The 143,808-nt window shown below is 47.0% G+C and overlaps 3 protein-coding genes and 1 pseudogene across 9 annotated transcripts; 2 read left to right on the top strand and 2 right to left on the bottom strand.

Moving 5' to 3' along the window:
* Nucleotides 1-33,932: 33,932 nt before the first annotated feature.
* On the bottom strand, nucleotides 33,933-95,069 carry Lnx2 (ligand of numb-protein X 2). 4 transcript variants are annotated; one of them, XM_029477262.2, is made up of 11 exons: nucleotides 94,767-94,911; nucleotides 67,194-67,290; nucleotides 60,030-60,497; nucleotides 51,207-51,448; nucleotides 50,806-51,005; nucleotides 46,201-46,569; nucleotides 45,098-45,235; nucleotides 44,252-44,429; nucleotides 41,357-41,588; nucleotides 37,240-37,398; nucleotides 33,933-36,314 (listed from the first exon to the last, which is right to left on the bottom strand). In XM_029477262.2, the coding sequence occupies exons 3-11, from the start codon at nucleotides 60,437-60,439 to the stop codon at nucleotides 36,179-36,181; spliced, it is 2,064 nt and encodes a 687-aa protein (XP_029333122.1). In that variant the 5' UTR covers nucleotides 60,440-60,497; nucleotides 67,194-67,290; nucleotides 94,767-94,911; the 3' UTR covers nucleotides 33,933-36,178. The 4 variants fall into 4 exon arrangements, with proteins under 4 accessions (XP_029333122.1, XP_085693570.1, XP_021017498.1 ...); XM_085837444.1 differs by lacking the exons at nucleotides 67,194-67,290; nucleotides 94,767-94,911 and adding an exon at nucleotides 94,950-95,069; XM_021161839.3 differs by lacking the exon at nucleotides 67,194-67,290.
* On the top strand, nucleotides 95,049-97,428 carry LOC110293940 (RNA polymerase I and III subunit D). 3 transcript variants are annotated; one of them, XM_085837445.1, is made up of 3 exons: nucleotides 95,049-95,250; nucleotides 95,677-96,034; nucleotides 96,881-97,428. In XM_085837445.1, the coding sequence occupies exons 2-3, from the start codon at nucleotides 96,009-96,011 to the stop codon at nucleotides 97,254-97,256; spliced, it is 402 nt and encodes a 133-aa protein (XP_085693571.1). In that variant the 5' UTR covers nucleotides 95,049-95,250; nucleotides 95,677-96,008; the 3' UTR covers nucleotides 97,257-97,428. The 3 variants fall into 3 exon arrangements, with proteins under 3 accessions (XP_085693571.1, XP_021017499.1, XP_085693572.1); XM_021161840.2 differs by having other exon boundaries at nucleotides 95,680-96,034; XM_085837446.1 differs by having other exon boundaries at nucleotides 95,049-95,246.
* A 21,643-nt stretch (nucleotides 97,429-119,071) lies between these two features.
* LOC147005410 (small ribosomal subunit protein eS10-like) lies at nucleotides 119,072-127,845 on the bottom strand (annotated as a pseudogene). The gene is made up of 2 exons (XR_015047026.1): nucleotides 127,421-127,845; nucleotides 119,072-119,611 (listed from the first exon to the last, which is right to left on the bottom strand). The product of XR_015047026.1 is annotated as a small ribosomal subunit protein eS10-like (transcript).
* On the top strand, nucleotides 119,760-129,594 carry LOC110293941 (protein POLR1D-like). Its single transcript, XM_021161841.2, has 2 exons — nucleotides 119,760-119,833; nucleotides 128,886-129,594. Exons 1-2 carry the CDS (start codon nucleotides 119,817-119,819, stop codon nucleotides 129,163-129,165), a joined length of 297 nt encoding a protein of 98 aa, XP_021017500.2. The 5' UTR covers nucleotides 119,760-119,816; the 3' UTR covers nucleotides 129,166-129,594.
* The last annotated feature ends 14,214 nt before the right edge of the window (nucleotides 129,595-143,808 follow it).

Below are 143,808 nucleotides of genomic sequence, written 5' to 3' on the forward strand. Positions count from 1 at the left end.
GGAGCTGGGCCCCCAAGGCTGACAAGGGAAGGTCTGTTATGTGGGATGTCTCCCTGGGGACTTCCTCTCTGGCTGTCGGTAGAGCTGGCTCCATCTATGCATTTAACCACCCCCCCTTTTCATTCATAAGGACATCCTGGACCACTATCCTTCCACAGAGCAGAACTCCCGGCAAACAGGGAGAAAATGTCTCCTTTTTGCTGAGATGGACTCTATCTACATCTCCTCTGCATGCAACATCTGCAGCAAAAGCACTCTACGTTTTTAATAGAGAAACTGGCATGGGGTCTCATATCTCTAATCCCCTAGCCCTTGGCAGGCTGAGGCTGGGGCATCATGAGTTTGAGGCCAGTCTGGGCTTACATAATATGGCCATGTTTCAAAAAAGAGAGACAAAATTAAAAACAACAACAACAAACAAACAAACTTAACTGGGCTCACAAGCCCCAGAGTCCCGAGGGCACCCTGGGCCCTGTGTGTGTGCACCTACCCAACAGCGTAGGGTACCTGTGAAGGGGCACAGCTGGCCACACACCGGCACAGGCCTCTTCAGAATGGGGATCACTAGAGGAAGTTGAAAAGAAGCCAGGGGTATCTTGTAAGCCACCCTCACCCATTCCCAGTAGCAGGTCTTACCTAGCCTCTCTGATTCCTTGTATGGGCCTCTTTTTGATTGATTGATTGATTGCTGTTTGTTTGTTTCAAGACAGGGTTTCTCTGTGTATCCCTGGCTGTTTAGGAACTCACTCTGTAGACCAGGCTAGGCTTGAACTCACAGAGATCCGCCTGCCTCTGCTTCCAGAGTGCTGGGATTAAAAGCGGGCACCACTACTGGCAGGCAATGGTCTTCTTTTTGATAAATAGAACAAAATGGGTCATATATATATATATATATATATATATATATATACACACACACTCTTATATTCTTCTTTAAAAATTGACGTTGCCTTTTGACCTGTTTACGTCTCTGTAATGTTAATAGGTTTTTAACAAGCCACATGATTTTGTTGTCCACTGTAGGCTTGTCTTAAAGTTCAGTGTAACACAATGACCACGTCTCTTTTGTCATATTCTTTCTTCACATGAATCGATAGAGGGTTCAGAACTGTGAGTCCAATATACCCCTCACAAAGTTCCCTTCTAACACGTCTGCCAGCTGAGCTGCTTAGGAACTCTTGATTCCCCATGGACCCTACCTGCCGAAGTCTCCAGGTGCCAGGCCTGCAGTTTCACATGGCGGCCACTGGGTGTCACTGTTGAAAAGTCGTCCTGAAACCTGCCTTGACCGCTCATCGACTCCCTTGTCTTTAATGTTAGCCTTCTCAGGCATCCATGCAGCTGCAGACACTGGGCAGGACTCGAATCTTGAGGGTCTTCAAAGATGAACTGTACATGGTTTGAAGGCCATTCCTCCACAAGAAGTCTTACTTCTCTGGATTTGAGCAATGTTTTGTGCCTGTTAAGATGTTTCTGCTTTCAAAGGAAACAGTGTTGATTCATCAGCACACCCTGGGCTTCCTAGGCAGAGACCATCACCTCTATCCCAGCTGGCAGCTGGCTGCTCTACAAAGTGGGGGCTGTGGCCGACTTAGCTAAACTCACCAGAAAAACAATCTCGGGTGCCACCCCTTCTTTGAGAAAAAGGGTCCCTTCCCGCCATGTGCTGGAAGATCTTTTTACACCCGTCTGAAAGTTCTTGAAATAAAAATTTCACCCTTCTACCGCTCATGACAGAATTATTGTCCCAGACTAGATGGATTTTTTTTTTCTTTTCTAAAGACTTATCCATTTATTATATGTAAGTACACTGTAGCTGTCTTCAGACACTCCAGAAGAGGGCACCAGATCTCATCACGGATGGTTGTGAGCCACCATGTGGTTGCTGGGATTTGAACTCTGGACCTTCGGAAGAGCAGTCGGGTGCTCTTACCCACTGAGCCATCTCTCCAGCCCCTAGATGGATTTTATTTGTTTGCTTATTTGAGACCATGTAGCCTTGGCTGTCCTGAACTCACAGATTCACCTGCTTCTGCCTCCTTGGTGCTGGGATTAAAGGTCACCACACCCAGCCACTGTTATCTTTTGGAAACTATAATTATGATGCTGACCTTTGGCTTCAGGCTGGCAAATTGTCATACATTTATGTATTGGAAGAACAGAACACACACACACACACACACACACACACACACACACTGGGGGGTGGAGAAGGGCCTTTGAATGCCATGAAAATATATATATATTTGTCTTGTTTCTGGTTTTCCAGACAGTGTCTTTCTATGTATCCCTGTCTGTCCTGAAACTCATTCTGTAGACGAGTGTAGACCAGGCTGAACTTGAACTCAGAGATCGGCCTGCCTTTGCCTCCCAAGTAAAGGTGTGTGCCACCATGCCTGCCATGCAGGGATTTTGAGTTTGTTTGTTTGTTTGTTTTAATTGTAGCAGTCATGCCAGAAGATCCCTTCATAGATGTTTGTGAGCCACCATGTAGTTGCTGGGAGTTGAACTCAGGACCTCCAGAAGAGCAGTCAGTGCTCTTAAACTGCTGAGCCATCTCTCCAGCCCCCCACTTTTTAAGCAGCAAGAGGTATTGAGCATGCAGGAGGGTGACAGAGTTGCAGTCCCTAAAACATTTAAAGATGATGATAAAAAAAAACCTCAAATCTGTGATTGCAGGCCCTTACAGAGCAAAGGGGGTTTTAGTGGTATAATTAGGTTAGGAACCTTAAAGGGATGGTCAGCCAGGAGTATTTATATAATTTACAATGAGCCTGAAGAGCGTGTGTGTGGTGTTTGTGTGTGTGTGTCTGTGTGTCTGTATGTGTGTGGTGTGTGTGGTGTGTGGTGTGTGTGTGTGTGTGAGTGTGCACATGTGTGTGAGTGTGCACGTGTGAGTTTCTATTGCAGTGAAATTCCCCTTTGTCTGAGTTGTTTGGTATTTGCTTCAGGGAAAGGAGGCAGCACACTCAAAATTCGCGCATACACACACACTAATAATATTGTGTGAAATTACCTTGGGTCATAAATTAATTTCATGCGTAGACCCGGGTTTGATGCTTTGATCTATTGTCTTTCATTATCTTAGGCTGGGCAGACTCAGGCGGGGACAGTGGGTGCCACTCCTACAGTGGAAAGCTGTCCAGGAGGTGACAATGAGACTGTCACGTGCATAGCATTTGCTGTGTGCAGCATGTACGATACCTGAGATTTCATCTCACCCTTGCAAGTTACCCAATAGGAATCAGGCATTTGTACCACTTTAAAGGCAGGGAAGTGAGGCAAGCTCTAACTCCCAAAGGTCAGATTGTCAGCGTCACCCTGGAGGGTGGAAGCCATCCTGTTACCCGGCTCCTGCTGTTCAAATGGTAAATGTTTGCATCTTATAGCCTGGCCCGTCTGTAAGGCAAGAAAGTCCAGCAGCTCTGGCGCTGTTTTGGTGTCTCCTGGGTCTGGCACGTGTGCTAACAGGCAACACCAAGCTTCCATTCTACCCGATCCAGGCAACCTGCTGGCTTCCTTGTGTCTTTCCCACAGCAAGAGAACACAACTGAACAGCTGTGAACCTTACACCCTGCTTTTCCTACAATTCTGGCAGCCAGAGGTTCAAAACCTTTCTCTTGGAGAGCCTAGGGGCTCTGTTTCTGTTTTCTGTTTCCTGCAGAGGACTTAAATGGGCTCCAGAGTTTCTGTACCTGCTTTTGGCCTACTCATGTTCTGTCTTGCTTTCCTGTGGATGCGAGTGGCTGTCAAGGCCTCTTGGATCATTTGGATCCCATTCCAGTTTCCAATCCTTACCTTGTCACATCTGCAAAGTCCTCCCTCGTTGCTATGTGAGGCAACCTTTGAAGCTCCAGGGATCGGAACCTAGATGATAGGTGGGGAATTTCATTATTTATCTCACTACCCCAACATCCCAGGGATCCACTGTGGAGTGCCACAGGGCAACATGCTAAGTGAGCTTGGAAATATGAACCTCAAACACCATTTGTGGAGTGTAAGAGATTAAGCTTGCCCCGTTCCTGCCTAATCAACCAGCAGGATATTGTTGATGTTGGGTATTGCTGGTGCTGGGGCTCGAACTCAGGGCCTCTGGCCTGCTAGAGTGAATAAAGATCTTTGAAACACTGAGGACTGGGGCTAACAGGGAGGCACGGGGCGGGTCTGTACCACAGTTCGAAGGCCCTGTCTCTAGAGTGCACCGGTGTGCCGGATGCCTTCCTCCCACCGATAGAAACACACCTAAGCCCCTTTGATCTGTTTGAGCCCTCTTTGTTATCTGCTTATTGGAAAGGATATGAGAGCCACAGGATGCTGGGGAAGAGAAGAGATACAGTGTACGGCAGAACACTCTAAACGGGCCTTGGGATCCCTTCCAAAATCGGTCTCATAACCATCCAAGCCCAACATCCGGGACACTGGCACTGCGCTGGCTATGCGCTGGGGCCAATCTCATGCTTGAAGGGTCCCTTGTTGCGGTACCCAGCTGTCTGTACCTCACACAGAAGGAAAAGGACCCTGCAAGTTGACTTAGTTCCTGCTGCCAAAGCTTATTCTCATACCGTCATATCTTTTTGCAAATCACACAAAGGGTAAAGCTGGAGCGAATTTTACTGCAATAGGAGAGAAAAAAAAAAGCACACACACAAAAAATCCCCGCCACCAACCCTTGGGCCTGCGGTTTCAGCAATTAGCTCAATGTGCTAATGAGAGTCTTCAGGGGGAACGGCATTAATTAATGGGTGAATTTCACTTTAATAAATGTATAGGCAATTTTCTAAATGCAGATGGCAGAGTCCGCCCTGATGGCTGTACCTAGAGCCACTCAATATGGTAAGTGTTGGAGGAAAGTGGTTAATTTGTAAAACGTCTCATGATCCTGATTAGAAAGCGAGTTAGCAAAGCCTGTTTTCCCTTGCGGTACAGCTGAGTTGTTGAGTCGTTGTTCGTCTCCACAGCCCGAAAGCGCTATCCTCCTCCACTTCCCCAGCAGCCTGGGGCTTTCTGTCCTTCCCCGTGTCCTGAAACGAGAGGACCCCTTCCCCACGACTGGGGACACCTATCTTTTTGTTGGCTTCCTCTCCCAGTTTCTCATCCCAGGTTAGACTGCGATGGTCATCCCTGAATAAGCAGATACGGCTGCCACACGGGTCCCCCAAGCTCAAGGGTGCCATCTGAAAGAAAACACTTCCAGAAAGTGGAACACCCCAAAGTCATTGTTCACTTGGGGTAGACTTAGCTGAACCTTGGCGACAGATATTTGACACGCTGGTGATGACCAGGAGCTAAGGGACAAAGGGAACCTTTCCTCGGTCAGGCTTCCATTCCCAGTCCACAGGCAAGCAAGTAGGGAGCTAAGTGAATTGTGTCAGCTCCCAGGCTTTCCCCACATCCTCCCTTGAGATGAGATGCATGACGTGATGTGTCTGAGCAGACTCCCACTGCAAGTTGTAATTGTGACAGAATCCAACTGCTCTGGGCTGTAGCCTCTAAAAATTAGAGCAAGTCAGAATTTATTGCAACTATTAGCTTGAGAATTAAAAAAAAAATCCTGATTAATCAAATAAGCTGGACCCAAAACAATTGGAACATCCGAGTGAATAGAAGTGGCCTACTGACTTGATGTTGTTCTATGAGTCACCATGGGGTTGTCTCTGTGAAAGTGAGGTCCCATCTTCACCAACTCCTGCTTCCCTGTGTATCTGCTACATTGTAAATTAGTGTTGCTATTCCGAGGAATTGAGTGATTACAAACAGACCCACCCTCCTCTTGGCATCTCTGGAGGAGGGGGGGGAACCCCTCCCCGCATCATTCTCTAATGAATAGAATCAAAGTGAATCAGACTTTGTGTATGACGAATACTTTTGTGACCCAACACACAAAAAAATCTAGTATGGCCATTTTAAGCCTTAGAATGGAATGTTGAAATATTAGATGCCTTAGTTCCAGTGAGAAAAGCCAGGCCTAGAGGGATTCGGGGGCTTGTTCAAAGTCAGGTGGGTGCCTGCAGAATACAGCCCAGACCCAGCTGCACGGGGAAGCACCAGCTTTGGTGTCCCCATGCTTGTGTGCCTGCTTCTGGCCTTGCTATCCCCTGATGTGCTTACTTGTGAGTTCTGGGCTTTGATTCCCTGGAGTCAGGCCTGGGAGAGATTCTGCTGACGTGGCCTGTTTTCTGTTGCTATGGCAAAACGCCATTGCTTGACTCCTATAGGAAAAGGAGCATGATTTACTCAGGAATGGGGTTTGCTTACAGTGCTGGAGACCCGGAAGTCTAACAGCTGGAGACCCGGAAGTCCAACAGCTGGAGACCCGGAAGTCCAACAGCTGGAGACCCGGAAGTCCAACAGCTGGAGACCCGGAAGTCCAACAGCTGGAGACCCGGAAGTCCTGGGGTTTGGGGATTGCGTGCTCCCCCCATCTCTGTAAAGCAGAAGGGCCTAGGCATGTCCACAGAAGACAAAGAACACAAGGTCCAGCTTCTATCTGAAAGAGTGTAGAGGTAGTTAAGCCAAGCCTCAAAGAGCAAGAACCGCTCCCGTGATCCACACCTCCCACATTGCACGAGGTTTGACGAGCACAAGCCACGGTGAGACCACTGGTCTTTGGAGTGTCTAGTTGGCTAAATTTAGATAATGGGCCAGCCATCGATCACCATGTCAAGACTTGGACAGATTTCCCAGGCTACTGACATGTCTGCCAGAGATGCGCTTCCAACTCGTGGCTCTGAGCAAGGCAGGAAAATGTCAAAGTACACATTCTTTGACTTTTTAGATTTGTTCCTTTTTATTTTATGTGTATGTTCTTCCCTGTCTGATTGTAGGTGTAGCACGCATGTGCAGTGCCTGCTGAGGGTGGACTAGGACATCAGCTCCCCTGAAACTGGAGTTATAGGTGGTTATGAGCTGCCACGTGGGTGATGATGGTATTGAACACAACTACCTCTGCCAGGACAGCCGATGCTCTTAACCTTGGAGCCAGCCTTTCCATACCCAAACCGTACACAATTTAATAAGCGAGATAAGGGAGAAATGTGTGCTTTATCTCATTCCAGGAAGTTGCTTGTGTGTAACCATGGTTGAGAAAGGCTCCCTCAAAGCCTCCCGGGCTGAAGGTTAAGGCCCAACCCGTGGTGACTTGGGGCTGGGGGCGGAACCTCTAAGAGTAGATCGTGCTCTGGAAAAGTTATGCCCATGAAGGGCACATCTGGATATAACCATGCCTGTGTGCAGTGCCCCCAGAAATCAGAAGAGGCATTGGATCCCCTGGAACTGAAATTACTAGTGAGCTACCATGGAGGTGCTGGGAACCAAACCTGCATCCTCTGCAAGAGCAGTCAGTGCTCTGAACCACTGAGCCATCTCTCCAGCCCTTCCTTCTCCCTCTCTTTCCCACTTCCTGGCTATTATATGAATATTATTTCTTCCCCAGGCTCTCTACCACAATGTGCCTCTTTCCACAGGCCCCAAATAAAGGGACCTACCAACCATGAATGGGGAACCTTTGAGACTGTGAGCCAGAATACAAATTCCCTCCTTATAATTCTCGAATCTTTGTTACAGTAACAGAAACCCCACTAATACAGGAATTGGACAATCTCAGAAGTATATATTTAGAAGCTTCTGGCTAAGATTTAGAGGAGGCCTTTGAAAGGTCAGGGCCATAGCCATTCACCCTGGCTCCATCTGGAATCTGTCCAGAGGCGCTCACGGGAACCAACTGTGCCCCTTTCCACGCTGATAGGAGACAGTAAACCCCGCAGACAGCTGGTCTTATGTGCAGCAAGGCCTATTCTGGAAAGTTCTGCTGGCCACAGGAGAACTGGGAGGTCATTTGTGGACCCATCGTCAAGATAACACTCAAAAAAATACCAGGGGAGGGGCTGGGGAGATGGCTCTGGGAAAGTAGTGGTTCTCAGCCCTCCTAATGCTGTGACCCTTTAACACAGCTCCTCATGTTGTGGGGACCCCAACATAAAATTATTTTCATTGCTATCTCATAACTTTAATTTTGCTAATGTTGTCATACTGTAAATATAATGTAATCATATATGTAAATAATCATAATGTAAATATCTGTGTTTTCTGGTGGTCTTAGGAAACCCCTGTGGAAGGGTCAGCAGTAAGCCCTAAGGGGGTTGTGACAGATAGGCGCACTGGGTTAAGGGAACTTGCTGTTCTTTCAGAGAACCCGGGTTCAATTCCTAGAGCCTGCATAGCAACTTGAAACCATCTGGAACTCCAGTTCCAGGGGAACTGATGCCTTCTTCTGACTATGCCCACACACGTGTGTATATGCAGACAAAACATTTATACATATAAAATAAATATTTTTTAAAATACCACCTTTACTCCCAGCACTTGGGAGGCAGAGGCAGGTGGATTTCTGAGTTCGAGGCCAGCCTGGTCTACAAAGTGAGTTCCAGGACAGCCAGGGCTACACAGAGAAACCCTGTCTCGAAAAACGAAAAAACAAAAACAAAAACAAAAACAAAAACAAAAACAAAAACAAAAAAAACAGAGAAGAGCCGGGCAGTGGTGATATGCCTTTAATCCCAGCACTCAGGACTCAGAGACAGGCATGATCTCTGAGTTTGAGGCCAGCCTGGTCTACAGAGTGAGTTCCAGGACAGACACAGAGACACTCTGCCTAAAAAACTAAACAAACAAATAAGCAAACAAACAAACAAAAATTAAGAGAAGTGTCCCTATCCTTGGCTCTAGGTGGGGTCTATCATGGATTAAAAAAAAAAAGATTAATTTATTTATTTTATTTATGTGAGTACACTGTAGCTGTCTTCAGACACACCAGAAGAGGGCATCAGATCACATTACAGATGGTTGTGAGCCACCATGTGGTTGCTGGGACTTGAACCCAGGACCTCTGGAAGAATAGTCAGTGTTCTTAACCACTGAGCCATCTCTCCAGCCCCTACCAGGGATTTTTACCTCTTCAGTAATTCATTTATTTATGCCGTAGACTTTTAACTGATGAGTGTTTTGTACCAGGAACTCATGTCATGGAGAAGATAATAAGTAAAGTTGATGTTTTCCTGTCCCCTTGCAGCAGACTACAATCCGGTGTCGGAGGCCATCTTCCCATTACTGTAGCAAAACACTGCAGCAATCAACTTACAAAGAAGAGAGTTTAGGGACTGGAGATATGGCTCAGCAATTAAGAGAGCTTGCTGCCCAGTCATAAGGACTAGAGTTCGGATCCCAGCACCCACATTGGGTGACTCACACCAGCATAACTCTGAACCCAAGGGATCCAAAGCCTTCTTCTGGTCTCTGTACACAGGCATCTGTACACAGAGGTGAACGTGCATTCCCACAGACCTCTCTATAGGACGACGCACACATAAACAGGAAAATAATCATTTTTAAGAACAAAGTCTTATCTTAGCATGGCAAGGACCATTATCTCCATGGTGAATGTCTTACTTAGTCACAGTATCGCTCTCGCCTTGTCTACCAGCATAATAGTGATCTGTCATGACAGGTCCTGGGCGCTCACGGACAGGGCAGTCTAGCTAAAGGAAGGAGCAGAAGTGATCTAGCTATTGTCTTGTCCTGTCAGCCAAGTATGCGGGTGTGGCAGGTAGGTGACTAAACCCAAGTCTAGTCCCTCAGGTCCAGTATGAAACCATGTCTATCTTACAGGACTCTACATGTCTCCAGGGAATAGATGCCCACAGGCAGTGCTGCTGCATGCAAGGTGTTAATTGCTGGCTTGCCAGTTCTGGGCTAGAAAGTATTTATTAAAGGCAACACTGATTCATAAGAATCTAAGCCACAAAGGGCCTGGGTGGAAATAGGGTAGCAGTACTCAGAAGGCGAGGTCAGCCTCGGGATGAAAGTGATGCAGGTGAGTGGCTTGTGGCCACCAGAGTTGTGGTTCTTGAGCCGTGGCCCCTGACTCTAAGGCCTGGTCTTGCCTTTCTCAGGGCAGGGAGATTAGAGGGGAACAGCATCATGAGGAGATCAACTCATGCTTGAAGCTATGACCCATTCTGAAATCAGAAGGGGGTCCTAAAATCTCCCCATCGCTCATCTTTAGGAGGAGTTTGGTGGAGGTCACCATCAACCTGACATCCCCTCTTTAAAGCCTGCTATTCGGAGGCAGGAGAAGGCCGGGTTTTTGTTCTTCACTCTCTCAGCTTTCATTTTCTCTGGAAACATAAGGAGTGAGAGAGGACATCGCTCCTGCGCATGTCTGTGGGAGGGTTTAAGTTCACGGTTTAGATTTTAAAATTGCAATTTGAGCCCATTAGAGAAAGATTGGGCGCCCGGCACACTCGGGGAAACAGTGCATTAGCCTATTTCCTTCCCGTAAAGATCTGTAAAAGCTCGTGTGATTTTTGCAGAATGAGGTTGTCACAGTCAGTAATCGGCTAGCGAGGCACTAGAAGCTACTGAAATCATCAAGAGAGGGTCAGAGAGGCTCTGCGAGTGGAAATATGTTGTCCTGACGGTCTTAATGATCAGATGGAGAAAATGCTCAACCCCATTTCATGGATGGGAAAACTGAGGCTTGAGATTTGAAAAAAAAACTGGGCCGAGGTGAGGGGCAGGGGGTGACAGGGGTCAGGATGCTGCCATCTTCAACTTGCTGGTGGAAGAGCGTCAGTGGGGAAATATCCCCTGGGCAGCACAGCAATGAGTCTCTCAGGCAGGCACCCTGAATTCTAACACATCTCTGTATCTATTAGCAGTAGCACCCATGGGCGTGGCTATGAACTTAAGCTTCAGCGCCTGCTGTCCTAACTAAAGCCAGCAAAGTCTCAGCATAGCACAAGGCTGAGCAACCGTAAGGCTTGCAGGACAGCCAGGAGGGAAGGCCCAGGCAGGCCTCAGACTCTGCAGGATGCAATGACAGCCGAGTCACTGCCTCGTGTTCCTACACAGTGTGGTGAACTGAATCTTCCAGACTGTTCCCTGGACTGTCTACTTTTGGGTCACTTGGCTTCCTCGTGGGGAAACTGATACAATAAACCGAGGCCACTTCTTGGGGGAGCTGAAACAATCCATGTCATCATTTGAAGAGCTTTGAACATTGAGACTAATGATGATTGTGAATGCCATCCTTCAGGTGGTGCATATAATCACTGTCCTGTCTAGTTGGCTCAGAAACCACTAGCAATATGTAAATTTACTAACTGGATGACCCCTGTCAAATAGACACATGGCCAGGAAACTTAGAAACAGGAGGGAACCTGGGTTTCAAGTCCCCATGTCCCCAAGCCTCCTACTATATAAAGAAAAAGCATTATGTCTTCTGTGGGGACTTCAGCTCTAAGCAGGAAGGCCTGCACATGCACACACAACCCCCCCCCCACGCACCCCCTCACACCCACACCCAGACACCCCTTTACCTCTGAGGAGCAGTCAGGTAAAGGGAGTCTAGCCCCTCATTATCTGGTCCTTGGATCTTGTTTTCTCAGTGATCTGCAGATGTGACCTTAGAGCTCATCTCTAAGGTCCCCTCTGCTGATGGATTTTTAAGCCCTGGGAGATGGCGTGATACAGTGGCTGCCACTCCAAGGTCTCACCTGACATGGCGTTCAGGAGTCTCTTACGTACGCTGTGCCCAGTTTCACTTGTTCGGTTGGTTTTCCTCTTATTGGTAGCTCTGTCATGCTAACTCCTAGCTACTCTGAGATCTTTGGGGTTCTTGTTTGTATGCTTTCTATCTCCTGAGAGTCACAGACTGAGAGCAAAGGTAGGTGAGGTGGGCCATTGCTCACATACTCCAGCCTGGAAGGCAGTGTGGTCCTGGCAGCTGCACACCACTGGAAAGGCCTACTGAGTCCCATCCCTTAGATCACAACGGCAGCCGCAGCTCCAGGGTGGAGTGTGGCGTGACACACATCGGCCACTTGTGCCTCAGTACTGTGATTCTGTGACCATCTTTGCTCAACCAACCTCTCACTGGCTAGCCAGAGACAAGTCTTTCCCACTGATCTCTGATTTAGGGAAAGACGATCTGTGCTGTTGACAGTCCCTGAATAACCTCACAACAATTCAGCCCCAAGGTAATGACTAGAGACCACAGACACAGACAAAACCCTGCTGCAGACCTGGGCTCTTCCCTAGCCAAACCCTAAGTGACTCAGCGTTGTCCCAACTGGTAGGTCTGCCAGGTCCCAGGAATTCTTGGCACCTCTGGATGGCCCGTTCCAGCCCACGCTGCTGGTTCTGGGTCATCCTGATGTGACAGCTCCCTGGACGGAGGGGAGAGAGCAGGAGAGCTCACTGCAGAGTTTGTGAGCATCCCAGATTCGGGGGAATTCTGTGCAGGGCCCTTCACCTGTCTGGCTGATTACCCTGTTTGTATCTTCCTAAATGAAGACGATCCCCACCATTGTGCCTGGGCTCTGTTTACTCCCAGCCCCCTTTAGGAAGAAGAAAGGCTAGAAACTACATCCTAATGGCCCAATTAGTCCTAATGCTGCCTGGTGTTGACTGTTTAGTTACCGACATATTGTGTACAGAACTAATTGTGGGGAAAGCAAATGAATGGCCAGGAAACAAACAGACTACTAGAATATAATTACGTGGAGTGTCTGTCTTTAGTACCTGTGCGGTGGGTTTCATTATCGTCAACAGTCCCTAAGTTGCTCCAGAGAGTGGCATTTGTCATTTTCATAGAAACTTGATAATGACATTAATTTATCTTAATGGCCTGTTCTATTGTTATAAATAGTAAAATTAGCTTAAATTGTCTTGCTTTTGCTGGTTTTGGATGGCTGTAGAGGGCCCCGCAGCAGCCGATGAGTAGATAATTTGGTGTGCTTGACAGATTTCCAATAATCCGCTATGTGGGAACACAAGCAATGCCAGCGCCATTAATGTTCATTTTCCTCTAAATTCATTACTGCCCTTTTCGCTTTTATCTTTTTTAATGTCCGGGCCATTTTTCTATATTTCAAGTGCCACAGAGCTATTCATGCTCAGCCGGCTATTAACATTCTGCACATAGCGAGCGTCCTGGAGAAAAACAAGTCTTTATGGGGCGAGGAGCCTGCCTCTTCCATCCGCTGGAAAAGCAGGCAAAAATGGGGGCCTCACAGGATCGGGGGCCCGGGCGTAATTAAGTCAAATGTAATTTTAAAGAAATTTAAATGTTTTCATTTGCGGCCAAGGTAAAACACTCATGGGAGAGCCCAAGACAGTGCAGGCGTGTTGCTGACAGTCGCTTCTTCCCTCAGAGTGGACGCTTGTCTCCACGTCCACGGAGTTTGGTCGGGTTGTTTAATGTTTTCTACAAACCCAGGTCTAATTCATCTCTAAAGGTATTATGTTTAATTTTATTTCTGTAAGTGAACATAGCTTCTCCAGCCAGCAGGCTTATTTCTCATATAAAACAACAAGAACAACAACAACCCTTAGAGTTTAGTATTTTTGCTTTTGGTTCCAAATCTTTACTTTGCCACAGGTCCTGTTAATCCACAAAACCGGTGGCTTCAGCCTCCCAACATTGTTTAAGTACATCTGTCCCAGATAATAAAGCTACCAAATAATAACAGGGGTGACAAGAGATTTGTGTTTGAATAATGTACATCCTTTGGCTTACAGCCAGGAAAAAGCACAGGATGTGTCATGTGTGGACAGGGCCATTGCAACACAAAGCAAGTTTCTCTTGGCAGTTAGAGCAGAGTACTATTGGAAGTGCAGGGCTCAAACATGCTGAATATTCCCATCTATCCCACGCCCATCCCTCCCACTCCCTCTCTCCCAACACCCCCCCCCCCACACACACACACACTCCCACCCTCTACTACCGAGTTAAAATGCCCACAGGACGAAGGGGGATTGAGAGACAGCATATTTGGCTTTTAAGAAATAAGGCTTGCATAGTACAAGCTAAAATCCTTTTTTAAAAAAATGAACTCAGAAAGATAGAGCTAGGAGGTCTGGTACATGCTTAGAATCTCAGCACTGGAGAGGCTGAGGCAGGAGGATTATAAACTCAAGGCCACCCTTGGCTACATAGAGAGACCCTGTCAGGAGAGATAGAGAATCTTTTAGAAAAATAATGCTGGTTTCTGACAGTGAGAAAGAGTCTCCCCTGGTTTGCAAGCCTTTCCTGTGTGCCTTGCTGGGTGGCCCTGCGTGCCTGGAAGAAACATTTAGTAAGCCGATGTCTTTTTTAAAAAGTAGACCATAAACCAGACCCAAAAAGTCTCTGAAGACAGCTTTCACAGTGAAATAGCCAAACAACATTTAAAGAACTTTTCCTTTTGATGAGATGAAATTATTTTTTCCCCCAACAGATACAAACAGATTTTAAAAGCAGCGTATTCAATAATATCACCCAAATGTACTCCTGAGTGGCCATGTTGCTCTCCTCGGCTCAGGAGGAATGAAGGATAATGTACTGATAATGTAATGTATCGGAGGGGCAATTCATAAAATATTTATCTCAAAGCAGAAAATGTGTCTGCCTTGTTCATTTATAAAATTATGGTTGAGGAGAATTAGGTGCCAGCCAAGTCCCTCCGTCTACACGGCTGTCGTCACCCAGAGTGCATTAGTGTAGGCTGTGTACCTGCCGAGGAAGACACAGCCTGCTGGGGGCACATAATGGACCGCAAAAGATAAATGGAATTAGGCCATGGAATAATTAGAGTGGTGCCCACCGGAGAGGCTCTAAGTAAAAGGCTCAGGGTTTCCATTAGAAACCTCCACTTCCGGGGCTGGGGCTGGAAAGTTAGTGCCAACTGGGGAGCGAAGGCGGAGTGGGGGGATCGCAAGGAGGATCTTTGGGAAGCAAGGTGCCTTATGGGTGGTGAAACGGAGACTTGAGCCCACCCGAGTCTTCACCAATCAGGACAGAACCTGAGCACTTCCGGGTAGGAGGAATAACTTCTGCCTGGGCTTCGGTCTTCAGGTTTGGGGTTCTTGGAGATGTCTTGGAAGAGGCTGTGCTATGATTGGTGAGCTCCGGAGGCCCACAGCGCCATTTATGAAACCAGGCTCAGCCACCGTTCGAGTGTCACACCCTCAATACTCAGATGCCAGTCTTTCGCAGACTCTCCCACAATGAATGCTTTATGAGTTCTGTAGCATCCCTTAGTGCAGTCAATCTGGCTAAAAACAAACAAACAAACAAATCGGCCTTGCCACGTGTCTGGTAAGTGGTTCCACAGCTCCTATGACCAGACCTTGTCCTCTTTTTTCCCCATGGATGACGGTTCTTACTATCTTCAGTATTGTACCAAATTTACTTCTGACTAGTCTGCCACAGATTTTTCTTATGTCTTTCTGTTAACTTCGGGATACACTTAGTTGGGGGCTGGGGGAGGGGGAAGACTGGAGAGATGGCTCAGCTGTTAAGAGCACCCCTTGTTCCTGCAGGGAACCCAGGTCAGTTCCCAGGACCCACATAAAACTGCACAACCGCCTGTAACTCCAGTGTCAGAGGTTCTGACGCCCTCTTCTGGTCTCTGTGGGTACCACATGCATGTGCTGCACATACATACATGCCAGCAAAATACTCATACACATAAAAAATAAAAATAAAATTAAAATTAGTAAAAAGATATGCCTAGTTGGACTGTGTGATGATTCGGCATATAAAGACACTTGCCACCGAGCCTAACAAGGTCAATCCCCAGCCCATGTGGGTGGAAGGAGAAAACCGATTCTCACAATTTGTCTGGTAGCAACATTCCCAAATTAAATAAATGTAAAACAATATTGTAACGATAATACTCAGTCCTGACGGCTTAAAAATGATCTTTCAACCATTCTATTGGCTTGGTAATTTCCAAAGATAACTGGTTTATTTTTGTTTTTTGTTTTTTTGGGTGGCCAGACTTTCTGTCCACATTCCCTATGGTAGGGATGCACGTTGGCTGAATTATCTTGGCCTCCTACCCTGTCCCCAGCCTGTCTCCAGGGCCCCCATTAAATTCTGAGCTGTTCTTCCTCCTTGTCCCCCAGTGTTCCCACAGAAACTCTGTCCACCTCACTTTTACCCTTCTCTCCTTCCTCCCCAGCCCTTAGAACACATCCCATCCCAGACACCCTCTGCGGCTTCACGCACAGCTTCGCCCCAGCAAGCGTAGCCTATGTACTGTCTCTGAAGCTGACAGTGTTGGGCACGCAGCCATACCCTCACGGAGACAGGCTATCCCAGCAAGTCTCCAAGACCCTTCGTGTCTCTCATCAGGCACAGCCCTCGTCCCACGGACACCAAGGTTTTTGCCAGTTTTTATTGTTGTTGTTTGGCTGGTGTGAATAAAGATGACACAAATACCTCTTTCTGTGCTGTTGGGGCTCGCCTTTTATTTTTAAAATAATATTTTAAATTTATACTTTGATAAGTTCACATACGTGTACAATGAGCCTTGGTCATACCCACCGTCAAATCTCCCTGCCACTTCCCTCCCGCCCCAGAGCCTCAAACACCCCCTCTTGCTTTCTTTTTAAATAACCCAGAGTTAGCTGCCGAGTGCGCATGCGCATGGGGATCCACTCTCCAGACTCCAAGAAGTCTACCTTCAGCCACGCTCTTGTGCAGAAAACTAACTCCCCTGCCCCAGTAGCCATCAGTTGCCAATGGCTCCTCAGCTTTGAAGCTCCTCCTCCATCCATGCTACAGCGTTGGCTGGCTTGATCCTGTGAGGGTCTTGTGCATTGCAGGCGCATGAGCCCACTGGGTGCCACTGCCACGTCATGTCCCGGAGACTTCATTCTCTCCAGTCTTCAAGCTCTTATACTCTTTCGGCCTCGGGCTCCTCAGTGTTCCTGGGGCTTTGAAGGGGGTTGAAATACGTGTACCATCCATGGCTCAATGCAAAACGTTCAACACTTTGAGCACTTATAAGTCTCTGCATTAATTACTTCTCTGACCAAGGCCGAGAGTGGCACCAATCTGCAAATATTTATTTAGAAGGAGTTTGACAACAAGTCCATTTAGCAAAACAACAGTGGTAAGTTTTTCCTCTAGGACCTGTGGCCTCTCAAGGCTATGGGCTTTTGATCACCTTTCCAGTACCTGGCGGGAATTCCTTCCCATGGAGCAGGCCTCAAATCCAAACAGAGAGTGGTTGGTCAGTCCACCGTCAATCATCTTACTATTGCCCCCAGGAAGTAGGCAGATTTTGCCTGGTAAGTGGGTACTGTGGCACGCAAGGCTCACCACTGGGTAAACCCACGCGTGTCTCTTCGCAGTCTGCACAGCCCCTTCCAGTACCATGGAAACTAGCCAGAAGGGAGGAACATTTTAGGTCACTTCCATCTTGATTTCCTAAAGTGTTTCCGGCCATCCACTGACAGAGGCAGCCAAGGAGTCCGGTGCTTTTATTATCTCCTACTTGTTCTCAAATTATTATTTCTAAGCAAAATTTAAAAAAATTTTAACAGTATTTCAAATATCACTATATATGCACCGTACGCATGCAGTGCCTATAGAGATCAGTAGAGGGCGCTGGATTCCCCCGGAACTGAAGTTACAGCAGGTTGGGAGTTGCCATGCGGATGCTAGGAATGGAACCCAGGTCCTTGCCATGAGCAACATGTGTCCTTAACCACTGAGCCATCACCCTAGCCCACAAATTCTCTTCTTATAGGATCTATAGCATGAAGGGGAGGTATGGCATGGGGATGGTTACCGTGCCGGTGTGACTTCTGGCAGGTTTGAGCAGGCTTCAGGTGCCTCCTTTTTCGTATATAAAATTGGGATGACAATAGAACAGGCCTCACCGAGTTGTTTTTAGGGTGAGGTCATTGCTCATGAATCACTCTGTACAGAGTCAATGCTCACTAAACACCAGCACCACAGCCATCCGGGCTCCTCAGAGATAACTCACAGGAAGTCATTCTTTGCGTGTTCTTATGTTACTCTTATTAGCAGCGCTCATACAATTTAGGCATACATTAGGAATCTATGCCTTTATCCCATTGGTTTTGTTGTTGTTGTTGTTGTTGTTTTTAAGCTATTAGCATACAAAAGTTTTCCTTAGTGCTTGTATGGGTGTTTTGCCTGCATATGCCTGTGTGCACCGTGAGTGTATGGTGCTCACAGAGGCCATAATAGATCCCCTGGAGATGGAGTTACAGATGGTTGTGAGCTGGCACATGGGTGCTGGGAGTCGAACCCAGGTCCTCGGCAAGAGCAACCGATGCTCTTGCTCCTGAGCCATCTCTCCAGTCCATCATTCTGTAATTGACTGGGAAGTTGAATTCTTTGATTCTGTTTTTCCTTTTCTTATCATAATGTCCTCATACCCTTCGTTGTTGCCGTTTTTAGATAGATTTTTAAATATACATGGAGACCTCGTGTCTCGATGTCTATGTATAATGATCTTTACCATTTCAAATCATCCTACTCCCCAAAAGAGAACCCCAAGATCAGCTTTGAAATAACTCATTTCTCTCATTCTTGGTGGTGGCGGCACACGCCTTTAATCCCAGCACTTGGAAGGCAGAAGCAGGCGGATTTCTGAGTTCAAGGCCAGCCTGGTCTACAGAGTGAGTTCCAGGACAGCCAGGGCTACACAGACAAACCCTGTCTAGGAAAACTAAAAATTATAAATAAAAACAAAAAAATGAAGAGATAACTCATTTCTCTTATTAAAACTTTATCATTTTCTGTCAGCAGATCTCGAAGTTGATAAACCATATTCATTTCTAAATGCCTTCCTTCGTGTCCTTGTGAACAGAATCCCTTGGATCTTAGAAAGTGATAGCATTCTGGTGTGTATGTTACAGCATGGAACGTGCGAACCCACAGATTGTCTCCAGTGACTTGCTGTTTGTGGCCTGGTGAGATGGCTCAGCGGGTAAAGTCAGATACGCCCCAAGCCCCACTGGCCTGTGTGTGATCTCCAGGTTTCACATGACAGATGAGAAGGCAGAACTGATTCCTGTATATTGTGCTCTGACTTCACATGTGCTGAGCCCTGCATGGTGGCTCACATACACATACCTCAAAATAAAATCTTAAAGAGGTGAGGGGGGGAGGGGGAGGGGGAGGGGGAGGGGGAGGGGGAGGGGGAGGGGGAGGGGGAGGGAGAGGAGGTTTATTCTGATTCACAGTTGTGAAATCATTTCTGGTACTTACAGGAAAGGCATTTATCGTGTGCCAGAAAGGGAAGACAAGACCAGGGTCTCACACCCTCTTTGAAGATACAACCACAATGGCCTGAAGACTCCCTACTAAACATCCCCAAAGGTCCTACTGCCTCCCAAGAGCACCACATTGGGAATCAAGCTGCAGGCCATCTGTGGGACATGCAGAGCCAGACTGGAGCAATGAGACACATGGGCTCCCCCAGCTCAGAGAGAGAAAGGAAGCAGTGTGGTGGTCACAGGAAGAAGGGGAATCAAGGCTCGTCCTTCGTAAGTATAGAGTGTCTTTTAGGAGAAATACGGTAACAATGATTGCACAGCTTGTGATTGTGGTCTGTACCTTCTAAATGGTCAAGAAGGTAATTTAATGTTATATATATTTTTATCAGATTTAAACAGAACTGCAATAAAAGAAAGACATATAAACTAGAGTTGGTATTCTGGAAACAGGTCCTTAGCTGGCAGACATTATTAGCACAATATACAGAAGCTGTATAACAGAGATTGTCATGCTCTGCTCAAGGCTAGACAAGTGGTTCAGGGGTTAAGAGCACTGGCTGCTTTTGCAGAGGACCCAGGTTTGAGTCCCAGCACCCACAGCACGGCTTACAGGCTTACAATCACCTGCAACTGCATTTCCAGGGGAATCCGACTCCCCTTCTGGACTCTTTGTGTATTGCACACATGTTGCGTTTATATGTTTGTATGTTTGCTGGCAAACACTGATACACACAAAGGGTTAGGGGGAGTGTGTTTCATTTACACTTCCTACAAGAGGGAGCCCAGTCCAATCAGTGGTCAAGAGCCAATTTACCAGCTGTATTCAGTTGCAAAATATCAGCAATTTGAATGGGCTACTGGACGTGTGTATGCCAGGGGAAGCAGCAGATACCACCCATGAGGTCTTCTCTCCCCAATGTCTTCATCAGAGGCAGTTCACCACACGCCACTGGCAAGCAGGTTCAAAACAGACAGGGAGAATGACGTGGTGGTGATCATCCGCTGCAGCCGTGAGGCCACACCTGGGTTTATTGTTTAACAGGGTGTAACCACATCCCATTCCCCGGGATGTGTCTGCTTCTGTGGGAAGACAGGAGGCACAGGGTCACAGGAACTGTTTGGCCAGTGGAGTCTGCACAGACTGCTCACCCAGAGCCCAAGGCTAAGGAGGAAGGCAACAGTTTTAGAGAGACAGCCAGGGTAGGCACAGCCAGCTCCCCGGGGTGACCTGGCCACCCTGGTATGCCTGGAGGTGTCTATAGCTAAATAGCTGACCCCACCCACCTACTCACAGGGACTCTTGTACACCTTGTAGTGGCTTTGGTGTCTGTTCCTTACAGAATCCATATGGCATTAATTACCATTGTAACAATTTACAAGGTGGAATGTTTAGCCATGAGATTTCTACCCACCTGGATGGGATGGATGGACAGATGGATGCCATTCCTGAAAGTTTGACTGCTTTTGTTCTTAGGCCATTCTACCTCCTTCGGGAAGGGGACTGAGTGTCCCTGAGCCTGGGCTGGCATTTGTGTTCTCTTAGGGTCTGTATGAGATCTGCCCCGGATCTTCTAGGTGTCATAGTCTCTTTTGAGAAGTTTAGTGTAATTCTGATAGGTCTGTCTTTATACTTTTGGGAGACACACCATTCAGTGAGCCACTTTGAATGGAGAGTGCCTGGCCTGCTGGGTCCTTAGTTTCAGACTCTCCAGCTTGCAGAACTGTTAGCTGAGGCTTCAGTCTATATTATAGCTTGTGGCACTTTATCACAGGACAACAGAGCAAACCGATATACCTTTTTCCTCTCCAGTCCTCGACTCTCAAAGACTTGTCAAAAAGATCTCATTTGTGGCCAGGGAAACTGAGGCCCACAGCGCAGGGCTGGGTCTGGCCCCAACTATGTTTTTTCTTAGCTCTGTCTGGTTCCTCTGGACATCCTCCTCCTGCCTCCCCTCTGAGCAGCACAGATGTTCACGGTATGACTACTTCTAGGATAAAACAGAGGGCAGAGACAAGGAGTCTGGGAAAGGGGTAAAAAGAGCAATGGTGGCCACCCTCAGTGAGCTCACAACAGTGTGGTATGGACACACACACACACTGCCAAACCTCATAAACTATGTTATCTGGTCTTTCAGTGTTTCCACCCAGCTTTGAGTCGGTTGGAAATCAAAATTCACTCAGGATAACCCAAGAACACAGCTCCACCCAGGCCATCACATCCTCTCAGCTCAGCCCGGCTGACTGTTGGTTCTTAACCACGTTTTGACATCTGTGAATGTCATAATTCCATTCCATACTCTACAAATTAATTTTTTGAGACAGGTTTTCACTCTGTAGCCCTGGCTGCCCCCAAAAAACCTGCTATGTAGACCAGGCTGGTCTTGAACTCACAGGGATCTGCCTGCTTCTGCCTCCTGAGTGCTGGGATCAAAGGTCTGTGCCACCACCACCATCTTTTTTCTCTTTTTGTACCATTTTATTTTATGGGCTTGTATAGAAGCAAACCGCATGCGTGCTGTGCGCACAGAGGCCAGAAGAAGGCATCAGACTCCCTGGAACTGGAGTTGTGAGCCACCATGTGGGTACTGAGAACAGAACCCAGGCCCCCTGCGAAAGCAGCTTGTGCTCTTAACCCCTGGGCCATCTCTCTATCCCCAAATTTATCTTTTATAACCCCCAAAGGATGGGCTTTCAGGTAATTTCATGTCCAGCTCTGACAAGCCAAGGTGTCATCTGTGCTGACAAGTCTGCATTGTATCAAATGCCGCCCGCCCTACGTTCATCACCACCTGTCACAAGTTCCTTCTATCTTTACTATTGTCTGTGGGATTACCCCTCCCCACTCCTGCTCTCAGCTCTTCTCCTTCCTTTTATTTTCTTCTTCCTCTTTCTCTCTTTGAGATAGGGTCTTAGTTTGGGTTTCCATTGCTGTGAAGAGACACCATGACCAAGGCAACTCTTATAAAGGACAGCATTTGATTGGGGCTGGTTTACAGCTTCTGAGGTTCAGTGCATGATCATCCTGTCAGGAAGGATGGCAGCAACCAAGCAGACGTGGGGCTGGAGAAGCCTAAAGTTCTACATCTTGACCTAAAGGCAGCCAAGAGAAGACTGTCTTTGAGGAGGCTAGAAGGAGGGTCTCTTCCACAATAGGCAGAGCCTGAGCATAGGAGGAGACCTCTCAAGCCCGCCCCCACAGTGACACACTTCCTCCACAAAGGCCACATCTCCTAATAGCATCACTTCCTGTGGGCCAAGCACATTCAAACCACTGCAGACAGTATCTATCTCACTTTGTAGCTCAGGATGGCAGTACCCACAGAAGCCAGACTAGTGTCAGACCCCCTGGGGACTGGAGCTGCAGAGGTTGTCGTGTGGATGATAGGAAGCCAATGTGAGTCTTTGGAAGAGCAGCAAGTCCCCTTAACCTGTAAGCCATTTCTCTAGATACCCTTGCAAGAAAAAGAACTTGGGGGTTTTGATGTGGAACACATTGTCACTATGCTATATATCATGTTTGGCGGCACTAGCCTTGTGGTAGAAGTTTCCAGTCTATGGGCAGGGCTCTCTTCCTTGATGTCTTTTCCTTGGCCTCTGGTGCTCTTTGTAGCTTTCTGCAATGCATCTCTTGCCTCCTTGGCCTCTTTAGTATTAACCAGCTGTGCTGCTCATCATGACTAGTACGTGCTGACTGGGGTGTGGTTAGTGCTTTGTTAACTAGTTCCATGTCTGCAGTGGAGGAACACACAGTCCACATGGAAACGTGGTTCGGGTTTGCATGAATTATTTTCCCATCTGAAAGCCAGACTTTCACTCAGGTGGCTTTGCAACCCATATTGTGCTGAAGTATCCTATTTGTTCCATTAACTATCCACAGAGTCAACCGGGGAGACATTGTTATTAATTTCAACGGAGGGCTAAAATGCAATTCTTTCTCAGTAATTGCAGGCCCGTGGTCTAAAGAGCCCGTGAAAGCTTTTAATCTGGGGCTGTTTTAGAGGAGAATGATCAGAATTACATTGGGCATCTTTTGAAGGTGCATAATTATCAGAGCCTCAATGACAAAGGCATTCAGACAGCCCTGTACCATGGATGCTAAACTCCCATACAAGCATCAGGCAAAATGCAGCCGTAGCTACTCAGAGATGAAGACCTGGCCAACAGTGTCTTGATTTTCTGTTTGATTACAGATCTGAGGCTCCTTGTACCACACAGGACACAGTCCGTGTCTTGGGGTTTGTTATCACGGTGCTAAAGTCGCAACCAAAAGCAACTTGTTGAGGAAATAGTTTACTTGGCTTACTTCTCTCAGACAGGGTCATTGCTGGGGGATGTCAGGGCAGGAACCTGGAGGCAGGAACTGATGCAGAGGCCATGGAGGAACCTCGCTTACTGATTTGCTCCTCATGACTTGCTCAGCCTGCTTTTGTGGGGTTTTTTTGTTTGTTTGTTTTGTTTTGTTTTGTTTTTCCGAGACAGGGTTTCTCTGTATAGCCCTGGCTGTCCTGGAACTCATTTTGTAGACCAGGCTGACCTCGAACTCAGAAATCCACATGCCTCTGCCTCCCAGGTGCTGGGATTAAAGGCGTGTGCCATCATGCTCGGCTTAGCCTGCTTTCTTATACGTCTTATACACCTGCCTAGGGGTGGTGCCACCCACAGTGGGGTGGCCCACCCCATATCAGTCAAGAATCAAGAAAATGTCCTATAATCTTACCTACAGGTCAATCTGATGGAGTTATTTTCTCAGCTGAGATTCCCTCTTTGCAGATGACTCAAGCTGTGTCAAGCTGACAAAAGAAATCACAACCCGGACAGCCCTCCCCCCTCTATGCGAGGCCTTTGTGGCCCCCGGAGGTCTCAGCCCTGACTCTTCACCCAGATCCTAGGGCTACAGATTAGAGGTAGAGTTAGAGGTGGTATTTGCCACTTCCCCCCAGAGGATGCTTGAATGTGTTGGCAGTTAATGAAGATGTCCCCAGGTTAGATCTTGGCCACTGGCGTTCCCCAGAGAACTCCTGGCTTCTGATCTCAGGGGAGAGATGCAGGAAGTGAGAAACCCATCAGCTGCCCTTCTTGCTGTCTGCACGCAGGCATGAAGCACATGGCCAGGGCTGCTCCCTTATGGTCAGATTCCACGAAAGTCCTATCTCCCTCCTCCAGAGGAGGAAGGGCAGTGGCAGAAGAGGCCTAGGGAATGACACAGGACATTGACAGCCAGGACACCTCATGCCAGGAACGCAATCATGGTGACCATCACCATGACTGACAGGAAGCTTGGGAAACTGCATGAAGCCCTGCACAGAAGAGAGCCCTGTCCACTTCCATTCCAAGCTGAAGGGAGAGACTTCTCTGAGGCACTGGAAATCCAGGCTGAAGCAACATGAAATCCTCACCAATTCTAGAGAAGCCATGGCAACGAGACAGTTCTGGAAGGTGGGGTGAAAAACAGTGTGTTTTCTGGTCTGAGAGTGAAAGACAGACAGAGCAGAAGGAAAGGGCCAAGTGACAGGGACAAGGAGGGGCAGAAGGAAGATGGAGCCACAAAGGAACCTGTGCTGGAGAGCAGGCCAGTGAGGCAGCCTGGAAGAGCCCTTCTGTCGCCTAGTCATCCCTTGCTTCTTGCAGACGCTGAGGTGAAATGTGCGTGTGCACCCTGCAGAGAATGAAGCCTCCATAGACAGCCAGCATTCGTGTGCATCATGTGCGTGTATCTGTAATCGGATGGCTCTGCAGTTAAGAGCACTGGCTGCTCTTCCAGAGGACCCAGGTTCAATTCCCAGCACCTATATGACCACTCATAACCGCCTGGAGCTCTAATTCGAGGGGATCTGGTACCTTCACACATACATTCAGGCAACACACTAATGCAAACTAAAAAAATACATCTTTAAAAAAAATAGGAACTCCATCTATAGGTCAGGTGGAGAGAAAGGCGCACTTGAGCCCGTTAGCGAGAAGCCGATTACAGCCTGGCACACCGGAGATTCTTTCCAGGGAGGGGCTGCTTCAGCTGCAGAGCCCTCTCTCCAGGGTACCAGCTCAATCCCCCCTCAGCTGCCTAGGCAAGTCTAATGGTGGCAAGATCTTGAAAGATGTGGAGGCTGCATGGCAACAGGAAGGCTGGGGAGGTGGCAGACTGTGACTGTACTGGCTGGTTTTGTGTGTCAACTTGACACAAGCTGGAGGGAGCTTCAGGTGAGGAAATGCCTCCATGAGATCCAGCTGTTAGGCATTTTCCCAATTAGTGATCAATATGGGAGGTCCCATTGTGGGTGGTTCCATCCCTGGGCTGGTGGTCCTAGGTTCTATAAGAAAGCAAGCTGAGTAAGCCAGTGAGTAACATCCCTCCATGGCCTCTGCACCAGCTCCTGCTTCCTGACCTGCTTGAGTTTCAGTCCTGACTTCCTTTGGTGATGAACAGCAATGTGGAAAGTGTAAGCTGAATAAACCTTTTCCTCCCCAACTTGCTTCTTGGTCATGATGTTTTGTGCAGGAATGGAAACCCTGACTAAGACAGTGACCAACAAGTTGACAGCAGACTCTCTGGCTAGTCTCATACAAAGTCAATTAAACACAGGATGCCCTGGAGTGGGCGCTTCAGTAAAGCCTTGGACTGAATGTAGCAAAGGGCACAGGGTTTCAGAGTCCTGGACGTCGATGGAACCCAAGCTCTGTATCACTGGGCTAACTGCACACTCATGCTTTGGGAGATTGCAGGGAGGGGCACCAGCACGCCTGCACGGGAACAGCGCTCAGCACATACTCAGCTCTCTGCTGGACCACTGAAGCCAAAGGACCCTTGTCCACACTGAACAACTTAACCACTTGAAGCATGCTGCTGTATGCTCGGGGATTACCACCAAGGGATCTGACTTCAGAGCTAAGAGGAGGAAGCCAGAGGACAGCTCCAAGGAGGTGAGTACACTGTAGCTGTCTTCAGACACACCAGAAGAGGATATCAGATCCCATTACAGATGGTTGTGAGCCACCATGTGGTTGCTGGGAATTGAACTCAGGAAGTCTAGAAGAGGAGTCAGTGCTCTTAACCACTGAGCCATCTCTCCAGCCCCACCATTTCGATTTTAAAATGGGGGCTGGAGAGATGGCTCAGGGGTTAAGCTCATTGGCTGCTCTTGAAGAGGACCACAGTTCAGTTTCCCAGCACACACATGGGAGCTTACAGCTATATGTAATCCAGTTCGGACGGACTCTGACACACTTCTTCAGACCTCCTCAGGCACCACGCATACATGCTGGTAAAACACACACACACACACACACACACACACACACACACACACACACATATAAAATCTTTTAAAATTAGATAATAAAATGAAAAAATTGAAAGTAAATAGCCTGGGTAAAACGAAGGGGTGAGGGTGGAGAGTGGTGACCACATCTTTAATCTCGGTGCTTGAGAGACAGGTGAATCTCTGTGAGTTCAAGGGTAACCTGGTCTACATAAGTGAATCGCAGGCCCAGGATTGGCAGGGCCCAGTGAAACACTGAAGAAAAGGAGAAAAAGAAAAAAACTGCAAAAGAGGCTGGTTTGACACTATGAATCAAGAATGCTAAATTTGTTCAAAGATCAAGAATGCTAAATGTAAGATAAAGATCAAAGATAAAGATGGAATAAATCAGGAGCCATGCATCGAGACTTTATGTTCTACTCAAGACACTCAAGATTGATGTAGGAAAACTAAGTAGCTGGAGGCCAGCCTAGGCTACACATGTGATACAATCTAAAAAAAAAAAAAAAAACAAAATAAAACAAACAAAAAACCCCAATAACAAAACCCCACCTCCCACCCCAAACCCACAAATCAGAACACAGATTAGATTCAGGGCAGCTTACAAACTAGGGAAGTTTATCTAAAGTTATGTACTCGGCATAATTCCCACAGAGATTAATAATACGATTTCTTGTGTCTATGAGTGCCATACCCCAGGATTCAACCAACCACAGACAGACACTAGTACAAAGGAAGGATCTGTTTGGAACACATACAGACTCATTTTTGGCCATGATCTCCTAAACCATCCAGCATAGTGACTGTCCCCTCAGTATCTGTGTCATGTTAGGTGGCTGTAAGCAGTCTGTAGGGATCCCGAGTCTTGTGAAAATGTTCTGTTGCCTCCCATAAGGGATCTATGCACACATGGGTTTCTGTATCCAGCAAAGGAGTATTGGAGACAGCCCCCTGACAACGATATGCACTTCGCTCTCACTTCCCTTAGGGTAGTGTGTTCTCCTCTTGGAGAAGGGTATGTGTAAGAGATGGGGTAATGACTGCCGCCCCTATTTAGGCGTGCGGTGTGGTCAGCATGTGGATGAAGGGCAGAGTGGGGGTTCTCCTTGTCAAGTCTTTTGTGGGCTGGTTTTGTGCAAGTGAGTCACATGACCAAATCCCCACGCTCCTTATGGATCAGATGAAAACAGTATACCTTTGCCAGGCTGCCCTGAGATCAGGTGAGGCACCCGTGGAGAATGCCATACTCGTGGGCATGGAGTCTTCACAGTAGTGCATATCACCAGCCAAAATCATGGCATCTCGGGGTTAGTCGCCAGCCAATTGCACATATTTATTTTGAGGCAGGGTCCAGGCATGTAACTCGCTATCTAGACCAGGTGGGTCTTGAATTCAGAGATCTGCCTCTGCCTGCCTCTGCCTGGCTCCCAAGGGCTGAAAATAAAGTCACTCACCAGGGCACCAGCTGTATTTCTAGAATTCAGTAGAAACTACATATTTGCCTGGAGGTGATGTGGGGAAATCAGAACTAAGAGCAATCTTGTATCTCCCGGGGAAGACTCAATGCTGCCAATCTCCGACTCCAGGGCTTTGTACATGCGACACCACCCTCTTTTCCCCCTCACCCCCAAACACTTCTGTTACCATGCTGCCACTGTAGCTTGTCACAGGAAAACTGCCCTGCCCTGTTCCTTTCCTCTCATCTTTCATTCTTTGAGTTTGAAGGCGGTTCCATCCATCACAAGGCTCCTCCCACTAAGGACTACCCCAGCTCCGAAAGAGTGCCCTAAACATCCCCTTTTCAATACTTTGTCTTCTCAAGTGGCCCTGCTGTGCGTGGAAACCAGAATCATGCTCCTCAAGTCTCACCCCAACTTCCCAGTTCCTGGCACTGTTAAAGTGGGCATCAGGAGACACTCCGTGTGTGTGTGTGTGTGTGTGTGTGTGTGTGTGTGTGTGTGTATTCCAACTCCCAGACCCTGGACAGCTCTTGGTAGTGGTGCAGACTCTACAGGGACAGTCGAGGACAGGGTGTACTTCTGGTGTCCCAGCTACTTGGGAGGCTGAGGCAGGAGAGCTTCAAGTTTGAGGTCTGCCTTGGTGTAGCCAGCACTTGACTGCATTGAGGCTCAACAGGATTGGACAGGCTGGAGTCAGGACAAGGTGCCCCTGGAAGCCCGAGACAGTGTACGAAGGAGCCTGGTCACGGGAAAGTCCAGGGTGGGGTCTGGGGAATGTGAATCATTTGCGTGATTAATGCTCTTGGGAATTCTGACGATCAGAGTCCTGTTTAGAAACACAGACTCGCACTGCTGAGCGAGAACAAAACATCATGGCCAGGGCAATCCCGAGTGGTTTTCAGATGGGTGTGGTGGCTCAGACCTACAATCCCAGTGTGGGGGCGCTAAAGTTGGAGGATTATTTTGAGTTTGAGGTCAGCATGGGTTACAGTGGAGATATATGCCTGCTGTATACACACATACACACACCAGACTGGGTATGGTAGTATGCACCTTTAATCCCAGCATTCTAGAGGCAGAAGCAGGCAGAGCTCTGAATTCAAGACCAGTATGTTCTGGGTTAGCCAAAACCAACATTATTTCTTTTCTTTTTTTCCTTCCTTCCTTCCTTCCTTCCTTCCTTCCTTCCTTCCTTCCTTCCTTCCTTCCTCCCCCATCAGATAGTAGAACAACTTTCCCTGGAAACGGATGGATTTAAAGGTCCTAGGACAGCGCCTGGTATAGAGTAGATGGTAGGAAGTTACTGAGGGGCTGGAGAGATGGTTCACATAACTCTTCTTACAGAGGATCCAGGTTCAGTTCTCAGTACCCACATCAGGCAATTCACAATTTGTAGCTCCAGACCCAGGAGGTCTTACACTTCTGGTCTCTGTGGGCACTTGTATTCATATGCACAGATATTATATATACATTTAAATAATGAATTTTAAACAAAATACTGAGTTAAAAAAAAAAAGATGTTTTGTGTCTTGTCTTTGCCTAAATGAGATAGTGGTCTCCCTACAATTTTACCCTCTAGCCAGAAAGAGGGGGTGGGGCAGATTATTAATACAAAGCAATTACTTACAATTAGCTATGCCCACCAGTGGGAAAGCCTGGAAAAAAGGAGTCAGATCACAGCCACGAAACACATCCACTTGGAAGTTCCCGAGATTCATAAAGCTCGGTGAGCTGAGATCTTAAGGACAGAGAGGACTGGATGCCACATCCTTCAGTCTGACTTACCCAGTTTTCCTTAAGTGTATGCTAATTGCCTACAGGGTCAGTATGGCTGCAGGGAGCAAGTCCACCTGCCATGGATGCCTACTTACCTCAATATGGACGCAGTATAGCTCACAGCCACCACAAATAGTGAGCGTTTCTATTCCTGCACAAACATCATGCCTAAGAAGCAAGTTGGGAGGAAAGGGTTTATTTAACTTACACTTCTATACTGCTGTTCATCAGCAAAGGAAGTCAGGACTGGAACTCAAGCAGGTCAGGAAGCAGGAGCTGATGCAAAGACCATTCAGGGATGTTACTTACTGGCTTGCTTCCCCTGGCTGCTCAGCCTGCTTTCTTATAGAACCTAGGACCACTAGCCCAGGGATGGCCCCACCCACAATGGGCCCGCCTCCCTTGATCATTAATTGAGAAAATGCCTTACAGCTGGATCTCATGGAGGCACTTCCCCAACTGAAGCTCCTTTCTCTGTGATAACTCTAGGTTGTGTCAAAACCAGCCGGTACACAGGGGCACAAGCCTACTCTGGTGTCATTTCCCTAGGGCATTAGCTCACAGCAAACATACATTTTCATGGCCTTAGAACACAATAAAAACTTGATAAGATGAAAACTTTTTTTTTTTTTTTTTTTTGCCAGACATGGAGGCTTGAGCTTGTAAGCTCAGGTAGTCAGGAGTCTGAGGCAGGAGGATGACAAGTTTAAAGCCTGCCTGGACTACGAAAGTTCAAGACCAGCTTGGGCGATTTCTCGAGACCCTGTCTGGAAAGGAAGAGTTAAGCTCCTCCAAGGCTCAGGGATCAGGACACAGGAGTGCTGAGTGAACACGCAGGGAGGCGCTGGTGGCTGCCGTGGACCACGGTGAGATGCGTCCTCCAAAGATGATGGGCTGGTTGTAGCCATGAAGTCAGTGTTAGGGGCTATCTGCACGAGATGGCGCCCACTAATGTCCCATCACAAACAGGGGAAGTGGAAGCCCCCTCACCTCCCTGAGAAGTGACACTTTGGTGGCTGGGGTGGGAGTGGGGAAGTCATACTGCTCAGTGTGTGGCCACAGGTAAGGTGAGCCCTGCTCATGTAAATGGTTCCCATGCCATCAACCCTAATTAATGCAATAGGGAATATTCACCCCTAAAAAACATGAGAGAGGGGGAATTCAGTGGGAAGTTCAGTGGGAGGTGGAAGAGAGATAAGAGATAAGAAACAATAATGCAAAAAAAGAAAGAAAGAAACAATAATGTGGGTGGGCAATATAATCAGAGCACACACACACATAACACAATTGTTAAAGTAATTTTAAAAGTCTACTATACAACAAAGACTAAGAATGGAGTTGGCAGTGTAGTTCAGTGGTAGGGCACTTGCCTAACATGTGGGTCCCAGTTTAATATCTACAGTAATGCAAAAAACAAAACAGAACAAAATTAATAGCCGCAACCATTCTTCCAATCTTGCCATTGGAAATTTGTCACTTCTGGTGACCAGAGCTGAAGCCATCAGTGCTTCTAACTTAAGCACTCTTGGTCAGTCTCTGAGTGGCACAAAGGAAATGGGTTGTGGTTTGATTTGCTGAGTTAAGTGTGAATGACTTGACTCAAGTCTGCAAAAACAGCCTGTGGGACACCCTGAGGAGCTTGCCACAGCTTCAGGCATGAGGGAGCCCAAATCTGTCTCCCAGCACACATCACATCGTTCTTCTACGTGATTGACAGTTTCGCTTCTCTTTCTCAGGCACTTTGTAGCTATTAGGCATTGCACATAGAGGTACAACTTTACTTCTAAAGAGCTTCTCTGTTGCCATAGAAATTAATTGGTGGTGTAGTTAAATGGAACAGATTTACGCTACAAAGTGACAGAAGAGCTTTTAGATAAGAACTCCCAAGGGCTGAAACCTTTCCTGCAGTCGGGTGGAAAAAGACTCAAGAGACAAATTCAGTCATTGAATCCCCAAATCCCCTGTGCTGCTGTGGTCTGTATGGCCTGATCAACAAATTTGACCAAATGGGGGGAAAAGCTGAATTATAAAAATCACTCCCTGTGAAGGCCATACAGAGCAGGCCAATCTCTACAGCATGCACAGTAGGTGCGAAATACATTCTTTAATGACATAAGGCATTGACTGTAGGGAAGGGTATCACATACCTTAAATACTCTACCTTTCGTATTTTATGCTTATTATTTGAATCAGGGTTTCTCTGTGTAGCCCAGGCTGTCCTGGAACTTGCCATGTAGACCAGGCTGGCATCAAACTCAGAGATCCTCCTGCATCTGTCTCCTGAGTGCTGGGATTAAAAATGTGTGCCACCACATCTGGCCACCTGTAATTTTAAATTATGTATATTGTGGGCTGGAGAGGTGGCTCTGTGGCTAAGGGCATTTGTTGCTCTTGCAGAGGAATGAGTTCAATTCCCAGCACCCACACCGGGCAGTTCCTAGATGCCTGGAACTCCAACAAGGAGTGGGTTTGGGGCAGGGGCCAGACACCCTCTTCTGGCCTCTCTGGGCACCAGCACACATGTGCATATACACATACAGACACAAAAATACACACACACACAATCTTAAAAACAAAAATATCCGTATTGCTTCAACTCTGAGCTTTTCAAACCACAACCCAGCTAAATCTAAATGGGGCATTACTGACTGTCACGTGGGCCCATTGCTCCTGGAAAGGGGAGAGACGCCCTTGGAGGCGAGATCCAGGTGTGTGAACTTTCAAGTTTAACCCTCCGTTTATCTGACTACAGCTTCAGCCATCCGAGGGATCGTTCTGCAGCCTGCTGTAAACTAGACACCAAGTTCTGAAGTTCCAGAGTTAGAAAGTAAAGAGCTGGGCTGGAGAGCTGGCTTAGCGGGTAAGAGCACTGACTGCTCTTCCAGAGGTCCCGAGTTCAATTCCCAGCAACCACATGGTGGCTCACAACCATCTGTAATGGGATCTGATGTCCTCTTCTGGTGCGGCTGAAGACAGCTACAGTGTATTCATATACATAAAATAAATAAATCTTAAAAAAGAAAGAAAGAAAAAAAAGAAACTAAAGAGTTGGCAGCTGGAGCAGAGGGAGGATTTGGCCATTCAAAAACCAAGTCACACTGCACAGTACTTTAAGAAACCCTCTAAATCAATTGCTGTAGCTTGGGCAAGCGTCCTCAGAGGGTCACGTGCCCTTAGCCGCTTGGCGCCTGGCTTCTCCTGCTACTGTGAGGTAGCACATTAAGGAGTGGGGCATTGGTGGGACCTGGATGCTGGGACTTTGGTCCTGTCCCTTTCCTGCTACCATCCTGAGTGAAGCAAGCAGCATTATGCCACCATAATAACGATATGCCTGCTTTAGATGCCACCTTAACACAGGCATCAGAGCAACAGCCTAACTTACCACGGCTTGAAATCTGGGACTATGGGCCCAAATCAACCATTCCTCTTTTAAGGTGGGCGTGACTTGGGTATCTTTTTTTTTTTAAGATTTATTTATTTTATGTATGTGAGTACACTGTAGCTATACAGATGACTGTGAGCCTTCGTGTGGTTGTTGGGAATTGAATTTTTAAAAAAAAATTTTTTTTATTTAGGACCTCTGCTCGCTCCAGTCAACTCCATCCCTGCTTGCTCCAGCCCAAAGATTTATTTATTATTATACATAAGTACCCTGTAGCTGACTTCAGACACACCATGTGGTTGCTAGAATTTCAACTCAGGACCTTCAGAAGAGCAGTCAGTGCTCCTACCCACTGAGCCATCTCCCCAGCCCGCGTATCTTGTTTTATGAAAACACAAGAAGGCTGACGACACCTGCTAATTCCTCCATCCAGTTCTCTGCGTGGCTAATGAAATCAAAAAGCTGGTGAGCACAGCCTGCCCAACTACTTGTTCCCCTGCTAGAAGGAAAACTTATGCTAGTGACTCTCTGCTCTTAGAACCTGGGCAACGTGAGGCTGTGGTTGTATCCTGGGCTTTTATGAAACTGCTCCTTCAGGCTGGAACACCGTCAACTCCTCGACTGTCACCGGTCACTCTTTGCAAGGAGAGCACTGGTCTGCGTTCCAGCCGGGTCACACTGTGGATTCGCCACAGTAGGAGCTCTAAGAGTCCAATAGGCTGTCCCCCAGAGACTTCCAGCACGGCTTCACCAGAAACGGGGCAAGTCTAGAATGAAGGCACAGCAAGGTGCAGCGTCACCGTTCAGTGTGACAGACCTGATCATCAGACAGCACACGTCCTCAGTGTGAGGATATCTGGCAGAGTCACCCTCCCCAGAGCAAGTGGGCTAACTAGTAGAGGAAACAGAAGCCACCACGGGTCAGGACTGACTGACGCGGCGGATGCTGTGCCGAGGAAACATGAGGCGGGCTCCTGATGTCATTACAATTCAATTATTGAAAGCGGTTCTAGTAAGTAACACGAGAAAAAGTAAGAGAGAAACCGGTAATAACGTATTCTATGTAACCCAATACAACCCAGTGCATCCAAGACTCTGTCAGCTCAGCACACCGTGTGGGCCAAGCTTCAGGGACAGCCAAGGGCTGGAGGTATCGTGGATGAGGAAGACATAAGACAGCATAGGCTCTACGGTGTGTTCTGTCTGCAGGAGCAGGGGCAACGCGGGTGAGTGTGGGTGGGGCTCAGGCACAGCAGGCAGTGATGGCAGTGGCTCTGTGAATAGGGACACAGCTCTCAGATGAATGCCTGCGCTGCTCCAAAGCGGATGGCATTTACCTCCACCCAGAATGGCCGTTGCACCGCTACGTAAACATATCTGAGAAATTCTGGAAGAATGTAAGCTGAAGGCACAGAACAAATCAAAATATTCAGTTGTAAGTGCTTAGCTGACAAAGTACAAATATATCAACACTAACAGATCAGGGAGAAATTCCATTACAGAGACCCCGGAACAGTCAGTGTCCTCTGAGATTTTCATAAGAAAAATAATATTGAAAGACCCCCCCCCCAAATATTCACCAGACCACCAGGTTGGACATATTTTTATGTATAACAAAGTGGCAGTTATGATATCTGTTGGATGGCCACTTCCCAGAGAAATGACAGGTTTTATAAAGTCTTTAAAAAGTAGCAAGGCCGGTTACAAAATTGTACCTGGGGAGCAGGACGCACTGTTTCACGTCAATTGCACTTCAGGATCAAATTGCTTCATAGGTGATTGGGGGTGGGGCTCGGGCCGCATCCCTCCCTGGGGGTCTGTGTGTGTGCTGGCTGCGTGGTGACTGGGGAGCTCGGGGCTGAACAAGCCAGTAGCAACCACCATTGCAACCCTTATCTACCACAGAGAGACCTGTTTGGCTTCCTTCTTACTATGAATTTAGCTCGGAAGAACCAGCGACAGGGATACAAAGCCCAGCAATACCGGCTGAGGAGGTGGCTCGCCCGGTGGCTCGCCCAGCAGCTCGCCCAGCGGCACGCAGCCCGTACGATTATCACTGCCATCTGTCTCTGAGCTCACGTGTAAGTTAGCTCTGACTTTGAACGAGGTTTCTAAGTGGAACTTTTCAAGTATAAATATTAACCAGGCAAAGGTTGTCTCCTCTTATTTACTTTCTCATTATGCCGTCTAAGGGTCATCTGTGTTGAATAAAGGACAAACATAGCTTTCTAAACATTAAAAAAAAAAAGATAAAGAAAGTTAAGTGACCAACAGCGGAAGACACTAACATCTAAAATCTACTATTTCAGATTAAAAAAACAAAAACAAAAACAGAGCTTTTTGGTCTCTTGGGGGAAACTAAGGATTTCTAAAATACACAGGAACAAAAATCAAAGGCTCCCTTTCAACTTAGCTGTGGTGTGTGTGTGTGTGTGTGTGTATGCGCGCTTATGTTCACGAAGTCATGTTTTTTAATCACCTAGTTCAATTGCATAAATCACAAAAACTTCTCCAGACAAGATTGCCGCTGATAAATATAAACTCTAGAAATGACTTTTAGAAAAACGTCTCCAAACTCTTCCTACGCAACAAAGCTTTCCTTTTGAACAGAGTCTTCGTGCTCCTGGGCTGTTCCAGGCAACACAGCTTTGCCAGTTCCAGAAGTTGCCTCCCAGGTTGCTCTGTCCCTTCAATAGCATTATTCTTGACTCTCTACTATTTTAACCACAGTACATTATTTAAAAAGAAGTCTCATCAGTGGTGTCCGATTTATGTCTTCAGCTGAGGACTGAAGATCAATCGCAGTAGAAACAAACCCAAAAGTCACTTTATAAACTGTATAAAAATCTTGAAATGTTGGCACCAATGGAAAATGAGGAAAAACCTAAGATGCGCCCCTCCGCAGCTCTGTCTCCGGGGCAGGGGGTGCTGCGGATGCTGCAGCAGCGAGTTGCTGCGGATGGAGGAGTTGTGGGTGTAACTCGTTTCATGACTGAGCTGCTGCAGGCACAGAAGCCACTTTGGTCCAGCCAGGGACGGTCTTGGCAGCCACCAAGAGCATCTGAAATGAGCCCCTGGGGCTGGCGGAAGCCGATTCCGAGCCAAGGGGAAACACAGGGTGATGTCAGTGCTGTGGTCCTGTGTCACTGCCCAGCAGACATGCCACACTGGAGGGGCTTCCTTCACGGACCTGCACGAAGAATTGAGACTGGAGTCCAATGTCTCTATACGAGGCTGCCCGGCCAGCAGATGACCGTCAGAGTGACCTTGTTCCTCTGTTCTTTCAACATGGGCACCAGAGCAGAGTGACTCATGCCCACAGTCGACAGGCCATTTACTGCTACGATCATGTCTCCACACCTGAACAAAATACAAACAGGGGCAGAATTAGTGCCATTATCTCAATAGCACCACAAACACAGTCCTGGTGGTCCAGCATCGAGATCAGTTTGCTCTGGCTAACTGTCACAGGGCAGGGGTATTACCAACTGAGAAATGTCTCAAGTCTCTCCCTTAGCAATCAAAAGCAGCCGAGTCAACCTTCCCACAACTGGTGGGGACTTAAGGGTATGAAGAATAACGTCATTTGTGAGTCCATCTCTCTGAACAGTACCAAGTTAAGGCTGAGGAGACGGCTCATGGTATGGGCGCTCGCTCTTTCAAGGGACCTCGGGCTTGGTTCCCAGCAGTTCACAACTGTCTATAATTCCCGTTCCAGGGGATCTGACGCCTCCATGGGCACCTGCACTCCTGTGCACACACCACACAGACCCCAGTGTTGTGCCTGCCAGCACATTCACCCATTTGTTGAAACCTCACTACACATGGGGCCCACAATGGGGCTCTGGTTGCCATTCATGGATCTCACAAAGTCAGGCAGACATCGAGCCTCGGGAAATATTAACTGGCAGGATCAGACCTGCACGAGCTGCATGGGAAAGGCTCAGAGGCCACTGCCATTCCGAGGCACACTCAGACGGCTCGGGTTCAGATCTGGTCTAGACAAAGGCAGTACAGCTCCAAGGGGCAGGGATGGTATAAGACATGGCTTCAGACTCGCTCGGGGAGTAGCAGACTTTTCCTGTGATGAGGCCCCGTGGCCCATCCATAGTCTCCAGTACAGAAGAACTTAGCTTTGCCATGTTAAGTAGGCACATACAGCAAGTGAGCATGGCTGTGTAGAAATAACACTACACAGAGAGCAGGTGCGAGAGCCAAAACCCTCAGTTAGGTCAGGTCAGGTGCGACCCATGTGGTCTGCATCATTAATGAGAATGAGACTTACTTTAATCTCCCATCGTAGTAAGCAGGGGTTCCTAAGACGATGGTCTTAATGAAGAACGGCTGATTGGTGTGGTTCTCTTCATAGCCACCCACGATGCTGAAGCCCCAGCTTCCCAAGTAGCTTCTTCGTAAGACTATGTCGTGACAGCTGTGAAGGGCACTGCAAAGCAGCAGAGAGTACTGGTTAGCTCACATTGTTGTTAGAGCTCGAGTCTCTAGCCACATATGTAGCAGAAGATGGCCTAGGAGGCCATCATTGGGAAGAGAGACCCCTTGGTCTTGCAAACTTTATATGCCCCAGTACAGGAGAACGCCAGGGCCGAGAAGTGGGAGTGGGCGGGTAGGGGAGCAGGACAGGGGGAGGGTAAAGGGGACTTTCGGGATAGCATTTGAAATGTAAATGAAGAAAATATCTAATAAAAAATTGAAAAAAAGGGGCTGGGCGTGGTGGCGCACGCCTTTAATCCCAGCACTTGGGAGGCAGAGGCAGGCGGATTTCTGAGTTCGAGGCCAGCCTGGTCTACAAAGTGAGTTCCAGGACAGCCAGGGCTACAGAGAAACCCTGTCTCGAAAAACCAAAAAAAAAAAAAAAAAAAAAAAAAAATTGAAAAAAAGAAGACAATGATACAGACAGGAAAAAACAAACAAATAGCAGAAAGACCGCTCACACGTGTAAAAAACAGGCTAGTGTAACCCCTCTGACTACATGATTAGTGTGTGCGTGCGTGTGTGTGTGTGTGTGTACATGGGCACTAGGGTCAGACCCAGGGTCCCACATGTGCTAGGCGAGATGTACTGGCCCTGTCTGTACTACTGTCTGACAACCCATTCCCCAGCACGGATGTATCCCGAGGCAGGCTTGCTTCCTCCAGCTTTCCTTAGGTTCTCTTGCCAAGGGAAGACATGATCACATGGAGGGAGATGAAGTCAGGTATCATGCTACAACCACGAGACCCTAGGTGATCCCCAGTGCCCCAAAAGTAAGAAAAGGAGGAGGAAGAGGAAGAGCGGAGGGGACAGAAAGACATTTGGAAGGTGGCCCTTTCTGGAAGCATGCTACAGGGCGGTGCTTTAATTTAGAGGAAGGGCTGATATTGTCCCTTCCCCTGGACTCACAAGGACTCACACCTTTCCCGGAGACTCTAATGGAAGCTCGGCCTGGAGAACACCAACAAACACATTGTTCTCCATGAGCACAGAGATGCTACAGGCAAAGTGCTGTCTACTCATGGCTTGGAGGATGCTAGCCAGGGAGGGTGGGAGCACGCTACACTTATATGTCCAGAGGTCTATGAACCTGGGAATAAGCAGCAAGTAAGAGCTTAAAAACAAACAAAGTGAGATCCTTTTAACAAAAGTCCTCACTGGGAAGTGAAATCGGGTGTGCAGTGATCTTCATCATCAACCTGACTGGGCTGGGAATTACCTGGGAGACACACCTTTGGGAAGATGCACCCTGAGTGTGGATACCACCACCCCAGGGTCCCACACTGAATAAAAAGGGACAAAGAGGAGGTGCGCTGAGCACCAGCTGTCATCTCTGCTGCCTCAGGATGTCATGTGACCATCTGCCTCAGGATGCCCGTGACTAGCAAGTTGCCTCAGGCTCCATCCTCAGAGCCCAGCCCTACCCTCTCTGCCTTGATGGCCGCAGCCTCAGCATGTGAAAGAAACCTTCCTCCTCCTCCTCATGTTGCTTGTCAGATGTTTGTCCCCACCGGGACTAATACAAATATCAGAGACAAGGCTTTCTGGTTTCTAATCTGCTACAAATGACAAATGACCTCCAGCATGCTGCCACAACTCTTAGCTCATGGGTAGGGACTTCTAAAGAGGCTTCTGGCAAGCCCGAAGTCTCACCACTGGCCTAGATTCTCAGAAACAGTACAGTCACCGTCATAGCTCTGCATCCTTTACATTAAGCAGGCCAGCATCTGGTGTAGCAGGGCAGTGCAGGGGGAACTCACAGCCCACACACTAGCCTAGATTTATAGGCATCCATTCAGGCAAGCTCAAAAATGTATCTCACTATACTGTCAACTTGTGACAACTTGTCTAAAACCCTTTCTGAGCTGAGGGAGGGGCTGGCTCAGTTGTTAAAGTTCTTGCCTGGTAAGCTACAGGACCCACATAAAAAAAGCCGGACATGGGGCAACTTACATCTGTAACCACAGTGCTGGGCACGGGGCAGGGGCAGCAGCGCTAGGCAGACCCCAAAAGCTCACCAGCTACCAGCCTAGCCAAACGGTTCAGTGAGAGATGCTGCCTCAACAAGCAAAGGTGGAGAGCCATCAAGGAAGACAGTGGATGTTGATCTTCAGCCTACACACACACACACACACACACACACACACACACCCTCACACCACACACACTGATGCAAACAGATACAAGCACACAGATACACACACACACACAAACACACACACTCGTGGACACACACACACCCTCATACCACACACACTGATGCAAACAGATACAAACACACAGATACACACACACACACACACACACACACATGCACATACAGATGACACACATCCTTTCTTGCTATGCCTGGCATGCCATAGAATGCAATGCACAAGAGTGAGAACATGCAGCCCCCAAACCAGGCTGGCACAGAGACAGCTAAAGGCAGCAGCAGGGTCCCGGGATTTCCTAGGAGGTCGCTATTCTGACTGATCCCCCGTAGTCCGGGCAAACAGCTTCTAACCTCTTTTTTGTTGTTTTGTTTTGTTTTTGAGACAGCCCTGGCCATCCTGTAACTCACTATGTGGACCAGGCTGGCCTGCCTCTGCCTTCGGGTTCCATCCTTGTCTCCCAGCCACTCTGGAATGAGTCTGACTACCCAGGTATCAGCTGAACAAGACTCCTGAGTTCCCTGGTTTAGACAGTAGCTCTTGCAGCAGTGGGACAGTAATCATTTACGCCTGATTTTCAAAAAGGATCCATTCTATGTGAATGCCTGTTTCTTACATGTATGAATATGTGCACCCTGTATGTGCAGTGCCAGCGGGGACAGAAGAGGGTGTGCAGACAGTTGGGAGCCGTCACGGGGGTGCTAGGAACCAGACCAGGGGCCCTTGCAAGAACACCAAGTGCTCAGATCCACAGAGCCACCTCTGCAGCCTCTGAATTCCAGGGCTGATGCACTGATAAACATGTATGACACAGTCAGGTCACTTCTCCGATCATCAATCCCACTCCACAAGGTCATGCCATGTCTGTGAGACATCACTTCTAGGCCTTGGGATTGAAAACCAAGAAACAAAACCACCAAAAGCTCCCGGGAGCAAGCCAGAGAGCTGGGGCAGGAGCAAATAAACGCACCCCTCTGAGGTTTCTGCTGCTCTTCATGAGACAGCTCTTCACGGAGCGCACAGTGTGCGTGGACGCTCCTGGCTGCACGCTACCTTACCCCACATGAGGCAGGTGACTCAGAAACTGGTGCATCTTCCTGGTTTATTTTTATTTAGGAACCAGCAGCTTCATACTTGGCTAATAGTCAAACATGCTTCACCATGCTTTTTATAGATAATGAGAATCTAAATTACTTTAGACACAAATAAGCACGGTAACACACACTCTTCCTCTCAGCACCAGCGGCAACCATCGGGAGAAAGGCAAGCACCCCAGGGTGCCAAGGGAGGTTCCAATGTTTCCCTGGTCCCTACCAGCCAGCCAGAGAGCAGCTTGCTGGTCCCGTCTCCTTTGTTCGGTACAGACTCCGTTCTAACTACCTTTTTACAAAATGATTCTAAGCTCTTGGCTAGCCTAGGCTACAGAGTGAGACCCTGAGTCTGGACCCCAGAGCCCCAACAGAAAAGCCAGGTGTGGTGGTGTGTGCCTGTACTCTCAGCCCGTGTACAAGGGGGAGACACAGTGCTGCCCACCTCAAAAACACTAAACAAAACAAAAACCCCAAAACAACAACAAACAAAAATCCCTCCTTAAAGGGAATTGTCTTCGTTTTTACAAGAAGATACGCTTCTTTTGCTTTTATAATTTGTTGCACTTTACCTAACGCCCTCTCTACATACTGGGTGAGTTAACTGTGTAACTGATAAAGGTTAAAACACACTCACTCTGAGACATCAGACCGAGAGAGCTCTTGGTACCTTGGCAGCCCGAGCCACATGACCCAGGACGGTGACCAGCTGGCATCGTACTCGTTCTCACTGAAGGCGCTCGGCTGCTCCTCGGAGGCCTGAGCTGCTTCCTCGGCAATCTGCACTTCCAGGGCCTTGAGGATGACGGCCGGAGACGCAGCGCTGGCTTTCAGCATGGCCACAGCCTCGCTGTGACTTAGGTTGGTCAGGTCAATGCCGTTGATGTTCAGCAACACGTCACCTGTGCCGTTGGGAAGGCCAGGAGAGTGAGTGACCCTAGTACCACGTGACTCCCCGAAGCTCCTGCTTGCCAACTAATTGACGGGGTGGTTTTAAGAGCTTGGATGGGTGGAAGTGGGGTTTTACAAAAGCATTTGTATTTTCTGTGCTACCAAGGACAACTCATAGGAAACATTTTAAAACAGCTTGGAACTCAAACAAGGTCAGACTCCAGAGGAACACACTGTGGCTTGAAGCACCTTGTGAGGCCCCCGAGTCTGAGTCACCATCTGGGTAGCTGTGTACAAGATGAGGGTGACAACTTCTCTCTTGAGCTTCTGAGAGCTCTACAGTTCTTTCTGAACACCAAACCATCTGATCCTTTGCTCTTAGAAATAACTTTTTTTAAAAAACAGATTCTATTTAATATTGCACAATTTTATACATACAGGGCACACATCCCAGAACATGAGAGCAGCCACTCTCGGGACACTTGGTGATATGAAACATCGTCCCTTGCTTGAAGGGGAACAGCATGTTTGTTAGTCTCCCAAGTTAGATGAAATAAAATAAGATAAAACAATAAAAAGGAGACATGGGGATTATTAAAGGATACAAGTGTAGTGGGTTGGTCTGACGCTGCTATATATTCAAACGTTAAGTACTGCTCCCCAAGACGTGGCTGCCTCCATGAGCAGATCCTCCCATATACCAAGTGATGCTACGTGAACCTTGCTCCCCAGTTGGTCAATAAAAGGCTAGAGCCTGTGACTGGGCAGTGGAGGGAGAAAGGTAGAACTTGAGGACGGAGTGAGGAGTCTCAGGTGAGGCCAAAGGGAGGAGAAAAAAAGAACACGGAGGTGGTGGCTGCTGCCATGAGAGGAGACGGACCATGAACATGTGGCCAGGAGAAACAGCAAGTAATGAGGGACATAACGGCTGGGATGTAAGTTAGAATCGCGTCAAACCTGCCCTTCTAGGCTTCTGGCTTATAACAACCAGACTGTGTCTTTTGTGTAGGCTAACTACAGTGTTTTACTCCTCTTATGTAAAGGGGCTGAGAAAGGTTAGAGTTGTTCAGATGGTAGTGGTAGCACATGTGTTGCATCCGGTACAGAGAGAACATAAAACGGGGAGCTTGTTAAGCTGGGAATCTGCAGGATTTTTTTCTCTTCATTGCACTTCCTGTGTGAATCAGGTATTTGGCTTATTTTTTGCTGTTGTGTAGAACAACATTTTGCTCTGTGAACCTGCGCTCGGGGCCCACTGCAGGTTAGGGGACGGGCGCCCCTGTCGGGCTTCATTGTTTGCTGCAGCATGGAGTGGTGGCAGGGCTCCTGCAGGAAAAGCGCACATTGTGACCGTGTTAGCTTGACTCGGGAGCCACTATTTATGGAGGAGTGGCTGTCACAAAAACAATCCTTTTGTATAGTTCTCGAGGAGAGGCGGGGTTTGGAGTGTTATTTTGTGTAACTCAACTTCTGAGAGCACTACAAAAATAAACAAATAGCTGTGGAGTCAAAAAAAAAAAATCTTGGGAAGCACTTGCTCCCATGTGTGCTCAACAACAAAACCAAAACAAACCAAAACCCAAGAAGGAACTGAACTGTCACCAAATTCTATAATTGGCCAAGTAACTTAAGAAAAAATAGTAGCCTTGTTGAAATACACGCCCAGCAACGTGGGCTTTGGTCTGCCCGCCGCAGAGCACCACCACCGTGCCAGAGAACATTTTAGAGCAGTCTGAGGGCATCTGAACCCTGTCTCTGGCAAGCAGTCGGGTGAGCTGTTTTCCATGCAATTGCCGCCTTAGGAGAAATGTCTATTTCTGTCCCTAAATTAGGTAATTTATGGTTTTAACGGATTTGGAAAAGTTCTGTACGATTCCTTGCCATGGCAAGTACACATACATAAATGTATGATTTGTAACTGTTCATCCCACTCTGCAGGTTACCTAAGACATCGCTGCCTAAGTACAGGTCATAAGACTTGGTCTGTGGGCTCCTCACAAGGAAGGGCCTTAGTTTTTACACTGGGTCTTAAATTCATTGTGAGTTTGCTTGTGTGAGGTTGGGGAGGGAGCCCACCGTCATTCCTGGGAAAATAACTTTTCAGCTTTCATTTTCTTCCCATGTGAACCTCACCATAGAGACTGCTGTTCTGGCATGGCAACCGTGCTCAATTACATGGTTTCCCTTGTGCACATTAACAGACTTGAGAGGGGCCGTGAGTGTGAAGGAGTCAAATCTCTGAAACTAGCTTTGTCCGCCACACACTCGCTGGGATGTCGGAACCCCTGTCTTCTTCGCTGAGTTCTGGGCTTGGATGGCAGGCGCTTTTCCCTGCTCGGCCATCACACAGGCCCTGGGTGCTTTACTGTACCCAGCACTGTATTTCAGGGACATGGTCTTCAGCACTACCTGCCAGGGCTGGGGGCGCAAGAATCTCAGAGGCTCTTTTCCAAGATAAAAATCAGCCGACGGTCCGAGTAACTGCAGAGTCTTGAACCACGGTCAGGGTTAATTCCTAACCTTACAGAAGAACATGATGTTTTCTATACAAGGACACTTTTAAAAGAGTTTTAAAAGTCAGGTTTAACATGAAACACAGTAATTACTCCTTAAAAATGTGACTGTACTTCTAAGATTGGACCTTTCAGAGCTTCCAGGACCCTGCCTGCCTTACCTCTCTTGATCCTGCCGTCTCGAGCGAGGCAGCCGTGGGGTGGCACGCTGGTCACAAAGATGGGCAGCTCACCACTCTTGCTCCCTCTGCCCCCAGCAACCGTCATCCCGAGGGACTCATGCGGCTCCTTCTTTACGGTGATGTGCTTCTCCTGGCACGTGACGCACCGGGTGAGGTCCTACGGTGCAAGGGAAGGCCTTGGATTTACCTGAAACTCACTCTGGCTGGCCTTGAACTCACAGATATCTGCCTGCCTCTGTCTCCTGAGTGCTGGCACTGCAGACTGTGCCACCACTGCCCAGCCAATAGATGGGGATTTTAATACCATGAAACCACACACTATCCATGTGTCTGTCAAAGCTTGCGATTCCCAGTCTCAGTGTTCACACAGCTAATTCTCTTACTGTAGGCAACGTGCCTAGCTACTAACCACAGACTTTATCATGTTCTCACGATGCATTTTTAGTGGTATAACTGATGATCACATCTAAGCAGGCAAGCCGAGAAGAACCTGCTTCCAGGTAGCACTAAGCACATGGACTTTCCCGGAGGGTCACTTCTTGTCACTCACCACACAGATGAGAAACTACAGTGGCTGACGTGGGAGGAGACTCTCAGACTGTGAACCCCAAACACCTAGGCTCAGATCCCCAACAAAATGACAGTCTGCATTTCAGGCTTAAAACAAAAAACAGACAAAACCCAACCAACCAAACAAAACCAAAAAAACCCGACTTTACGTTGTGTTGTGACTGGTAGGCATACACAGGCCTACGCTTACACCTTTTTGGGGTAATGGTGATCCTTAGAGGGCCACAGGGGTTGAAGGAGAGACCCGCCCCTCACCTTGTGTGAGCCTGGTCGGCTGTGCGAGGGTGGTTGAACGTGGTTGCTGCTGCTGTGTGCTCCGGCCTCACGGCTGCCATTGCTGAGCTGAGGCTTCCCTGGTCTGGCAATTGTTAAGTTCACCCTCTCTCCACTGGCCTGGGGAAGACAGTTCATCACTACCCATTACGGATGATTGCTTAAAGATCGCCAGTGGAACCCATTCTCTTCTCTCTCATCAAGGCAAGTTCTCACTGAGTAGCTCAAGGCTGGGGGCTCCAGCCTCAGGCCAGTGAATGCTACCACCGCGCAGTGCTTGGGATACTGTGATTTTCTGTGTACCAGTTAGTCCCTAAGCAAAGCCTCATGGGCAGTCACTACCTGGTTGCAGGAGGGTCACAGGCTAATATTTTCAAACCTTTTACATGGAAACATACACTCTCTCTCCCTCTCTCTCTCTCTCACACACACACACACACACACACACACACACAGAGTCATACAAATATACACAGAGAGAGAGACACACACATGCATACATGCAAAATTAAATTTAATATAAAAATTGCTGTGTTTTCTGCTCTTCAGTTGGAAAATAAGTGACAAACAGCTTTGATACTGCACTAAGCCATTCACCCCACCAGCAGCAGCTCCAGGCTCTGAGAGGCAGATGATTGCTACGTTGCACTGTGGGGAGTGTCAGGTGGCTACTGGGCTTTCTTATAATACACGCTCATTGTCATTACTGTTCATACCCAGAGCTCCAAACGAGCATTTCAGCCGTCCTTGGAAACTGCTTTGACAAGTTTACTGGTTGACGTGAACCCTTGTTTCTCTTGAAATGACATAAAACTGAGGTGTTTACACTGTACAAACAGGCGCTCCAAAGTCCATGGGACCACAGGCTCTAGGAAAACAGTCCACAATACCCTAAGCAAGCGGCACGCACACACACACACACACACAGCTCTGTTTAGGGAATTATATATAACAGCGTAGATTCTGAAGGCTGCTTTTTAGATAACCATGTCTGATTTTCCAGAGAAACATCGCTGGTCCTGGTTATGCGCCAGTGAAAACAGACACGGCCGTGTGAGGAACCAGGCTCAGGACTGGGCATTTACCTGAATAATCTGGGCAGCGAGCTCTGGGGTCCCATGCTTCAGGTCATGCCCGTTGATGGCCAGCACCCGGTCATTGCTGTTGAGCCTGCCGTCCTGCGCTGCCAGCCCCCCTTCCAGGAGGTCAAGAATGAAAACGCCCGGCTCATCTGTCCTTCGGACTAGTTTAATGCCGAGCTGCTCTGCCGAGTCTCGCTTGTGGAGCAGCACTTGGAAGACCTCGTCCCGCGGCGCGCCGCCGTCAGTGTGGCTGTTGGCACGGCTGCCGAAGCGCCTCTCCCGCAGCACTGTCAGCTGCAGTGTGCTGCAGGGCTGGGAAAGCACAGCCCGGGCGTGGTTGTGGGACACGTTGCTGATGTCGTAGTTGTTAACCTACGACAAACAGACAAACAGAACTCCTATGACCAGTGCATTACAGTATTCTATATTCCTAACTTGAGGAAATGTCCAGATGACATCTCCAAAGGAAACCAATATGGAGAAAACACTACAGGATCCCTTATCTACAAGGAAAAGGCCTCTAAAGACTTACAGCAGAGAATTTAAAATGCACTACAGCACAGTGTTGTACTTAGGACACAGAAGTCGTTGACAGTCTGGGATTACAGTCCTTGGGTCTGTTAGTTATTTGTTGGTAACCTGGGGGAATATGGAATTTGGCTCCTCAGGGTCCACTCTACTTCTCAGAACCAGTGTGAGAGAGAGCAGGCTAGCTACATCCCGGCAGGGCAAGCCACATCAGACAGCTCTAGTGCTCCTAGGCTCGCAGGCTCAGGTTCCTGGACTTCAAAGCTGCTTTACCTAATGAAACACACTTACTTTAGACAAAATAAATCATTTTACTTCTTAAAAAGTTGCACATTCTGAGTGACTTTTAAAGTATGTAATTACAATTCCACTCTAATTATCAGCATACCCATATAATGCATATTTAATATGCCGAGTGTAATTCAATATTCATGTACTCATTAGAATGTACAGCCTTGATACAATTACAGCGACTGATCTTTGAACATGTAACATATCACTTAGGAAAATAGTCCAGCTTCAATTACCCATCTAGGAGGTGAGTATAATTTTCGTATTTATCACAATTAGAGTTCTCTGAATCCATCAGAGATAAAAACCAATGTTGTCTAAGCACCTCTAATGGGAGAGCTCTGGGTTAGTACTGTGACATCAGGAGCCCGGGCACGTGTGCGCGCCGCTACACAAAAGGCCTTCCTTCTCTTGGCTACCTCGGATGGGCAGTTAGAGCTCTTTGAATTGGGCTGTTTGCTTTATTCTGAGTTTGACAGTTTTGAACACTATTGCCTTGTTAATTCTTGTCTACAGATGGATACCTTTTAAAATCCAGTCATCAAATCTTCAGGCACCGTACACGAGCTTACTGTTCTCGCATGTTTATAGCATTTGTGCAGGCAGCAGCAATTCCAAGACATTGACAGAATCGATAACACTGGATGGAGGTGGTCCAGGCCGCCGACAGGACCCGTGGGCCTGTCATCATTTTAGTGGCTCTGCTGCTAGCTGATACCTTTGTGTTCACACTTTCCATCTTCAGACGGTCACACGGGATAAAAATGCTGGGCCGAAAACCCGGTCTGTTCTGCAGTCAGAAGCATGCAGCCTGCTTTCTCTGCAGAGCAGGCTGGGGGGACCCAACTATGAAAAGACTCCTTCTCTAAGAATGCATGCATGGCTGTCAGTGAGACTGAGAGAAGACAGACTGTAACAGACTGTTTCTTGATTTTGTACAAAGAGCAAAAACAGCAAATGCTGTCGTGCATTTTGACTAAATATGGTCTTTGTTAACCAACAGGACGTCAGTCACTGATGTTCCCCATCAAACCAAAAATATTTACTTTTAATGTTCTAGAAGTTGTATCTCTGTTAATAATATTGACATACTTTATAAAGAGCAGCATTTTTCCTCTAAAATTACTCAAAGGCTGCATATGAATCTCTGGAGAGGTGTATGAAGCTGTGAGAGCAAGGCTCCCCTTGGAAAGATGCCACTGCATTGAGTGTGTGCATGTGTGCACGCACACACACACACACACACACACATGGTTTAATATGGAAAACTCGAGATACTCCATTAACTGCATGTTTACTGAGATAAAACTACAGTGTAGCTGCCACTAGTCTGTAAATGGACCACTTCATTGCACGGGGATTTTCAGATTGGCACACTTCCGTTTAAAAAAAAAAAAAAAGACAAAAGCATCCACTTAAAAGTATTGTTAGGCTGGGCGTGGTGGCGCACGCCTTTAATCCCAGCACTCGGCAGGCAGAGGCAGGCGGATTTCTGAGTTCAAGGCCAACCTGGTCTACAAAATGAGTTCCAGGACAGCCAGGGCTATACAGAGAAACCCTGCCTCGAAAAACCAAAAACACAAAAAAACAAACAAACAAAAAGTATTGTTAGAAAGGCCGGATGAGGGGTGGCAGGGCTGCAGTAAAGGCCAAGGCGTCAGGCTGTGCAGGAGGAGTGTACCTGGGAAACAGCTTTCAGAAGGCCTGTAAATGTAGAACAGGAGGTAGGAACCAGGAATACAGGCCAAGTGTCCTCAAAGTGGTGGCAGCCTTGTGCAGCCAGAGGACACACACAGATGACAGAAAAGATACAGTACATGCAAACGGTAGACCAAAAGCAATTTGAAGTTCAGTCTGTGCCAGCCACACCAGTGGCCTGGAAAGGCGTGGGGCCTGAGGACTAAAGAGAAAACACGTGGTCGAGTGGACAGACACACTAATGCTGTGGATCCCCAGTGAAAACCCCTTCCCTGCCTGCTGCCCGAAGCCTGGTCCCTTCTCTTCCTGGTCTACAGATTCCTCCCGGGACAGCTAAGTTCCTAGACAATGCAGATTTCTTTTGCTACAGGGGACGACTATTCTCAACAGGATGTCACAGCCAAGTTTACTCTTCTGTCGCCCTTTGGACCAACTGAGTGTCTTCCCTGTCATACCTGACAAGTCTGAACCACAAACCAGACCACTGGGCACTGTGGCAGACACCGGAGAAAGACTGTGCACACCGTTAAACTTCAGGGACACCTTAGTGTGGTGGATCATGCGCAGAAGTGTGATCAGAAACCAAGGGCACGGGGTCAGTGTGGGAAGAACGGCTGGACAGTGTGCAGAGGCAAGCGCACAGACCGGAGCACGGCCTGAGAGCAGGCTCAGGAGAGAGAGCTGGTTTCCCAGTGGAAAGGCAGGAAGGCTGGCATGCTCGACCTTCCAATGGGAAGAGATGCTCTTGTGAGGGCAGGGCAGACTTTTACTTTTAAAATGTATCCCTGGAGCACTGTAGGGAAGAACTCTGATTAGAAAGTGAGGCTACAGCCAAGTGGTGGCGCACACCTTTAATCCCAGCACTAGGAAGGCAGAAGCAGGCGGATCTCTGAGTTTGAGGCCAGCCTGGTCTACTGAGCGAGTTCCAGGAGAGCCAGGGCTACACAGAGAAACCCTGTTATAAAAAACCAAGACGAGGCTGCCTGAGGTCCTTGGACCGTGACTGCCGTTGGCAATGAGGGCTGCAGGGGCATCACCCTGTAAGTGAACAACCTGGAGTCAGGGAGGAGAGCGGGAGTCAGGATACTGGAAGGAGTGTGGGAGGCCTGGACTGGAGAGGTAGCAGGGAAAGAGGGAGGCCTTGGAGGAGGGAGGCGGGCCTTGAGCTGGAGCTCTGAGAAGGCAGTCTTCCTCTTGTGCGTGAATATTTTTCTGTTAGAAACTATTCTTTTTCCCCCCTTTTTAAAATCACAGGGACTCGAGTGGCCAGGGCGGTTTTCCTATGAAACAGGACACTCATTGTCCCTGTCCTTTCAGTAATGTCTTCTAACAACAGAAAAATATCTGGTCCTATGCTAGTGCTTTGGGGTGGTGGCGGGGGAGAGATAGCTGTGTCTTCCTAAAGGCAGTACTCTAGGGGACAACAGAGCAGCGACGGAACACCCAGAGCTGGATGCAGGGAACGACTGTTCTGACTTTACCCAGCATTCTGCGGTACAAGCTGGTTTAACGCAGGCTGAGTGTACAGACCTGGGTTGAATTCCCAGGATGGTGCAAAAACTTATTGTCAGCAGCCAGTGCTGGGCAGGTCTGTCTGTCACATTCCAGCCACCAGGGAATGGATGGATCAGTCAGACCTGCAGGGACGAAATGGACAAAAACCTGGGTATAAAATAAAAGCCATGAGAAAGAAAGGTCTGTCCTGGTCGGTTGTGGCCCTAGAATAGCCAGAAGTGTCCAAGCCAGAAGTGTCCAGTGTCCTACACGCCAGGGAGCCCCCACACCAAGTGCCCAGTCACACATAAAACTGGAATTAAAGCGAGAGAGGAAAATAGCTGGGTATGGTGGCGCAGACCGGTAGCCCCAGCCACAGGAGGCAGAGGCTGGTAAACTGAGTTTGAGGCCAGCTTGATCTACATTATCACGATCTAGGCCAGTCAGCGCTTCATCAGTCAGAGCTTCATAGTAAGACCTGCCTCAGAATAAACACACACACACACACACACACACACTTAAAACCAGCAAAACCAACTTTCCTATAATTCAGTTTCGACAACATCACAGTTGTCTAAGTCGTGGTGGAGCTGATACCTGGAGAATCTGGTCTCCGGCAAGGAGCCTTCCATCTCTGGCGATGACCCCGTCCCGGTAGACTTCCTGAATGACGATGTTGATCAGTGGTGTCTCGTTGCCGCCCACGATGCTGATCCCTAACTGGATGTACGGGTTGGAGCGGTGGATCTCAATGGTGGTGATCTCTCCTTCTGGTAAACTCAGCGGCTGCTGTACAGCTGCCAAGTCAAAGAGAGAGCAGTGCTGACGTGCAGGTATTCCCCAGCTCAACACAGGGGCTTGTGGATGAACAGAGACTATGCCAATAAAACCACTCTCCAGGGCAACTGTCTGGACAGGACACAAGCGCGTGCTGGAAGGAAGGGCAGGGGAGGAAAGGCAAGGGAGGCCAGATACACCAGGGAGAGGTGTGCACCTACAGTCAGCTGCCGCGCTCTCCTCGAAGGCGGGGTTGTCCAGGCCAGGCTCCTCGGTCCACACAGGAAGAGGCGCCGGTGTCAAGTTCCTCTCGCCAGGCACGGTGCCCGAGCAGTCCGTTTCTGGGGGTGAGGTGCCTGGAGGATCTATGACAGTAGATCCGGTTTCACCCTCAATCTGTGTCTGAGTTTGACTCGTTTTCCTTCTCTCTAAATCGACTCTCCGGTGAGAGGCTCCAGGACACCTAGAAAGAGCAGCAGGTGCTTTTCAGATGAGAAGAAGTTGGGTATGGAGAAGGGGTGGACGGGGTTGACCAACAGCGCACACCTGAACAAATACACAGCCACTGCTTATGCACAAGGGAGCCTGGAGTACCCACAATTCAGCACACGGTTCTGATCCTAATCCCTGTCCAAACCAAGTTCTCGCTACTCTACCTGGCGGGCAAATTCAGGAAAGACATGAAGACAACAACAGCCAAAAGCCAATACTCAGGTAGACACTGGTTGCCTGGAAGTATCCCAAGAGTCCCGTCTGTCTGCACTGAGAGAATGGGTGCGAAACCTGGACCAAACAGCGCTTTTCCCAGGCCAGGGTTCTCAGCCAGGGGTGGCAATCTGCAGGCTTCTTCACGTGACTGTGCCACACTTGCGAGCACGCACACACTGGAAGCTTTACAACATGTGAAGGGCTCTGCTAAACACACGAGACAAAATGTATCTCCTTAGTTTGTTAAGTCTGAATCTCAAGATAGGCAATGTGAGCTGAATAAGAACTGCTACCATGTTTTTATCTAAGCACATGACAGGTAGAGAGGCTCATTTATACTCAGAAGCAATGACACGTTTAGACAGAAGCCCCTCTTGCTGGTCTTGCTGGCCAGAGTATACTGACACCCCTTTTACCTACACACCAGCTGGCTATGGCCATCAGTCACATGCAGAATGAAGGGCGGGAGACACGGACAGAGTCAGTGAAGATCCAGAGCCACAGCAGAGCACACGCTGAGGGTCACAGACTTGCTTTCAATGACAGTATTTAAAAATTCCGAAATTTTCACTGTCACAAAGCACAGGACAGATTCAGTTAAGACTGAAAGCTAGCCTAGGCCATAAATCAACACATTTCCCCCCAGAAGCCAAGCATGGATATATAGATAGATAGAAAACCGCTTTCGAGTACTGTGAAGGGTGAACAGGGAAGTGCCTCCCCCTCCTCCTCCCCTATACCCTGCCGTGGAGGGACTCAGCTGAGTCTCCATCTTGGGCTGCTGAGCAACACTCCAGGAACTGTTCTCGAGAATGCCTGGCAAATCATTTTGAAAAAGAGATCAAGGAACACAGGAGCGTAGGTGGATTAACCAGAGCCACGTTTGAAAGCTACCTCGCAATGAGGGAAAGAAGCAGAGGCAATGGGGTGGTGGGACTGCAGATGGGATCAGAGCTGAGTTCCATGAGACTGACGAAGGGGATTACACGGAAGTAACCCCCTCCCCAGGAGACGGAAAGAGGAGTCTACGGAACAGGGAAAAACTGTCACCAGGAACACATCAGCCAGGTGGTTCATTAGCAAGCTCTCAAATCATTGATGAATGAATACTTGCACTGATGAAAACAACAGACAATTCATGCAGAATGAACATGGGTGGCCATTATCACTCAAGTGCTGAGTGTCCTTAGCCATCGAGGCATCTTCTCACCCCATCGGGAATGGCCTCCCCCCAAGAAAACACACCAGAGGCAACGAGTGAGCTCAGAAAGGGTGTGCAGGCAGAGGGGCCTCAGATTGCTGCTTCCGAGAAGGTCAATGTGCAGCCTCAGTGGGGTCAGTGTTGAGGCTCCTCAAAAATCCAAAACAAGACCACAGAAACAGCAAGTGGAATTCAGAAGCCGGCAATACCACTCTTGGTACACCCCTGGCGTACATGACACCAACACACCAGAGACACTTGCACGTTTGTTGCTGTGTTATTCACGGTAGCTCTTGAAATAGAACCAGCCCCGACATCCATCAATGACGGATAAAGAAGACGACATGTACACGTAATGACATTTTCTTCAACCATGAAAACTGAAAACCATGACACCCACCGGAGGATGGATCACACTGTACAGTAAGTCAGCTGTGGAAAGACGACTACTGCACGCTCTCTCACATACACTCTCATGTGTGGATAAGGTCAGGAGAGTAGACAGAGGGTATGAGAGGGTAGCCATCTTATGGGAGGGGAGGGAGGAAGGACACGTGATGGAATACGTGTGATATGAAAGTACGATTATTTGGCAGGAAGCCAGGGATGGGCAGTCCCGGAGGAACAGAAATAAGAACAAGATATAATAACACATGTCAGTATACTTTGTTCTGTTTATGTGCACACACGTATGAAAATGCCATGACAAACCTCTCGCTCTCTATGCTCACTTGAAAATACTTTTCTAAAAGCCAGGTATGGTGGTCCACACCTTTAATCCCAGCATACAAGAGGCAGAGGCAGGGAGAACTCTGTCAATTCAAGGTCAGCTCGGTCTACAGAATGAGACCCTAATCTCAAAGAAAAAAAAATTTTTTTTAAAAAATTTAATTTCCAGAACACATTATTACACGTAAGTATCCATGTTAAATGGGTAACAGCTAATTTCAGTGGCAGTACATGCCTTTTACCCCAATACTCAGGGGGCAGAGGCCAGCCTGATCTACATGAACAGAGTTAGCTGAACTAACAGCCCTATAAGGTATACAACGCCTATCCTAGTGCTATTGAATACATTAAAAAAAAAAAAAGAATTTAAAATTGGAAAAATCTAAGCTTGCTACAAAGGAAGAAGCAATCATGCTAACATTCCCGATGGGACAGGCAGATCCTTAACAACAGGAAACCACCCATAGGACAGGAAAAGACTAAAATGGCATCACAGGAAAACATTGGGATAAGGGCTTCGGGGGAGGAAGTCTATAGATAGAACCTTCGGGAACACCCGCACTTCAACAGGACGGCAGGGCCATCGTGAGCGGAAGACAGCAAACTATTCAAGGCAGAGCAGAGGGCCCACCCAGAGCAACAGCCAAGAAAGCCAACTGCTACAAGGGACAAACAGTGAGACCCAGGGCTGCAGGTGTGGCCTGAGGCAGGGCTTCCCTAGCAGGGCTGAGGTCCTAGTTTCAATCCCAGGGACACAATCGTGCAAGACACAAGGACCAAAAAGTGTCAGTCTGAGGTGAGTGAAAGCTGGTGTGCACACCTATGCTCCGAGCACTCAGAGGACAGGGTTAAGGCAGGGGGATTCCACAGAGGGATGGCCAGAGCACTAGCATTTCTGTCAACACTTCTGTCCTAGTTGGCTCTCTCCTGCTGTGATAAAATACTACAGCCAAAAGCTGCCTGGGGAGGAGGGGTCTTATCCCACTTTACAGTTTACAGTCCACTATAGTCAGGACAAGTGCCTGAGGCAGGAAACTCGACACAGGAAGTGAAGCAGAGGCCGCGGAAGACTTCCCCTCCATGGCTTGCTCAGCCTGCCTTTTATACAGTCCAGGACCCACCCAGGGGTGCCAATGCCCACATCAATCGCTGCCCCTCCAGGGCCACCTGATGGAGGTGGCTCCTCAGTTGAGGTTCCCTCTTGCCATAGAACCTTAGCTTGTGTCAAGCTGGTAGAAAGTCCACCAGCATAACAGCAAGCATCCTACAAAAGACCAAATACTGGAAATGACAGAGTCTAAGTGGAAGACTAAGTCAGGGCAGCTTGACCCAAGCCTGGGCGTGTGAGAGCAGGGGGAGGCTGCTAAAGGGTTTCAGGCTCCTTTCCAGTTGTTGGAATGTTCTAGAATCTAGATGATACCCAGCACTGGGAACACATAGAGAAGAGGCACAGACACATACACTTTAAAGAGGTGAATTTCATGCGTGAAATGCAAAGCAAAGCTGTTAAAAGGCCAAGGATGGAGTAGTTCTCGGTGGGCTTGAACAGAGGAAAACCCAGGACCACAGCCTACTCAGAGCTATGTCCCTTGCTTGGTACACACAGAACTGAAGCCCCAGGAGGCTGCGTTCTGCTAGTCCCCGTGTGACAACCACAATGTGCACAAAGCTCCTGCATCCTCAGAGCTGTTCTATTAATACACATGGGACACCTGAAACCGAGCTAAGCCAACATCACAAAGCAATTGAATTGCAAGGGTACAGCCCAAACACACTCTGATCAAATTTCAAAGGCTTTTAGCATTTTCCTCAACAGCAATACTAAGTTTATTTGTGTGGAATTCTTTTTAAGTCCTAAAAAACCAAATTGGATTTGTTCTACCAACAAGTACTTCAAAACACCACTATGGGATATCAGGGGTAACCAGACCTAATCGACCAAAAGGCTGAGGTGGGTGTGGTGGCATGTGCCCACAATCCCAGCATTTAAGAGCTACAGACCGGAGGATCAGTTCAAAGCTAACCTAAGCTGTACAGAGCTCAAGGCCAGCATGGTTATGGGAGACCTTCTTAACACCCCCCCCCACACACACACACACACAAACACATACACACAATCATGCAACAACAAAACCAAGGGGGTGGGGGGCGTGGTGACACCTTTAAGAAGAAGCAAGTGAATCGCTGAGTCTGGGAGCAGCCTGGCCCACAAAGGGAATTCCAGGCCAGTCAGGGCCATCCATGCTCTTTGGAGAGCCTGTCTCTAAACAAACAAGCCAAGCCAACGCTGAGAGGAGATAGCGTCACCAAATGCTTGCTTGCCTTACAAGCCGGAAGATCTGAGTTAAATCCCAGAACTCATATTAAAACAAAGCAGGTGTGGTGGCACATGTTTCTAACCCCAGAGCTGGGGTTACTGAGCCGGGCAGCAAGGCAGCCTCACCCCCCCCCCCCCCAGCCTGCTGACCAGTGAGAACCCCTGCCTCAGAGACAAGCAAAAGGAAATAAGGAACAGGCAGACAGTGTCTCAGCAACACCACACCACACCAGGCTGTCCTTGGGCTTGACATGCACGTGTGCACACAGACCAAAACAAAAGGACCCCAAACCTCCAAGAACAAGGTGTGGGACAGGGTCATCCCAAGAGAACCACGTACAGCCCAGCTCTTCAGAAGCTGAGGCAAGAGCATCATTTGACTTCGGGAGCCTGAATCTGGCTTAGGTAACACACGCATCAAAGCCCCTATGTGTCTATGTGTCTTTGGAAATGGAGCACTCAACAGTAACACAGACTCCTTCCTGCTTGCACTGCAGGGGCATCCTGGTACATATGGGAAGCTAGCACAGAGGACTGAAAGCAGTAAGCAAAGTCAACAGACTATAGATGTGCACGCACAGCTGAGACCACACTGGTCCAAAGCAGCAGTGGTCGGGACAATGCAGCCAGCCACAGGCTGGGAGCTGCACGGGGCCACACCAACCCCTGATTAAAAAGAAACCAAAGGGCTCAGGTGACAGCAAAAGAGCCCCAAAACAAGTTTTCCTTTCCTGTTGGCTATGTACCTGCTCCATGAAGGAAATCCTGCTCTCTAAAGGAAATCACATACAGAGTAACTAGTTTTATAGGCTACGGGGGCATCTTTCCCAGCTACTCGGTGCACAGGAGCGTCAGGAGACATGGTGCAGCAGAAGGCGCTGTGCATTATTGTGTATGAGTCGTGGTAGGGAGATGGCAAAGGGATGCTGGCTAAGCCCCGTGCTGGAGACTGAAGCAGTGAGTGTCGCAGGGTCAAGGAAGATGATAAAGACATACAACACAAACAAAAAATTTGACAGAGAGCCAAAGGACCCAGCAAGGCTACCAGAAGTCTCCCCTCCATAAAAGCAATGAGAAGCCTGGAGAAAACATCAGAACCAACCACTTGTGAATTCTGGAAACCAGCAAAAGTGCACAGCGGTCTAGAAATACTTGATTTAAGAAAGGTGGCAGGTGGGCGGGGGAGCTGGCTTAAGTCCTGCAAACCTGAGCTTGGACCCCAGAACCTGGGTAAAAACCTAGCGCTGATGGAGTGAGGACCTGAGACCCTAGGGATGAGGGGCAGAAGTGTATAAGGGCAGCTAGTCTGGCCCTCACGGCAGCGAACAAGGAGACAGACGTGGGCAAATCATTACTCTTGTTCTCAACATTAAAACCAGAGCAAGCCAGACTGCTGGCAGAGTGCTTGCGTAGCAGATTGGGCCCTGGGTTTAATTCACAGTACTTATAAACAGCTAGGCACAGTGGCCCATGCCTGTAATTCCAGCATTTGGAACTGAGTTGAGGCAGGACTGGGGGTTCTACGCCAGCCTGGGGCATACAACAGGAAGACTGACGCGCAATGAGCTGACACACTGCAGTGCTCAGTGAAACAGCCCAGCACTGGGCATGGAATAAAGAGGAAGTGAGGTCCAGGCACAGGGCAAGCAGCAGCAGCAGCAGAAACTGACCGAAGGATGCCCGATACTCCACACTCAGACAATGGCAAATTTGTAAAACCTCAAGAACTACGGAGAACCACTTCTGCGCGACTGAAGGCCAACAGGAAGAGTCCAGCTCACTGGAGACAATGAAGAAGCGCACAGTCACGGGGAAGCCCAGCGCCGAGGAGCATGGTGAATGAGATGGGAAATGCACTGAGCTCCACGGCACAGAGAGGCGTTGGCAGACTCGAAGCTGCTTGAGATGACCTAGGCTGAGAACCTCTTAGCTTATCGTGTGCATTATCGCTTGCTCCTTTTGAATGTTAGGTGTTCAGACGGGCTGGAGGGACTGGAAAGGAGAAGTGCTGTATACAGAAGGCTGTTTGGCAAGTACCCAGCACAACAGTTTGGTCACAAATGTTTGGTGTGACACAAAAGAACCCTACCCTAATAATCATTTTGAGACACATAAAAGCCTGGTATGAAGATGTCATGAAAGTGCTTTGTGTGCTAATTTAAAAAGAAAATAAAAAGACAGGAAGGAAGCAAGGAAGGAAGGAAGGAAGGTAGGAAGGAAGGACAGGTGGAAGGAAGGGGCAGGTCTGAAGTATTATTCACACACAATTAGGCCTGACTAAGATTAGCACACTTGCGCCTCTGGTGGGTCCTTGGACTCTGCCTGCTGGTGACGGAGACACAGAATGCAAAGCCACGATCCCTGCTTTTCCAGAGGCACACACCCTACTATCTCCTAACCTCTGTTTTAGGCAACATACCTTGGGGTCAAGCAGTTTCTCTGTAAATCTCCACATTTCTCACATTTTAAGACGTTTGTTCCCTCCAGTGCAGGGAACCAAACCCACGACCTTGTACATGCTGAGCAAGGGCCTCACTCACCCCCAGCTCTGTGTCAACACAGTATGAGGTTCTCATCCCCAGCCGAGAGACTCAAGTTTCTCACTTCTCAATCATTTCTAATGAATAAAGTGAGATCCCTTTATAACGCTGTGATCTCGGGGCTGAATACCCACATGCAGCCACTTGCACATGAGAGGCTGACCGCTCCCTCCAGCAGAGCAGTGCACAGACTCCATGGCAGAGTAGCCTGGTACACACAGCAAACTTTAAACACTTATGTTAACTAGCTCTAAATCTCCATGCGCTGAGGTGACAGGATTGGATCAGTCTGGTTAGCTCTAGGACTTTATGTGCTATTCCGCATTAGACCTACGCTGTATCTGAACCCAGTGTGATGTGCGATGTGCTGTTGGCCAGAGTCAACACGACCACACAAGTTCTTTCAACAGACGCTTAGAAACAAATACATGCGCTTCTGTCACTTGAGTGTAAAGACGTGGTGGTTGCTATTTACGTATTCATGTGTGTGAGCGAGTGTCTCTGTGTGGGCGCATGCACCAGCAGGCACCCCGGTGCCCATGAGGAGGTCGGAAGACAAGCTGCGGGAGCCCCTTCTCTCCTTCAACCCTGTGGGTTCGAGGGATCTAACTCAGGCTGACTCAGGGTCTTTACTCAATGAGCCCTGGGGCCAGCTCAGGTTTATACAATTTATATCAAAGGCCAAGTCTTACTAAAATCATATTGTGAGACTCAGAAGCTGGCACAAATAAATGACTTAACATTTGAAACAAATGTTTATTAGAACAAAAATCACCCCTAAACATTTCTGTCTCTAATTCCTAGTTCTTACTCAGTCAAGGCTCTCAACACAAAATCTTCAAGCGCTCAGCAACTTAAATCAGCCGACTCATTTCTGCCCTTCCCCGCTAGCGGAACTGCTGTTTTCATTGACTGTGGGTTACAGTTCTGGGGTATATTAACCCTTCATCTCTCTTTTGGTTGTTTGTTTTGTTTGAAACAGGGTTTCACTCTGAAGACCAGGGTGGTCTAGAACTCACAGAGGTCTGCCTGCCAAAGGCCAGTGCAGTGTCTTCCCCCACCCTTAGGCAATTGGACTGACTCCAGCGTCCCAACCATGCCTAAGGCTGCGTAAGAATCTTCATTCGAGGCTCTTCCTTATGGAAACAAACTAGACAAAAGAATTTATTTGCATTCAGTTCCTTTCTTGCTTCTTTCCTTTGATGCCAACCCGGCTTGCAAAAGGACTCTAATGTTTTACCTGTTGTCCATTTGAGTTTAAATTGCATGGTATGGTGAAGGAAATTTTACTAAGTGCTACTTGCGTATTGTGGCTTTTATATCCATGCCTTTGAGGTATATTATTAAATATGAACCAATGCAACTTATTTATCGCACCTCCTATTTGACTGGTTCATGTATTTACGGGTGCTCATCCCCCTGCCTCAGCATATCTGTGCGGGCAGTTTAGGCATAGGTATCATTCCCGGCCCGGAGTGGCGTGTATGGATACTGGTTGTAGCGGCTCTCTGACCCACTTCCTTGGTGCCTCTGAGGCCTTCCCGCTCACCTGTTTTTAAGATGTGCCTCTAGGTCACATCGCTGCATCACATCTTGGCACACGGGAGAGAACGGACACAGGACCAGCAGTTTGTCCAGCAGCTTGTGGACCAGGATGCTAGACTTCTTACACAGCTTGAAATGAAGCCGCTTGCGGTCCAGCGGGCAGAAATCCTTCTCCTGCAGGAAGTTTCTGAGGCACTTGTGGCAGAACGTGTGTCCGCAGGGCGTGTCGAGCGGCTGGAGCAGCGGCTGGAGGCAAATGTGGCACACGAGGTCGTCGTCCACCTCCCCCTGGTAGTTGTACAGGTGGTTTTCTCTCGCCCAGTGCTGCTGGCCGCACTCGAAGCACAGGGGATCTAGGGAGGAGGCCGAGGAGGCCTGCTCCACGGGCACCATCTCGTCACTGGTTGTTCCCATTGTGAATCGGCAGTTCCCGGAGGCTCATGGGTCTAACGCTTCTGGGGTGTGTGTCTGCCTAAAGCCAAGTGCCAACAAAAGTGTATTAGAAACAAAGTAGTAATAAAAATAATAAAGGAAATTAATTTCCCCGGTGAGTGAGAAAGGTTCTCTCTGCCAAGCTCGGCACAAAGAACTTGCAGCAAAGGCCCACGTGTCACCCAGAGGAACATCGGCACCAGGGAGAGCAACCGGCCGGCTGCTCTCCTGACTGGTGCACGCTAGTACCTCACTGTCCCCTGGGACTCTCAAGGCTAATTAATCAATTATGTTGCCTTGTTCCACTGACTGGTGTTCCCCCGCACATCGATGTCCCCCGGGACTCTCAGGGCTAATCAATCCCCAAGGCACCAACAGTGTGGCATTCACTATCGGCTCACTTACAGCTCCTCACGCTGCTGGAGCTGAGCCCTCAGTAAAGGCAGCGCCTCTTAAATGCAGTCAAGGATAATTCTGCTTGCCAATGAAAAGAAGAAGACTTTGCTCCGCACGATGGGGAAAATACATTTCAAAACATGTATGATTTGAATACTCTCCCTGTACAAAATACGGGGAAAGACGCATTCGACTGTACATCAAAATAACATCTCTGCCAACGCTGGAAACACTTCTTATGCCACAGGGGAAAAATGCTACAGTTCAATTAAACACATGAAAGAGGTTATAAATTAGTTCTGCCCGTTAGCTCCACTGCCACTTGGTCTTATTACTTAGAGCAGCTAGCTGTGCATGCATGCCTTCACTAACGTGACTCAACATCCCCCACCTGCAGGTGAGGCCCAGAGGATCTCACCTTCTGAAGGCCTTTTGTCCTCACTGCTAAGGCACTAAGGGTTAAGAACTCAACTCCAAAGCAACCGCTCCCTGCCTCCCTTCTGCAGTCACTGGCAGAGCCTCCAGTGTTTGCTGAAGAGTGAACGTGGGCAGGAGAGGCAGAGCGGATCATAAAACTGCACGGGGTGAGCGCTCTAAGGCGTAAAGTCAAAGGCAGGATAGGATAACAAAGCAGGAGAGAGTGAGAAACTGCCATTTGATTGTGTTTGTGGTTGGGGATATTTTTAAAAGGAGAAAAAAAAAAAAGAGCAACCAAAACCCCAAAACCATAAAAACTGTACTGCTGAGTCGTGACTGGAAGCTTCAGGCAGAGCAGGGATGTGGCTGTGGGATAAGCGCATCTCAGGAGAGAAGCACACCACAGTCACACAGGCAGAGTGGCCACGGGGCACAGCGCACAGCGCACAGCCAGGAGACGGCAAACAGGCAAAGCATCTCAGGTACGAAATGCACTTGGGAAATCCAAAACTGAGAGCCCCTTCCCGAGAACAGAAAGGGCAGTGCCACGTGGATTCCCTGTGCTCCAACAGGAGTGGTTTCTCCAAACCACCTGCCAGCACTTGCTATTTATTTATTTAGTGTGTGCATAAGTGTGTGTCTGTGTGTCCAGCACATGTAGAGATCAGAGAACTGTGGGAGTCAGTTTTCTCTCAGCATGTGGAATCTGGGGACTGACTTCAGGTTTCCAAGCTTGGAGGCAGACTCCTTCGCCTGCTCAACCATCTCCCTTGCCCAGTGACTGATATTTTACATAGCGTAGTCATTTTAAAAACCACATAAAAATTGGGCCGAGTGGTGCACACTCATAATCCCACCACTTGGGAGACTGTGGCAAGTTCAAGGCCAGCCTGGACTACAGAGGAAAACCACATCTCAAATATACCTACCTCCGCAAATAAAAACAAATGTCAACTAATTCTAAGGGATTTAACAAGAATGGCCATGATTGGGAGCAGGATTTAGGCAGGACAGCTTGACCCAACCACAGATAAACTGACAACCGTGCCTCCCCTTAGTACTGACAGCAAGTCCTTCCTGTGGTGGCTCATGGGTCCTGGTCTCCATCCTTTGAACACGGCAGTTGTTCTGCCAGTGAAGGATGCAGGAGGTGACGGAAAGCAACAGCGCTAACCCAGAATTCCTTCCTGCAGCCTCTTGTTTCCCACCTCATTTGCAAGAACACTCTCATATCCTCTGTTCTCTGATGTGACAGCGTTTATTCTAAGTTTTCTTTTCCACAAGAAAATATATGGTACTGCTAACCTCCCACATAATGACTAGGACAACACGTATCTTAAGACTATTATGTTTTAGCTGTTCCCTAAGTCTCTAACTATTTTTAGTTCTTTATTTTCGTTTTATCACAAAATCTTTTCATAAGGAAAATTAACATAATAACAACTACATTATCTCCGCCCACAAAACATGCCTTTGCTGCCACGAAATAAACGCTCATTTGAACTTGCAGCACTAATTAGGAACACAGACCCGGAGCGGGCCTGGGGGGGGGTGTCAAGTCCTTGCTGGTCACTGAGCAGACTTGAGACCTTCTGTGTCTGTCAGCTGGTGACAGTGGCCTATAGAAAGAACATCACACGTGTTCTAAAGCATTAGCTATTAATACGACAAAACTGCAGAAGAACCAGCCTGCCCTTTGCTCAATGCTAACAACTTACAATTAGTAAGAGAGGAAAATCTGAGGTCTTCCCCGCTTCCAAACGGTGAATGGTGAACTAAGTGATTTCAGCAGGAGAAGGATTTCCTGAGGTGAGTTCTGTGCAGGGTGAGGCAGGCCTGGCCCCACTTTCCAATCCCCATTGCTCCCCCATCGGCAGCCTAACAGGGTCTTTCCCTCCTCTTTCTGTCAGAGTCCACTATGAGCTTTACACACATCTCAGGGATCTTGGTCCCAGCATGATGGTGCTGGGAAGGTGCCGAACAGAAGTGTTCAAGTCACTGAAGATATACGCTGGCAAGAACTGAACGCAGCCTCAGAAGACCCTGGTTGGTTCCCACAAAAGTGAGTAGGTCCAACAACAAGCTCGGGCTGGTGAGATGGAACGGTGGTTAAGAGCCTTTCTGCTCTTGCCAAGGACCCGGATTCTGTTCCCACCACTCACATGCTGACTCCCAAGGCCTCAGGCCTCTGCAAGCACACACGGTACACGTACACAAGTGCCGGCAACATCTGTGGTCCCTCTGACTCACCAAGGCCGGCATCTGAGCATACCCTCTCTCTTGTCCTCTGTGAAGTCCCCTCTCTGGAACCCTGCCAGCTCTCCAGTGACTCCTTCCCCATCAGCTCTTACAACCTCTTCACACACCCTCATTTATAACTCTTTTTATAAGGTGTGTTTGCTTATGTATATTATTTGTCTCTTTAAAATTTCTTCATAGTTGGTAATTTTTAAGTCTGTTGAGAATCTCAGGCGTCCTGGCTGCCCTCTCCCACCCTTTTATCCCCCTCTCACCTCTTGTCCCCATACCTCTCTGCTAGTCCCTTTCCCACATTCGTGTCTTTTTGCTTCATTTTTCCATCCACTGATCCGGGGTCACCTGTGTTTGGATCTATCCACTGGAGGCAGGGTGGTTCATCAGTGAGCACACAAAGACACCAGCTGTGGCTCCCCCAGAATCGCTCAGGAGCCAACAGGCAGTATGGCCTACTGCTGACAGGCCTATTGAAGGAAGTCACGGCGCCGGGGGAAATCACTGCAGCCCTGGCTGTGTCCTGAGGAAGATAGCGTTTCCCAGCCCTCCTTCTTGCTCTTCTGTGATGTCCCTTTAAGTGTGGGTGGTATAACTGCCATTTGGGACTGCCACTCAGCCGTCACTAACTCTCAGCATCTTGAGCAGCCATGTTCTTCTGCATTCACTGGCTCTCGTCGTCAAGGGAAGCTCCTCCGACTAAGGGTAGGAGCAGCAGTTGCCTATGGCTGTAAACATAACCATCTAGGAGCCTGGCGCCTATCAGTTCTGCTAAACAGCAGTGAGCTCTCCCATTTCCGCTTCTTGGCGCATACTATACACTAATAGAAATCTCACAGGAGTTTGAAATATGTGACTATGTGTCACATGAGGAAACTCTATGCTTGTGCCTCCACAGAGCAATGGAGCTGACCCAGCAACTAACTTACAAAGAACAAACACTGCTCCTTTAGCTCCACGGCTAAGAAAAAGGCTCTCCATGATGTCAGCACCAATCTCTCCTTATGGTTCCCATGGCCGTCACCTCTGACAGCTGCCTCTCAGGAAGCACTGGTTGTGAAACTGACCTTAAAATCCCTTCACCCACTCTGGAAGTTCAGCTGAATACAAAAAACAAACAAAAACCAAGACAGAAACTTCCCAGCTCCCATAGGCCACAGCACCTACTGCCCTGTGCATCATCTCAGAGAAGCCAAAAAATCTCGCTTCCCACAAAAGTCTGCCCAAGAATGCTGAAATGGCTCCACTCAGAAGGGGAGCAGCTGAAGGGACGGACCCACAGACCCTGTACAGCTAACCAGCCACCAAACAGTGACACAGCTGTACCACAGGATACCACTTGGTGATAAAAAGGAATAGACACAGCCTATGGATTTTCAGAAGCATCTTTTGAAAAGAATAAAAACTGAACAGAGTAAAATATCGGGATGAGCCCTGCCTGCTACAGGTCGGATCTTAGGTGTCCCCAACAGGCCCATGAGGCAAAGCTCTGGTTTTCAGCATGGTGATAGTGGAAGATGGCGGGCAGGTCCTTTACAGGTAGCATGTCACATGGGAGCTTCCCATAAGTTCTACTCTTCATCAACCTTTCTTTCCTAACACACAACACCAAGAGTAAGTTTCAACAGTTCCACATTCACGGATCCCTTGCCTCTGTAACTACGTCAGTGCGTCCAGCTAGCTCCTCATCTCCTGCCCCTCTCAGCAAAGCAGGGAATCATTTCAAGTGTCTGGAAAATCACTTTTGACTGATTTTTAAGTTGCTACTTGTCATTAGATGTACCCCTATTTTAAAAATCTACAAAATTAGTAAGCCGAACAAACAAAATGCTAGACACTGTGAAATTAAAGCCCAGAACTCTATGCCAACCTGGCCACCAGGTCACTCCACAGTGCGCTCCTTCATCGCCACACTCATCCAACATCCACTGGGGGATACTCTAGGTCATGTTCCCTGGTGCCCTGGCTTCCTGTCTTTAACCAGTAGCTGTGCCTAACTAGTTATTGGTCATACACACACGCATACCCGCGGCGAGTTAAACAACTTTAATTTTATGTATCACCACCATTACTGCGTGCGTACAGGAGCATGTGTGGAAGCACACTCACGCACTGTTCCACAACACATGTGTGGGGGTCAGGAGCGTTCCAGGATCGGTCTTTCCTTCCAGCTTTGGGTAGGAACTGAACTCAAGTCAATGGCTGGCTGTCATCTGAGAGCCCCTGAGCCATCTTACCGGCCCACTCCACAGCAATTTAACTCCACAAGTGCTTAGCATCTTCTTTCTTTCTTTTTTTTTTTTTTTAAAGATTGCATTTATTATTTTATGTATCTGAGATTTTTGCCTGCATGTACACATGTACAGCGCACATATGCCTGCTGCGAGGAGGCTTTGGATCCCCCTTGAGCTGGAGTTACGGATGGCTGTTAGCCATCACGTGTGTGCTGGGAACTCATCTGTGTCCTCCGCAGAAGCAGCAGCAAGTGCTCTTAGTTCTGGGACTGTCTTTCCAGCCTCGATTGGGTTATTAAAGCTCAACCTCAGCTATATATCAAGCTTGACTCCAGTCTTCTATATACTAGATCCCGTCTTTAAAATGCAAAAACAAACTGCAAACATATACAAAAAGTCTCTGTGGGAAGAATGCAATTGCAGAGAAGCCCACAGCACATGGCTCCTTCCCAGGGCATGCCTTGCCAGCCTGCTGAATAGTGGCATTCCTCACATCTCAGACAATGCCACAGCCTCATTAGCATCCCATAATATACAGTGGGGCGGGGGAAGGGAACTGTGGTATCCCCTGCCTTGGTTTTATTGCCGTTATCTGCTGAGGAAATAGACAGGTATTGAACGCTGCTTTATAAGACACTCAAAGGTGAGGGTTCAATTTTTAATCAAATAATCGCCTACTTTCTTTTAGCAGATGAATGCTCTCAAATGCTTAACTCCTAGAAGAAATCCTTTAAAAATTATCTTCAGATAGCTGACAAATTATTTAAGGCCTGTCTCAATGTCTACTTCCTATAATTTTGACTCAAAATTGCATAAGGCAGGAAAGGTCATCAAAAAAGTAATGATTTGAGTTAGGGCCCTAGGTTCAAAAACTCAGCTCTGCCACTCAAATGCCTGCAAAGCTCGGCCCGGCCCTGTGAGGCAGAGATGGTGTCATGGTGTCGTGACATGAGATCACTGTGGAGTACTGTCTCACTGGCGTAGGTAGCACTGATGGGAGAGGGTGACAGAGAGCTGGGCAGTTGTGCTGTCCCACCAGATGGGTGACCAGGAGGTTCACACAGGACTCCTAGCTTTACGCCATGAGGCCTGGCCAGCCCCATCACACGACAATCTAGGTGGAAGTAACCTGTCAGGATGGGCCCGGGGGGGGGGGGGCAGTCTCAGTTTAATCCGTTAGGTTAAGACTTCATTACCCTCACTACAGACAAGATGCCTGCTTAAACACGGCAGCTCTCAGAGTGACTCAGTGACACTAGCAATTGAAACAACAGACGTAGGCTGCTCAGTTTGCTCCCATTATAGCTTACTGGAGATGAGAGTCATCTGATCAAACGGCTTTGGGCCAGACTTTAAAGGCATCGCCTCGATTCCCCACCCCAGCCAAGGGGCCCGGGTCAGGGACCCCGCAGGCCTAGTGCTTCCTCTGAATGACCTACCTGTGTTTGGGCCTTCGGACGAGTAAAGGGAGCAGCCGGCGTCTACAGTGTTGTCACAGTTCAGCATCCATGCAGACACGCCACAGACACAACGTCCCTTTAAAATACACATGACTAATGCTCCATGATTGGAAATAGAACGTTTGCTGTCAGACCAGAAACACAAAGAGGCTGGATGCACCCAATTACATTAATTTCCCAATTTTCAGAACCCGTTCAAGCCTCCAGGTTTTTATGTTGTTAGTCCACAAATGACTATACCAATTTACTGTTTTTGACAGCTCTGCTAGGTAACTTTCACAAACAAAATATATTCAAAGCAAAATATTTGTCTCGACTCCAGTCTCTTTCGTCCCCCTCTCTTCCTCCCACTCATTCAGGATTTATGAAGTCTGTCCTGGTGGTGTGCACCACCAGTGCCGGCACTGGATGGCTCAGGGGAAGGATTGTAAGTTCAAGGCCAATTTGAGCCCGGAAAAGTAAGACCTGCTCAAACCACCCCTCTCGTGGGGCTTCTGGCTTACTAGTGATAAAGGTTTAAAAAACCAAAAAGCTCTTTCAGGCTGTGTCTGTGTTGTTTACATCAGGGTGGAGTATTGGTGCCGATAAATAACACGTGTATTTTCTCAGTGCTGGTGTACGCTCAGTGCCTCATGATGCAATACACATATGTTCTAACCACGGAACTGAATCTCAGCTTTGTATTTTAAATGCTGTAAACTCAAGCCATACAGATCACACAAAAGCAAGGGGAACAGAAGCCCAAAGGGCAGCTAGCTTTGAATAGGGTAGTCAGGAAGGCACTGGGTTAACATTTTTTTGACTTGAAACAAACAAACAAACAAAAGACCAAGCACCTAGGCATCGGCCTGGGATTACTTTATGTGTGGGGGTGTTTCCCCACACAAGTGTCTGTGCACTGCATGTAATTGCTGTGTTGGCTCAGGCCAGAAGACGGTATTGGATTCCCTGGAACTGGAGTTACAAATGGCAAAGAGCTGCCCTGGGAGTGCGGGAACGAACACGGACGGGTCCTCTGCAAAGGCAGCCGGTGCTTTGACCCGTCTTTCTAGCCCCCAGAAAAATACTTTTCAAAGGTAAAATTTACAGATATCAACACAAAGGTAACAGGGATTGAAACATTTCGGAACAAACAAACAAAGCATACATTGCTCACAGGAATCAAAATTGTGCTTACTCTCTAGAACAGTGGCTCTCAGCTTTCTCGATGCTAGGACCCTTTAATGTAGTTCTCATGTGGTGGTGGCCCTCAGCCATAAATTTTCATTGCTGCTTCTTAACTGTAATTTTGCTACTGCTATGAACAGTAATGCAAATATCCCAAAGGAGTTGCAAGACAAGGGTTGGGAACCACTTATCAAGAGGGTAGTTTGTATAATATAAATTCTTTTTACTCTGGCCTGGTTATTTTAGGTGGGTTTTTTTTTTTTTTTTGTATGTTTGTTTGATTTTAGTTTTGCCTGTTTTGTTTTTAGTTTGTTCACAGGAAGTAACTGGACAGCGCTCACAAAAGAGTAGTAGGTAACTCAAGAAACAAAACATTATGGTCTAAGAATGTCAGCAGAACTGAGGAGAAAACACAGGGGATGGGGGTGGGGATGGGGGGCGGATGTAGCTGTTTAGCTTCTGTCCACATTATGACAATCACTACCCCCAAGCTAACCACTGTAATAGCTGGTGGGGACCCCCTTGGGTAGAATGGGGACTCTTACAGGCAGGGGAGGGTAACCCTTAAGGAAGAATACTTTCATTTTCAAAGTTACTGAGACATGAACTTTCTTCATGTGAAGAAGCTGAAGAAAGTTAGCCAGGGGGATGGGATATTAAACACAGGCCCCTAAGAATATCCAGAGATATATGTAATAAAGCTTTATATGAGGGGGAAGACCGGTTTGGTGCTGTGGTGAGGATGAGGATGTCAAAGGGGTTAGAGGTCGGCACCTCTCATACTCTCATTTCCTCCCACAGTGCGTGATTTCTGCCTACCCCAAATGGTGCAATTTCTCACAGAACTGCCTCTGCCCTGGCTGCTCTCCTGCGTCCCTCTTGAACTTTATACTTCAGGAGCTGTCGCTTTCCCCATCGAAACTCTGTGTCAAGGTCACCAGTGAATTCCACGTTGCTAAATCCACTGCTTAATTCCCAGTCCTAATCTTATTTGACTGGCCTTGTCTGCAAGATTCGACACAACTCATTATGTCCTCCTGCATGAAACCCTTGCGCCTGGTCTCTCCGAGTCACATGCTCCCCATTTCTCTCTCGTCGCTCTTCTTGGCTTTCTCTTCACCTCTAAGGACTTCTCACTGGGAAGCATCCCAACGGGGGACAAAGCTTACTTATCTACTCTCCTGCCGGGGACTTTTCCAGCCTAATGCTCATTCACGCAGTTTGTACACCGGCCCCTGAATTCCGGTCAGATCCACTCGTTGATGAGCTGTCTAGCCAGCGAGCGTCAGCGTCACAGGTCTAAACCTGAGCACCACCCTTAAACCTGCTCTGTCAAGCTTCTCTTTCAAGTCTCTGTCACTCAATGTCTACCTTTCCAGTTGCGTAGGGCAAGAATCCTGGAGTCACCTCGACTTGTCTGCCGTCGGCAAATCCCATCCTCCTCAGCAGCAAACGGTGCTGAAATTGCCTTACGTGTATTCGAAATTGAGTCACTTCTCGTCATTGCAGCTCTGCTCAGCGCGGCTCCCTAGCCTCATCGCTGCTTGGATGGCTGCTTCAAGAGGCCTCTCTCGGTTTCTACCTTTACCCTTCACTTTGTTTTTGACACAGACTGATCTGTTAGAAGTAAAAGCCGACAGTGTGTCGATCCCTTCAAGGTCGTGTGGAGGACTTTCTGCTTCCTGTTTTTATTGCATATGGGAAAGATCTGTTTTTCCAACAAAGAGGGCAGGGGAGGCAAGCAGCATAAAGACCCTGAGTGCCTGCCCACAGAGGAAAAGAAACAAAGGAAAATGAGGACACCAGTCGTGAAAACTACTCCTCTGACGACAGGCATTAAAATTCCTTAGCCTCCCTGTGACACAGCAGACACTCACTAGCTTAGCTTACTGTGCAGGAATCTGGGGCGTCCCCTTGAGTGCCGTGTGTGGATGCATGCTGGCTGGTATAAGTCTCCTGGGGTGCACTGCACTCTGCATTATGCAATAGTGAAGATCATATTTCATGCAGAGGCATGGTGGGAAATGTGATACATGAAGAAGCTTGACCAGGGAGAACACAGCTCCACCTCTACCTGTGCGACCACCAGGGGACCAGGTCCCTACCCTCCTGGGGAAGCTCTCAGAGGAGTGGATTCCGGGAGGTAACAGTTACTGACTGTTCACTGTGTGATAGGCCTGATGAGGTGAGATGGGGTTACAGGTTTAACCCACATGGTGACACCAAGTTGGGATCACTGTCACCTTCTTCCTTACTGATCAGATGAAGAAACTGTAAGAAACAGTAGGCAGTTTGCAAAGACCCCAAAGCTGTAGCTGATGAAAATGGGACTCAAATCAGGGAGTCTGATTTCAGTGATTGCGAGAGACACACACACACACACACACACACACACACACACAGATGCTAATCAAACAGTACTCAGAGATTGCACATGGTATGCTTTATACACACATATGTACTACTTGCATATACATATATAAGTATATATTTTGCATAACTAACTGGATGGCAGACCCACAGGCAAATTATTCCTTTTATACTGTTAGCACCTTGGTGACAGGCTTTCAGAAGAAACCACATACTCCTATTTGTACAAAGGCCACAATGCTGGAAGGACATTGACATTATTTATTTAAATAACATGTGTGTGCATGCTTTGCCTGCGTGTTGTCTCTGTGTCCCATGAGTAGGCCAGAAAAGAGCATTGTACACTGAAGTTACAAATGGCTTCCTGACACCGTGTGGGTGCTGGGAATTAAATCTGGGTCCTCTGCCAAGAGGAGACAGTGCTCTTAAACCGTTGAGCTATCTCTGGCCCCTTTGATAACCACAAAATTCAACATCGGTTTCTGCATTCAGACAGCAAAACCAATCTGAATGAGCATAAAGCTGGGTAGCAGCTCAAATCGGATTGGTTTCTCCAAAATCTTCTTAAAAACATTCCCCTGTACTTGCCTGGAGTCACAAGGTTTTTGAGATACAATAGGGACTGAAAAGAAAGGTTTTAACCGGGCTTAGGGCTTTCTCCCTAGGCTTTGCCCATAGAGACCTAAAGCAAGACTGTTTCCTCATTTAAAACAAACCCATCATCTACAGCCACTCAGCATCTAGATTCTCGCCTGGTCTTTTCAGGTTAGTAGCCCCAGGTTATACACATAAATGGTTACAAACCGCGACCTTGATCTCTCCTAGCACTCTCAAAGCAATCTGAATTTGTGTTTCTAACAAACATTCAATTATATAACGGTCAACTGGCAATGTGTATTTACAAACAGTGATAAAAGAAAAACTAGAAGCCATAAAGTCATCAAATAGAAGTAGGCAGTCCTTGTTTTGGGTGTTCTCTGCTTCCTGGTTGGTTGTGACACGAATAGTCTCAGCCACACTCTGGGCCTGCCATAATCTAAACTGCTCTGTCCCCTGACCGTGAAAAATGAAAGGTCACCTATCATAAGCCAACATGGTTCCTGTCGTAAGCTGTTTCTGTCTGAAGCCTCAGAACTAGGTGGCAGCGGGTCTGGGAGAGCACCCACCTGCCATAAGGGCCCGAAAGATGAGACGCTGCAGAGCCAAGAATCAATCTGACCAGTGGTACTTGTGGTCTGGGTCAGAGAAGCTACAATGGGTGGCTGCGACTGCAGAGCCGGCTAACTGATCAGAATGAACCCACGGACTGGACAGAGCATGGTTCTAAACAGGACTTCCACCCAAACCTCCATGCCTCAGGGACACGGCAGGAAGCAGGAAGAGCTGAGGAAGGGCTGAGTGGTGTTGAACACTGTATCCGGGCATGCTAGGAGTGCTGTCCTCTTGAACCCACAGCAGTGTGATGATCATCTGACAAGCCCTACACACTTGGGTCCCTCGATATTCTAGGATGGAGGGAAAGGGGGCTCACAGGTTCCTACCCTCCTCTTTGAGGACATATGGGCAGTCAGTGGTTGACGGGAGCCAGTCAGACATTTTCAGGACCTCAGATATCAGTGTGGGCTCAAGCCCCTGTAAGTATCCCGACGTGGGCTTAGGGACGCAGCCTGCAGGAGCCCATTGGTCACGAACAAGCAGAAGACAAGCAAGTAGGAGGAAAACTGACAGGGAAGGGGACCAATCGGTGTGGGTGGGGGAGGGACAAGCTAAGGGGCTCGAAGAGCATCAAAATATGTTAAATATACACATAAAACATCATAACAAAACCAATTATTATATAATTAACATAAGCCAATAAAACAATGAAAATTATTTTAATAGAAAATTTTCCATAAAGATAGGGAGAATGTGAGCGTTTATCACCTTTTTTTTTTTTTTCAAAGTAGAGTGCTATAATTTGGACTTCAAACCCAAGAAACACCTCCTATCCAAACATTTAAGCTTTCATGCATTTGGTTAAGTGGAGAAAATACCATCTGAAGACTACTACGGAAACCCTGGCCATCTTTTGGGTACTGTTTCCATGGAAACATCAGGAAGAAGAACACATAGCATGGAATAGGTTCTTAAAACCATTTTATCTTGTTTCTTCCTATCAGTTAACTAGCACGGTACATGGCAGGTACAGAGATGAAGCCACCAGAACATTCACAGCTCATTCAACAAATATTTGTTTGATTATATGCTGCAGGCTGGGCAGCAAGCTTAAGAGATAGGGTTACTTTGGCTAAACAAATAGTCCCTGCCCTCACAGAGACTAGTCTGGTACAGAGACTTTAATTAGTCAGTGACACAACAGAAAGATACTGTGAGGCACATAGCAACTTAAATTTTTCAGTAGCCACATTAAGGAGAAACAGATGGTATCCACTACAATATGTAACGATACTTTAATCTAATAAATCTGAAAGTATCAGTTACCAGGTAAGCACCATGTAAAACGAATACTCAACTGTCATAACACTTTCTTCATGCTTGGACCCTGAAATCCAATATTTATTTAATTTTTTTATAGATTTGTTTGTTTGTTTAAGACAGGGTTTCACTGTGTAGCCCTGGCTGTTCTGGGACTCACTCTGTAGACCAGGCTGGCCTCAAACTCACAGAGATTCACCTGCCTGTGCCTCCCAAGTGCTGGGATTAAAGGTGTACGCTACCACTACCTAGCTAGATTTACTAATTTTTAAATCTTATGTATATTACTGTATTGCCTGCATGTATGTATGCGCATCATGTGAGTACCTGTTAGGTCCCTGAAACCAGGGTTATGGATGGCAATGAACCACTGTATGTAAGCCTGGATGAACCCAGGTCCTCTGTAAAAGCAATGCATGCTCTTACCTGCTCAGCCATCTCCCCAGCACCACACTATTCTGTTTATGTCACAGTCCAGTTGGTACTAGCTATAGTTCAAACACTGGATAATGTTCTATGGCTCTGCTACTGTCCTGGACAGAACACACCCAGAGAGAAGCTATGCATAGTAGGGAAAAGCTCTTTCAATAAACTCAAAACTGGCCACCAGACTAACCACTTAGAGGAGCAGAGCATCTGGACAGAGAAACAGAGGCATACAGTAGAGTCAGTGCGTGAGGGAGCCTTGAGCAATGCATCAGACGACAGACAGACTGCCTGGTGATTAAGTGGGTGTAGGATTCTCACTCCGCCTCATATGCCAGAAAACTGAGTAAAGGTGGCCAATGGGACAGGTGTGGCTGACTCAGACAGCCCTGCCTCCTCTGAGTTGGGTACATGTGTGGTCAAACTGTGGGTGGCAGCTGCCGCAGTAGTTTTGGGAGAGTGCAGAGCCCCTTGCTCAGCCTCCACAATATGCAAATACCCAGAATCATGGCTTCCTGACTCTGTAGTTTGGCTTGGGACATGTCTTAAGTTTAAGACAACTTGAACTAATCTCAGTAGCAAGGAGCACGTGAAACTTTAGTGGGTTAAACCTTGGTTACTTCCAAAACAGGGCCCAATGTTAACTTTCCCAGAAGCACAGAAGAGAGAAGGCTGTAAAAATGAAACTGAGGACTGTGGCTGGAGGCAAGGTCTTAAACAGTGGACACCGAGCCAGGCTTCACCATACCGGACCGTTTCTGTGGTAGCCTACTGGTCAAAATCCTCAGAGAAGAATACAGACTTCCCAGGTGCTGTTCCAGGAGCACAGTCTCACACACACACACACACCACACACACTTTCATTTAAAAACATTCCATCTTTCTACCTTCTCCAGCAACTCAGAACCCACTTCCAGTGACGTCAGGAATCCCTCACTATTACCAACTACTCCACAAGCACCGCTTCATGTTATCATTGCCATGAACAAGCCCTCTGGAGAAGCACCATCATTTTACAGAGGAAGAGAGGGCTGAGAGGTTAAAGGTCAGGCTGAAAGTGACTCAAACCCTGGCCAATCTGATCCCTGAGTCCATGTCCGGGGGACCTGAAGTTGGGAAACTTCCCAGAGTTCTCTTCCTTCTCCCTGTCAGTAAAGAAAGCCACGCCACAGGAGGAGGTGATACAGAGGAGGAGAAGCCACGTGGTGTAGGCTATGGCTGAAGGCCTCATGATGGAAACTATGATCGGCCCAAGGAAAGGCGACACTGCTCTGTAATGCACCTTCTCAGGTAGCTTATAATTTTATATAATTAACAGGAGAGATAGATTCTCAACAGTTCTCAGACAGGCACAAGTTCACATGCTGAGGATAAAGATCAGCAAGGCAAAGAGACAAAGCATAGAAAATAACAAACCCTTCATGAGCAAATGGGCCCAGTAATATTCCCAAACAGCTTATCGTGAGGAATTTCAACACACAACAAGCTACCTTGATCTGAACCTTCAGAGAGGGTGGCACAGGTTACTGAGGTGCCAGCTAGGGAGTCAGTGTCTGGTGTCTTGACTGGAGCTCTGAGACAGGCTACCCCAGGTTTCCCATGTGTCCACTGGGGGAGTCACCCACAACCACGCTTTACTGTCATTTAAGTTCCCTGTCAAATCACAGCTTCCAAACCTTCTCCAGCAACCTGGAAGTCTCTGGTGTCTCTTTATAGGTGAGTGTGGCCATTCTAAGGTAATCATGAACACTGAATATTCATTCTTTTCAGTCGTTCTTTTATTCAGCAAAGATTTTTGTTCATGTGTTTTTTGAGTTATTTTTCTTTCAGTCAGGGTCACACTTAGTAGCCTTGGCTAGCCTGGAACTCACTACGCAGACCAGGTTGAACTTGAACTCAGAGGGCCGGGATTAACCGCACACCCAGCATTCCCAGCTCTGCGAATGTTTGAGATCCACCTATTTCTGACATATATCAGTGTTCCCTCCAGCCGCTTAGGAGTTCCCCGTGACAATATGCTCCTTGCAGAAACACAACTGGACTGTTTCCATTTCTGGTGATTATGAACAAGAGGTTCCATGAACCTATATTTTCCTTTCTCTTGGGTGAATACTTCAAAGTGGAAGGGTTGAGTCACAGGGCATATGCTTAGTCTCCTAAGCAGTCGTAAGACCTGTCCCCAGAGACTTTTACATTTCCAAAGATAAGCTCGCATTCTTAGCCAACATTCCATGTTGTCAGTCTTTTAAACTTTAGCCACTGTGTAAACTACAGGTGAGCAACTGACATTTTGATTACCTTTTGAGTTGAATATTTCTGTTAAGGAATAACAGAATATAGTTATAAAGAAGAAAGTACGATAAATACAGCCTTATAAAATATACAGCGAAGAGAGAAATTATAATGTTAAAGCTTTAAAAAGCTCCTTAAGAACTTTAAAGGGTGTGCTTGTTTGTTTCACATTCATGCATGTTTGCCTGCGTGTGTGGCTATGTCCCTGGTGAGTGCCTGGTGCCTGCAGAGGCCAGAAGAGGGTGTCGGACACCCTGGACCTGGAGTTACAGATGGCTGTGAGCTGCCAGGTGGGTTCTGGGAAACAAACCTAGGTCCTCTGGAAGAAGAGCCAGTGCTCTTCACCATCTTTCCAGCCCTACTGTAACTTTTAAGTATTTAGATATAAACTTTGTGGTACTTTTCAAGTCATGTGACTGAAACTATACTTCCATTTAGCACCTCGTTAAAAAATTAGTTGCCAAATATTAGCACTGTTCCTCGGGGGACTAGCATCAGAATAGCTTTCCTCTCTGCTGATCTCTCACTACTTACACCACCAACAATCTATGGCTTGCTTCACTCATAACTCAGACCTGTGACAAAAACCTGAAACCCGCCCAATGAGCAGGACACTGTCGTCAGTCTCTCTTAGAAATGCTATCCCTACTTCCTACATTGTAAGAACTGACACCTTCTCCACACAGCTCTCTTAGAATTCAAGCGAATAATTTTAAATACGTTCTGAGGAAATAAGGTAAGGACTTAATGTCAACCTTAAAATTGAAAAGCACCATGGTAAGACCACATATTCTGAGCAAGGCAGCAGAGTGTCCTAAAACTAAGAGTGAATCACTGTTGACTGCATTATGGCCATTCTCACTATGGCCTTACATAACCAATGTCATTACAGAACCCAGTGGGTGACTGTCCAAATTAATAAAGTACCATCTGCCCCATAACCAAGAAATAGAGACAACAGCAGGTTTCACAGACCCAGACCTCTCTTTTCGCGCAGCTACCCATATAACATGCCAGTGGGCAGTTCACCCCTCAATAAGTAGATTTTATTTTTCTTCTACACAAACGCCAATGATTGAACACAGTTTTAAGAAATGCCTGCTGACTAACCTGATGGCATTACACCATCCAATGACAAACTTTAATTCAGTGAAGAAAAAACGAAAGAAAGAAAAAACTATTACAGTCACTGTACTCCCTCCATCTGAGAGCAGATACCCAACTGAACTTTAATACAGACATTTTATTAGCGCCACTTTACAAATAGCCAACTTGCCTAAGTTTTCTTTAAAAACAAAACAAAACCAAACCACCACCACCACCACCACCACCACCACCTCTGACACAGTAACCTGCAACACAGCTCAGCTAGTGGGCTGCATGGTGCAGATGCTCCTAGCTGACGGGTGCCCAGTCCAACCCTACACACTACACAACTGGCAAGACCAACTGCTTCCTTGTGTTGGGTCTTCCCCTTTTCACGTAACAGCTGAGTAACAGTTTGACCCACACGCCACACGCCACAGACGAAGGCTAGGACAGAAAAGCTACACAGCGTAAGCTTAGGCAGCTTCTGGGAATCGGCACACACACCAAGGAAGCAGGCTGGCAAGGGCTCAGTCAAGGTCCTGACCTTATAAACAGCACACAAATCTCACTCATCATAATGTCACTGGACACGGCAAGAATGTTCCGTAATTAAGAATGGGAACAAGAACATACTATGAGCAGAGACAGAGCTCTTCCTCGCCACTGCCTGTCTACAATGGATTTGTAACACTACAAGCCCACTGAGTTTCTTGAAGATCCATTACCCAGGCTCTATCTCTGGACTACTTCACGACAAAAACATGAAAAATTCTATTGCTTCACAAACTAACTGAGAAGGAAGGAAGAGAAGAGAAGAGGGGGGAGGGAGGGAGGGAGGGAGGGAGGGAGGGAGGGAGGGAGGAAGGCAGGGAAGGAGGCCTTGATAGAACCGCTTATCTAAGATGCTGGTGGGCCTTTCCTGGCACTAGCTAGCTCCTGTGCTGCCATTTTCTACTGAATTGGTGAGGAGAAGTCTTTTCTGAAAACTCCATATAAAACACAGTTCCACGCTGGTGTGCATCTCGCTGAAGGGCTGCAAGCAGGGCCTGATGAAAGGGAAGTCAGCCCTTGCTGACAGCCTCAGCCACAGCCAATCAGCTTCTCTCCCTCCCCGCACACCCTCCCAACACGGGGCTCAAAGTCAGGCAGTGGGCTGAAGCAGAGCATTAAGAAGGCAATGGTGCGCTGACACAGATGATGAGAGAACACACACCCTCCCTTGCCATAAAACTTTTACTTCCTCCTCCTCTTCCCTCTTTAAAAAAACTATATATAAAATACATTTTAATATTATTAACTCAGTATTATTATTACATTATATTAATATGATTAATACATATAACATATCAATGTGATTAATGGTAAAATATGTTGATAATTTGATATATTAATAAATATATAATATGAATGTTTTATATATATAAACATAATATATATGTCTACAGAGTGAGTTCCCAGGACAGCCAGAGTCCTCACTGCCCTTAAACTTACAATGTAGCCAAGGCTGGCCTTGAACTCTGATCCTCCTGTCTCCAGTTCTCCAATGCTGGGATTCCAGGTATGTGCCACCATGTCCAGCCAGGATACTGGATTTGAACTAAATAACCATTCTGAATTTCTTTTGCTTAATAATCTGAAGCCCTCCTCCTCTTCCTCCTCCTCCTCTTTTTCCTCTTCTTCCATTCCCTCTTTCCCTCTCCTCCCTCTCCTCTTCGTCCCCTTTCTTTCTTTCAAAGTTTTCCAAGACAGGGTTTCACTGTGCAGCCCTGGTTGTACTGGCTCTCAGAGATCAGAGTGCTGGGATCAAAGGTGTGCACCACCACTGCCCGGGTGAAATCACCTTGTTCCGAGTTTAAGCAGACAGATGCAGATGTTCCACTCGGAGCCTACCTCTTCACTCGCTAGCAATGCCCTTTCCAGCCGGAAGGAAAGACAGTTAAGAGTGGATCAAAGCCTTCCCTTCTCACATAGCCCGCTGCAGTGCAGAGGAAGGGGGCTTGTGGTAAAGCAGTTCTGGTTTCTAAACACAGGCAGCCACTGTACCGTGTGGGAACTACAGACTGCCTCCCAGTCCTCTGGTGCAGAGTGCTGCCCGCATGGGATGCGCTGACAGCTGAGGGAGACGGAGAGCCTCCAGCTGACCAACAGCAATGCCGGAATCATGGAAACGGTGACTACTGTTATGATTAAGACTGGCAGTTAGGCCAGGCGGTGGTGGCGCACGCCTTTAATCCCAGCACTCGGGAGGCAGAGGCAGGCGGATTTCTGAGTTCGAGGTCAGCCTGGTCTACAGAGTGAGCTCCAGGACAGCCAGGGATACACAGAGAAACCCTGTCTCGAAAAACTCAAAAAAAAAAAAAAAAAAAAAAAAGGACTGGCAGTTAGACAACTCTATCCACCCATCCATCCATGTCTGTAGAACCCTGGAGATGCCCAAACCCTCTGGAACGACACTTGTACACTTCTGAAGGCATTCACTCCCCTCCAGGGCTGACGTTCTATTCTGATTGAATTCAGTAGAAAGACCACCTTCTAAAAGGTACAAAACAGATGCAGTCAACAGTGCTACAGCTCAAAGATACCCCGAGTGCCCTTGACAAGCATTAATGCAGGGGCGGTAATGTGCAGAGCTGGTGAGCCCTGCAAGGCATTCTTCAGCTAGCAATCAGTAGTGTCAACCAGGCAAATTATAAGTTAGGCACAGTTTGTACTATAGTATTCTCTAAAAATCTGGCTTTTTAGAAGAGTTTAAAACATGGCCAAAGTAGGTGTTTCCTCCCATGATTGATTGCACCGTGTATATATAATATCCCAACTTCTTCTGAGTTATACAGATGAATGAAATTCATTTTGTGCTTGGCATTCCTCAGCCTTTCCTGCGTAGTTCAGGCTGGCCTTAGCTTTGACCTTGATGATCCTTGTACCTCAGCCCCCTGAGTGCTCGAGAGCACAGTGCTGAGATTACAGGTGTCTACAGTCGCCCTTGGCTTCAGCACTGCCTTTAAACAGAAGAGAGCATCCATGCACGGGCATGCACCTATAATCCCAGCCCTAGGAGGCTAAGGCAGAAGGATCTTATGTGTGAGGCTAGCCTGGGCTATACTGAGTCAAGTCACTATAGGCTATATATATATATATATATATAGAGAGAGAGAGAGAGAGAGAGAGAGAGGCAGACTTTGCCTCAGAAGACCGAGAGAGCTGTGGATGTCACCCCTGTGGTGCAGCATCCCTTGAGTCCCCAAGACCACTGGTTTGGATTTCCAGTACCAGTACCCCATCCCCTAAAATTCAAATAGTCATTCCTGCCTGTATCCATCAAAGACAGTCTCTACACGGTTAACACCTACATGTAATCAAGAGATGAAAGCTGTTTCGTTTTGTTTTGTTTTAACTAATACAATTTAGTTGCAATCTGGAAATTAAGAGATTTCCAAGTGAAAATTCAATTGAATAAGCAATTTAGAACTAATGTTGAGCTTATTTACATCAAGGTATAAGATAACATGTTTTAAAATATCTACACATGGCTGGAGAGGTGGCTCAGTGGTTAACTGCTCTTCCAGACGTCCTGAGTTCAATTCCCAGCAACCACATAGTGGCTCACAACCATCTGTAGTGGGATCAGATGCCCTCTTCTGAGGTGTCTGAAGGCAGGACAGTGTACTCATAAACAGAAAATAAATGAATAAATCTTTAAAAAAAATCTATACATATAGAGATGTATATGCAAGATGTCACACAGCAAACAAGCCTGCTGGGATATAAAAGAGCCTGAATCTATGTGTGCTCAGCGACTTCTCATGTAATATCCTGTAGAAGGAACAAAGGAGTGTGCACTGAAAGTAATAGAAGATAAACCAGCTGAACTAGATCCTTATATACATGGTTAAAATTACAGACAAAGCAGGTGAAGAAGATGTCCACATCAAAAAGAAAGGAAACGAGACAGTTCCCCAGAACCCTCATGATGTGCTATACTCCATCACTGCTTCATCTGCTTGGTTTAAAGTGAGTATACAAAACAAACCCAAATCTGTAAAATAAACCTAAATAAATAAATATGTAGACAAGCCTCACATTCACTGGCAAAGTTACTTCATACCTAAAACTGGAGAAAATGCAGTCAGTTTGCTGCTAATATGAATCTTTTTACAGGAGACAAATTTTTTCCTGGGTCTACTCAGAATCCCGGAAGCATCTGGAATTAATGCCTTTCTCAGAATCACTCAACACACAGCTCTAACCACATCAACACGGTAGGGCGACATCTTGTTTTTCTTGCATTTACTTCTGCCTTTGGGGAAATCTACTATCACCCCCTTTGTTTCTAAAACTGCACCAGGACGTCAGCTGATGAGTCACGGATCACACTCTAAATCCTTATCATCAAAGAGAGCAGAGCTCAAAAGTTTTGCACATGAATTTTCAGACTAAGTTACATATTGCAGCTTCTATGAAGTGACAGAGATGAGCTTTAAGAAGTGAGAAACTTCAAAACAAACTGCAAATTCAAGGACTGACAACGTTATTTTCCTTGTTCCCCTAGTAACTGGTGGGGTTTTGTTTTTCTTAATTCAGAAGAGAAGAACAGAAAGTGAGTTTGAGATGCTGACAGACACAACTAAACAAATGCCTATCTTCGAGAAAGCTAAAACTCCTCTAGAATTGCCTTCCCCAGATGCCTGGCTTTTCTTCATTGCTTCCTACGCTTGCTCTTCAATCATTTCTCCTGTGTGGGAATACCTCCAGGATAGGGTGTGTAGAGGGAAGAGAATGTGGCTGGGGCTGGGCGTGTGGCTCACTGGTAGAATGCACAAGGCCCTGAGCTGACTTCCGGGGACGACTTTCTGTGGCAGAACTGCTCACAGGGTTCCCTGGTGAAAAGGACAAATAGCCAAAAGGAAACTTACAGACTTTGGCCACTAGAAATAGATGGCTGAGATCTGACACATCGGCCTTCTTTCAGGTGAAATTCGTCATTAACGCTCCATAAGTGTGCTCACCTGTATATGTGTCTAATAAGCAGCACATGCCACCACCCACTCCTGGCTCAGTGTGTACATTCTCTATATAAATGGCTTCCTTGATCTCAGTCTGCCACACTCTCACCACAGCCTGGAACATACTACATACTCAATAAATATCCAGTAACAGAAGTGGGTGTGGAATGCCACCACAGTAGCAAGGAAAATATAATCAGTTACATAGCTACCACGGGACTTGCAGAATTATGAAATTTATTTCCACTTAAGACTGCTCTTTACCCACAGTTTCTGAGCTTCATCTCAGCCCCCACAAGGCTGTCTGCGTTAGTGTCACCATGGTACATCTGGAGTGGTAAGAACTACCTTACTGTCCGTTTGCCTCCTTCAGTTACAAGCTTCGGTCCGGCTCAAACCACAGGAAAGCAACCTGAAGCATGTCAAGTCTGGAAGGCTAACGTCCTGCTGAGGAACCTGATCACAGGCACATTTTGGAAGGGAAGCCGTTAACCTTATGAACATCACTTGACAGTTGGGCGTGATGTGTAAGAGTCCTCTGGTTTGGGAACTGAAGGGCTTTCATGGCTGTGAGGTTCTCACCCATCAATGAAGAGACATCTTTTTGTTGCAAGTGGAGGTCACCACGAGAAACCACAAGTGGTCAAAATTCAGAATGTGTGGCCATAGAGTGTCCATCTCCAAAGGTGACATCTCTAACACAAGCCTTGCACCCAAGGCTCAGGGGACATTGCAGAAAAGGGAGGCAGAAAGAGTCTAAGGACCAGAGGACCAGGAGGACTTCTGTGAAGAAAGAGTCTTCTGGCCATAACAGGAATGCTGCACCCATGGACTCTCACCAGCCATGGCTACCTGCACAAGACCTGCCAAGGCCTTGCCAGTCTACCTACACATGGATGATGGAGGGCTAAAGGAGTCACAAGGCCCCACCCCAGCTTGAATAGCCACAGGCAGCCACAACTGCTGAGGGAGGGAGAGTCAACTACTACTACTACTACTACATCATCATTATCACCACCACCACCACCATCATCATCACAGAAGAGGACATGAATTTGAAAAGGAGATGTAGTGAATGAGCATACAGGAAGAGTTATGGGGAGGGAAGGGTTCATCCAATGAAACTCTCAAAGAAATTTTTTTTTTCCTGATCTCAATCCCTAGAACTCACTTGGCAGAAAGAAAAAAAAAGAATCAACTCCTTCAGGCTGTCCTGTGACTTCCATATGCATTCGTTATGCACTCACTCGTTTAAAGGAAAAAAAAAAAGTGCTCTGATTTGGCCATCTGCATTCATTACCATTTGTTAGAGGTATGACAAAATGCTTGAACTAGGCTGCCTTTATGAAGAAAAGAGGTTTGCCTGGTTCACAGTCATAGATCTGGAGAGTCAAGACCGTGACAATAGTGAGAGATTGCTGGTCTTTTGGAGTCCCAGTCTCTTTCTCATTCTCTCTCTCCCTCTCTGTCTCTCTCTCCCCTTCTGTCTGTCTGTCTCATTCCCTCCTTCCCTCTTACTCCAGAAGAGCAGAATTTCCCTTACAGAAGATGACAGGCACAACTGTGAGAGAGTGAAGTTATGACAACTTGACAAGTTATGAAGTTGTGACAACTTGAAGTTATGATAAGTTATGACAACTTGATGTCTTAAAAAAAAAAAAAAAAGCCCACTCCAGGGCAGAGAGGACAGCTCAGTCTACAAAGCTCTTGTCTTGCCAAGGACCTAAGTTTGATCCTCCACAACGATGGGAATGGTAGCATGCTCTTGGAATCCCAGTACTTCAGGAATAGAGACAGAAGTCCTGCCTGGGGCTATCTGGCCAGCTAGTCTAACCTGGTGAACCTCAGGACCATAAAATACCTTGACTCAAAGGAGTCATTTTCCTGAGAATGACAACGGAGGTGGTCCTCCAGCCTCCACACGTGGGTTCCCACAGAAATACGTGCTCATGGATGTGTAAGAATACACGTGTGTACACACATACACTCACGGGGGTGGGGGGTGGGGGATGAGGTGGATTTCGGAAGACCAGCAATCCCTTCGAAAACTTTTCTCCAGTGGACCTCAAGACCACCCATTAGGTAGGCCTCATCTCTTAAAATGTCCACCACCACACACAACATCATCCTCTGTATTCTCCAAAACGCCATTCCTCAGAAGTAGCCAGTGATCTCTACTTTGTTGTTTCTTCTTTCTTCCAGCCCTCTAACCCCTTAACCTTTGATAGAGTGAAAAAAGGCTAGGCAGGAAAACAAAGAGATACCTGAATAAGGTCAGAGGTTGGAAAGGAGGCAATGCTAGACCACTGTTAGACTCCGCCCTGCTGATGGGGGTGTCCAGCTCCGGGGGCAAGTTTGATTGGCTACTGTTAGACTCCGCCCTGCTGATGGGGGTGTCCAGCTCCAGGGGCAAGTTTGATTGGCTACTGTTAGACTCCGCCCTGCTGATGGGGGTGTCCAGCTCCGGGGGCAAGTTTGATTGGCTACTGTTAGACTCCGCCCTGCTGATGGGGGTGTCCAGCTCCGGGGGCAAGTTTGATTGGCTACTGTTAGACTCCGCCCTGCTGATGGGGCTGTCCAGCTCCGGGGGGGGGGGCAAGTTTGATTGACTACTGTTAGACTCCGCCCTGCTGATGGGGGTGTCCAGCTCCGGGGCAAGTTTGGTTGTTGCCTTCAGAATATTTAATTTCTTCTTTCGTCTTCTTTACACGTGACTACTTAACCAACACCAACCCACCGACAGCTCTTGGGGCCCTAGCAGAATTCCAAATGTCACACAATCACAGAGACTATCTGCAGCTGGCCAATTCACACAGCTGCTAGAGCCCAAGGCAAATCAGCATCAGCTGCTGCGGACCATCTAAAGCAGCCCCGTACCCCACACCTCGGATTAAAACGAAAACATATTCTTATATACTTCTGAGGTTTTTTTTAAAGAAACAAAAATTCTAGGGCTGGAGAGATGGCTCAGCAGCTGAGAGCACTGACTGCTCTTCCAGAGGTCCTGAGTTCAATTCCCAGCAACCACATGGTGGCTCACAACCATCCATAATGAGATCTGATGCCTTCTTCTGGTGTGTCTGAAGAGAGGGACAGTGTACTCACATATATAAAATAAAGTTAACCAAAAAAAAAAAAAATTCTTAAAAACCCAAATTAAAAATTCCTAAACTGTCACTATAATCTGCTATAAATAAATAAATTTTATATACATATGTTTTCTATAAATAGTTTCCATACTGTGGTGATTAATAATTGTCAACATGACAGGTTTAGAATAAACCAGAAAAAGGACTTCTGGCATAATTACAGATGGACTAGTTAGTGTCTTATTTATGTTTCTATTGCTGCGAGGAGACACCAAGACTAAGGAATTTATAAAAGAAATGTGCTAACAAGTTCAGAGGGTGAATCCATGATCATCACAGCAGGAAACACGGCAGACAGGAAGACAGGTTCGGCACTGGAGCAGTACCTGACAGTCCACATCTGATTCCAAAGTTTCGTCAGAGAGTGGGGGGTGGGGGGAGACTGGGCCTGGAATGGACTTTTGAAACCTAAGCCCATTCTCACTGACACACCTCCTCCATCAAGGTCATACCTCCTCCAACAAGGCACACCTCCCAATCTGTCCTAAACAATTCCACCTACTAGGGATCAAGCATTAGGACATACAGGAGCCTCTGTGGGCCGTACTTAGGCAAGCCACCACTAGGTTAGCCTCTAGGCTCGTCTGGGAGGCAAGCCTAAATTAGGTTCGCTGCGATGAGAACACTGCATCCTGGGCCTAGACTGAAGACAAAGAAAGGGGATGCACATGAGCACCCGGACCACTCTGCTTCCTGGCTATGGGTGAACTATCCTCACCCACCTCAAGCCCTGCCACTCTGACTCCCTTGTCATGATGGAAAATGGTCTAGAATCGTGAGCCAAAACACATACCTGTTCTCCATTCAGTTGACACCTATTGTTTTCTTTAAAAGTTTACATTTGCAAAAAAAAACCCACACTATTATATTTTTATATTTCCTCAAAGGTAGAAAAGTCATCCAAACGTAATATAATACCCCAAAAAAGGAGTGAGCCACCGTTTCAGACAAATTATCCCCCCACCCCTATTTTTTTTTTTTTTTTGGTTTTTCGAGACAGGGTTTCTCTGTGTAGCCCTGGCTGTCCTAGAACTCACTTTGTAGACCAGGCTGGCCTCGAACTCAAGAAATCCGCCTGCCTCTGCCTCCCAAGTGCTGGGATTAAAGGCGTGCTCCACCACACCCAGCTAATTTATCCCTATTTTTAATAAAAACTGAATCAGTCTATTTAAGCATATTAACTATCTCAACTATAACGGAAGCACAAAGTTTAAAATCAGAGAAATGCTTGGAGTCAATGCATGCTTCACACGAGACCTGCTCAGCTCGCTCTGAAATCCACCCAACAGTGCTCAAGGATGCAGATGCTGACCGAACACATTACATACCCATCACAGGGACACAGGGCACACCACTGGCTCTCCTATAACTAGCTGGTCCTCACTGGTTTTATTTCAGATTCTGTTAAGCCTAGACAATTGCTTCCATATAAGAAACACGAAGGATAAAGGAATCTTAAAACAGTACACAGGGGTGCACGGTTCGGGAGCTACGTCCTAGCCCAGTCCCTGCCACCAACCACCCCCATCTGGCGTTGAAACCAGACTATGTATTTCAAAACTTTTCCTTCTACAGCTACAGTCTAAGAGACTGTATTTTATGGACCTTAATCTTACATCATATATAAAAATAGACTCCAAATAGATTGAAGACTTCACTGTAAGACCTAACACGATACAACTCCAGGGATTGGGTTGGGGGAGCAAGGAAAAATTGTCATGAGAAACATGACCTCAAAGGTACGGGCTGACCAATGGGGCACACCAAGCTAAAATCTTCTGCATACCCATGGAAACAGCCGGTAGGGTGAAAAGGCAACAAGAGCCAGTATTCGCAAACCAGATCTGCCAAGGAGTTAATATCCAAAATGCATTTAGAACTCCAAGTACTCAGAAGTGGATAGAGAACTGGAAAGCACTTTCTACAATGATATACAAATGGCCACCAAGTATGGCAAGATATGCAAAGTCACTGGCTGCAGAGATGAGATCAAGCCAGAAAGGTGTTGCCTCATATCCATTAGGATGGCTCCGACCCAACAGAGCAGAAGGCTGTAAGTGCTGCTGAGGCTGCAGAGAGGTGGGAGTGTGCGCTACTGGCAGGGCTGTAGGACGGTACAACCAAGTGTGGGAAACAGGAGGGGCTTCAAACGTCACAAATAGAACTGACACTTCATCTATCAACTGCATTCCTGATGGATGATATTTGCACGCTTATGGTCATAGGAACGTCATGCAAAGCACCAAAGAGGTAAAGGAAGCCAGAATTCCATTGGCACATAAATGGCTAAACAACATGTGGTATATTCCATATGGGAAAATTTTTCTGTCATTAAAAAAAAAAAAAAAAAGGAAGGAATTTCTGTCACATGCTACAACACAAATGAACCCTGAGGTCATGCGGCTGGCAAAACAATCTGCAAACATTCCCCATCTTCCACATGAGATACCTAAAGTTGTCAAATGCATTGAGACAGAAAGGAGATGTGTGTCGGAGCTGGGAGGGCGGGGATGGAAAGATGCACATGGGAAAAAGTTTCTATCTGCAACACAAAAAAAACCCTTCGGTGATCTGGTTCACAATATATTAAGCACAATATACTTAAACATGCTTAGGAAAAAATGAAGCACCATAAAAGTGTTCCATTTGTACGATTCTGGCAGGATTCCTTTCAGTAAACCACTCAGTAAATGAAGCATTTGGACTGACACACGTTATAAGTGCTAAATATTTCATCAGATTTCAAATAGTGATGGACATAAAATAATGTGAACTCTCAGTCGTAGCTTGTGATGGCACATTAATGCAGCTTGTGAAACATTTATGCAAACTTCAATATAGGAAAATCTTTAAGAACGTGTGCTGCTGAGAACAATAAGGGGAGCCCTGGGGTCAGGGGAACCGTCCTGTCTGCTGTGGGATTAATATTAGACCGTTTTTTTACCGACTGGTGTGGGAGAGGAAGGAAGACAAGGAGCGGAGTTAAATCGTGAGGCTCTCCTGAAAGAGAATTCAAAGGACGGAACTGAGGAGCAGATCGGGCCTTCAGTAGACCTGAGACTTCAGCAGGAAAGCTGGGAAGGGGAAAAAGAAGCCTGAGAGAAATCACAGAGGTCACTTCAGGTTCCTACCAGCCTGCCTGTGCGTGACCTAGGGGCTGGGTTAAAGTTTGTCAATGGTGAGGGTTTGGAATAATGCATGAGTTAACCAGATTAAAACCCTCACTAAGACTAGCCAGGCACAGAAGAGCAGGCCCATCCACCTCCCTGGCCTCAGCCCTTGCTGCTTCAAGTGTCACCACCTCCAATTCCTTAGGGAGGGTTTATCTTTCTAAGGCCCAATCATCTACATAGCCCTCCAACTAAACTTACAGAGGGCAGGCATCAGTGATCCCCTACTCTGCAGAAAATGGCTAGTTTTCCTCATCAACTTGACAGATGACACCTTAGATAAGAAATATGTAAGCCTATTCTATCATTTTAAGTGCTTGCTTAAAAAAAAACAGAATAGGTACGTGTATTATTTTAGTGTTTTTACCTCATCCAGTGTAACCAAAAATGTTGCCAATTCAAGATGTAATCAACATAAAAATTACTGAGGTTTATATGGGTTTCCTATTTTACACTGTTGTATTTCTCAGCACAGGGCGGTCACATTTCAGAGCGCCACAGCCAAATATGGCTAGTTAGTACAATACCGAGAGCACAGGCCTGCACCACTTCAGAGCGCTTACTAGCTTGGAACTGTGTGGTGCTGTCTCCGTTCTTAGATGAATTCTGTCTCGGGTCAGTGTCAGAACACTCTGGAGACACAAAATGGACTAAGGGGAAGGAGGGGCAGAAGGGCGGCTGAAAGAATTCCCAGAACTGAGAAAAGGCAGTGCAGGGGTGAAGACGAGCTGGAGAGAGGCTAAGGTGCCAGGGACAGCGGACGCCAGATGCTTGCTTAAGCCAGGGCTCTAGATCAGGCCATGTAGACAGCAAGCCTAGCAGATATTACCGCCACAGGGAGGGGCAGACGGGAGAGGAGCAGACAGACTGGCAAACTGTCTCTTTGAGGAGGATGGGTGCTGCGCTGCACTGGAAAGTGTGGGCCTAAGAAAGGGCTGGTGGGTGATTATGGGCAGAACAGGGACACATGTTTAATGGGATATAAGTTCCAATTGTGGAAAACACCAAGGTACCAAATGAAGAGGAACTGGAAGCCAGGGGTATGTAGTCACTCTGCTTTCAATCATTATCGTCTCCTCCCTGGGAGGGCTTCTAAGATTTGCATCTCTCCAGAGGTAGAAACCCTGCTCGTGGTGTTTCGCACTCAGCACCGATCACGTGGCACAGGCTTACCGATCTGGCAGGCAGACTTGAGTTGAAAACTGAAGTTTAAAGAGTGAAATCACACAGAGGAGAAACATGGTAGTGTTACGACACTTAAAGATGACTTAAAGGAAAGGTTCCACAGGATCAGAGCCATGGTGACGTATGTGGTTTAATTGATGAGGGACGATTCTGATGAAGAATTAAATTTTAATTGAGACTTTGTGGCCAAAATCTGATGAGATGGGTATTTCTCAGATTTACTAATAGCCAACATAAAAATCTTTATTATCATGAAGTACAACTTTTTTTTTAACCTAAGAATATGGGTCCTCAAAATTTGGTTATAAACTTTTTTACCACAGTCCACTTTTGGGTACCATATTATTTCAAAAACCTCCCCGCATGCCTTTTAGATAGATAGGGTTTCTCTAGGACCCTATCTATCTTTAGGCTGTCCTAGCACTAGGCATATGTCTCTACTTCTCATTTCTGCCCAGACTAAAAAAACTCCAAATTTTCACTCACAAATTTTCTCCTGAGGGAAATGGCCTGTTGAGGTAACATTCTAAAACGCCCAGGCTGGGGCAATAGAACTATCTAATAACCAGCCTTCTCTGGACACATTTCTGTCTAGATCCTCAATTATCCCCACAGAGATGCCAGAGGCTCTCCCGGGGAGCTCTCCCAGTAACTAGGAAGCCGTGGTCAGTAACCTATGAACAAGGTTATGTGGCCTGTGTGTCATGCAGTTAATACTGAACTATGACACAGAGGTCATCTCTCTCCATTGGAGAACTTACCACGCCCCACAGCTATGGAGGTGAACTGCGAAAAGCGAATAATTACAGTATCTCACGTGGAAACAGCTGGCTCAGACAACCATCAGCTCTCACCCACTGTATCTTCTTAAAGGCTTGCAAATACTGTGGGGCCTCTTGTCACAACGCATTCTTTTGTTTCCCTCTGAACAAACATATGCAGGAAGGCAGACCAAAGCTGGTAGGCTCATTCCTTCACGTACACACATACACACACACATACACACACACACTTTTTTTTTTTTTTTAACGTATCTGGGGGATTTACAGTGAACACAACAGATGGAATCTTTGCTCCAGAAATCAAACAATCTAAAAGATAAAACTATAACCCATTGGGGTTTTTCCAGGTCACACAAACTGGGCTTCCGAAGGGGGTTGTCACTCTGTAGTAAAGGACTAAAAGGTCCTCTGAATAACTCATTAGGCTAAGAGCTCTCATCTTCCCGATCCAACCAGCCCAAAAGTTTACACGACCTCAGATCTTTCCTGTTTCTGCTGCTGCCTAAGGGAAGCTAAAGGAGATTTGTTTTCTGAAACTTTCTAGGTCCTTCATCAGTCAAGCGTAGACCCGGAGAACACGACAATTACAATCCTATGTGTAAGGTATGTGCAAGTGTATGTGTGTGTGTGTGTGTGTGTGTGTGTAATTTTTCACTTGGCACCACTTTTTTATTTTTTATTTTTATTTAAAAAAAATTTTTTTTTTTTTTTTGTTTTTTGAGACAGGGTTTCTCTATATAGCCCTGGCTGTCCTGAAACTCACTCAGTAGAACCAGGCTGGCTTCCAACTCAGAAATCTGCCTGCCTCTGCCCCCCAAGTGCTGGGATTTAAGGCGTGCCCACCACTGCCTGGCTGGCACCACTTTTAAGTTAACCTATGAAGTAAGAGCTCTCCCATCCTTCTTGCCTACAAGAAGGCAGATCCGGAAGGATCAGTAGTTCAGGAAGCAAGGGGGAAATGTTGCACACTTCTGCATAGTAAGAAGGATTTGAGCTGGAAAGTGGGGGATGGGAGAGTGGTGACCAGAAAGCAGAAAAAGAGAAGGAATCAGAGCCAACTAGTGTAAGAACTTGGGATTCTCCTTTGATGATGACCAAAATTATTCTGGTGGGGTTGGGGTGGGCAGGCCAGGGTCTTGCTATGTAGCCCTGGCTGTCCTGAAACTTGAAATACAGGCCAGGCTGGCCTTAAACTCAGATCAGCCTGCCCCTGCCTTCCAAGAGCTGAGATTAAAAAACGTGTGTTGCCACACCAAGGTGTGGTTTTGTCATTTCATTTCTTTAATTTTGGGGGTTTACTTGCTTGTTTAGACAGGGTTTCCTGTGTACCCCTGGCTGTCATGGCTCTCACTCTGTAAACCAGGATGGGCTCAAACTCAGAGATATGACTGCCTCTGCCTCCCAAGAGCTGGGATTGAAGCCGTGCCACCACCACCAGGGCTGTTTTTGTAATTTTTTTTTAAAGATTTATTTATTTATTTATTATATGTAAGTACACTGTCGCTGTCTTCAGACACACCAGAAGAGGGTGTCAGATCATTACGGATGGTTGTGAGCCACCATGTGGTTGCTGGGATTTGAACTCTGGACCTTTGAAAGAACTAAGAACTGTCGGGTGCTCTTACCCACTGAGCCATCTCACCAGCCCTGTTTTTGTAATTTTTAAAGACAGGATTCCACTATGCACCCACAGGCTGGCCTCAAACTCATGGCAATCTTCTTTCGTCATCGTCTCTGGAATGAATGAGATTACAGTTGTGTGTCTCCACACCCAGCTCCGAAACGCACCTGCCATTCCACATGAACACCCCACCAGCACTGCTCTTAAACTCCGCCTTCCCCTGTCCCCAAATCTCAGAGTTTACCACACACATCTAAAAAGACTTTATGGAAAAAGCCTCTGTTTTCTCTCTTCTTTCCAGGCTTCTCTTGCGATGTCTATCCAACATGCTGGGTTGACACATCAGGCAGCTCACTGAGCCTGAGCTGGACTTCCAAGTGGTTTAAACTGCTCCTTCTCAAGCCTCCACCATCCCGCTACCTCGCCAGTACTGTTGTCATTAAAGGAACAACTAATATTTATTCAGTACTTGGAATGCACCTCAGACTGTGTCAAGGGTATTACATGCGTAATTTCACCTGATCCTTAAACCTTACTAAACAGTACCATGACTACTTCCTGCCTGTTAGGGAATCAAAACCCAGATGGAATAGTAATTTGAAAGGCAACTGGAAGAACCTGACCCCTATTTTGCCTCCATAAGCAGCTTAACTAGTCCCTCCCTGCCCCCTCACCCCCCAAAAAACAGGAATCACAGAGCATAGTGGTACATGCCTTTAATCCCAGCGCTCTGGGAGGCAGAGGCAGGGGGATCTCTGTGAGTTTGAGGCCAGCTTGGTCTCCAGAGTGAGTTCCAGGACAGTTAGAGTAAAACTCTGTCTCTAAAACAAAAACAGAAAACAGACAGACAAACTAACAAAACCAGGGATCATCTTTCATTACTCCTACCTAGTCACTCACCTACGAGTCCACCCCTCCTGAATGCCACACCAGCTTTCTTCAGACTGGTGGTGACAAGCTCTGGATGAGGTTTTACTGAGCCAGGGCCAAAACTATTTTTATTTTTTCGGGTTTCCAAATCCTACCAGACTAAAAACCGCTAAAGAACAAAGAGAGGGTAATAAACCCTTTGCAAACACGTATTACATGCACAGAGACGATGGAGTAGCAGTCCCATGCTGCTTTGCCACTGTCCTCCAGCCTGCTGCAGTTATCTTTATGGAATGCAAATCTTACCACAGCATCTTCCTGCTTGAAACGAACACCTCACTCTCACTGACCGGATGAGGTGTCCAAACGTCTTGAGGAATTACACAAAATCCTTTCTTTTTATTATTTCAACAGATATCTAAGGGTCCACTTGTAGAATGTACCATGAACCCCTACCTAAGATAAACAACAAACCAGCCCCCCATTGCTTTAGCCCCAAACATCGTGTCCTTCGGACGAACCATATGCACAGCAGATGATGTCACACTCTACGGCTTTAAGCATTTAGGATGTTCCCAGAGAAATCTGAAGACTGCCTAGGATGTCTCTGGCACATCCTAGGTAGAAATGAGTTTAAGCTCCCACATCACTTTGTTCAATTTCCTTTCAGGTAATGGACTAAGAAGTATATGGACACTGACAACTCTAGGCAAGAAATTCCCTTTCACCAAAGTCTGGAAAGCGGACACGGAGTAGCTAAATGTTCCTACAACGAAAAGGCTCAAACTTGAAGCTTAGAGAAACAAACCATGGACTTAGTGGATGGACTGAATTAAAAGCAATGTGACTCTAGAGCTGCTCTGACTTGGCCTACATTTGACCCCTCTGGGAAAACTCACATGGAATTTGGACAGGCTAAAACGGCAAAACCTTGTGAGCTCAACAATGATTTGCCGGCCAAATAGGACACTAGATTTACCCTCCTTCTTTCTTTACCTGCCAAAGTCCTTTTCTCCAAAGGTGTGGGGGAGGGTTTTCAAACCTATCAAAGCAAACAGGATTGACCTACTGAGATCCAACTGCGTCTGTGCTATGTCACTGAACAGGCTAGAGAAAAAGCAAATTGTGTCCTGGGAAGGAGGCCAATGTCTAAGTAGTGTGACTGAAAAGAATGTGACATTCTTAAAGTGAAGGCAGTTTGGATAAACTGGAGCTCACGGTTGCCTCCAACTACCCTTGCCATTGGTTTCTGGGATTTTTTTTTTTTTTTTCAAAGAAAAATTGGCGGGGTGTAGGGCACACGCCTTTCTAACCCTACAGCACTCAAGAAAGAGGCGGATCTCTGTGAGTTCCAGGCTAGCCAAGGCTACAGAGAGAGAAGAAGAAAAATTGATTTGATAAAGCCACGCGGAAGCGTCCTTAAGGCTCCTGGCAAACACACACTCTGAAATGCAAACGGAAATACTAGAACACTCCATTAAAAAGTCCTTGCGTGAAACGTGGCAGAAAGCTTTGAAAAGCCAGCGATGTCTTTCCCAAGAGGTGCTTTGTGCGCAAATGCTTCCAAATCGGGACTCATATTTTGGAAATTATACCCCCCACGCTCCCAAACATGTCAAATCTGAAGAGAAAGGTGAGAATTCCCCCGCAACAGGCTGGGGCAGGGAGGAGGGTGCCTCTCTGCTCATCCCTTCCAGGGAACAAAACCAGAGGGCAGCTAGCTAGCGCCACTCTGGCTCCCGACAACGTGCAGACGCAAAGTGCAAGAACTCGTCCCCAGACCTCCATGTCTTGAAAAGCGAGAGGCGCGCAGACCTGCATCGGGGTTCCTGGCACCCGCACCCGCACCGGGCCGGGCCAGACAGCACGCGGCCCCCAGCGGTTCCCCAGATGGTCCCCCCTACCCTGACGCCACACCCCGTCACCGCCCGCACCTGAGGCGAAGTAACTCACTGAGGGAAAGCGGCGGGCTCCCCGCGGGAGCGCTGACGAGGACGCCGCCCGGCTCCGCTCCGCCGGGACTCGCCGCCGCCGATTTCCAGGCGAGAAGCAAAGTCCGGCCAAGACTTTACTTCTCAACCGCCCCTGCTGCCTTTCCCCTCGGGGGCGAGCGCAGAGGCCCAACCCGACACGCACCTGAGCCAATCAACGGCGGACAAAGGCGGGACTAAGAGCGGGCTCGGAGCCTCTCGACCAATCAAGGAGTTCGAGGGGCCGGGTCGGCCCTGCTCATCACCCCCGTGTTAGAGTGAGCGCGTTCCGCCCTCCGCCATCGCTCCCGGCCGGATTCTCCCTCTCAGACACACAGAGAAGACGCTCGGGAAGTGTCTGCGTGCACCCCTGGAGCGCCGCGCCGGGCGTGGGACAGCTGAAGGGAGGGGAGGGCTGCGGGACCAGGCTGTGGGAGAACAGGTGGCGCGGGGCGGCTGACGTGTAGGTGTGCAGGGCGAGGGGACAGCTGGGTGGGGCGGGGACCCAGCCTGGCCAGGGTCAGGTGGGAGCTGGGAGGATGCACCTGAGGAGAAGGGCGGTTCCTTGGGATCAAAGGGAAAAGGAGCTGCCAGTCCCACCGCGTGAGCTCCCGAGGAAGGAGGGCGGTGCTCCAAACTCTCACTTCTCTCGCAAAAGAAAGACCATCGCAGCCCTTGCACCTAGTGGAGATGTACATTTGCACCCCAGGGAGAAAATTAAAAAACCCACAGTATCGTCAGGAAAGTCATCTCTGCACAACAGTCTCTCTTTTTCAAGGTGCCCCATGAAAGGCCCCTGAGGACTCAAGTCCTGGGAATAGCCAGCCCTGGGGCAGTCCGGTTCCTGGAGATCCTAGCAGGCCAGAGATCCGACTCCGACTCTTTTTAAATAGCAGGTGTCTCGGGGCGACAGGTGAGAGCCTGTGCTCTTCGGTGGCACTTGGGGACAGGCTGTGCCCGGCAGCTGGCTTAGCTTCCGCAGTTCCAGGTGAGCGGTCCTGCCCGCGCCTGGGCGTGGTCGGGGGCGGGACCCGTCTTAGCCCCGCCCATAGAGGGCCCTGCCGCGCCGCTGCGGCTCCGCCCCCCTCCTTCCGTCATCCGCTTCTTCCGTCGGTGGTTTCTTCCTTCCTGCCTTGTCCCGCACCTTTCGCGACATGGGGAAGAGCTTCCATTTCGCCAGCGCCACCTGAGGATTTCCTGGAGCCGCCACCCCCCACCTCCCGCGATGGAAGACGATCAGGAGCTGGAGAGGTAAGGGCGGAGGGGAAGAGTGGAGTGGGGGCGGCGGGTCGGGCCAGCGAAGCGGGTGGCGAAGGGGCACGCGGCCGACTGCGGCCCGGCGTGGCGGCTAGGCCTGACCCCAGGCGCTGGGGAAGGAAGGAGAGAGAGTATAGCGGGCCGGGTTGGGAAGAGGGAGGAGCCGTGGGTTTATTTATAACAGAAAAGCCCAGAGGGATGCTAGCCATCCGGGAGAGGAGAGAAGTTGGGAATCCAAGCTGTAAGTCCCAAACTGCCACCACCCCCATTAGAACTGCCTCGTGTAAGGTCACGCACCGGGCCAGCCGTCCCGAGTGGCGGGCCTGGCGTGTTTAAGTTGACTAAAGTTACTGCAACTCCGCTCTGTGCAGACTGCTTATAAATTCTCTCTGTCCACCAAATTCTCCCTCCTATTAAACTTTCCACTTCCTTTAACTTAGTAGTTTCCTTACCTCTTTCAATGGGAGCCGTAACTGAGCCTGCCACCCTGATAACTTGTGGTTGCCATTTTTATGCTAAAGTAATCGTGGTTTTTATGCCTGTCAACTCCCTTTTCATCTTGCAGCTAGGGCCTACCCTATTGTAACTCTGCCCCTTTCTTTTGCTCTATCCGAAGAAAGATTTTGCAAACATTTAACTTGGTGGGTTTTTTTTTTTTTCTGAGATGACACCGCCCCCCCCCCTCCCGTTGCTGGAGTCAAATGAAGTAGGGAAAAACTGGAGTTAAATATCTATGACTAGAAGTGTGGAGGCAGGAGAATGAGGCAGTGAATCATAAAAAGTTAATCAGAAAACGATATTCCATGTGACCTTATTCTTACAAAAAAAATATGTGTGTAGAAAAATATCAGGATTGAAGACCTCAATGGCTGAAGGCGAGAGGAAGACAGCCCTGGAAATGGTCCAGGCAGCTGGAACAGATAGACAGTGTGTGACATTTGTCCTGCACGAGGAGGACCATACACTAGGAAACTGTCTGCGGTACATAATCATGAAGAACCCGGAAGTGGAATTTTGTGGTTACACTACGACCCATCCTTCAGAGAGCAAAATTAATTTGCGAATTCAGACCCGGGGTGCCCTTCCAGCTGTTGAGCCGTTTCAGAAAGGCCTGAATGAGCTCTTGAATGTCTGCCAGCATGTGCTTGTCAAGTTTGAGGCCAGCATAAAGGACTATAAAGCTATAAAGGCAAGCAAAAAGGAGCCCACATTCTAGTCCCTCGTGCAGGGTACAAGCAGGACCACCCTCAGGATGGTGCAGAACCCAGAATTGTGATTGCAGCATGTTCTGTCCTGTAGGAAAATGTGGCTCTAGCTATTGACCCATACAGCTGTTGGAATCTCTGCAAGTATATTTGCCTAATAAATTCTCTCTTTTGGTTAAACTAGTTTTGAGTGCTTTCTCTTCCTTGAACCTAGATGAACCCCAAGGATGGTGTCACCCTCTTAATTGAACCAACACTAAAAGTGAGCAAACAGATAATTGGGCCAAGGTAGGGGTTTTGAACTCACTCTGTAGACCAGGCTGGCCTCGAACTCAGAAGTCCGCCTGCCTCTGCCTCCCAAGTGCTGGGGTTAAAGGCGTGCACCACCACGCCCGGCTTGATCACAGATCTTAAAGAGTCTCTTTATTTCCATATGATTGAGGTGCTCAGGAAAGGAGAAGTGACATAGAACAAGACCCAGGAGACTAACTAGAAGGAAGACTGGCAGAGGGACTTGAATTTTTTTTTTTTAACATTTTATTCATTATTTGTGTACACAAACTTGCCATGGCACACAGATGGGAGTCTCTTCTCTCCTTCCACCATATCGGAGCCACTTGGTGATTGCTGGGCTTGGCCGCAAGCCCCTGTACCCACTAAGCCATCTCACTTTTTTTTTTAACTAATGTAAATGCATCTTTTGATACGATTAGTAGACTACCTTAAGGGTGAAGATAATATGAAGTGCTCTTCAGAATTTTAATTGGTATCAGGCTCTACTTTGTAGCATTAGTGGGGTAGATGTCAGTTTCCTGCTTGAATTCCAGAACACTAATGAAATGTATAGGTGCAGCATGAGTAAACCAATGTTTATTAGGTTTTGTGCAGGCATGTTTGTGTGCATATGCATGTGTGCATATGGAGGCCAGAAGTTCCGTTAAGGATGGCTCATCAGGAGCCAGCAACTTACTTTTGGTTGGTTAGTTTTGAGGCAGTTCCACTAACTAGCCCTGGCTGACTTAGAGCACACATGGTAAGCTTGCCTTTGCCCTAGTTTCTCACAAGCTGGGTTAAGGGCTTTTGTCAGTTAGGCTAGGAACCCACTTATATCTGTCTCCTGAGCACTGGGGTTGGTTGCAAGCTTAACAAATCTACCCAACTTTTAAGTTCTGGAGGTTAAAATCAGATCCTTACATTTTGTAACAAGTGCTTCAGCGACTGAGCTGTCTCTCCAGCTTCAACTTCTAATTATTGGAAAAACTGGAATTACCAGGTAACAATTGTAGTCTTTAGGTAGGTGTATTAAATAGAGCCCAGGGTTACATAGAAGAGATAATATTTGATAGAAAGTCAGGATTTGGAAGAGCAGAATTCTGTACAGAAGAAATGACATTTTGGGAAACTTAAAATATTAACAAAGCATATCACATCCAAGAGTCATCTGGTTTATCTCTTTAATCCTGTCTTGTAAGTATCCTACCCAGGTGTGACTTAATTCACCCGAAATATCTGTCGGCCCTTGAGCAGAGTCACCTCCCGCTCTAGAGCTTTGTTGCTTTGGGATCTTTAGTGATGCCTGTCTTCAATCAGAACTTCATTGTCTGCCAGGGATGATGATGTATGCCTGTAAACTTAGCATTAAAAAGATGCAAACAGCCGGGCGTGGTGGCGCACACCTTTAATCCCAGCACTTGGGAGGCAGAGGCAGGCGGATTTCTGAGTTCGAGGCCAGCCTGGTCTACAGAGTGAGTTCCAGGACAGCCAAGGCTACACAGAGAAACCTTGTCTCGAAAAAAACCAAATAAATAAATAAATAAATAAATAAAAAGATGCAAACAAGCCGGGCGGTGGTGGCGCACACCTTTAATCCCAGCACTTGGGAGGCAGAGGCAGGCGGATTTCTGAGTTCGAGGCCAGCCTGATCTACAAAGTGAGTTCCAGGACAGCCAGGGCTATACAGAGAAACCCTGTCTCGAAAAACCAAAAAAAAAAAAAAAAAAAAGATGCAAACAGAATTGCAAGTTGAAGACCAGACTGACTGTCGTTGTAACAAGAGCTTGCCTCAGAAAAACATCACCGATATACTGAAGTTACAGGACGCTTGTCACACGCCTTTGATCCCAGTACTCTGGAGACAGAGGCAGAGGGATCTCTAAGTTTGAGGCCAGCCTGGTCTTGAGAGTAAGTTAGGAAGGCCAAGGCTACATAGAGAAACTCTGTCTCGAAAAGCCAAAAAAAAAAAAGGAACCTTTAAGCTATATTTGACCTCTTCTGCCCTGTCAAGAGCCTGTATTTCCTATACTTGGCCCGCTTTTTACAAAGATACTTTTATACTCATTGAGTGCCTGGATGGTACCAGGCCTTGAAAACAGATAACTGCAGGAACTTAACTTGTTTTTGTTTTTTGAAAAAGGGTTTCTCTGTAGCCCTGGCTGTCCTGGAATCCCATGCCTGGGGATTAAAGGCGTGAACTACCACTACCTGGCTCGACCGTAGGAATTTTTTAAATCGTAGTTCTGTGAAAGAAACAAATGAGGCCAGATAGAGAACTTGAGAAGTATCTGCTTTGAGCACAGAAACCAGGGAAGGTCTTCCAGAGATTGTAGGACAAGAAGAAGGTGGCTATGCAGAGTGGAGAGCAAATGCGTTTTGTGGGGGAAACTGGAACTGGTCCTGAAGTAGAAGCTAAATGTTGGAGAACCGAAAGATTTGCATGATTTAGTATAGCAGATAAGGGGAAGGGCCCGTTCTCCTGATTCATTGAGGAAAAGAGCTGGAGTGATGTGTTATTTCAATTACAGTGTGGGATGTGACCAGAAGTGGCCCAAAATGTTGATAGACAACAATAGGGAGAAGGGTGACGTCCTAGGAACGGGATGTGGAAGATACAGAACCAGATGTTACCATCTCTCATCTAGGATGGGGGCCAATCCCTAATACGAGGAGCTTGCGAGTCAACTGTTGTGTTGTGAGGATTACAGGCCATGGGAGAGGTCTAAGCCGAAAGTAAACTTTGTGAGTCCTGATCATAAAGATGGAAGTCAACAGAGTTACAACAGAAATTGATAAGGAAGGAGCTGGGAACCAAGCCTCAGGCAACCTCAGTGAGCAAGCAGGGCTAAAGAATAACTGGCAAGAGATAGTTTACTATGTGCTGCAAGTGAAGCTGTGGAAGCCAGGGAAAGTGATGCTGAGTAAGTCAGCCCCGGGACGGAGGGAGAAAAGGCCCTTGGAATTAGCACAGCGGCCGCTGGCTGTGGGCCGATTTCATCCGAGCCTAAGGACAGGACTCTGCTGGGGAATGGCTTGGTTTGAGTTTTCCAAAGATAAAATATACACAGCCATTACAAGTAGGAAAATTGGAAGGTGTAAGAGTCCAGTTAAAGAAGACAGTGTATCGACTGGTGAGCACCACGGGATCTCACAGTTTCATTGCGGAAAAGGGCTGTCACTCATGCTGTGGCGGCATGAACTGTAAATCCGTTTAGGGTGGCCATAAACAGGCTCACATAATCAGGAGTGCCACATGTGTGGAAGGAACTGTGCTGACTATAGGAGCTAGAGGGCTGAGAGAGACCTCGGGGTGTTGGTGCATCCTCTTAATACCTGCAGGCAGAGGCTGGTAGAACTCTGAATTTGAAGACAACCTAATGTATATAGTGAGTTCTGGGCCAAGGCTGTGAAAGAAAGGACATGGAGAATGGGGGAGACAGACTTGTACTTGAATCATATTTATTTATATAAACTGAAAAAATTCCTCACTACCTCACTTGCTCCTTAATGACATTGAGCTCAAACCACTGCAGTGTTAATGATTCAAGATCAGAAGTTCTGTTCGGCCATAAAATCCTGTGCCCTCGAAAGAGCTAATCATTAAATACTATGCCTATATGCCAAAGGCTTTTAATATCTAATAATTCTGAGTATCTGGCTTAGCACTGGCCATTTTCAAAGCACTTTACAAACTAGTTCTAAATTACATATAGCAGTAACATCTAAGTGCCCTAATTAATTGGCATAATACAGGTTTGTGCAGTATCTGTAGAGAAGGAAAGTGTCTACATAAAAAGTGATCCATTTAGTTGTGAGCCAGAGCATCTTGCATCTCAGGAGATAGGAAAGCGTATTGGATTCTTTGGTCCATGATTGACTGCTCTTCTTTTCAGTTTATTAAGATTACAGTGTTCAGGGGGAAGGAAAAGAGTAAAATCAAAATAGAGATGAAAATAATTTTAGCTGAAAAGAACTATTTTGAGGATGAGGTTTAAGACAGGGTCTCTACATAGGCCTACCTGTGCTAGAACTTACTGTGTAGAGCAGGCTGGCCTCAGACTCAGAGATCCATTTGCCTCTGCCTCCCGAGTGCTGGGATTAAAGGTGTGCCACCACACTCAGCTAATAAAATATTATATATTTTTAAAAGATTATAGTCTTCCAGGCCTTTAGACAAAAGTCATATTTCTGGTTAACTTCATTTACAGATTCCAATGATCTTTGGAACATGCTTCAAATAGAGTCCCCAAGGGACGCCTCTAGTTCCACCAGCCTCCTTTAAAAGATCTGTAATAACTCCAGATCCGGCCTTTTCTGATCAGATTCTTACTACTGTATTTTCTTTTGCTGCTTTAGATTTTATAAGACATGTGATACAGTTGCTGTTTGGGTCTGTTTATTTCAAGGATGGAGTGCTTATTACAGCTAGCCTACACTGGACCTCACACTGTCTACACAGCAAGTAAGGCCTGAGAGCACCATCCTGAGAAATAGTGACGAGAGAGTCTAATGAGTCCATTCTAACAAGCCTGCTGTGGTTTGGATGGGGCAAATACATAGGAAAAAGACTTTGTTTTAATGTGGGTGTTGCATAGGTAAGTATAGAACATAAAATGTAACAGATAAGGGCTGGAGAGGTAGCTCAGCAGCTAAGAGCACTGATTGCTCTTCCAGAGGTCCTGAGTTCAATTCCCAGCAATTCACAGCCATCTATAATGGCATCTTATGCCTTCTTCTGGCTCTCGTTATATATAAATACATTAACAAATCTTTAAAAATTAACAGATAAGACAGGATTGAGGTAGTCACTGTTTTCTGCACTCCCACCTGCTCTTGGGATGCGAACCTAGGCACTGAGGACAGCAAACAAGGCAGGTGTGGTCTGCTTTCCAGGAACTTGGGAAATACTCGTTAGTAGATTGTGAAAGAAGTATCAGTGTTCAGAGATGTATGGCTTTCCTCTTTTCTAATATAAAGGAGCTGTTAGCAGGGCCTGGTCTCTCTCTCATGCCTAGTAGTACTCATGTAGGAGGGTCTCAGGGTCACGGATAGCCAGGACTACAGCAAAACATCACAGCCCAGCCTGTACACCTCAGTGAGACCACGCTCACACCATGGGAACAGCTCCACATGTAGCTCTGCAGTACAGTCCTTGCCCTATCATGTATAGGTTTGGACCTTGATTACCACCTGGGAGTATTGGGGGGGGGGGGTGAGGGGGAGCTGAGTCCTGAGTCAGTGCATGCCATAAACTGGTGTTTCATCCCGTATCTGTGTGGAGAGAACAGTAGAGTCAGCAGTGAGTTCAGACCATTTAATAGAGCAGGTATGGTAGACTAGCAACATAGATGTAGGACTGGAGACTTGAGTATCGGATACAAGAAACTTCTAGAAAAGAAACTTAGATTCTGTATGGTAAAGATGCAGAGAGAACACAAACTTCTCTGGAGCCTATATCCATGTTCACTTAGTCAGAGGCTTCTCAGCCTCTACCTCACAACCAAAAACCAGTAAGGCAAGATTTACCTCTCCCAGGGCCTGTCCTACTAATAGGAGTTAAATGATTCAACTGCTCTAAATCTATCTCCTTGCCAAACATGTCAGAATAATTGGCATCTTTTAAAAAGGATGCAAATCCAGGGCTCCCAGGTGTAAAAACTAGAGGTAGAAAGAGAGAGGGTCAGGGAAGTGAGCTGACTGCTGCCGTCCGTTGACACTAGGTTGGTCTCTTCAACGGAAACAGTTCAGCCAGGCCTGGTGGTATACAAAGCTATCCCAGTCCATGAGAAGCTGAGGCAGGAGAATAGAGAATTTGAGGCCAGCCTGGGTCACAAAGCAAGACCTTGCCTTCAAAATATAAAAGAATATTTTGCTAATTTCTTAAATAACTATTGAGCACAGGGATATAGCAGGAAACAAGCTGGCCTGCATGCAGCTTAGTTCTAATGGCACAGAGAGGCAATAAATGCATGTTACCAATCAACATTAGCTGTTATTGTGATTATTATAATTACACATTGTTAGGTATGTCGAACACGCTGGTTGATTTGTTTATCTTGAGTGAAAATCGTGGAACAAACAAAAACTCAGTAGCTCTGTGACTTTAGCCCCAGGGAGCACTGTAAAGAGGTCTGGTGGGCTCCCAGACTGTTCAAGCTTATAAGAAAAGCCATTCTGAAATAGCATCCCTATTAATAGACTATGCATAACAATCAAAAAGAAGTGGATTGGATTTCTTCTCTCTTGAAGAAATTGAGACTGCTGGAACATTCACAGCCTTCCCCACACTTGGAAATGAGGCAGGAATGGCAAGGTCTGCAGCAGATGAGCGCCTGGTGCAGTGCCAGGTGTCTGCAGTGTTGGTAGGAAGCCAGGGCTCAATCTAGGCCAGTGAGCATAAAACAGCGTAAAGCAGACCATATGTAGGCCTCAGTCAGTAATTCCTGCCTCTTGTAAATAACCTTTTATACCTGAATCAGAAAGCTCCAGCTGGGCATGGTGGCACACACCTTTAACCCCAGCTCTCTTGGGGAGCAGAGGCAAGCAGGAATCTGAGTTCAAGTCTAGTCTGTGCTGTACAGAAAGACCCTGAGAGAGACAGAAGAATATGTGTAAAGAGCCTGTGAGAAAATCAGTCTGCTTAGAACATCTGAGGAAGAGGCAGCCAGGTTGCTTAACTATGTGAGGTTGGATTTCTTTCCCTTTTCAAGAGGAGAGTCTTCTCTGTGAGTCCTTTTTCAGTATTCTATAGGGCCAAGTTTGAGAACTGAGGTGAGAAGGCCTTGTGACCCTACCACTTCCCAGGCTTTTCTGAACCTCTGGTTTTCTTATCTATAAACGGGGTGAATAATGACACTCATTTGGTAGGATTATTATAAAGGATAAATGAATTAAAACAGCACAGCACTTAGAAGATACACACTCTCAGATGTCATCTATTGTATTGGTAGTCAGTCAGTCCAGGTAATGGTGGTTACACTAATGGCATCCACAGGCTGTGTCTTGTTATCTATGGGAATATCTGGGTTGGCTTAAGTCCCATCTTTCCATACTGTCCTTGTAACTGTCAACCATCGGTCACTGGCCTGGCTAGTTTTATGTCAACTTGATGTGAGTTGTAGTCATCTTGCAGGAGAGACTCACAATTGAGAAAATGCCTCCATAAGATCAGGCTGTAGGGCATTTTCTTAATTAGTGGTGTGGGAGGGCCCATCTATTTGTGGGTGGTGCGACTCCTGGCCTAGTGGTTCTGGGTGCTATAAGAAAGCTGGCTAGTTCGATGATGGTGGTGTTTACCTTTGATCCTAGCACTTAGGAAGCAGAGGCAATCGAATCAATCTCTGTGATTTCAAGCCAGTCAGGGCTACATAGTGAGTTCCAAGACAGCCAGAGCTACACAGTGAGACTCTGTCTCAAAAACAAAACAATAAGGACAGAGAGAGAGAGAGAGAGAGAGAAACCCAGAAGACAAAAAGAAAAGAAAGCAGCCTGAGCAAGTTCTAAGGAGCAAGCCAATCCAGTAAGCAGCAGTCCTCCATGGTTTGTGCATTGCCTCCTGCCTCCAGGCTCCTGCTGTGTTCTATGATTCACTGTTGTATGGAACTATGACTGAATGGCCCTTTTCTCCCAAGTTGCTTTTGGTCATGGTGTTTCATGTGGTGTTTCACAGCAACAGATACCCTAAATAGGCAGTCATCTTTCATAGACACCTGACTTGTTTCCTGTCTCAGGCCTTTGACCCTTGTTCCATTCTTGCCTAAGATTCTCTTCCCTTATCCTTTCATATGGTCTGCCCACTGCAAGGCAGTTTGCTCAGGGACTCCACCCTTGACTGTGGTGTTGATCGCCCATTTCCATGTAGCTAGTTACCCCAAGACCTAGGGACGGGAAACAAACACTTCTGCATTTTGTGGATCAGGAATGCTGGTGTGGCTCAGCCAAGTGCTTCAGAGTCAAGGTCTCCGAGAAGACTGCAAACTGCAGTTCTGGTGCTTGCATGGAGGAGGACTTGTCCGGGGCTGACGTCAGGGACTGCCTGGTAACCTTGGCTCTTGTTTCTCCCAGAACTACAGTCAAAAGGAGGTACTGCTACACTAAGGCTGTCCTCTGTATTCCCAAATCTCAGAAGTGACACCTCACCCATCCCACTGGTGAATGTGAATCAGTCTAGGCCGCACTGCAGAAGTGGTTATTCCAGGATTACTCTAAACGTTGGCAAATGAAACCACAGGGCCACTTTAGAGGCTGCCTACTGCAGTGACCTCTCAAACAGCATCTTACATCCTCAAGAAAACCTTACTTTGATGGCTCTTCCTTAGTTTGTTCCTTCACAGCTCTCATCATTGAGTGAGTTGGGATGGACTTGTTTATCATCTCTTTAACTGTAAGCTGTGGAGGCGAAGCGTGCCTGGTGTGCAGTGAGTGGATGGCATGTGTGGTGGTTGCCAGCTCTCCATGAGGAGGAAACAACCTAAAAGGCCGACAGTTCCTAAGGACGTGATGTCCCGTGCTCATCAGGAAGACAAGAGTGTGCTTGTTGATGACTCAGCGCGGTGTACAGGAGGCACTCAGAATGCTAGCTAACATTTCTTCTAACTTTTTTTTTTTTTTTTTAGACAGGGTTTCTCTGTGTAGCCCTGGCTGTCCTGGAACTCACTTTGTAGACCAGGCTGGCCTCAAACTCAGAAATCCGCCTGCCTCTGCCTCCTAAGTGCTGGGATTAAAGGCGTGTGCCATCATGCCCGTCCCCATTTCTTCTAACTCTTAATTGCAAGCTCTTTCCCCAAGCTCCTCCCTGCAAGTCCCCCTGCCTCTACAGTACTTCCTGCTTTCAAACTTAAATACATGTGTGTGTATATATGCATACAGATAGTTAGATAACTATATACAGATAATTTACATATTTATTGGCTGCTTCCTTTTATCCAAGCCCCACACACACTCACACACAATCCAGTTCACTGTAGCATAAAACCCAGTGTAGAGATTTTTGTCTGAATGTTCACTGATGTGTCTGTTAGTGCCTTAAAACACTGCCTGGCCTACAGTGTATGCTTGGTAAGAGGAACTCTTTTTTTTTTTTTTTTCTTATTAAATATCTCAAAAAGCTGAACTTGGATTTCAAAGGTTGGAATAACTATTGGGTCAGTTTGTAGCCACATGTCTATAGCTCCATAGTCTGTCGTATGGACAATAAGAGACTGGCCTTTCCAGGAGTTCATTGAGGTAAAGGGTGGCCATGGTTAGACAAGGAGTGTCAGGGAAGCAGCCGTGTGATAGGATTCAGGCAGATCTGATGGGCAGAGCCAGGGAGGTGAATCCGGCCTGAGCAGAGGAGGGTGGGTGAATGAGTAGCTCACATTAGCTCACGACAGCTGAGATGAAGGCACGCCTGGACTTGTGAGTTGCGGCTTCTGCTTTGAGCACGCACAATCTGGTCTCAGAGTTGGAGTCTCACAGGCAGTAATATTACAGTAAAATAAAACAAGATGACAAACTATGTAGGACTACGCAAATGTTAGTTTGCCCTTGCATTGTAATACAGAGTTTCAGAAATTCCATCCATTAGATATAGTCTAGAGCCTTATGAAAGATAAACCCAAGAATCCTCTGGGGTATTTGTGATGGGCATTTGTCTTACCAACTGGACACGTTTGCTTACGACAAGACGAGTAGGGCTGGGCAGTGGTGGTGCATGCCTTTAATCCCAGCACTTGGGAGGCAGAGGCAGGCAGATTTCTGAGTTCAAAGCCAGCCTGGTCTACAGTGTGAGTTCCAGGACAGCCAGGGCTATACAGAGAAACCCTGTCTCAAAAAATCCCTCCCTTGCATCCTCATGGACATTTAGTGGATAGATGTTCATTTCTGCCTTAACTATAAGTTTTCTTTATTCTTGAGACTGTCATTCATGAATATAATGAAATATGTGCCCTCCATAATTACCCTAACACACTCTGCTCCCAACTCCATGTGATATATTTTTTTTGATAACCCACTAAGTCTATCCAGTCTATCTGTACTGACCGTGCATGGCTGTGGGGGCCATCCACTGGAACATGAGTGATCCTTCCCCAGTAGCTGTCAAGTGCCAGTGGCTCCACATTATCAGCGAAGCCTGGAGAGTGCCTGCTCTCAGTTGTGCCGTCATCCTGACTGGAGAGTCCCGCTCTTAGCTGTGCCATCATCCTGACTTGCTTGATTCTGCATGGATAACCACAGCCTCTGAGAGTCCATGAGTAAATAGCCTTGTCGTGTCCGGAAGCAGCATCTCACCGCACGCCTCCAGCTCTGACATTCTCTCTGCCTCCTTTCTCAAGATATTTCCTGAGCTCTCCGGGAGCAGGGGGTGGTGATGACAGCGATATCCCATTTAGGGCTGAACACTCAGTCTCAGCGTTTTGATCAGTTAATGTGTCTCTGCATGGACTGCTGCCTGCTGCAAAAAAGAAACTTTTCTGATAAGGCTGAGAGCATCCCAGATATGTTGCTATAAACATATATATCTAGAAAGCAATTTGACAATGTTACAATTCAGTGAACTAAAAATAGCAAGTTCCACCCTTGCGCCTATGATCTCTCCAGTTATGGGCGTTTAACCAAGATTAAAGTATCAGACATGAAATTCTTGCTGTGGAATGGGCCTCAAGTCCAATCAGAAAATGAGAGTGACCCTCTAACAGTACTACACGATTGCACTAACAGGTCCATCTTGCCTAGGCAGGTTGGCATTATGGCAGGCAGTGTCTAGTGCTGGGTAAAGCTACTGATGTCTTTTCTCCCCCAACAGCCTGCATAGATAGCACCTTCTGACATGGAATGCTAGCCAGCAGGAAGGAAATTTCTTGCTTGGTTTGAGACTATTTTTCCTAGCCCTGTAGCCAAATAGGGTCTTAGCATGTAGTTATTATGGAGGGTAGCCAAGGACAATGGTAATAGCCTGTGTTGTTTTAGAGACCTTTGGGACCTGCCTCACCAGTAACTCGTAGGGAGGTATCCCATGCCTTGCACTGCAATTTTCATTTAATAACCTGTGTCTTCTGGGAGCAGCATTGCATAAGTGTTAGTTTCTAACCAACTGGGATCCCAGAATAAGTTGTAATTGGAACGCAGAGTTCAAGGGTCACGCATCATTGAGGAGATTTAAAGTGGTCTCAGATCCTGGGTTGCTCGCTTGCACTGTTCTATGTACTTAAGCATAAATCCTGGTGCTAAGAACACTTAGTAGGATTTTTCTTCAAAAGTGATTAATCTATGAAATTGGAGACATAAATTTCAATTAGCACTGCATTCCAAAGATGAGGCATGGAGCGCGGCCATCATCATCTTTGTCAGAGTAAGTGAGTTGGATTTATGTTCTGTATCAGACCCTGGGATCTGAGCTCTCAGGCTTGATGCCACTGTTTTATTTCTGTCTTCATGTGAAGATTATACTTTGTTCGTAAATGGAGAGTGAAATGGGGGGCTTTAGAAGCTTGTGGTTAGGAACCTTGATTGAAAATGTCTTGTCTTTAGAATTGTCAGCCTAAGGGTGTGTCCCTGTCTGCTGCCCAGACTTGAGGCAGGCAAGGAAGGCAGAAGGTTCCCTTCCTGTTGGCCTGTTCAGTGGGCCAGCCTTCTCTGAGCCGTGTGCTTCCCAGCAAGCCAAGACTTGAGAAAGCCAACTCGGCTTATTTCTAGCAAAAAGCAGATGGCCTCCCGCCACGTAGCTCTGACTGCAGAGGGAAGCCGACTCAAGTAGGGAAACCAGTTTAACCCTCCTTTCAGAGTTGATGGCTTCCCACCTCTAAGAAAGGAAACCGAGGTCTGTACAAGTTAAGGGAGCTGACTGAAGTCAGACAGCCAGTCTTAGCCATGCAGAGGCCGGTGGCTTAGAGGCTGCCTCAGAACCCTTGTATGGCTTTAATAATAATACTCAGTTTGTGAAAATGTAAATTTTCAATCTTATTAAGCTTTATGGGCACCATCTTTAAATGAATTCATTTTAACTTTTTCACTTATATTTTTCCAAAACACCTCTTGAACAGCCTCAAAAATACTGGGATTATCTTCATGAATGAGTAAAAATAAGAAAGTTGTACAGACACAAGGTCAGAGCTTTGCCCCTTACTGTTAACCGAGGCATATCAGCAGCACTGCCCCAAAGCATTAGCTGTTCATCACTAAAGGGGGCGGGGGGAGACAGCCAGATCAAGGGTTCTGTGACATGCTATAATCACTGTGTATGTGGTGGGTATCAGAAATATGTGTGTGCTTTTCTTAACACATGTACAGCCATCAATACTCCATTGAAATTATACCTACAAAGTAGTTATTTAAAATCTCAAAACAGCACCTTTTATATACTCAGGGCCTTAATGTTGCATTACTATGTGTATAATTACATTTAATCCCCCATAGAAGCTCTAAAAGCCTGGTAGGAATGTCTCCATTTAGCAGATTTCATAGCTCTGTTGAAGCTATCAAGCAGCCCAACTGGGACTCATTGTCTAGTCAGTGTTATAGATGCCGTCTCCTCTTCTTAGGTAATCTCAGTATATTCCCAATTCAAGACTAATAGAAACTGTGGTCCCTCGTCTCAGAGCATCGAGAGCGCGTTAAGGCCAGTTATTGGCTAGTTCTTCTCAGTGTGCGTTTTTCAGATGGAAAGTTTGCTGTGCAGCTTGTGTTTTTCAGAGTGTCCTTAGTGGGTGTGAAACAGCACTGAGGCAGTGTTAATGTCCTTAGCGGTGATGACAGTGCTGCGCTGTCACAGTGAGGCGCTTTTGAGGCTTCTCCCTAGCGTGCTTGGCAGCCATTCTTGCTTGGTGGGGTGAGTGATACAAATTTGGGATTAAATATCACCCCCAATCAGGAACGTATTTAATCTTGGACAAGTTAACCTCTCTAAACCATAATCTCCTTGGCCTTGTATGGCAGTTAGGCTAACTCACCTCTAATGGTGATGTGTGCCTTTCATCCTGCAGTTATAAAAACATGTACTAGTGTATTTAATGGGTCTTTACCTGAGCAGTTTGCTTCATCTGGGGCTTTCTCATTATAAATTATATTAAACAGAAAGCTGTAAGTACTGAGATTTGGGGCCTTCTTGAAACACAGTGTATGTAGGAACAAACACAGAAAGTTGATCAATGGCCTGGTTTCTGTGAGTTGTATTCCAGGCGATGTGTAACAGGATGAGCGGTTCCCAGCACTGCCGTGAAAAGGAGTGTGCACAAAAGTGTGCGACTTGGGGGGCCACACTCCACTGTTGGAACAGCCAGTGTGCTTTTTCACTTAGAAGTGCCCCTGTGGTCTCCGCTGTGCACCTGTTCTGGTTTTAATTCCATCCTGGACTCTTTGCTAGCCTGGCTCCATCCCATTCAACTGCAGCTGCTGCTCTGCCTTAAGGACGGTTTGTGTTTCAGTATAGAGGAGATGTTCTAGGATGCACAGCTATTTAAAGTGTGGCTTTAATGAAGGGCTAGAAGATTGTGTTGAAATATTTTAACCTTTTAAATCGCCATCTATGTATTATAGAGTACTACTTTAGTGTGTGGTGGCTCCTGATGTCCCAAACACTGAGTGCCTTGCCTGGTGGTTTCTTCTGGTTAGCAGCTGCTGTGTGATGCGATAGAGCCATGAAAGCTGGTGTAATCTCTACTGGACTCTTCTGCCTTGGGCTTCTCCACTTGAGCCGGTTCCTTCCTTTTATTTATCTCTGAATCCTGTCTGTTATGTTTTTATTTAAAGAAAGGCTCTCACTGTGTAGCCCTGACTGGCCTGGAGCTCACTGCATCAACTAGGCTGGCCTCAGACTTGCAGCTATCCTTCAGCCTCAGCCTTGGGTCTATAGGTGTGAGCCACCATACTAGCTCTGCCATTGAACTAAGTGTAGATAACATGTTTGCATTGCATCAGAGCCCCACAACAACCCTCGGCTTTGAAGGTAAACGTTTATATCCCTTTACTTTCCAGTCATATAGTCCTGGCCACTTGTGCAGTGGGCCACTTCAGTTCTGTGAACCTCATCTTTGGAGGGCCACTCGGCTCCAAGTTAGGTCGTGTGTGTCTGTTTATGTGTGTGTTTCCAGCTTCTGGATTCTATTAACCTACTATATTACAGAAAAAGAGTTCTCTCTCCAAACCCTGGCATGTGTGTTAAGTAGGACGTTTTCTTAGTTGTGAAAGGGGATTTGGAGTTGCCTTGCCCTACTTAAGTCCATTCTATATGAGTTAATACCTGGAATAACAACTGAAACTTGACACAGCAGAGCTTAAGGAGTCAAGAATTTGCTGACTTGTTTTAGTAAATTATTGGCAGAGTAGAAGTTTGGGCTTAATTCTTGGTGTGAAAAACATTTGTATGTGTGTTCTGCTTTGTTAATATCTGCTGCCTTTGTAGAGGAGATTAACATATCCCTCAAAGCAGTGTTTGACACCTAGAGTGTGGAAGATAGAAGTGTCCGGTGGCCTGGCAATCCATGCGCCCTGGCTCTGGTGTGGCCCCACGTGCTCAGTTCCTGAGGCTCTTCATCATCTCTCTAGATGGCTTTAGATCTCTGTAGTGTACCAGCTTTTTCTTCCTCTTCTCATGGTGTATTGCTAGACTTGTTTTTAAAGATCAGTTTGTTTGTTTCTTTATTGTGTTACGAGTGTTTGCCAGCAGATGTGTGAGTGTATCACATGTGTGCCTGGTGCCTGTGGAGCCCATAAGAGGGTGTTAGACCCCTGGTGACTGTAACCACAGGTGGGCACGAGCTGCCCCCTTTGGGTGCTGGGAACCAAGCCTAGGTCCTCTGCAAGAGTAGCCAGTGCTCTTAACTGATGCATCATCTTTCCAGCCCAAACTTAAAATGTTAGATGTTCAGATATTTTATATCTGACTTAAAACCACACAGCTCAGTTAGTGATAGGTATATTATTTTCCTTAAAAACAGCAGACTCAAGGGACTAGTTTCTACACGTGTTAAAACATGAAAGCACTTTTTAAGGAGCCTGTGGTTCTGGATCTCTCTCTTATCTTCATTGTTTTCCATAACTGGGCTTTTAGCTCTGGGTATAATTTATAGTCACCCGATGAATCAGTGGCTGAGCTCTGTGGGGTGGACATCCTGTTTTCCAGCGTATGCCACAGCCTTGACACACTGAGGAAAACAGCCCCGGCAAGCTGACCAGACCTTCTACTGCCTGCCATCCTCAACGCCAAGAGCCAAGAGCTCTGCAGCACACTTAGGACAGTCTGCAGGCCTCTGTGGAGAACAAAGCTCTTGAAGGAGTGGGAGAGTGACTTACACAGACCCAGCTTTCCGTGAGGTAGTTTTCTTGTGTCTGCTTTGTTTATCAAAGGAATATGCCAAACTTCTGCCGGAGTTTACGAGAGCTGTGGTAGGAAACTCAGAGAGAATTTTCATTGTGGTATTTTCTTCAGTACAATTTCTGTACCCTTTTCTTGTTGGAATTGAGCTGCTGCTTGGTAAGGGTTGGACTCGTATTTTGTCTCTGCTTGCCAGTCCTTAGCCACGTTCCCGAGCCTCTGCTCAGTCCAGGCAGCTGCCATATTAGTTGTCAGCATTTGAGGGCAGGGAGCGCTCGATATTGGCTCCCTCCACACTCAGTTTTCTAGGCTATAAATCCTCCCCACACACACACTTTTTTTTGGGGGGGGGGGGCACAACTTTGTTTTATCAGTCTTCTTGAAGAGTAAGCAAATACTTTTCGTTAGGTAAAAAGGCTCAATAATTATTTTGACCTTATTTCTCTATTTGGATATGTTTCTCCCAGCTAATATTTCAATAGGGCATATACATATATTTTTTTCAACTTACCAGTTGGCCTATCAGCAGATGAGTTTTATAATCCATGGACTTTTCTATTTTGAGTTTATTATTTCCTAAGCAGCCCCATGCTACCACCTCACAGTTTTCAGTAAGAGATATTTCTTTTTGTTGTTGTTGTTTTTTTGTTTTTTGTTTTTCGAGACAGGGTTTCTCTGGATAGCCCTGGCTGTCCTGGAACTCACTTTGTAGACCAGGCTGGCCTCGAACTCAGAAATCTGCCTGCCTCTGGCTCCCAAGTGCTGGGATTAAAGGCGTGCACCACCATGCCTGGCTGATATTTCTTTATATAAGCACGCATATATATATGGCATGTTTACTCAGATATTACAATAGGAAGCCAACACTAATGCCTATCAACACTAATGCCTATTTTCTGTATCATGATTTAGAGGTAAATATTTGTAAGCATGCTTCTACTTTGAAAATGAGGTCAGTGTATGTACGTATGTATGTCAAGCAGGTGGCCTATAAACTGAGTAGTGTTTCCTTTTAAGAGCTGAGGTAGTAAGAATCAGCCCACACAAACTGTTAACTGAAGAAGTCACCTCTGTGGTAATAACTCCCTCTCAGCAGTCACCTACACATGAGTAACTGCAGTGACTGAGAATACAGAAGCCCAGGTCCCTTGTCCCCATGGTGTTTCACTTTAGACGTTTAAATTGTACACACACACACACACACACACATCCCTTTACGTGGCTCTCTCTGTAGACTAAGTTCTGGAGGTTTTCCACACCTTGTAGTAGAGCTGTGATGACAGGGTCAAGATCCCAGGTCCTAGAGTCAGCCTGCTGGTTATATCACAAGCGCCATTACCTACTTGTATTGTGACAGTAGGCGTGTTTTGAAGCCTCCTGGGTTTGCTTCCTTCTCTATGGGTCAGCACAGAGAAGCTGTGAGGGTTAGGCATAGGTGCATGGTGCGTGCATAGGTACTGTGGTCATTATTTTGTATTATGTCAGTATCCATAGGAAAAGTGCCTGGAACAAAGTGGGTAGCCTCACAGATCCAATGTAGTGTTGCTATCATCGGGGCCCTGTACTTGGTGTAGCTCATAACATTAGAAACACCATGACTGTGTTTTGACCTGCATCCTTGAATGAAAAGAGCTTTGTATTAAGAAAACATTTCTGGCCCCATGGAGTGGCGAGTGCCTTTGATCCCAGCACTCAGGAGGCAGAGGCAGGTGGATCTCTATAAATTCAAGGCCAGCCTAGTCTACATAGTGAGTTCCAAAATAGATGAACCTACATAATGAGACCCTATCTCAGAAAAAAAGAAAGGAGAGAAGAAGATTGCCCAGTAGTGCCCGACTTCCTTCTCTTGTCATTGTAGTTCATGGTTTTGGAGGTACACGTGACTCAGTATACACTAAGGTTTCATCTTAAATGCCTCCTAAAGGTGCGTCTGTTAAAGGGTTGACTCTCAGCCTGGTGCTTTGAGAGGTGGAGGAACCGATAGGAGATGGAGTTGGTGGAAGTTGGGGTGTGGCACCTCCACCCTTTGGAGGGACAATGGGACCCAAGTCCCTTCCCTTTCCTGTGATGTTTCATCAGCCCTGACCAGCTGTGCTTTAACACCTGCTGTCACCATCTGTGCCACCTTCCAGGACTCTAAGAGCATCAGGACAGCTGGTTCAGCAGACACGGTACTGCCGTCAGTTAGGCTTCTGCGCTGATGGGCTAACCGACACTGATGCTTCCGTTTCAGTAGCAGCATCTCTAGGAGCTGGGGTCTGAGGAGGGCCTGCATGGATGAATGAGGCTTCTGCTTGTGTATGGTGAATCCAAACCAAAGTAGGGTCCTGCTCTTTCTGATGGGTCTCCTGCTCCCTAGGAAAAGGCTGTTTTCTAGTTGTGCATCCTTGCTGAGTCTTTTGGACAGCCCTAGAGGATCAAAATCCTCTCGCATGGAAGGAAGAACTCTACTTGGCCTCATTCTGCATCTGACTGTAATTCCTCTCATCACTTGGATCAGTGGTGTGGTGTGGTTTCTGCCACTATACTGCAGTCAATTGCTTGGCCAGGGCCTGTGGCCATTCTTGGTCTCTGGCCCATGTTGTCACCCAGGGATGTGCTCTGCTGCTTGTTAGCTTCTACTTCCATGTCATCGCTTGTCTACTATTCCGCTGTAGAAACAATATCTTGATTTAATTAACTGATGTAAAGTAACATATAGCTGATATACATTCATTGTATATGCCATGCTTTACAGCAGTGGCTCTCAACCTGAGGGTGCATCCCCTTTGGGGTCTAAGTGAGCCTTTCACAGGGGTCATGTAAGACCACCAAAACACAGATACTTATACTATGATTCACAATGGTAGCAAAATCACAGTTATGAATAACAATGAAAGTTCTTTTATGGTTGGGAGTCAACACACATGGGGGACTGTATTAAAGGGGCACAGCATTAGGAAGGGTGAGAACCACTACTTTTAAAGTCTGTCAAACACCATGCAGTGGTGTAGTCAAGATAGTTAGCTTGCACATTGCTTCACATGCTTTTTCTTTCTGTGATAAGAATGCTTGAGATCTTCAAGGATTAACAGTGCTAGCTGTTAAAGTCGCCACTCCGCCCATTGACTCACTTGAACTCTTCCTCTAGGTACCATCTCCTCAAACTCCCCTCCTTCCTTCCCTCCAACAGACGCGGTTAGCGACATTCTGCTGTCGCTTCTTAACTTAAACTGTTTTAGCTTCCAGTATAAGTAAGATGACGGAATATTTGTGCTTTAGCACCCTTCCTACTTCCCTAGTCAGCGTCTTGTCTGTGCTGTCTCAGGGCACAGCATACAGACAGTATTTCCTTCTGTTCTTAAGGCTGAGCAGCACTCCTGTGCACAGGTCCATCCATTTCCTCACTGCTGAGCCCAGGTTGAGTTATAACTTTGCTGCTGTGAAAGGCTGTGGTGGGCATGGGGATAAGACACTTTCCAACTTGACTGTATCTTTTCCTTTCTGTTGCTGTGATAAACCATTGTGACCAAAAGCACTGTAACAGCAGCCTTCGTTGGAGGCTGTGGTATTTACCAGCCAATGGCTACATTTAGTACAACTTATTCCATGCATCCTCCTCTTGTCATTTGAGATGGTTATGAGTTGGGGTCTTACATACATCCTTATAGCTGAAGTCGACCGTAAACTGGTCCTCCTGTCACCTTCTGAGGTTACAGGAGTGCACCACCTCCGTCAGCTCAAAGCTCATTTCCCTGAACTCCACTCATCCTTTGTCATGGCTTTAGGCAGAGTGCCATTGTGTGTCCCAGGCTGGCCTCACACTCCCTGGACCGGACTGAACCTTCTCTCAAGCTCCTGAATGCTAGGGCCTCAGGCACAGGTCATCACACTCACACCCAGAGAAGCAGTTCATTATATACTTATGTATAACTACCCCAGTGTTCCAGTTGAGTTTTACCTTGTTTTCCAAACCTCTGCAATGTAGACTTTCTTCCTTGGATGATGGCAGGTGTCCCCACACAATCGAATGGTTTTCTGAAATTAAGTTCAGATATCCTGAATTTCTTCATCTGTGTCCTTAGACAGTAAATCATGAAGAGGCAGTACTGTGTCTTGTTTATAGATCCACAAGACCTTGCCACTAAACGACTCATCACTGCTGGCTCCTTAGAAGCTGTGGGTGGCATTTTGCAGGTGTCCTGTGGAATTCCAGTCATCTGCTCATGGTTTTTTGTTTGAGACAGGACCTCTCTGTGTGGCCCTCGAAATTACAGGGATCCTCTCATCTGAGACTCTAGTGTGGGGATTCCAGGTGGGAGCCACCACACCCAGCTTCCCTCCTGCTTTCCAGGCAGAATTTTCTCTGGGCTTCCGGACGTTTTGGAACATCTAGCCAACCATGTGCTTCCTCTCCAGGTCTTCCCTGCCCCGTGGGATGGGGGTCGGGCTGCTATGGTCGCTCAGTTCTCGAGTATTCTGCCCAGAAGGTTCTCACACGTGCTTGACTGAGTTACAGACTAGAGGAATGGTAATGGCAAGGGCCTGTCAGAGAGCAGCGGTGAATGGTGCAGGTTCCTGCCAGTTCCCTAAGAAGCCTACGTTTTGTCACCAAGCCCTGCTTGTTAGAACATGTCTGTTATCTGAACCTGTTTTTCCATCCACCATGTGACATATCCTGTACTTCATAGTTAGTTGATCTAAGGTAACTTCTTAAAGACTTGCGAAGGCACCAAGCCTTGTGTTCTTGTCCCTCAGCTCTGGTGTCTGCAGGTCACTGATTTGAGGTACAGCTATTGTGACTTTAGTCCTTGTGAATTCTCTTTTTCCTTTGTTTTTTATTATTTACCTTTCATTTTCTCCTTTGGTTAGTTGCCTTAAATACTTACTGCTACATAAATGGATATCATTTCACTCAAGAAATGGGGGGGGAGGTGTGAGCAAGTCTACCAACCTTGATCTGACTGGGCTCCCCAGAACTCACATGAAGGAGAGAAGCAGTTCATAAGAGTTGTCTCTGATCTTCCCGTGCATGCTAGTGCACACATATGCAAATAAATGTTCAAAAGAAACACACAGCCCCAGTTATCTCAAAGCTAATTTCGTTGACTTTGGTGCTAGGTGGTTCTGACAGGCATGCAGCCTCTCTCTACAGAAGGCTTAGCCACTGTCTTAGCAGACATGGTTAAAATGAGTGCAAGACGGTGTCTAGGATTTGTTTTAAAATGGTTAAGGAAGAAAGAACCTTTGTAGACCAGGCTAGACTTGAACTCACAGATCTGCTTGCCTCTGACTTCTGAGTCCTGAGATTAAAGGTGTGCACCACCACGCCTAGCCATGAGTGGAGAAACGAGGAAACCCTCATTAATGTTGGGCAGAAATATTTATCATTGTCGGGTTAACTGACATTTTCAGGCTTGTTTAATTTCTTGGTCTCTGTCGTTATTTTGGGTTTTCTGAGACAGAGCTGGGTTGTCTCCAAACTCACAACAATCTCCCACACCTGGCTAGACTATGTGTGTGCGTGTGAGGGAGAGGGAGGAGGGAGGGGGCAAAGCGAGCGCTCTGGGGACCAAACCTGGCCCTTGCACCTCATGCATCTTAGGCAGGCAGGCGCTCAGGTCTGAGCTGTGGCCTCAGCACTGCCATTTCTTTACTATTGTAAACATTATAAATGCACACACACATACATCTGGCAATTCATGTCTTTTGGTTGTTTTTCAAATTAAGATGAAACAGATTTCTTATATTAAAGATATATAACTTAATAGTTTATATTGCAATTTCTAGTTTGTCTCCTCCCTCGTAAAACACTTCCTTTACTTTAATTCATTTATTTAGTTTACATCCCAATCAGAGTTTTTCCTTGCCCTCCTCTCCCACTCCCTTTATCCTTCTCCCTGTCCCTCCCTCATACTCTCTCCCTTTCTCCGCAGAGAAGGGGAGGCCTCCAATGGATATCAGCACTCAGCCTATCAAGTTGCATTAGGACTAGGCTCATCTTTTCCTATTGAGGCCAGACAAGGCAGTCCAGTTGTTAGGAGTCTCACATGAAAACCAAGCTGCACATCTGTTACGTATGCGGAGAGGGCCTAGGGAAAACACTTCTTTTTCTGAGCTGGGGACATAGTTCTGTGGTAGAGTGCTTTAGAGTGCTTACCTAACATGTAAGGCTGTAAGGCCTTAGGTTTGTTCTTCAGTAACACACACACACACACACACACACACACACACACACGGAAGGAGGGAGACACAGTTTCTGTTTAAGTTTATTTTTTTTCTTTAAAGTTTATTCAATACAACATAATCTCCAATTTCACTGAGGTGGCTGACCAAAGCTGCCTCTAAATTGGAATTCAGTTGCTGAGCCAGCCCCAGCCTCAGCTTTCTTGTTAGCTCCAGGGGCACAGCACTCGTTCTGTAGGTGTCTCTGTCGGCCTCCCTTCTTGTGAATCTTGCAGGCCACTCACCCTCTAGACCTTCTGGCCAAGGCCTGCCAGTCTTGGGACGGCTGTGGCGCAGGGTAGTGGGCACAATCTCTGGAGGTAGGTGCAAGTAATCTCCGAGATATTGGATGCCCTCATTCGTAAGGTACCAGCAGAAATGTCTCCAAGCACACTGTTCCTTCACATAGTCTCTAGACTTGAGAGACTACATGGCCTTCATTACATGAAAGTTGGGCACATTCTTGTCTGCCAGCTCAAGGTGTTTGGACATTCTTTTTGGTGACCATTACGCCTTCCTTAAAAAGGGGTTCATAGATGGCAATCCGATTCTTCTTAGGCATCAACATCGTGGCGGCTGCAGGGTCCAAGTGGGTGGCTGGAAAGGAAGGGCCTGTTTAAGTTTTGTGTTGGAAACTAATAGCCATTTTAAAGAAAGTTGTCCCAGCAAGGTTCTCGTTATGCAATGATGATTTCCAGAAATCTGTGCATGTCTGCTTCTCAGACATATTCTCTCTCCCAACAGGAAAGCCATAGAGGAATTGCTAAAGGAGGCAAAGCGTGGGAAAACCAGAGCGGAGACAATGGGGCCGATGGGCTGGTAAGTTCCTGTGTAAACTCCTCAAACCTTAACAAACAAACAAACAAACCATGGGCGGGTCGCCACAGGGGTGATGCCAGCCTGTGACTCTGGGCTGGAGATGACAGGATGTGAGTAGAGTCTCTCAAACCTCCAGAGCTGTGGGATCACCCAGAGCGAGGCTGGTGTAAGACAGGAGTGCTGCGGAAAGCTGAGTTTGAGGAGCCCCAGCAGGCACGGTGGGCAGTGGGCATATGTGACAGTGTGGGGTGGAGTTTATAATTTATTTGGTTCACAAGGCCCTAAGATTTGGAGATATGTCTGCCCAAATAGTAGTGTTATGCCTGTGGTCATCGGTTTAGCCACTTGAACCAACGTTTACCTCGGAGTTTCTATACAAGCTAGAGTTTGTTCAAACTTAATAATACAAGTGGATTAGATCAGGCAATGGGGAAAGGCGATTCTTGACTGACAAACTGACTTCAATCCCAGGGACCCTCATGGTGGAAGGAGAAAACTGACTTCCTCAGGTTGTCCTCTGACCTCCACATACACACAAAATAAATGTAAAATAACACCAGGAGCAGAGGAAAATGCAACCTTGTGACCTGACTCAAGTCCATCGGACATGCGTGTAGTCACGGCAGTAGCGACTCCGTGACTATGCTGACACTGGAGCCTTCCTATGATGAGCAGTTCGCCACAGAGGGACCCCAGTGAACCCCAAGGCAGCACTGTGGCCGTGGGGGAAGAGCAGGCACTTGGGCTTCCAGTGTATCTTGTTTTAGGCCTTGTTTCTTCTCTCCCCTTTGTAAAATTATTTCTTTTCGAGGTTTCCATACATGTGTACAATGAAATATGACCATATCTGCCTCCAGTCTTTCCCCTTGACCTCCCCCTGTGTCCCACCTGCTGCTCCCCTCCCAACTTACCTTTCTTTTGTTTGTTTGTTTGTTTGTTTTTTGAGACAGGGTTTCTCTGTGTAGCCCTGGCTGTCCTGGAACTCACTCTGTAGACCAGGCTGGCCTCGAACTCAGAAATCTGCCTGCCTCTGCCTCCCAAGTGCTGGGATTAAAGGCGTGCACCACCATGCCCTGCTCACCTTTCTTTTTAATAACCCACCAAGTCTCTAGTAAGTGCTGCCCATGTGTGTGTGGGTGTGGGCATCCACTGGAGCATGGGAAACCTAACACCTCACCAAAGACTGCTTCTCTCCCTCAGTGCTGCCAGCTTCCAGGAGCCGGGCAGTAAAGCATGGTGCCTGGAGATCACCTCCCCCATATACGCTAGGGTTTCGGCTGGCTTGCTCCCCTGAGGGTGACTAGCTGCTTCCAGGTCATGAGTGTGACAGCCATGTCATGTCCAGGAGGCAGCATTTCACATACTCCTCCCCACTCCGTATTTACTTTAAATATGCCTGTATTTCTTACTTATTTTCTATGTGTGGGTGTTTGGCCTGCTTGTATGTCTGTGCACTGAATCCCAGGCGGTTGTGTGGGAGCTGGGAACAGAACTCCAGTCCTCTGCAGAAGCAGCCAGTGCTCTTAACCACTGAACCCTCTCTCCAGCCCTTGGTTCTCTTTTTGAGACGAGGGTATCTTGTATCATAGATTGCCCTCACGCTCCCTGTACAGCCAAGAATGATTTTGAATTTTTTTAAATTGTGTGTGTGAGTGTGTGTGTGTGTGTGTGTGTGTGTGTGTGTGTGTATGCGCTAGCTGGTACCCTCCAGGCAGAAGAGGGCATTGAGTCCCCTGGAGCTACAATAATAGCCTGTTGTAAGCAGCTGACGTGGATGCTGTGAGTCAAACCAGGGTCTCCTCTACAAGAGCAGTGTGTGCTCTAAACCCCTGAGCTGTCTCTCTACCACTTAAAATCCTGATCCTGCTGCCTCTACCTCCCAAATGCTAACTTTACAGGGATGTGTGATGAGGGGGCTAACCCAGGCCAGGCAAGTACTCTGTCAACTGACCTACTTCCGGTCCTTTGTTTTGTAAATTTGGATTTTAAACCATGCACACAATTTTCTTACATTATAAAGCTAAATTAAACCAAAATAAAGAAAATATTTCTAACTTCTAAAAGCCAAGCAAAATAAGGCAAATAGACCCAACTAAACAAATTGCATGGGGTCTCTTGGCCCATGGGCACACAGAAGAAAAGTATTTCAAGTAATCTAAAATTGACTCTATTTCTAGGAGCCCCCCTTCCCCCCCAAAAATAGCAAAAAGCAAAATAACTTGTCTCCCTCATTGTGGTGTTGATGCTGAGATTAACCCCATGGCTGCCCATGCTTCTGAGTCCGTCAGTGGAAGTGACAGGCACTGCCACATTCCCGGCCCAATCATCTTAGAGTAGGCTGAGAGTATAGGACAGTCCACACGGAGCGCCAGGATGCCAAGTATAAGAGATAACAGTCAGAAGTAAAAACCTCACTGCCATCCTAAATTTGAATTGGAATGTCCCTGGGAAGCTGTGCTGCAATTTTTTTCAGATAACACTTTTTTTTTTTCTTTTAAGTTCGAAGACACAGAAATACTGACTGCCCACCTTCAGCAGTAAGGCTTGACTCACTGGCCCAGGGCCATCCTGTAGGAAAGTACTATCTCTCACTGAAAGGAGATAAGGGGCCTTTGAGGCACCATCGCTCGCACACCTGAAGTGGTGCTCAGAATAAGCCAGACTGCAGGATTAGAGACGGCCTGGCAAGATAGCCGTCATTTCTAATACCAAGATTCCCAAGGGGCCTCAGGCTTCAGTGGTTCGCTAGAATTTGCAACATTGCTGGACTCTGTAATACTCATGGTTACAGGGGATTACGGGGAAGAGATGCAGATTAAAATAAGGCAGGATAAGAGCCTAGAAGCACGGGATCTGGGAGGGTCCAAAACCTGAAGCCTCTCTGCCTCTCCCTTGAGGAGTCAGAACACGCTGCCTCCCGACATGAGTGAGAGGACTGGAGGGTTGCCAGGCAAGGGAGGGCCCTCGGATCTTCATGTGCAGAGTTTTCACTCTGGCCCCATTGTGTAGGTGTGGCTGACTGATTGATTACATGGTTGACCGATTGTTTACATGGTTGACTGATTGATTACATGGTTGATTTTTTTTTTTTTTAAGTTTCCAGGTTGGCCCGTATCACATGACCTAAAGCTCTCACCTTACCTCAACATAGTTGTTCTCTCTTGTGTGGCCAGCCCTCCTCTAGGACTAGAAGGTGCCAGCTCCACCCTCAACAAAGACATTTCTGTCACGTATGATGTAGATTACTTTCCAGAAGCTGAGAGCAAAGATGAGTGAGCCCTCCCTTAGGTCAAGTCAAGCTCTTACTTCATGGGAACAAACCGTATGATCTGGAAAAGCTTGTCATGCCAGAAAACCAAAATCTGTCAAAGACTAACAGCAGGTTGGGAAGTCTCTGGAACCAATCTGAAGTCAAAGATAGAATAATTTGATCCAAAAAAACAATGAAATTATAATGATTGGATCACCTAAAACATATTGAAACCCTTAAGGCTGTATGCTGGCTGGTTTTATGTCAGCTTGACACAGCTAGCATCATACTTGAGGAGGGAGTCTCAATTTGGGGAAATGCCTCTATAAAATCGGGCTGTAGGCAAGCCTGTGGGGCATTTTCTTAATTGGTGATTGATGGGGGAAAGCACAGCCCATTGTGGCCCTGGGTTCTATAAGAAAACAGACTGAGCAAGCCATGGGGAACAAGCCAGTAAGCAGCATCCCTCCATGGCCTCTGCATCAGCTCCTGCCTCCAGGTTCCAGCCCTGTTGGAGTTCCTGTCCTGACTTCCTCCAGTGATAAAAGTGTAAGCCAAATAAACCCGTTGATCCCCAACCTACTTTTGCTCACTGTGTCTCGTCCTCAGTAGTAACCCAGATAAGACAGGCTGTGAGAAATCCCACATTCCAAACCCCTGGTCCCTCTGAAGAGTGCCAGGAACCCAACCCCCGATCACAAAATGGGCATGGAGAGGTTCAAATACATCTCAGCACTGCAAATACCTGACAGAATAACACTTAGGAAAGAGCTGTTCCTCACCCGGCGTGGTAGTGGCTCATACCTGTAAGCTCGGCACATAGGAGACCAAAGCAGACAGGATAGTAAATTCCAGACCAGCCTGAGCAAAATAGCCACTTCCAGATCGGCCCCATGGACATTAAAAGATGTCTTCAAGGCAGAGCAAACAAGCTGATACAAAGTCCTAGATTTAATTCCCAGTGTCTCCCCCTTCAAAAGCATTAACCTAGCTAACGTATGACAGAAGTGTGATAGAACAGAGAATCATGGGCCAATAGTTTGGTTCGGTTTTCTACGAGACTGGAGGTTGAGCCCAGGGCCTCATGCAGTTCTAAGCAAGCACTCTGCCACTGAGCCATAGCCTTAGCCCCAAACTGCATAAGGCAAACAATCCTGCTTAAGAAAAAGTTTACTAAGGTAACTAAAGGACTAGCCAGTAAGCAGATCCTCAGATTAGATTGAAAAATTAGCATTGACAGTGCAATGACTTTTGCCGTGAGTGCACGCGCAGAGTGAAAATGTGAAAAGATTGCCAACCGAGTGAAGCTGAAGTGTGGAATAACCAGAAACGTCAGTCATACAACGGCTTTGAAAGCAGTTGGCAGCTTCTCGTAAATATACACTCACCACACAGAATCTTCAAGCAGATTACCAAAGAGAATTCAAAACAGAAATCTCGGAAGAGCTTCGCTCAATGGCATTTATTGCAGCTTTGTTTATAAAAGCCCCAAACAGAGTGGATAAATCTCAGCCGCGTCGTGAAGACTCCAGAACATGGCTGTGTATGGTTCCACTTATTTGGCATTGGGACATAACAGACATCACCAGTTGTTGGAACCTAGGGGCTAGAGAAGGACTCGGAGAATGTTCCGTATCTTGACTCTGATAGAATCTGATTTCCTGTATTGGTTGAAGACCAGAAAACTAGTCACTTATAAACTTGGAGACTAGAGAGGTGGATCAGTGGTTAGGAGCACTGGCTGTTTTTCCAAAACTGGGTTTGCAGCGCCCACATGGTGTGGCTCACAACCACCTGAAATGCCGTTGGCAGGGCTGGCACACTCTTCTGGTCTCTGTAGGCATGCGCATGTGCACATACTCTATGCAAGCAAATACTCCCACATATGAAATAAATCTTTTAAAAAGAGAGAAACTTATGTACATTTTATACAAATTATGCCATAGCAAAACCTGTATTGACAGAGGAAGGCTGGGAACGTAGCTCAGTGCTAAAGCACTTGCCTAGTGCACACAAAGTTCTGTGTTTGATTCCCCAGGACAACAGAAACATTTATAAGCTCCGGTCTCTGACTGTGACTGTGTAAAGGCCGTCAGTGGCTGCTGAGTCTGTCGGTGAAAGGGGGTGGCTCACGTCTGAGGGTCTGAGGTCTCCACTGTTGCAGTAAAGCATCACGCACAGAAGCAGCCTGGGGAGGAGGAGTTTGTTTCGTTTTACTTCTCTCAGCCACAGTCTTATCCCTGAGGGGAATGAGGGCCGGAGCTCAGGCAGGGCAGGAACCTAGAGGCAGGAACTGATGCAGAGGCCGTGGAGGGTGCTGCCTACTGGCCTGCTCCTCCTGACTTAGCCCTCTTTCTTACAGACCCTGGGACCATCACCGGGAGTGGCCCAACCCACGTAAGCTGAGTCCTCCCACATCAGTCAAGAAAATGTCCTCCAGACTTGCCAACAGGCCGGTCCTGTGGAGGCATTCTCAGTTGCAGTTCCCTTTGAGATAGCTCTAGCTGTGTCAAGTTGGAGGAAAAGACACTTTGTGCTGAATGTTGGTTTGTGACAAACCCAACCATATTAGTGATTATTGTTTATAGTGCTGGGGATAAAGCCTGTGTGTGAGTGGCCTCACACAGTGCTAGGCAAGCTCTCTTCTACAGAGCCACAGACACAGCACTCACATTGGCGAATCTTCACAAAAGGCTGCAATAAAGAAGCAACAGAGAGAGAGAGAGAGAGAGAACAGACAGACAGACAGACAGATAGACACACATACACACCTTTAAGACATGAGGGAGTGAGGGAACGACTCTGGCTAAGAGTGCACCTGGCTCTTGCAGATGAGCCACGGTTGCTGGCCGGCACCGCAGCAAGTGGCTCAGAGCAGCAGCTGGTATCCAGCTCCAAGGAAACCAACTCCTATCCTGGCTCCTGGGAGCACCATACTCCTCCACACACACAGACGTACATGCACATGATTAAAAACAAAATCAATGTTCTTAAAATATGTGAAACAACTAGAGATAGTTGAAGATACTAAGGAAATTCATGGTGGGCTTTTAGTCGTGATAATGGTCTTGCTGTTTTAGATTTTTTTGTTACTGTGTGAGCATATAATACGCATGAGGTCAGAGGTCAACTCTGTACCGTCGGTTCTCTGCTTCCACCTTTATATGAGTTCTGGGATCCAGGTTGTCACTCTTTTGTTTGCTTGTTTTTGGTTTCGAGACAGGGTTTCTCTGTGTTTCCCTGACTGTCCTGGAACTCACTCTGTAGTCCAGGCTGGCCTTGAACTCACAGAGACCCGCCTGCCTCTACCTCTCTGCCTCTCTCTGCCTCTGCCTCCCACGTGCTAGGGTTAAAGCTCCCCAGTGAGGCTGTCACTCTCACATAACAAGCATTTTACCTGCTGAGCCAGGTTCATTTGGTGTTTCCAGCTTTGTCTACACATGTGGAATCATCTGTCAGATTTTAACTTCTGTCATTCAGAAAACACTATGACGGTGTATGTCCCACTATTGTGATTTTGGAGTGGAATTTGGGCGTTGGCACTCTAACCACACATCCAAGTGATTCTAAGGGTGCAGACATGTTTGAAAAGACAATGATCCTGCTTCACTGAAAAGAGTTGGAACTCCTTGCTAGGCAGATGTAAGGTGGCCTTGCACCAAGGCTGGAGGCAGACAGCCCACTGCACTCAGCAGCCTGGTCTGGGTATGGCCTGGAGAATGACCTCTGCACAGACCTTAAAGGGCAGAGAGCAGTTGCTCTAACGTAAACCATGCTTTGTTTTTCTAAGTGCATAGAAGACTTTATTTATAAGTAATGGTTTTAAATCTGTAATATAGAATGTGAGTGAGATTGTTTAATTTGGAGTGTCCCATAAGAAAGACCATAGAACCTTGAACAGAGGCTGTCTAACTAGAAGACGTATGAGTGGGACACCATTTTTATTTTCTAAAGAAAGGGACCATTTGGTGCCTGGACTCACTGCCTTGGATATGTCTCAGCAAACGCACTTCTGAAGTTCTTGTTGGGAGCCATTGCGAGTGAACTCCTGGCCCATGTGGCTTATGTTAGTGGGCATAAAGGAATGTATAGACACGCATTGGAGCTTGCCTGCCTTCCTGGTCTGCAAAGCCAGTTTTGCTCTGCCCACAGTCCCCGTAGCTTCTCTGCAGCCCAGTTATCTTTCTGCTCCAATGCCTGGGGGGAAGAATGGACAGGAGAGGGACCACGGAGCAGCAGCCTGTGGGTTCTTAACCCAGTTGTTTTCCAGTGCCTGCAGGGTGCTTTCCTGAAGGGGTCCGGTCCCACTGCAGGCAGAGAGGAAAGACCTGCCTCACCTCTGCTGTGGTCTCCAGCTTTTCCATTTCCAGCCTGCTCCCTGGCAGGCCTGTCGGTCATTGGAAAGGAGATCGCTTCTCATTCTCTATCGAGATGTGGCTTTCTGATCCATATGGACTCCCTGCTTGCCAGGCCTGAGGAAGGGTTAAGGAGACTTGTTTTTCTGGCCTTTGGCTTTTTACGCTCTGGTGGATAGACAAACAGGAGGTGATCTCAGTTGAGTGAGGAGGCTGGGAGGAGTGTGCATTTGTCACAGATAAGCCCTTTGTGATATTTCAGGACCACAGAAATCCAGACTTCCACTTTATGCTTCAAAACGATGGGGCCCAGAGAAGTTCCCTGAGACCCCACCCCACCCCAGGCTGACTCTCTGCTGTGGGGTCTGTAACATTGCCTTGTGGGCCTTCAGTCCATCGCCACAAGCCTCTGTATGCCCGCCTGCTTCTGTTCCCCTCAGTTTTCTCCACTGAGAGCCTGTTTTGCCTTCGCTGCACGGGCCTAATATAATGTCCCGCAGACAGAGGTTTTGAACATAGTAAATGCTTTTATATATACATTGTGACACAGGCACACATATACCCAGTGTTTCACTGTACTTTTGGGTGCAGTGTTGGGCACACGGTAAGCCTTGGGAGTGTGTAAGTCATGAAGGAGGTTCATTTCTCAGATGGCCCGTTCTAAGGCATCTGATTGCCAGATTGGAAATGCACTACCAAGGGTGATTATGGTAGCTGTGGCGGCATTAAACAACAGCATGAGTTGTAATCAACCATAACTTAGAGATAAATAGCACCTCACTACATGGAGGGCCTGCCTCTGCCCCAGCCCTTCCATCCACTCTAGACTCGGAGTCTCCAGGCTTGAAGCCTTCGGAGTGCAGAGTGCCATGGCTGGTGTGGGGACGGCACGCAGCTGCTCCATAACCAAGCATCTGTGTGTCAGCTATAAAGATAACTGGGCCTGTCGTGCTCTTTGCCGCAGCATTGTCCTGTGTCCCTGAGTGGTCAGCTGTCCCTGCTATGTGTGCCTCTGGTCATCTGCTAGAAGGAACTCAGCTGTGAGCGCACTTCCCTGCTTGCTGGTAGCTAGGCCCTTAGGCTGTGGTGAGCTTTCCCCAGACCTGCCATGGCTGGGCTGTGGTGTGACTGTGGTGCTGGTGACTGTAGTAATGAGGTAGCGCTGTAAGTAGTGTTCAGGCATGGGGCCACTGCATCACCTTTCCAGAGTCTTGTTGTCTAGTCTTTACTGACCTGGTACTTGAATTGTTATGTACCCCACGCTGGTCTCAGAATCATGGCAGTCCCCCTGCCTCAGCACTACGTGGCAAGGGAAGCAGAACAAACTCAGGAGCTGGGTCTGTGGGACCTGAATTGCTTTGTACTGATCTGCATAGTGGGTCAGCTGGGGAGGGAGGGACTTTAACTCTCACATTTCTGATGTCTTCTTCCCTCTTCATGTCCACAGGATGAAGTGTCCTCTTGCTGGTACAAATAAAAGATTCCTAATTAACACAATTAAGAACACACTGCCCTCCCATAAAGAGCAAGACCATGAACAAAAAGAGGGCAGTAAGGAGCCCGGCAAAAGCCAAGACCAGAAGGAATCCAGTGGGAAGAAGCACCGAAGCCACTCATACAAGCGCAGCCTTCACTCGTCCCGGGGCTCCGCGGGCTGCTCTCCTCCACGGAAGCGGACCTCCCGGACCTCCCGGGACAAGTGCGACTCACGGCCCAGCAGGCGATGAGACAGAGCGGCAGGGCTAGCCCAGCCCAGCACTGCACCTGCCACTGGGCACAGCAAGGAAGACAGGGAGGTGGCCGGCTGACACCTGAGAGGGACTTTCTCAGTGGGTCCTTTGTTTTAAGGAGGCTGTTGGTACTGTGTGGTTGTTCTTGTTGCTGTTGTTGTTGTTAACAGGAGAAGAAAACTTTACTAAAACAAATCTTAACTACCTTATCCTGAAGGTGTCGCGGTGAGAGCAGGCTGCCTCGGCATGGCCCCCGCACATCCGTGGTGTCTTTACCCTACCTTACGTGGAAGTTCGTTTCAAAACAGGCAGTTTTAGAATTTGAGATTTTGAGATTGTTTAAAAACTCCTAGTTTTTTGATGTACTGCTCTTTTGTGGTCATTTCCCAGAATTTCTCAAAAAATCAATAAAATACTTAGAAATGCGGTGCTTTCCTCTTTTGGGTGTCAAACACTAAGCTCACAGTCTGAGAAACTCAGCCACTCAGCGTAGCTTCTGAGTGACTGGAGTGAGGAGTCCACACGCAGCTTTGGGCCTTGTGCTCTGTCAGCTCGCAGAGGGTAAGAACGGCTCTCGTTCCATTCCCAAGTTCAGCCCAAAGATAAGGTGCAGTTATAGACTTGCTTTTAAATATATGTGGTTTGGGTGGTTCTGTTTAAAACCCGCAGTAGTGTAATTCTTTTCCCTAGCTAGCAAACCCATCAGTGCCGATCTCTGCAAGCAGGCACAGCTGAACTCCAGAGGATGGTGGTTGTCAGGCCTGAGAATAGGGCTGCACAAGGGGAAGCAGCCAGCCTGTGCACTCACTCCTACAGCCTATGGAGGGGCCAGCCAGCCAGCGCTCACTTGGAGAAACAGGCACAAGAGCAAGCACAGACTAGCTCCACCCCTCTTCACTCTAACGCCCCAGACACTAGGCTCTGGGTATCGGCCGTGGCTAAGCTGTATGGGGCTTACTGAGAACAGCATTTGCTTCCCCGTGAACATTTCCAGACCCTCCCCGAGGGTTGCTTGCCACAAAGCCAATGACCTGAGTTCAATCCCTAAAACCTACCCAGAAGGAGAGAACCAACTCCTACAGGCTGGCCTCTGATGTCTATGTGTGAGTGCACACACACACAGTTACCTTCATGCACACAAGCAACACTCAGACTTCTATGTGCAAGCACATATACACACACTAAATGAATAGAACGGTAATTTTAAGAATCTCTTAAAATTCAAAAATGTCGATTTAACAAATTCTAATGTAATGGCTCAAATATGTGCATCTCAAAAATATAACCAAAAGACTTAACAGTAACATCTGAAATGTGTTAAATGGGGATTAATGACAGATGAGACATGTATTGAGGTGACAGTAATAGACACTGTTCAGCATAAACAGAAATGATTGGGTTGAAAGAGATAGAGGACCAAGGCAAATTCAAAAGACCAAGTATGCTCATAGTTGGTATCTAAAAAGACAGGAAGAAGTCAAGAAAAACATGTGCAAAAGTTTTCCAAATATAACAAAACCTAAGCCACACCGATGGCTCATGCCTGCAATTCTAACACTTTGGAAAATGAGGTAGGAATGCTGTGAGTTCAGGACCAGCCTAAGCTACATTATTCTAGATCTGCCCTGGGCTACAAGTGAGACACTGTCTCAAAACAAAATGAATAAAACTGTAAATGCACAAACACAAAAAGCTCAACAAACTCCAAGGCTAAGAAACACAGAGACATGAAGGAAGACACAACAAGGCACACATGGTGGATGGCCTCGATTGCTGGCTAGATAGATTAAGAAGTACCCAGGACATTAGTGAAGCACACCTCTGTGTATATCTGGGAGGGTGCTCCCAGAGACAACTGGGTATAGTAGGCAGACCACCATGGATGTGGCTATACCATCCCATAGCTGGGGACCCAGATGGGCATACAAGGCAGGCAAGGAGAACGAACACAACACACAGAAAGGCGTGCCCACTTATTCTCAGCTGCTGTCTCTCCGTCTCTCCCTCCTAAAGGTCTTCTGTTTGAATATCCTATCACATCTAAGACTTCGCCTCAGTCTCCAAGGAAGCTTTGAGCCTGAGCTTGCTAATGCCATTGGCACTGCTGAGGCTGTGGAAGCCCTTGGAGGTGGCCTGTGTGTGTCTTGTGGTTTTGAGCCTTTTGGGGGCCAGAACTGAAATCTGATCGAAGGCAACTGATGTGAAGTGGGCACAAGGTAGACGTACTCATCATCACGCCTGTTAAAGTGACCAGCTTGGTAAGCACCTAGGAGATTCTCCATGCTTACCTCTGGTTGTGTATGTGGGAGTTCTAGAAAGAGTTAACTAAGAGGTACAGACTCTCCCTGAACCATCCTACAGGCTAGGAACCCAGAGAGAATAAAAATGGGCAAAGGAGAAAGCTTTGGGTGTGGGTGTTTTCTCTCAGTTTCCTGGCTCCAACAAGGCAGACTCTGACCCTGCCTCCCCCTCCTTGCCGTAATGGAATGAACTCCGAAACTGATCCAGGCCGCCCTCTCCTTCCTTACGAGGTTTTGCTCAGTTCTCTCATCACAGTACTAAGAAGTCTTGGGTAACACAATGGCTAAAACCCAATCCACTTTAAACCATCGGTAAAGAGACATGACAAACAGCCAAAGGGAGTTAACAGTGCATGCAGGCAAACAGAATGATGAAGAACGTCATGGCTGGGTGTGGTGGCCCGTACAAGAAATCTCTGGACTTGGGAGACTGAGGGAGGAGCCTAACCACGAGATTGAAGTCAGCCTGAGACACATAGTAAGTTCCAGGCCAGCCTGGCTACAGAGTGAAGCCATGCCTTAAGACAAGCAAACACAAAATGTCACCGGTACAAGCGAGACCAAAAGACAGTGAGGTGAGACCACTGAAATGCAGAAAGAAAATTACAGTGGTCAGCACAGACTGTGCCACCCTGAAAGGAATTTTTTTTTAAAAGCAAAATGGCTTTGCTAGTGTCCTCACGTTCAGTCCTTAGCATCCTTCCCTGCCACTGCACACAAAAGGTTTCACAGCCCAAGGATCGCCCCGAGCTGCAGCTGCTGAAAGCCCGGAGCCCTTGTGACTTGTGAGGGAAAGTACTGGGCAGAACCACAGAGAGGCACTGTAGTCTTGGGATTCTTTTCTTTTTTACATACTCTTTTTTTTTTTTAAAGGTTTTGTTGTTGTTTTGTTTTGTTTGCTACAAAAGTTACACATTTTGTTTTATTCCTAAGAGACAAAAAGAAGACAAATGTATGTCACCCTCTTCCTTTATATGATTTTAAATGGCAAATTATTAGTACTCTCTTTATAGACGGGGTCTCATCTATCCCAGACTGGCCTCCAAGTCTACTTAAGGATGACCTTGAATTTGTAACCCTCCTGCCTCCACTTCCTGAGTGATGGGGTTATAGACACCCACCACCACACCTGATTTATGCAATGCTGAGAGTCAGTCCCAGAGCTTTATGCACCTACATGCCCTACCATGTACGCATGCAAGCTACACTGCATTGCATATGATTCTGGAGGGTCTGGCCAAGTGCCATAGTTCATGGAAACTTAGTGATATATCAGAATAGAGTAATTTAAACTCTCGATTTGAAGTACACATGCTTTTCTGTATGGAAGACACTCTAGCGTCTTCCAAGACTATTGTCTAAGAACTAAGTAGCTACCAGAATTTTAAGGAGTTTACTGTTGAGAGCCAAGTGGGGTGGTGCATCCCTTAAATCCCAACACTTGGGAGGCCAGCGGATCTCTGTTAGTTCGAAGACAACCCAATGTAATGGTGAGTTCCTGGACAGCCAGAATTACAGAGAGAGACCCCGGTGGGTGGAGAGGTTAGCTGTGGGTCTGGAGAGATGGCTTAGAGGCTGAACGCACTGGCTGCTCTTTCAGAAGGCCTAAATTAATTCTCAGCACCTAGGCAGCTTACAACTGCCTGCAACTCCAGCTGCAGGGGAATCTGATGCCCTCTTGTGGTGTCTAGAGGCACTGCACACATGTGGTGCACATACAGACCAAAAGGTATGCTCATAGGCATACCCATCATACCCACGCATGCACATCACACTTGTGTGCGCACGCAGTAATAATAAGTTAACATGGAAAGTCAAGGCAGTTCAATTCTGCTTCCTAATACCAGTTTTACAGTGATATCTCCAACCTCTTCCCCCCACAAATGTAAATTAGGGGGCTGGAGAGATGGCTCCGCATTCAAGAACACTGACTGTTCTTCCAGAGGACCTGGGTTCAATTCACAACATCTTCATGGTGACTCACAGACATCTGTAATTCCAGTTCCAGGGGATCTGACACCTTCTGTGGTCTCTGCCGGCACCAGGCATGTGATACATAGACAAACTTTCATACAAATAAACATAAAACACTCGTACAATTAAATAATTCTAAAAAATATTTTAAGAGTAAATTACATTAAATTCTCAACAAGGACTTTATTATTATTATTATTATTTTTAAATGGAGGAATACACTGTTGCTGTCTTCAGACACACCAGAAGAGGGCATGAGATCTCATTACAGATGGTTGTGAGCCACCATGTGGTTGCTGGGAATTGAACTCAGGAAGTCTAGAAGAGCAGTCAGTGCTCTTAACCACTGAGCCATCTCTCCAGCTCCTTGACAAGGACTTTTAAGGAGAACAGAGAGAAGATTGTCTAACCATGTCAAAGTAGACACAAGTAAAGTTGTAAATGAATCCAAAGAGGACACAAATAAATAGCTGAATGGAAAAGAAAGCAATACAGGAGAAGAGAAAGGAATTCAGTAAAAGAAAGCGCTGAAAGCACACACTGAAAGCTTAGGAATACGAAACACAGTTTCAGCACTAGAGAGAGTCAAGTGGAGAGGGGATAGGAGAGATGGAAGACACGTGAACTAAGAAAACGGGACACACTAAAACCCACGATATGGTGACAGCAGTCCTAAGAGCAATGTGCACAGATGTAAGCACCTTCACTTAAAAAAAAAAAAAAGTAATTTTTTTTAGCTGTTAAGCAAGGGAGTTAACTTTGGGGGCAAACATATCCTTACCTTCAAAATATACTTTTCCTTTGTTTCAGCTAAAGTCTTTTAGAAAATAGAGCAGAGGACTGGAGAGATGGCTCAGTGGTTAAGAGCACTGACTGCTCTTCTAGAGGTCCTGAGTTCAACAAACACACATACACACACACACACACACACACACACACACAGAGTCATCTCCCAGTAGCCCACACCTCTTAAAGGTCCCACTCCCTCCCATACATAACAGCACTGTGAAGAATAAAGAAAACAGGCTGGCTGGGGACCTCGGGATCCAAAGAACAACAGTCTCCTCCCTCCCCACTTTGCTTTTGAGTCATTGTATCCCGGCTTGGAAATGAGGCAAGCAGAGAACAGGCAACGCCAGTGGCTGGCTACACACTGGAGAAGCTCATTCCTGCAGCCTGCGCCTGGCTTCTCTGTTTCACATCTGATGTCTTCCTGGCTCTACCTAACCCAGAGCAACTTCTGGTGATGCAGCACTGACTGCCCACCCCCACCCAGCAATCACCAGCTCTCAGGAGAGGTCCTCATTCCCAGTCACCATAGAGCTTCTGCTTCCAGAAGAAAATGGTAGCTGATACACAGTAGCAAGCTGCAATGACCCTGCTCAGAGAAATGCTTTGGGGAAAGGACATGCAAGGGATTGGTTTCTTTGAAAATATTTTCAGAGTTATTGGGCTTACACAGATCCCATCTTCTCCAAGTGACTCTTAAAGGTGTCAGAAGTTGGCTAGTGCCTATCTCTTGAGAAACATTACCACTGGGTTGTTTTAAAGATATTATTATTATTACTATTATTATTTAGTTATTTTTGGGTTTTTTTTTTTTTTTGAGACAGGGTTTCTTTGTGTCCAGCCTTGGCCATCCTGAAACTCCCTCTGTAGACCAGGCTGGCCTTGAACTCACAGATCCACCTGCCTCTGCCTCCCAGTGCTGGGGTTAAAGGTTAAGTCACCACCACCCAGCAAAATTTAATTATTTATTTTTACTTATGTGTTTACCTGTACATATGTATGCACATCACACCCATGCCTAGTGCCCTAGGAGGCCAGGAGAGGGCGTTGGATCCCCTGAAACTGGCATTACAGGCAGTTATGAACCACCATGTGGGTGCTGGGATTGAAATCCAGGTCCTCTGTATGATCATCCAGTGCTCACTCTCAACTGCTGAGCCATCTCTCCAGCCCTGCCAAAGCTCGCTCTCTCTGCCTCTCTCTGTCTCTCTCTCTCTGTCTCTCTCCCCCCCCCCGAACAAAAACTAGAGTTAGAAAAAAAAAAAGTCAACCCACAAAACACTGATTTAAATCTTGAAGTATTTTTATTCATTTAAGTCCCCCTTCCCCTCTTGAGAAATCCACTTGACAATGAATATTATTATAGTTCCTAGTGCACAACATTAGGGTAAAGCATCCCGCCCCGCCCCACCCCGCTCTTGTGAAAAATCAATCTGAGTTATTTACAATGAACTTAAAAACCATGAACTCTAGTGGAAAAGCTTGACAGATTTGATGTATGACAGACTAAAGTTTAAGGCGACAACTTTTTGGCTCTGGAACGAAAACATGCGTCTTAGCCCCTCAGCCACACGTCTCAGGGAACACAGCATCCAAATAGAGCCTGCCTTGTGGTTATAAAATTTCTACAGAAAACTGGCTAACAAAGGAGATGTAAATGTTTTTCATCAATGGGATAATGTAGCAGGAGGGGGTTTCATCTCTCTCAACAAACAGAATCAGGGTCCTCTGTGCATGTGTGTGTGTGTGTATGCCCAGAGGCTCTCTGTGTCTGTGTCTGTGTGTGTGTATATATGCACAGAGGCTCTCCGTATGTGTGTGTGTGTATGTGTGTGTGTGTGTATGCATAGAGGCTTTCCATGTGTGTGTGTGTGTGTGTGTATGCACAGAGGCTCTGTGTGTGTGTGTATGTGTGTGTGTGTGTGTGTGTGTGTGTGTGTGTATGCACAGAGGCTCTGTGTGTGTGTGTGTGTGTGTGTGCACAAAGGCTCTCCATGTCTGTGTGTGTGTGTCCACTGGTATTATTACTTACTGCTTACTACATTGGTTTTGGGTAGCTTCTAATGATTATGCTCATTTTGAACAGTCACAAGGATGTCCAGGGCCTCCTTGGAGATGAGTCTGGATCCCGGCCCTCGATAGATAGATGTTTCTAACACCAGCCTTGTGATATTTGCATCCCAGCTCCTTGCTTGCCCAGTGCCTCCACATTGCTGCTCTGTGGCTTCACAAGCATGGTCTTCAACCAAGTCTTTACTTTGATCACAGACCCTTGATTTAGAACAAAGTCTTTTTTCCCCCCCCAAAGGAAACTCATGAACTCTTCCTGCATCAAATAATTGTGTCACGACACTTGGGCCTAAGTCCTTAGAGCTTTGCAATGATCCCCCAAATTTACTTTCCCCTCTTATTTAATTCTGTCTGAAATCCTGTTTTATGATAATCATTCAAATGACTTCACTACCTGGTCAGCTAACTAGTGGCTGTTTTAAATAGGAGATACTAAACAGCCACCTCAGTACAGCCTTCCCCCTACATGAGAAAGGTCAGGAATCTGGGTGAAGATGTAGCCAAAGCACAGCTGCGCTCCAGCCCTGCTCACTCCGGGCCCACTCGCTCTGGCCCCGCTCGCTCTGGTCCCTTGCTTGTGGTTTTCTTCAGCAGCCTTTGTACCTGTCTTGTTGTGGTGGAAGTTCTAGAAACAAACCCAAAGCTTTATGTGTACCAGTGAAGCAATCTATCTGTGAGTTACCACCCTAGTAATTGAAGCTGGAGAGATGGCTCCACAGTTAAATGCACTGACTGCTCTTTCAAAGGTCCTGAGTTCAATTCCCAGCAACTACATGGCTCACAACCATCTGTAGTGGGATTTGGTGCCCTCTTCTGGTGTGTCTGAGGACAGCTACAGTGCACTCATAAATATAAATACAAATATAATAAACAAATCTTTAAAACAAATTAAAAATCATCACAGTTATACATTATAATAAATTACCACAACATAATTATATAATATAAATATATACTATATTATGTATAAATATGTAATTATAACATATTATAACATGTTATATATTTATATCTATTATAGCATATAATTTTACGTGATTAATGATCTCAAACTAATCAATATTAAGTCAGTGACTTTGCAGTATAAATGCAAAATTATTACTTAACTGGGAGAAATCTGAAATTTGAGTTTTATTCCTTGTATAACTCCTTGGACTCTTCTGCTTAGTTTATTCTCTGTGATAAAATTGTTCTTTGGCTTGTTTTAATATTTAATTTTCCTCTTCATTTTTATTTGATGGGTGCGGTTATTTTGCCTGCATGTATCTCTGTACACCACGTACGCACAGGCTCTCGGGGCCAGAAGAGGGTCTCACATCTCCTGGGACTGGGGCCAGACAGTTGTGAGCCACCACGTGGGAGCTCCAACTCCAACCCAGTTCCTAACAATATCCAGCACTTTTTTTTTTTTTTTAACTATTGAGCCATCTCTCCAGACCCCTTAATATGTAAACTATAGAAAGAATGCAGACAGAGGTCTCTCTGAATTAGATTTGACTATCAATTCATGTGGCTGTTCCTGGTCAATTGTGGCTCCTCTTAGCCCTAAGCTACGACAACTAATCATGTCACCAATGGGCTACTGGGGGTCTGCAAGTACAAAAGGCATACGTTCTTAAAGCAAGGATCACTAGCATCATATGTCTAAGGGGAACATTGAAAAGACTGAAAACAGATAACAAACTTGTCACACACACACACACACACTTTAAATTAAGATAGGGTCTCACTATACTGTAGCTGTCCTAGAGCTCACTACATATATCAACCCGGCCTTGAACTCACAGGGATCTGCCTCCCTCTGTCTCCTGAGTGCTTGGACTACTGGTCTGAGCCACCACACCCAGCAAAATTATATTTTAAAGAAAGAATTGTTTGGAGGCTGAGGAGATGGCTCAGAGGTTGAGAGCACTGGCTGTTTTCAAGAGGACCTGGGTTCAACTTCCAGCAACAATGGCAGCTCACAACTGTCTGTAACTCCAAGACCTGACACCCTCGTACAGACATACATGCAGATGAAACACCAATGTACATAAAAGAAATAAGTTATTTTTGAGAAATAAGTTATTTTTGAAGAAGAGAGAGGAAAGAAAGAGTTGTTTTGTGACTGGAGTTAAGGCTCCGTGGTAAAGTGTTTGCCTAGTATGTGTCAGGCTCTGAGTTCAAAACAACAATACATGCAAGCAAACAAGAAGGACAAAAAACAAAAGTTGAACAAAAAAGTTGTTTTTATTTGTCTACGGGATGTCTGTATGTGTATATGTGCAATGCCTGCATGCAGTTCACACAGAGACCAGAAGAGGGCACCAGATCCCCTGGAACTGGAGTTGCAGTGAGTTGCGAGCCACCCTGGTCTCCTGCAAAAGCAATTTAAGTGGTCTTTACTACTGAGCAGCCCCCTCTCTGGCCCCCAAAATTAAACTTTAAAATGTTTTGTTTTCTGACACCTCTTTGGAAAAGGCTCACATATAGAAAGGATGCTGGGTGGTGCTGGCATATGCCTTTAATGCTGGTGCTGGGGGGTGGGGGGTGGGAGAGGAAGGCGGATCTCCATGAATTTGATGCCAGCCTGAACTACAGAGTGAGTACTATTACAACTGGGACTCTACAGAGAAGCCCTGTCTCAAAGAAACAAAACACAAAACAAACAAACAAAAACCAAAACAACAACAAGAAGAGAGAGAGAGAGAGAGAGGAAGATCACAAGTTCCAAATTGGCCAGGTCTACACAGAGAAACTGTCATTAAATAAATAAATAAATAAATAAATAAATAATGTTGTTGTGGTAGAAGGTCACAGCACTTGGGCTCCCAGCAGGTCACAGGCAAGAACACCTGACCAGGTGCTATCTCAAATCCCCAGGTGAAAGACACCCACATATTAGCTCATTTTTAACCCTCCCTCCTGGCTTAGTGGCTGGGCTCTTCTAAGCCTCCTGTGGTCAGAAAGCCCTTCCCTTAACTCTTAGTTCAACACTTCTAAATCTTCCCTCAGTTTAATTGCCGGTTACCTTCTGTGAAGCCCACTGGCCTTGCTGCCTGAGACACTTTCAGGCTGCCCTTCCGTGGGCCACTTTTCCTTTCCTCCTACATTTTGGAAGATCTTCCTTGAAGCTCTGAGTCTATTCTGCCCTCTGCCTCCCCCCCCCCAAAGTATCTCAATCCTCTCTACCTGCTCTCTCCTCTCTCCTAGCCTGCAGGAACCCTGGTGTGGGGTGTGTGTGTGTGCGTGTGCACACACACACATTCCTAGTGTGGGATGTGGTCTAGGTGACAGTGGCTTTGCTCATAGTAATCTTTCCCTGTCGATTACAATCAGTTTTGTATGGAAAGACTGGTTAGATATCCTGAATTCAGTCTCATAAAAGCTCTGTGTGTGTGTGTGTGTGTGTGTGAGAGAGAGAGAGAGAGAGAGAGAGAGAGACAGAGACAGAGACAGAGACAGAGACAGACAGACAGACAGAGAGACAGACAGAAAGAACATTTGCATGTGTATGTACAGGTGCAATTGGGCCCAGAAGACAATCTGAGGAGTTATTCCTTGCGTACTGTCCACCTTGTATTTGAGACAGGATCCCTCACTGGCTGGGAGCTTGCCAATTTGGTTAGACTGGCTGGCCAGCAAGCCACCGGGATCCACCTGTGTCCACATCTCCAGCTAAGGATACAAGCTTGTGCCATCACATGGGGATTATTTTTTTTAAAGAAAGAAAATTTTGCTGACATAACTATTTGTGAGATATATATATGCATATAGTATATTTCATGTGTATGAATGTTTTCCTGTATTTAAATGTAGTATGTGCATACAGTGTTCATGGAGACCATTAGAACACATCAGATGCCCTGGTCCTCAGATTGCAGATGGTTGTGAGCCATCGTAAGTGTCGGAAACAGAACAAAGTTTACAACAAAATAGCCTTGCCACAGGTAGAAGACAGACGGTTTCCATCTGTTTGGCTGGAGGCACGCCTGCACAGTACATAGCGAGGATGTCCTCCCTCCCCCAGTCTCCTTTATCAGGAACTAAACACACTCTCCCTTCCACGGTACTCTGCGTCACCCACGGGGCCAGCAACAGGGACTGTGGGCTGAACCCCTATCAATCAATCCTTCCCTAAATTTGGCTGTTAGGCATTTTGTCACAGCACTGAAATGTCTGCTGGATAAGCCCCTCCTGTTTGTTCCACAGGGTCTGGTGGGCTGAGGATGGGGACCAGAGAGGGTTCGCCTTGCCCTACCTGGAAAGAAACAACAGACTGTGATTCACGAAGGATGCTCAAAGGTTTTCTCGGCCATACCGAAAGGACAGGATCAAAGATGATTGAGAAGGACTCAGAGAAGTGGTTCCCTCTGATGCTTGTGTCACCTGTGAAACCTCACACATACACGGAACTGTTCCCAGTGAAGGGACTTCCAACAGCAAACATGGGAACTTCATAAGACCTCCACTCTAAGGAACAGGTTCGTGAGGCCACCCAGGGAGCCTGGGAGTATCAGTGCGTTGGAGCCCCTGACCTCCAAGCCTGGGCATCTACCATCTCGTCTCCCTCTTGGTGGTGGGGAGGGAGGAGATGGGGGGGTGGGTAGCAACCAAATCCCTTGGCTGTTTCTTTGACTTACACCATATTTTTCCCCTTCAGGAAGATACAATAAGAAAACCATGTATCCTTTCTCATAAAACAGCCGGAAAGGGATGCCAGGTGAAAAATCCTCATTTTGCAGCAATCAGAATCCACTTTTCCATGGCAAGAAAAGGGGCAAGCTGGGACTTGGATGCCTTCTCCTTGGGGGATCACCGTTAACAAATGAGAGTTGATATTGTTATCAATGAACGTTTACAGCACTTTATAGTTCCTGTTTGTCTCTGCCTGGGTGCCAGGCAACTGATAGAGTATCAGCTGTGCATTTCTGATGGACAGGGCTGTACAGAGACCACTGCAGAGATGGAGAGAGAGACAGACAGACAGACAGAGACAGAGACAGAAACAGAGACAGAGAGACAGACAGACAGAGACAGACTGAGAAAGAGACAGAAAGACAGAGACAGAGACAGACAGACAGAGACAGACGAGAAAGAGACAGAAAGACAAAGAGAGAGAGAGAAGAGAACACTGCTTTCATGGCTACACTTTGCTTTAAAATCCTTGAACACAAATGTTTCCGGCGCCAGCCTTAAAACACCCCCTGTTAAATCAGTGCCCTGCAGCTCAGCACTCTGCCCACAACAGTTCGTGGTTTTGCAGCTCAGCAGCCTGAGCCCCAGGAGCCCCGAGTGCTGATTCAGATAGTTCGGACCGCTTTTTCTTCATCTGTGATAATTAGGGCAAACTCTTGTCCCAAAGAAGCAGAGGTTTCGCTGAAGCTTTTCATGCAGGGGCGAGAAGACGATGAAGAGAAGAACCGGTCGAGGGAGGCCCGGCCAGTGAATTGTTCCAACTATATGTCTGTTCACTGTAGCAAAGACATTCTTGAGGCAGGTGCTTAAATTCACAGGCTCTTTAGAGAGAACTTAGCAGCCCCAGGAATATATTGGTTAAGAAGAAGAAAGGAGGGGCAGGGGGACATCAGCTGCCAGGAGCAGGGGTGGGAGTGGTGGGGGTGGGGGTGGGGGTGGGGGTGGGGCAACAGAGGAACTTCTCTGCCAGAGAGAGGTGCAGCTGTCGGAGCAATAAGGTAAATGAGCCTTACATTGAAATGGATTTTGCAGTGTAACTGTGCTCTCTGATCAATAGGGGAGATTGAACCCCGGCATCATCCCGCTATTCCTTGGTAATGCCCCATTTGGGCGCTGACTGGGTGGTCTTAAGCCTACTGCCACCCTGGCTAACGTCGGCCACACCAATCAAGGCCCCGCAGCTGAGACCCTTGGTGACCTGCTTCGGGGTCTTTTTCAAACTCTAATTCACTCATTTGTGTGGGATGCTTTTTTTCTCTACTTTATTTATGGGATTACATAAATGAGCCATTAAAAATGTAAATCTTCAGAATGGTGGAATAATACAGATTTCCAACAATAAGCTCAGGACGGTACAGTACAGAAACCACCCTGCACCGTTGCTACTGCCCCAGAGTGACTATGGCAACAATAAAGGGTTAAGGGAAGGACAGAGGGGAGAGGAATAAAACATTGAAGCTGTCTCCAACGCCAGAGAAAGATTAGAGAAAGAGGTCTGAGAGAGAGAGAGAGAGAGTGTGTGTGTGTGTGTGTGTGTATGCACATGTGTATGTGTGCATATGTGTGTGTCTGTGTGTCTTAGTGTGTGTTTAAAGGAATATTAGAACAATAATGAAGATGTACCATTATATTCAACAAAAAGGGCAGGGCATCCCACACAGTATGGTGTCAGGACAATCAAGTCGACTGCAGATCCAAGTTTATCTACCACATGGCAAAGTCTTTAACCCTTTTGTGTCTTTTGCAGAAGAAGGGGGGAGGGAGAAAGAAAATGGAAAGAGAGAAGAGCAGGAGGAGTTGAGGTGGAGTTGCTCCTGGAGGCAGGAACTGAAGCAGAGACCTCACTAGGCTGGGCTGGTTTAAGGGTTTCGTTCCATGGCATTGGCACATGGACTCTATGGGAGCCTTGTAGCCCGCTTACCACTGCTCTTGACTCCTCCCTGGGTAGTTTGCGGCCGATAGGAGCAAGGTTAGTGTGAAGGGTTCAGGTGATTTGGCCTGTAGGGGCAGAGACAGGAGATATTAGTCCTTGGATATTAGTCCACAGGCTTCTTCCCATGATGGCCAGCCACAGCTCAGACTGCAGACCTGGGAAGAGTAATAGATGTGAAAGAGGAAGCTACGCTAAGCCAAGATAGAAGGCTGGGAGAAAAAGATGCAGCAGGGTGGGTGCTACACACGATCATCGAAAGGCGACTGGAAAGCGGGTGCACAGCCATGTTTAGGCAGCTTTAGAACGGCTCAGAGCCTAGGGTGGGAAGTAACTCAACAAGCCTGAATGTGTCAGTGTGGCCATCCATGGAAGAGAGCATTATTTACCTTTGCAAAAGGAGCCCTTGGCACAACTGATAGTTGGCTTTGTTTGTTTGTTAGTTTGTTTCGATAACTTGACACAAGCTAGATCACTTTGGAAGTGGAAACCCGATTAAGAAAATGTGTGCATCAGATTGGCCTGGAAGCAAGCCTGTGGTTCATTTTCTTGGTTGATGACTGAGGTGGGAGGGCCCCCCTGCTCCCCTCCCCCGTTGGTCCTGGGTTGTATAAAAAGCAGGCTGTGCTGGCCTTGGGGAGCAAGCCAGTAAGCAGCATTCCCCCTTGGTCTCTGCTTCAGTCCCTGCCTCCAGGTTCCTGTCCTGCTTTCCCTCCCTGCAGGAAGAACTGTAAACTGTAAGGTGGAGCCAACCCTCTCCTCCCCGAGTTGTTTGCAGTCGTGGTGTTTATCACGGCTGCAGAAGAAAACAAACAAACAAACAAAATAAAACACACCTAGAACAAGATCCTTATGCTAACAGCGATTCGAACTCAAAAGGAAGCACAGCATGATCCCACA

Source organism: Mus caroli, unplaced genomic scaffold (genome assembly GCF_978045245.1).
Source record: "Mus caroli unplaced genomic scaffold, Mus_caroli_1 scaffold_4, whole genome shotgun sequence".
NCBI classification, from domain to species: domain Eukaryota; kingdom Metazoa; phylum Chordata; class Mammalia; order Rodentia; family Muridae; genus Mus; species Mus caroli.

Excerpts from the sequence above, each read along its gene's own strand:
- Lnx2 (XM_085837444.1), bottom strand. The coding sequence starts at position 60,439 with ATGGGAACAACCAGTGACGAGATGGTGCCCGTGGAGCAGGCCTCCTCG. Across the intron at positions 46,570-50,805 it reads CCGGAGACCAGATTCTCCAG|GTTAACAACTACGACATCAG; the intron begins GTATCAGCTCCA and ends TGTTTGTCGTAG. Across the intron at positions 41,589-44,251 it reads AGACGGCAGGATCAAGAGAG|GTGACGTGTTGCTGAACATC; the intron begins GTAAGGCAGGCA and ends CCAACGGCACAG.
- LOC110293940 (XM_085837445.1), top strand. The coding sequence starts at position 96,009 with ATGGAAGACGATCAGGAGCTGGAGAG. Across the intron at positions 96,035-96,880 it reads GACGATCAGGAGCTGGAGAG|AAAAATATCAGGATTGAAGA; the intron begins GTAAGGGCGGAG and ends ATATGTGTGTAG.